This window comes from Adiantum capillus-veneris, chromosome 30 (genome assembly GCF_014529385.1).
Source record: "Adiantum capillus-veneris isolate H3 chromosome 30, ASM1452938v2, whole genome shotgun sequence".
Lineage (NCBI taxonomy): Eukaryota > Viridiplantae > Streptophyta > Polypodiopsida > Polypodiales > Pteridaceae > Adiantum > Adiantum capillus-veneris.
Genome location: NC_140960.1, coordinates 82,508,562 through 82,652,740, shown reverse-complemented (window position 1 = coordinate 82,652,740; position 144,179 = coordinate 82,508,562). Strand labels below are relative to the sequence as shown.

Sequence of the window (144,179 nt, the reverse complement as noted above, 5' to 3'; positions counted from 1 at the left end):
AGACCTCACAAACATAAATTCTAGAGTGGTATAGCTGCAAAAAGTTGAAAAAAGCCAAAATTGGACCCGTTTTTTCACACAGTTTAGGTTGTGAAATGTTGTGCAAGGACAAGGTTAAAGATGGAATTGATATTCCAAAAAAATGTCGAGTTTTTTTCAGCTTATCAGACAACTTTCTAGACAGATAGCACCTCAAAATCCATTTTGAAACTCTTGACATAATTCAAGGAAAATGGTCACTTAACAGGACATAAAAGTGTCCCATTACCAACCTAGTGTTAAGCAGTTTCTATGCAGAATCTAACCAAGGGGTTCAAAAAATTGCAGAATCTAACCAAAGGGTTTGGATTGATAAGGCAACACCCAGGGTTATATGTTAAATAATTGTGATTTTCAAAAAACTTTCATTTAGTGGTTACCATGTCAAAACACATACTAGCTCTTTGAGGTTGGCTTCTTAGTAAGGTACCTTTTAGGATGTATACTTCAGATTTGGATAGTACACTTGACTCTGGGTAAGTGGACGCTATTTTCAACCTCTAGGTATGCCTATGATTTTGTTTCATTTCATTTTTGCATATGCTTTGGTTGAATTTTCCAAGTAGGATCTGTATGCTAGAATGCTTTCCCTCCATTTCGCTCTTCAGACACATGACAAGGTCATGTAGGAGCAAAGAATTTTGGGACAATAATGTACCAGATACTTTTTTGCACCCTACAACTATAGACCTACATGGTAGGGTTTCGTTTGGCACATGTTATCACAAGGGGAGCAACATGGTCTAAGAATTCATGGAGTTCGATTTAACCAATGTGGAGCAAGGCTAATGAGGGTCCCTCTCACTCATGTTGCTAAGTGTTTACAATTACCTCCACACACCGGTACAACTCATCCTTGATAGATGTAATTTTTTTCTTGACATCATCACATGAGAGATATTCCGCATGTGGAGAATATGAGTCTCTAGGACTAACACTGACGCCTCTTTACTTAATTATGTGTCACGATAGAGTCCCTAGGTGCTAGTCCAATCTGTTTCATACACCATTTTGAGCACATAGTATCAGGAACAATTTTACTGACCAAAAATTGTCGGGTACTTACAGAGACTTGCTAAGGTTACAAGTTCTACTGAACAACATTAACAGATGGTTGCGTATGCGCATAGCAAGGCTACGTATTGTTAATGAAAATGTTTCATTGTTTGTGCCTAGATGTGATTTCTTTTTCGCATTCTATTATGGGTCAAACGCTTAAGCAAGGCTTGCAAGTGATTGCAGTAGGAAATATTTAGTTTCTTTTTAGAAATATTGACCTTTTTCTTTCATGTGTGCTATGAGCATCATGTACGCCATAAGAATTGGTAGTTATAGTCATGAAAATGCAGGTTTAGAGTAGTTTTTGCTAAATGCATGCACACTAGGTATTATGGGTCCTGGTGTTTAGTAAAAGCTGATTTGAAGCGGCATGAAAATTCATGAAGTTGGTAGCTTATGAAGTATTTAGCACTCTATATGAAATATATCTATTATATTGATTGTAGATAACTGACTAAACTTTGTACAATTTATTCAGTTTACTATTCAATCTTTCAAAGTTAACCAAGTTGATTGTTCATTAATCTGTTGGTTACTCAACAATGTTGCAAGCATTTGTGCCCCAAGTTTACCGATTATTTTGGGAAGACTGCTTGTAAACGAATGGGAAACACAACTTCGTATTGCGGTCATCCGGAGGCAGATAGACAATTATATAAGTGTTATCTTTTGCTAAAGGATATGTTAAGTGTGTACGTTAGAACAAAGCAATCTAATTAGAAAGGTTGTCTCACTAGTTGGAGTATGCTTACCATGAGGAAAAGCATGTTTTGGTCAGGTTCTCAACCTCCATCACTAGTTATGGTGCAATTGTTTATTGATGAGAAGTGATAACAAGTCAAGGACTTAGTCTTTGATGATAAGTAATGTCTACTTTTTAAGACACCTCTTAATTGTGGAAACTCATTTAAAGTACTCTAGCGAGTTATAAATAGAGTCTACACACTATGTTAGTTGTAGGTTAGTTACGCAAACGGTTCCACAGAGACAACAATGTCGACAATCAATATGTTTTTCTTGGTTGCATTGACCTCCTATTGAACCGCGTATCCATCAAATGATAGTTGGATCTGTGAGGGATGCCATTGTGGAAAATATTAGTGTTCTTAGACGATATCACCACTCTTGTTTTTTAGGACAAAAACGCTTCTCTAAGTGGGGAGTAGTGTTAGGCCTAAGGCAGGACTGTTGGGTTTCCAAGCCCTCATTCAGTTTGGTGTCAAGCCCATAGGAACATGCTCTTATGAAGCATGCAGGAAGGGTCACTTGAGTGTCAGTTTGCATGGCAAAGCTCTTTTATATGTAAGGTATCACACGGTTAACCTATATAGATACAGCGTGTTGTTTTACTTGGTGTCGAATCTCTCTCTCTCTCTCTCTCTCTCTCTCTCAATCTCTGTTGCACGCCGAAATTCACAATGATATTTTATGACAAGGGCAAAAAGACGTCGTGCTTGGAAATGCCTTGGTTGACATGTATGTCAAACACTTCAAAAAGCTCAAAAAAGTTCTTAACGAGCTTCCTGTCTAGAATGTCATCTCTTGGAACGCATTGATTGTGAAGCTGTGGGCTGTTTTTAGCGGGGCTAGGAAGCTATGGATTGTTTTCAGTGCTAGATGATTGATGTCAATCTGCTTATGTCCTGTTAGGTTCTATAGCACCAAGCAAGACTAGTTAGCATGTCATAATAACTAATATCTAATTCTCCTAAATGATTTTCTCATGTTAAACTGATCACTTAATATGGGGAAGTGCCAGGGGAGAAAAAGCTAGACTATTGGTTAAGCTGGTAGACCGACCACAGTAGGGATCCAAAGGAGGGGAAATAGGGATCCAAAGGGGGGCCATCTGCAAAAGAGCAAGGTGCAACAATGGGCTTAAAAGACCCTAAGGTTCAGCCCATTAAGACTTCCAAAATGCTAAGGTTCCAAAATTCAAAGGTTGTGTCCAAAGGTCAAACACTAGGAAAATTGGATGCTTTGTGTGTGCACCAAAAAGTCTTCGTGGCTCCTACATAGAAGGGGGTGAGCCCTAGAAGTAGGGGATGAGAGAGAAACACACACACACACACACACACAAGCTTCCTTTACACAAAGGGAATGAGGGACACATGTCAGCTCCCTAGCCCAGATGCCCACAAGGTGTGCTCAAATCCTATTGGATGGCCATGGAGGTGGACCAATGAGAATTAGCCTAGAGTAAATCTAGTTTAATAAATTTAAAAACACTTAATAAAAGAACCAATAAGAATTAAGCTCTCTAGAAGACTATTGGACAGTCTCCCAAGGGGTCCAATGAGCATTCAACAGCCCAATGGCTTGCCTAATTCCTGTTGGCCAGGAGACAAAGGGGTCTAATGAGAGTTTAGTTGCATTAATTAATTACCTAAAGCACTCACAAAAGGGGAAAGGGGGACACATGTCAGAAGGCTATCACTTATGCTCCTTAAATCCTATTGGCCAAGCCTGCAGAGGTCCAATGGGGTGGAAGCATGAGCAAATAGCAAGAGGGGTCGACCAAGAGAGAGAGGGGGCTGAATTTCTCAAGGCATTATTGCATACACACTCACACGAGCTCATGTGTGAATCAAGAAGACTCTCTCTCTCCTTCTCAAGCTTTAATGGAAAGATTATCACCTACTCCAAGCTTGTGAGAAGGGAGGCCTACACCAACAACTCTTGGCTTTGTGATGCAAATCCAACCAAGATCCAAGCTTCAATGCATGCTCATCTCCTCTACCATGCTAATTACTAAGCTATGCTATGCTAATATGAGTGATTATATGAGGAGATGTACATCTTTCTCGTAAGACTACTCCTTCTTCCTCTCAATCTACTCTCATACTATAAGTGTTTTGCCTAGTGCTTGAAGCTTCCATCTTCATTGCACTAGCTAGTATTAAAGGAACACAAAGAATTGTATTGTAAAATGTTTCTCTTGATGGGAGAAACCATAATACAAAGCCTTTTGGAGGGGGGACCGGCTCCATGTAAATCCGGTCCTCAACTGTTGTCAATAGCTTAATTTCTCTCTCTTTTGAAGTATTGTTCATGCTATCTAACTAGGTGTTATGCTTTTTGTTGCTCTCTCCACCCAAGTACTCTTGTTATACTCATTAGGAACCTATTCTAATGAAATGCTCACTATGTTCATGCTATTTTCCGCTACACACAAGTTACTAGGCCATTAAATGTTACATAGCAGGTCAATGGCCTACAGATGGCATGGACGGGTGGAGAGTTGCATGCGTCAATTTCCAACCTCTCATAGGTTGCATCACTTTTGAACCTTAAAATTCCTCCTTTACTTTAGGACCATTTTTTACTAACCACGCCCATAGTTATGGTAAAATCTACCAAATTGTCAAATGCACAACCAAAAGTATGACATGCCATGCTACCATCATAGAGTTGTGCACATGAGAAACATTGATCAACTGATCTTTTGGCGCTAGTGAAGAGGTAAGATATGCAAGGCTTTGGTTGGCACTACCAGGGACTTTGCGAGAACAAGAAAGAGATTACATAACTGTTGTCAATATGATGACCAAACACCAACTACTTTGTGGGCCATCCCATCTCTCTCAAGTTTAATGCTTCCCACGATTGTGGGGTGTTAGACAAGGGGAACTAGAACCTAGGAGTCCACCTCCCAACCACCCACTATATAGCATGGCTCCTAGCCCTTTGCCCTAGTTGGACTCCCTTTCCACACTGCCTAGCGAGGCCTTGCCCTTGTCTAGTCCGGCCTTGCCGTTGTCCTAACATTACTCCCCCCTTAAAGAAGAGTTTTCATCCTCGAAAACAAAAGTGGGAAACTTCTTCTTAAGAACACTAATGTTTTCCCCCAAGTGGCGCCTTCCTCAGGTCGATCTTTCCACTTGATTAAGGCTTGTTGACGTACATGATGACGCGTATGTAAATCATGATAGTCGAGAATACGTTTAGGTTCATGCGGTAAGGTAGGAGGTTCAACGAAATCAACCAAAATCTGCTGGTCAATGACATTGTTGTCCCCATGTAACTGCTTACGTAAATGGCTTACATGAAACACTGGATGAATACGAGAATGTGTAGGTAGCAATAATTTGTAGGCACGATTACCTACTCGCTTGAGTATTTTGAAAGGCCCACAATATCGGGGAGATAATTTAGGTGTTGACCCAGTTTTCTGACTTTCTGAATGTTCTGGCACACGTAAAAATACTTCCTCCCCTTCCTCAAAGGTAACTTGCCGACGTTTCTCATCAGCGTACTTCTTATACCGATCCTGCGCTTGTCGGACATTCTGACGAGCGAGTTTCAACATATCCATGTGGTCTTGGAGAAGATCCTTAACCTGTTGGAGCTTTTTGGTTGCCAACCCCACCATAACAGGTGACCTAAGTTAAAACCCCATACATGAGCATGAAAGGACTAAATCCAATTGTGACATGCTTAGCACTATTGTAGGCAAACTCAAGAATAAGTAAATATTCTTCCCAGTCTAACTGTTTCTTGCTAACATATGCTCTTAGCATATCCTCTAGCACTTGGTTAACTCGTTCAGTCTGACCATATGTTTTTGGATGATCGGTTGTACTGAGGTTTAGTTGTGTACCCAATCGTTTGAACACAACCCTCCAAAAATGACTATTAAACTTGGGATCACGATCACTGACAATGTTACTTGGAAAACCATACAACTTGTATAGATTGTCCACAAATAACTTGGCTAGTTCTGGAGTCTTAATCGTTGATTTGGTTGGAATAAACTTACATAGTTTAGTCAACCGGTCTACGACCACCCAGACCGAGTCATGACCTCGTACAATGGTTGGTAAACCCACAATAAAGTCATAGAGATACTTTCCCATTTTCCATTGGGAATCTCCAAAGGATGTAAGAGTCCTCCTGCTTTTAGGCGCTCTGCTTTGTTAACTTGACATTTTTGGCAATGCAAGACATAAGCTTGAACAAAGCCATGTAAAACTGGCCAGTAAAACTGTCGTTGTACGAGAGCATAAGTCTTTCTAATACCCGGGTGCCCTGCACTTGGACTATCATGACATTCATAAAGAATTTGGCGCCGAATGTCTGTGTCCGTCGGTACACAAACTCTCCCCTTATGGAGTAGGTACCCATTATCGATGGTGAAATGCTTCCATCGTTGTAGTTCATCACTCGATAGAGGAGAACTATGTGTGGAGGTTAACGTTACACTACCATCATTGGAGTGAGAAGGATCCCTCATTTGTACATGGCTCCACACTTTGGAATATGCTTCATCATGCTCATATTTACCCTTTAGAGAATCCAAAAATTCACTACAAAGTTCCATAAACAAGAGAGAATTGATCTCCGGCATACGACTTAGAGCGTCAGCCACCACGTTGTATCATCCTTTACGATACCGGAGCTTGGCGTCATATTCCTGAAGAATCTTGGTCCACCTGGCTTTCCGACCCTTCAAATCCGTTTGGTTGTGTAAACCATTCAATTCTTTCATGGTCAAACACAATCTCAAATTGAGCACCATACAAATAATGCCGCCATGTTTTTAAGGCAGACACTATTGCATAGAGTTCGCGCTCATAAGCAGAGTAGTTCTGCTGAGCTGCATCAAGCTTCTTGCTTTCAAATGCAATTGGTTGTATGTCTTGTAACAGGACTGCTCCAATAGCACGGTCACTGGCATCCGTTTCCAAAACGGATGGTTTCAAAGGATCTGCAATAGCTAGTATGGGAGCTGTAGCTAATGCATCCTTGAGCGTATCAAAACTGTGTTGTTGAGCGGGTCCCCACTGAAAAGCTTTGCCCTTGCCTTTCAATTGATCTGTCATGGGAACAAAAACATTAGCATAGTTTTTAACGAACCTTCGGTAAAAACCTGCAAATCCTAAAAGAATCTGTAACTCTTCCAGATTTTTATGAGAAGACCACTGCCGGATTGTATCCACTTTGGATTGATCCATATATAGCCCATTAGTTGAAATAACATGCCCAAGATAGTGAATTTCTTCTTTCATAAAATCACACTTAAATTCCTTGGCATATAATTTATTTGTTCGTAACAATTCGAACACCTGCCTCAGATGTTGTAAGTGTTCTTCTTCAGAAGCACCATAAACTAGAATGTCTGAGAAAAACGATGATAAATTTTCCCAAGTACGGCTTCAAGACACTATCCATAAGTGTCATGAATGTTGCGGACGCATTGGTTAACCCAAAGGGCATAACCAAAAACTCATAGTGTCCAAACCTTGTTCGGAATGCAGTTTTGGGTATATCAGCCAGTCGAATACGGACTTGGTGATAGCCTGACCGCAAGTCTATTTTCGTAAAAATGTGAGCATGAGTGAGTTTGTCGAACAACTCATCCACACATGGCAATGTGTACTTGTTCTTACTAGTAACCGCATATAAGCCACGGTAGTCTACGCACATGCGCATACTGCCGTCTTTTTTCTTCACTAATAGGATAGGAGAAGCCCATGGTGAATAACTGGGTTGGATAAACCCTCTGCTAAGGTAGTTAGCAAGCTGACGTTCCACCTCAGTAGATTCAGAGTAACTCATACGATAGGGCGATTTACTGACAGGTTTATTGTCTGCAACCACATCGATGCTATGTTGCACTGATCGTGTTGGCGGTAATCTTGGTGGAAAATCATTAGGAAAAACATCGTGAAATTCCTTTAATAAATTTTGTAACTCACTAGAAACTTTTGCTTGTTTGGATGTAGCCATTGGTGGAAGAGATGAGAGAGAAGCATGCAGCGTTGAGGAATGTTCAACAGATTCAATGTTAGAGAGAAAATGAGACAATGAGTAACACAATAAAACTTGATCTATTTCATTATCAGAAAGGAGCTGCATAAGCTCAGCTGTATATATCAATGGTGAAGAAGGTACATACTTCTCTCCTAACAACAACACATGTGCGCCATGAGATTCAAACATCAAGCTGTTGTGCTCATAGCTACGCTTCAGTGATGGTCCTAGGCTATGCAACCATTCCCTACCAAGGACCACATCTGCCCTCTCCATGTTCATAACCTGAAAATCCAAGGATGTGGAGTAGCCTTGTACTTCCAACGGAACAACTCGGACTTGAGTACCCAGATTTCGGTATCATGTCCATTCATCATTGCTACCTTGTAGCGGTGGGTACTTGGAGTTTGAGGCAATTTGAGTTTTTTCACCAATCTGTAATTGATAAAATTGTGAGTAGCACCATCATCTACCAAGATGCGCACCTTGTGCCCTTGCAGAGATCCGTGCATACGTACTAACTCATGTGGTCTGAAGGTCTGTTGCCACATGGAAGCTGTGAGACAACATTCATGCACCACCTCGGTGTGTGTTACTTCCACTGTAGAGAATCGTGAGGAAGACTCAAGAGGCAGCAGTTGCACCGTGTGCATTGCTTTTTCCTTGCCATGAGCAACAGATTTCCCTTGGGACAATCCTTTTTGCCATGACCGCTTCCTAAACATTGAGAACATAATTTCTCTTTCTTAGCTTTATCAAAGTCCTAAGGAGAAAGAGGACCTCCGGACCCCTTGGGTTTTTTAGATGCTTCTAGATTGGCTACTATAAATTTCCTTTTATTGTGCCCATATTGTGTGCGTGTATTACCATGTGTATTAGCAGGCACATGATTATGATGTGATTTCTTTTCATCTGGATCATCGTGAATATGTGTCATAATAATCAATATCTAATTCTCCTAAATGATTTTCTCATATTAAACTGATCATTTAATGTGGGGAAGTGCCAGGGGAGAAAAAGCTAGAATATTGGTTAAGCTAGCAGACCGGCCACAGTAGGGATCAAAAGGAGGGAAAATAGGGATCCAAAGGGGGGGCCATCTACAAAAGAGCCATGTGCAACAATGGGCTAAAAAGACCCTAAGGTTCAGCCCATTAAGACTTCCAAAATGCTAAGGTTCCAAAATTCAAAGGTTGTGTCCAAAGGGTTAAAGCTTAGGGAGAATTGGATGCTTTGTGTGCTCTCCAAAGTCAATGCACATCCCTACATGGGAGGGGGCGGTCCCTTCTTCTAGGGGATGAGAGAGAAAGCCACACACACACACACACAAGCCCCTTTACACAAAGGGAATTAGGGACACATGTCAGCTCCCTAGCGCAGATGCCCACAAGGTGTGCCCAATTCCTATTGGATGACCCTTGAAGTGGACCAATGAGAATTAAGCTAGAGTAAATCTAGTTTAATTAATTTAAAAACATTTAATAAAAGAAACCAATAAGAATTAAGTCTCCTAGAAGACTATTGGGCAGTCTCCCAAAGGGTCCAATGAGCATTCAGGAGCCCCATGGCTTGCCTGATTCCTATTGGCCAGGAGGCAAAGGGGTCCAATGAGAGTTTAGTTTAATTATTTAATTACCTCAAGCTCTCACAAAAGGGGAAAGGGGGACACATGTCAGAAGGCTATCACTTATGCTGCTTAATTATAATTGGCTTGACTTGGGGAGGGCCAATGAGACTGCAGGAAGAGCAAATAGCAAGGGGGCTCGCCCAAGAGAGAGGGGGGACTGATTTTTGCTTGGCATTATCACACACACACTCACACAATCTCATGTGTGAAGAAAGAGAAGACTATCTCTTCCCAAGCTTTAATGGAGAACTCATCACCTACTCCAAGCTTGTGAGATAGAAGCCTACCTCAACACTCTCTTGGCATGTGGATGCAAATCCAACCAAGAGCCAAGCTTCAATGCATGCTCATCTCCTCTACCAAGCTAATTACTAAGCTAAGCTATGCTAATATGAGTGATTATGTGAGGAGATGTACATCTTTCTCGTAAGATACTCCTTCTTCCTCTCAATCTACTCTCATACCCTGCTAGATCTCACCATCTTCGAAGGTGTGTGAGGTCTTGGGTCTGAGAACGGGGATAATTCAAGTTGTGTTTGTTAAGTGTTTTGCTTAGTGCATGAAGCTTCCATCTTCATTGCACTAGCTAGTCTTGAAGGAACACAAAGAATTGTATTGTACAATGTCTCTCTTGATGGGAGAAACCATAATACAAAGCCTTTTGGAGGGGGGACCGGCTCCATGTAAATCCGGTCCTCAACTGTTGTTAATAGCTTAATTTCTCTCTCTTTTGAAAGTATTGTTGATGCTATCTAACTAGGTGTTATGCTTTTTGTTGCTCTCTCCACCCAAGCACTCTTGTAATTCTCATTAGGAATCTATTCTAATGAAATGCCCACTATGTTCATGCTAATTTTCGCTACACATAAGTTATTAGGCCATTAAATGTTACAATATGTGCTTTCACTATGGCTCCCTCAAGTGTTTTAGGGTCTTGGGTCTTGACATGCTTCTTAAGCTCTGGTGTCAGACCACGTATAAACCCCCGTACTTGCTGAAAGTTATCTAAGCCTTCCAACTTGAGGATAACATCCCGATAGTGAGATATATATTCAAGTAATGATGGGTATTGGCGCATGGAACACGTGTCCCAAGCTGTCCAATTCCGATCTGCCTCATTTGTAGGCAAGAATTCTTTGCGAAACATAGTTTCAAAAACTTCCCAACTGTGTGGCATGATATTCTTCTCCTTGAGAGACATCCAACATTTGTAGGCCTTGCCTTCCAGAGTTAAACTTGTTTGCAGTGCTCTGACTGCGTCCGAAGTACACCGTAAGGCGTGAATTCCATCCCACTTGCTGAGAAAGATATTGTCTACATCCTTATTGCGGTCTCGGTCTTCTCCCTTAAAAGTCGGTGGTTTGGAGTTTTTCAACAACTCATCCACCTCTTTTGCAGTGAGAATGTGCAAAGCATCGGTAGATGGACCTTTTCCATGATCAAAAGGGCCTTGCCCCTGTGTAGCAACGTGCTCATGCATGTGTGTGTCAGCAGGACCCTTGGACTGCTGTTGCATTAATTGGATCACTAACGTGGATAATTTAGTGACGTTGTCATTTAAAGATTTAAAATTTTCTTCCATGACTGATATGCGTGTCTGAAGTGTCTTGAATATCGAGCAATTCATAAGTGTCGTCACCTGTCATAGTGTCGCGGGCACTCTCCGTGAGAGCATCTAGCCACGAGCCATCATGGACAGGATTAGGCATATTTTGCTCGAAATCAAAAGTCATATTGATATATGAATCTATGGCGACACAGTGCAGTGCAAGGAATAGCAAGAAAAATACATGCTGTACCGCAATCGATAAATACCGATAAAGAATCCCGTTGATACCGGTAATTAGCCTTGCTAATTTTGTTCATGCTCCAATTGCCGCTGAGGATGTAATCTTGCTCCTGGTTCCAAGAAAACAATCTGATACGGTAGGTGTGTTTGCCTTGAGCATCCGTACTGCACTGGTCTTTGTATTTTGGATAACTTGCCGACGACTTGAATGAAGTTACGAAAAAATAATATGTAGTATACGCAGCAGAAATGGCAACTTGCCCTTTGTATTTCCCGGCCTTGCCCTTGCTTGGCCCTGTCAGTATGCCTAGCTTTGCCCGAAGCTTCACAAGAGGGAGGGGGGGTACCCTGCTGTGGGTACCGTCCCTTGTTTGTGGAAAAATTTAGGGTGCCCACTAACCCAAAGGGTCGGGCGCCCACTGGGTGTGAAAAAAAAACGCCAAACACAAGCGATCGCGAGCTCGCAGGCAGCGTGAGGCAAGCAAAGCCCACCTCACCGTGGGTGCTGGTCGAAAGCGCCTGCCACCACAGGCACGTGGAATGCTCAAGATACCCGAGCAATGCCGTCAAACCCGAGAGGAGGCAATTTGGTGCAGGTCCCGTGTCGGCCCCTTCTCCTCGCAAGCGGGGTTGCCCACCTAGTCCTCCTCGTCGTCCTCTTCACAGGGGGTGAGCTCCACAGTGCTCTTGACTGCGACATGCAAAAAACATGCAAAGCTTTGTGTGGCTCTCCAACACCATGTATGTCCCTTCCCAAAAATAGGAACCTTGCTCTTGATACAAATGTTAAACAAGGGGAGCTAGAACTTAAGAGTCCACCTCCCAACCACCTACTATATAGCATGGCTCCTAGCCCTTTGCCCTAGTTGGACTCCCTTTCCACACTGCCTAGCTTGGCCTTGCCGTTGTCCTAACATGGGGTCTATGTATAAAGGGACCAATCATGGGGTCAATGTATAAAGGGACCATAGAGTAGGGCTTTCGTGCATGATCAAAAGATGTCTAGCTGGATGTGCTGGCTACACACACACGGCGCGCACACACACACACACACACACACACACACACACACACACACACACACACACACATCACACAAAAAAATCTTTCAAAAAACCCTTAACATAGGAAAAATTTCTCTCTAGCTTTCAAAGCATTCTTTCTTTGAAACCTAGACTCTCAAAAAACATACATACCCCCCCCCCCCCCCCCCCCCCCCCCCCCTTACACAACCATGATGTCTCACTCTTAGTTCTCAAACATGTAATCAAGTAGACCTCATCATTAAAAAAATCCACTGAATTTCACACTCAAGTAGATCCCATCATGAATACAACCTCTAGAATTTCATCAATGATTTTAACATGCTACAATATATTTGCAATCGTTGTCGAATGACAACTAGTGATGGAGATGCACTGGCTTTGAAAACTTAAGTCATGGGTTCAATCACTCTCTTCAAGGCTATTTAGTCCTACATTACTTATCTTTTTTTTTCCTTTTTTTTTTTTGGGGGGGGGGGGGGGGGGGGGGGGATGTTCCCATGGTCAGGAGGCCCTTCTTTGAGTCTCCTCAAGGTTCCCCTACAAGCGAGCATTGGAATGTTTAGTGTTCATGGCACTGTGTCCTTGATCGCTAGAGGTCCATAACTGGTCTAGCTCGCTCAAAGCATAGTCATAATTAGCTTCTCCTTGAAGTTGTAATGGGAAAAAAAATGAAGCTTCCCCTTGACGTAATATAAATATAACAAGATTGAACGACCATTTCAAACCCTGTAGATAATTTTCCTTGGTCGGCCCGCGAGGTGCTTGGTTCGATCACCTGACTCTGCCGCACACTAACCAACTGGTAAGCATCGATTTGTGCCTGCTTGAAGTAACTTTTATCGTAGGACAATAGATAGCTGCAGGCTGCAGGTCGCCATTCTTTCCTCGCAATTTGCTTTCGCGCTCGCCGTGTGTTTTGAGCATCCTGCAAGCTCCCGTTTGCAAGTTGATTCGCAATCCTTCAACCGCGGCAAGTGCTTCACCTGCGATCTCAAAGGTTGGTTCTGTTCTTTTAGGGTTCCTATACACCGCCTTTCTTTTCGTATGCACATACACCCACCCACAAAATCGCGCACAGAAATCAATTGAAGAAACGGTCGCTTCCATGCAGAGGAGGTCTGATCAATGCAGGCACCCTATGACCCACCTTAAAACGTGCACACACGCTACCCATTCATTTTTTTCACTTCATAGAAGCATCCGGATTTCTGTCTTTGATTGGAGATATGCTTTGCAAATGAGCTATGGTGTTTTCATCATCCAGGAAACAGTCACAAACATATTTACACTCGGAGGCTGCTTGGCTGGTTTACAAGCATACTGGAGAGACGGATTGCATCATGCGTATTATTTTGGCGCCTTTGATTTCCTGAAGATTTCTTCATGAGTACGTATTGAACGTCTATTTTTATGAATAGACAGTTGGGATAATTATCTTTTGTTGTGTTAGTGAGGACATAGAAGGTTGCTATGGGCAAGTGACAGTTGAGGTCAATCAGAGGAGTGAAATGTTTGGAGATGAGCTATGAGAAGTACTCAGTTGTTCTTTTTTAAGTTTCATACCACCATGTGCTGCACAAAGTAGCTGAAAATTGTACCTTGGAGATGACTAGTAGTTCAAAATTATCAAACAGTGATTATAAATAATGTATACCGCTGACGCAGGATCCTGTCAGATAGCCATTGGCTTCCCCATGAAGCTACAAAATAGTCGTCACATGCTTCGCAGCACATTTAGAATAGCTCCTACTGCACTGTTGACCCCTAGTTCTTCTGAAACATGAAGCTGCTAAATAGGTCTCATGTGCTTGCAGTAGATATAGAATAGATCACTGAACTTAAATTCTTTTTTGTTGATTAAGAGGGACACGAAGGGCAAATAGTTGTTTGAACAGCCTTCAGCTGAGTAATCCAGTTGGAGGTCTTTTCAGATACCTACCATTCCATACAGTTGTTTTCGTGAAGTCAAATGATAACAAGGGTTAAGGGGTTGTTTACAAAACTTACAATTGCCAACCTGCAGTATAGTGGGTGGGATTTTCTGAGGTCAACCCCCCTTGAAAGAACTTTTCCATTATGATGTAAACTAATTTACAAGTAAATGTGACTCTTGGAAGTCACACTTCTGCACCCCCTCTTTTTTTTGCATTTAGAAATAGCTTTTTGAAGTAGCAAAGCAAGCTGTCCATTTCTATATGAGTGGAGGGTTCCAATGCATTCTTGCGCGATGCTATGCATGCTCTTTGGTTTATTATTGTGTTTTACATTTAAGCATGTTCATATTCTGACTGTTTTAACTCAGGTCTCGAAAAGTCCAACAGTGGTATGCCTGAGAAGCAACCTTTGGCCACTCATGGGAGTACTTTTAGCAAAGGTAAAAGTTCTGTAGTAGGACACAATGCTTCCTCTGGACAAGCCTTGCAAGGTGGGGTGAGATCACCTTCCTTTGAAACACATGGCAAGAGTTATGCTAAGCCATCTCCGCATGGTAGTGGGAACCCTTCCACATCTAGACTATCTTCTCCCAATGGTAATAAATTTGGGTCCCAGGACAGCGAGTCCGATGATGAGAAGCCGCTTGTTTTCTCGAAGCGACCGTCACCTTCAGTAAGCATGCATCCAAAGGATCACTCAAAAAACGGAATAACTTCTTCAAAGCTAGATGCAGAAATTGCAAGAAAAAATTCTGGGAATGCTCGGGAGCAAAGTTCTCATCGATCTTTCGAAGATGACTCTGATGAGGATAACGCACCTCTGGCAAGCAGGGTGACTGCTAACAATAAGCGTCCTCTTGAGATCTCCATGCCCAGAGGTCGAATGGATGATTCAGATGAAGATGATGATAAACCCTTGGTTCTAAAAAGACCAGCCAATGGTTCTTCAAAACATTCTAAGGAACTAATCTCACCTAAGGACTCTGGTTCCAAGAAGAGACCTTTTGATGAGAACTTAAAGGACGATTCAGCTGGCAAGAGGCTGAAGCTAATACCGAAGTTGTCAAGTAAGCCAACAGGATCTCTTGGTAAACCATCTTCTAGCCTACTTAAACCACCATCTGGTACGCGTGGACTGCCCAGTTCTTCCCCCAACTTAGCACCGAAGCCATCCTCAACTGGTTTGCCCAAAGCATCCCCGACAGCTTCCAGCACAATGTCCAAGCATGCTGCAACATCTAAAACATCAACGGAAGCTTCCAAGCCTCCTAATGGTTTGCCGAAAGCATCCCCAACAGCTTCCAGCACAATGCCCAAGCACTCTGCAACATCTAAAACAACCACAGAATCTTCCAAGCCTCCTAAAGTGTCCATAGCATCACCCAACACTTCTGGCACACCCACAAAGTCTGCAATAAAGATGGGAACGCCCAATATGTCTACAGGGTTAACCAAGCCTTCCAGCACACCAAAAGATTCTACAGCAAAGAAGGAAATCGATGAAGATGAAGATGAAGTTCCCCTTGCTCAACGGATATCTGTGCCAAAAGTGGCGAAAAAAGTTGTGCCTGTGAAGAAAATTGTCAGTAGTTTAACAACCTCTGTAGCTGCAAGGAAGCTGGTTGAGGCCAAAAAGGCAAGGCTGAAACAACAGCAGAGGCTAATGAGCAAGAAGGTTGGGAAAGGGGGTGAGATGAATGCGCCTGGTTCAGGTGGTGGACAAAAGTGGACTACTCTTGAGCACAGTGGTGTCATCTTCCCTCCTCCATACAATCCTCATGGCATAAAAATCTTCTACGAAAACAAACCTGTTACTCTTACACCTGAACAAGAGGAGGTCAGTCTCAAAAGCTTTGTGGTATTAAAGTTTTGTTTCATGTAAGTATGTCTTGAAATGAATCAATTATGCAGGTAGCTACAATGTTTGCTGTGATGCGCGAGACTGATTACGTCACAAAACCCAAGTTTTTGTCTAATTTCTGGAATGATTGGAAGAAGATTTTAGGGTCTGGCCATGTAATACAGAAGCTTGAGGGTTGTGATTTTACCCCCATATATGAGTGGCATCTTGCGGAGAAGGAGAAGAAGAAAAACTTGCCGTCTGAGGTAAATTATTGTTAATTGCAATGGGTTTTTTCCGGTGTGGTTGAGCTAGGAGAATATTCTCTAAGTTTATATGGTGTGCATTTTTATGTTGATGTACCCAAAATGCTGATTTTAAAGAATTTTTCATCTGCAATCGGCAGGAGAAGAAAAGGATCAAAGAGGAGAAACAAAAGCAAGAGGAAAAATACATGTGGGCACTTGTGGATGGTGTAAAAGAGAAGGTATCCTTTTTTCACATCTGCTTGCTGACACTGTTGTTGGAAAAGCTTCGAGCCGCTGTAAAAGTGTTTGTGATGCTGTTCTCTATCAGGTGGGAAATTTTCGAGTTGAGCCACCTGGCTTGTTTCGCGGGAGAGGAGAACATCCCAAGGTCTACATTTTTTTCAAGGGCTAACTTTTTGGTGATTGGGTAATAACTGTCCTGTGATTTCATATTGGGAGCCTGAGGCTATGGAGGGTGTAAGGGCTTAAAATTCCGTGTTCTCTTTTGCGTCTAAAATTGTCTGGGCTATGGTTTTTGGTTGGGTAACTGGTTAGAATTATTTTTCTGTTTGCAGATGGGAAAACTGAAGCGACGAATATTCCCAGAAGATATTGTTATAAATATTGGGAAAGATGCACCTATACCAGAATGTCCGATGCAGGGACACAGGTTTTCTTTTCTTTTAAATCTAAAAAAAAAACTTTCTAATTTAGGTTAATGTGCCTATCCGAGCCACATGAGCTCATTACCTCTTTCTCAGTGAACCAATAACTACTTTCAATAGCATCATTTTGACTGAATGTATGCTTTTTTTCGGGGGAGGGGACTTAAGTTGAAAGGTTTTCAAGATGGTTAGCATGGACTGTTCCATAAGGTTTGCTTTATATGGACATAAGATATGTACAAAAAAGAGCACGGAAAAGTGGAGTGGTTAGGTTCATGGACGTCCTCGCATGATGAACGTGTGTACTTTCCGAAGCGTACTGCAGAAAGACAGGTTGCAATGTGCTTATTAAGCTTGAATGAACTTTGACCATGTGCATGCTCTCACTGTGTATGTGCAGGTGGAAGGAGATACGCAATGATAATACTGTCACATGGCTAGCTTACTGGAACGATCCTATCAACACAAAGGAGTTCAAGTATGTTTTTTTGGCTGCAAGCAGCAGTTTGAAGGGTCAAAGTGACAAAGAAAAGTATGAAAAAGCGCGGACTCTGAAGGTTTGTGTTTGTTTTACCGTAGTTTTATCCTCAGTGAGGGGTTGCAGTAGGCTAATTGCTTGATGTTATGGGCAGGATTATATAGAAGACATTAGGAGGACTTACACAAAGAACTTCAACTCTGCTGATAAGACCAAAAGACAGATAGCTGTTGCCACGTATCTTATTGATCGCCTAGCCCTCAGGGCTGGGAATGAGAAGGTAAATTTTGAAGACTTGCTTTTGTAGAGAGTTTATTGTTTATAAGCATTTTTAAAAGGCCAAATTGGCTTATTCAATCAAGAAAGTAGAAGTGCCTCATTGGAATACGAGAAATTAGCGCCATTAATTTTTTTGAAAAAAATAACATCAGTGATACAATGTGAAGCGGTAGCTGCAGAAACAAGCATGTGTTACTGATTGCAATGTTTACCTCATAATATGCTGTATGACAGAGGTTATAGTGGCCATAGGCGCCCCTTGTGGCTCGATGAGTGCCAATATTTGTTGAGGTCTGGGAATGAGGTGATGTGTGTAGCACAGTCTCGAGATAACTGCTCTTGAAAGCCGCTTCAGACGAGGCAGGCACCTCAGGTAATTCGTAGGGGCTGTAGAAGAGGGCCTAGTGCTGGAAAACTGTTGTATCTTGATGGCATACTTTCATTTTCTCTTCTATGTCTTCTGATGGTGTCGTGGTTTCAGAGCTCAAGCAAAAAGAGGCCAAGGCATTCTTGATCCTTGAACTCTCATTACGATGGCATGGTCTGAAGTCCTCTAGGAAGAGCCAATGTTTCTTGACCTTTATTCTACTACTGACGAATTTAGTATTTCTTTCTCTCTCCACTGCCTCAGCTTTGAAATGCCATAGATTTGAGAGCCTTTTCAAGAATCAGTTAGCAACCAGAAGTCGAGGGTGCCAATATAATTTCTCAGCCAGAACATCCTGCTGATCAATAGGAACAAAAACTGTAGTTTAGTGCTGAGTGTCTCAAGTTCCTAGCTAAGTGATTGATAGCTGACCTTTGGCTGCGAGAGGGAATAATCTTTCAAAAACCGGGTAGAATGTAATTGACTAGCTATTTCATGAACATGTATTTTCTCAATTTGTGCAGAAAAGATTACTTTTGTTAACCATCAGAAGCAATGTGAACATCTTTGATTGCCATAAATGGCTAGAGTATGTTGTAAGGGCAGCTAGTAGTAGGTCAAACTTAGAAGCAGAATGCCGGCTAATACAAGTTGCTCTGCAAGCCTATTTTCTATGGGTTTAGGTTCGAAGCCCAATCTTCATGATGCGAGAGACTACTTTGATGTCATTCTTTATTAGTAGGCTGTGGGTTGCGTGATCCATGTGTGCATTATAAGGCTGGATATTTAGTACGTAGTCTTGAAGGCGAGCATATTTATGCATGGCTGACGGTCTAAGCATTTGAAGATGGTAAAGCAGATCTTGACTATACATCTTGGGTTATTTTATCTCAAGGAAGGATCATTGCTGCCAAATTTACATGCTTTTCAAGACCCGGGTTAGGCTGGTTGCTATGACATACGAGTGACCAGTGACCACTAGTGGTTTTTGGTTCATGCTTGATAGCTTATGCATATCTTGGTCGAGCAAGACTCAGTTTATAGTTGCGAGTTCTTGTTTTGAGGCTAAGTATAGGACAACTTTCCCAACCACTCTTGTGTTTTGCTCGAATGCCTTATGTTGTTGCTGGACAACATTCTTTCACCAATATCTTCATTGACATTTAGAGTGCTTTGGCAGTTGCAAGGAATGTGAGTCTAGACTTTCACAGCTATTGTTGAGTGCATGCGGCTAAGACAACTTAGGATTGACTTGGGTGTTGATGTCATCAGCCTTTGTATACAAAACCCATGTATCAAAGAAATTTATGTTTGCTCGCCCTAAACAATCAAGCAAGTTTCACTAGAAGTAAAATTTGAGTTTCTTGTTTGAACGCAAGTTACAACACCTTCTATTAAGGCTTGGACACTCCAAGCAGAAATCAATAGCAACACACGTACAGAAACTGCAAAATCATTAAACTTGACAAGAAAGAGAGAGAAGGAGAGTCGACTTGGCACGGTGGAGTTCTGTGCCCGGATGCACTGGCTTCACGGATTGGCGCCCCTTCCGGTATTTCTTTATTATTATGCGCGCAAAGTGCAACCCCGAGGGTCCAACTCTCTCCGAGACTTTGCATCCAGATGCTCTGAGAGAGTGACCCTAGGGACACTTATAAACAGTACAAGGGATGCTCAAAAGCACAACCCAAAAGCATCATATTCCAAAAGCACTTAACCCCCAAAAGCTTCAGTCCCCAAAAGCCAGGCGTAGAAACTGTAAAGATCTGTCAGCACGAATTGCGAAAATCCGTATGCCTGTCATTTGGCACCGGGATTTCTGTATAGTCCTGCCATGTCAGCAGTGCATACTGCCCTGCATGATTTACGGGACTCCTCCAGAGATCAAGCTTTTTGGTTTTTTAGGGTTCTAGGCCCCTTGGCGGGTGCTTCACAAGTTTTGTAAGTTACAGGGTTGAGTTTCTCTTCGTCCACTTGGCAATTCCTTTCTAGTTGGGCTCGTCACTTAATCACTTTGTGACACCTTCTTACTATTTCCATGAGGAAAGCTGCATGGAGGCCATCTCTTTCCCTTTCTGGATTGGGACACACACTCCCTTCCATTTTTCAGCCATGGAGAGCCTACCCCTATATAAAGAAGCTCTCCCCTCTTATTCTAGTATCTTTGGTGAATGAAGAGAGCACGCATACGTGCTCCCATACTCCTGTAAAGGATTGAAGGGTGTATAAGCTCTACACACACACACACACACACACACACACACACACACACACACACACACACAATGATGAAGTGCTTCTAAATTGATCACGAGAAGGTGAGTGTTTCAAGCTAATTGCTGAATTTTCTGCATCAAAGGACTCCACTCCAGCACACTCGAAGCGTCGAAGAAGACAATCGGTTGTGTGCCCATTGGAAGGGCTTTGGGGTAGCACACGGACGAGTGAGTTACTCCAATACTTGTACGTGTGAGTGGATGAGACCACATGTGGAAGCCACGAGAAATTTGTTTGCTCTTGTTTGATGGCGATTCCATGACGAATTTTAGCTTAACACTGGTAATTTCGGAAAATGTGTTCTTCGGGCCCGGCCGTTCCGGGTCAGTTCTGTGTCATTCTCCATCTTCTCTCCCTATCTCTCTAATCTGCCTCTCTGAGTCTCTGAAGTTATTTATATCTCTACGTATTTTTTATGCTATATCTCTATACATATCTCTCTTTCTCTTCGAGCTCTTGCTGAGAATTAGTATTTAATCTTTTGTGCAAAGGATTAATTGGTAGTAGTAAGCTTGTGGTGTATCAAAGCTGAGTTTCAGTTGGAGGACAATCTGCCACCACTATCTTCACTGAATGTCAGAGTGCTGTAGTTTTGAGGAACCCAGTGTGCATGCCCTCAGAAAGCACATTGAGGTCTATTATCATTATGTTAGGCCCTAGGGAGAGACTCTCCGCAGGAGGGTCGGTTTTGATTATGTGTATGCAGGAGAACCTTGCTGATCTTTTCACGAAGGCTCTGCCTTGTGAGATGTTTGAAGGTTTTCACAAATATTTGGGCTTTTTGGATTGATCACATAGGGTCTATCACTTTCCTATACATGTTCGTTGCATTATCCGAGAGACATTTGCTACCATATTATGTGTGTGTGAATACTTAAGATTGCCAGGGCACTTTTTTCCCTCACTAGGGGTTTCCCCCCCCCCCCCCTTCCTTGTATACACGTCCATCATTCTAGGGCAAGCTTTATCTCTGTATTAGCACACTCTGTAATACCTCCTCTTGTGTTGAGTGCTCTTGAGCTTCTCCTTCTCATCCTCTCCATCTTCACATGCATTCTTGCAATCGTATTTCCAACAAGCAAACTCTTGTCTAGCAATATCCACTTGTTTCCGTGCTTCAGAGTGACGTGTTGTTCTTGAGCATTGAGAGTGCCATACTAGTATTCCCAATAAATTGTCACGTTCTATATAATGTGGAATTCCACCGGATCATCGAGCATCTGTGCTTCAATGTCATTTCTCCAATCTGCAAGTGGAAAGTAAGCTAATTTGATCTACTCGTTATTAGTTACATTAGAGGTTTCTTGCATTTACAGTTGTCAGCATACAGGCTTGCTTTGTACTCACAATTGTATTTGCACCTCTGGTATTGGCACCATTTCAGTGTCTTATTTTATAGAACACAACCTCTGTTGAGTGGGTGAGAGAGAGAGAGCTGACAGCTTGGTCTCACTCTTCCTTGCTTATGTGTTGGGATATAGGGAGTACCAAATTGCTTTCAAGGGGAAGTCAATATCAGTGGCATAGTTTGGCCACCAAGAACATAACTAGTGAGAAAAATGGTGAGGAGAGTCAGGAAGCAGCAACAGAAAACAATGGCATAGTTTGGCTGCGAAGAACATAAGTAGTGAGAAAAATGTTGAGGAAGCAGTGCTGTTAAAAATGTTATGACTCCAGAGCTCTTGAGGTTTATGGTGTGGTACTGGTGTTGGTTGAAGCTTTCAGTCCTTGCATAAAAGAGCAACAATGGAGCTTTAAGATCTATGTGGAAGACTCTATTGAGGAAACAAGAGTGCAATCAATCAATCATCTAGGCTTTAATCTGGAGGATCATGAGGAAGGTTTACGCTTCGTTAAAGCCATGTATTACAATAATTGCTCAGCAAACAAGATATTTTGATCAAGCCTCTTTTAATTTCACCAGATTATTAAGAAACTTCTTTTTAACAGAAAATGCTTATATTATAAGAAGCGCAGGGGGTTAATTTTATTCAGCAAGTCATGGAATAAAAGGTAAACTATGTGAAAATCAAGGGTACAGTTACAATCAGGGTTTCAACAAATTAGGCAGTGGCTTGTAACTTGTTAGAACGAATTTTGACTCTGGAGTCTTTCTGTGTGAACATCCTTTCATTGCTTTACACGTCGTGAAACTCTCTTTCTTTGTTTTTAGGATGATGATGAGGCGGATACAGTTGGTTGTTGTTCTTTGAAAGTGGAGCATGTCACACTGGTTCCTCCTAGATCACTGGAGGTCAGATTGCATTTTCTGCTTCAACATCGCGCTGTTTAAAATCTCACAATGCTACAATTCTTCTGACTGCTGTAAAACTTGCAGTTTGATTTTCTTGGAAAAGACAGTATCAGATATTTTAACACTGTCGAAGTTGAAGAGCAGGTTTTCAGAGCTATTGGAGATTTCAAGAAATGTTGGTGCCAAGGCCCAAAACTCAGAATATCAAGTTCTTGCTTCTTGTCACATGTTATTTTGGCTTATTTTCTGAGCTTTTGCAGCCAAGAAGAATGGACAGGACCTGTTTGACAAGCTGGATACTAGCAAATTGAATGCTCATTTGAAGGACATCATGCCCCAGTTGACAGCCAAAGTCTTCCGTACCTATAACGCATCAATCACCTTGGATAGATTGGTAAGTTTGATCGTTGCTGTGCCTTAGTTATGCCATCCCATTTGTTCATTTCTTTGTGATCATATGGTGTGTTATTCAATTTTGCTTGTTGACTGTTTGTGGTAAGGGTGGAATCCAGATCAGTTCTTTGGCTTTCTAGGTTTGAACTAACTAGGTATTTGTTTCCTTTACCAGCTTGTGGACACAGACGGTCAAACTGTACCAGAGAAGATAGTATCATATCAGAAAGCCAACAAAGAGGTTCTCCCTCCTTTCTATATCATGGGTATTTTTTTCAGTTGTTCTGGTTAACATCCTCACAATTTTTGAACTACTATTCAGGTTGCAATTCTATGTAATCATCAAAGATCAGTATCCAAATCGCATGGTGCGCAAATGGAAAGGTTGGAAGGCAAAATGGCAGAGCTTGAGGTATACTCTTTTTATTTTTTTTCAACGCTTGCCATAGTTAATGTAGTGATGGATTTGAACTTTGAATGCATGTTTATGGATTTATAGAATCATAAATAAATTTGCTTATCTGCCCATGACATGAACATTGTCATAAATTCAAAAAGTCTGGATCCTACTGCTCTGCAGGATTTACTCAAGGAGCTCCGTGTAGACTTGGACAGGGCGAAAAAGGGAAAACCTCCTTTGAAGGATGCAGATGGGAAGCCGAAACGGAATCAAAACCCAGAGGCGTATGCTCCTTTGTCTCTTTTTTCTGTTTATGCTCTACTCTTTTTGTGGGTGTGTGTTTCTTGACCAGCTTGAAACGGCAGGTTGGGAAAGAAGATTGCACAAACACAGCAGAAGATTGCGAAAATGAAGTTGGATATGAAAACCAAGGATGATCTGAAAACTGTGGCTCTGGGTACCTCAAAGATAAACTATTTGGATCCCCGGATCACTGTTGCTTGGTGCAAAAGGCACGAGGTACCAATCGAAAAGGTGAGTTTTGCCACTCAAATTGTGCAGTGCCGATGAGTGTCTGGTTTTGTTGTGGACATGACTCTTGTGGGATACAACAGATGTTCAACAAATCTCTTCTGGCGAAATTTGCGTGGGCAATGGATGTGGATATGGAGTATCGCTTTTAAGCCATTCTGTCATGCAGAGTGTGGGCTTTGTATAAAGAGCTGGAGGTGTAAATGGAGTTAGCACAACGGCTAACAGCTTGGAAGGTCGAGTCTCTTGTAAACAAGGGTCACAGCCACACGGGGCTGGACGCATTCTTTCTTTCGTGGTACGTGCAATGGGAAATTCGTTGTTGATGAGCGGCTAATCTCAAAGAGTGGGTGTAAGGTGGGCGTTGTACTGTCGCATAGCCAAGGTCCGTGTAATTCTTTTGGCAAGAGAGAGACCAAAGCATTCATAATCTGCCCTTGACGTAAGAGAATAGATGGGCGGCAGCACAGTTTTCCAAGGAGGTGCTTGGTGTTCCAGGCAATGAGCTGTATCTCAAGAGGGGGTCAGCCAGTGTAATAACCCTCGCGTTGTATTTTGAACCACACGGGAAAAAAATCCAGTTCATTCCATTGTAATTGAACCATTTCAATTAGTTAGGTTCTTTGAGGTCAAGAGCGTCTTTAATGTTCGATAGGCAAACTCTGCCTTTCGAGTTCTAGACGCCCAAGCATTTACTACATGGTCAGTAAACTACACTGGCTAATCTGCAGTTTTGAAAGCTGTTAAAATGTTTCAGCATGAAATGCTGCAACACTATTGTGTACTTTTGGAGCCAGCTTTGTTTGGTTCAGTTGTGGTTAACAGGTTATGGACTGTTGTGGATTATGGTTTCAGGAATTTGTGAAGGGTAAGTAAATTGAAATCTAGCTTCTGCATAGTCGTTGAATCAGTTTTTGAGCCGCTAGTGTAATTGACCGTGTGAAGTCCGATCACCTAAAATTTTGAGTATGGTTGGAGGGTAAACTTTTTGGAGCTCTCTCTCTCTCTCTCTCTCTCTCTCTAAATTTGTTGTGGGTAAGATGTCTCGAGTTCAAGACTCGTCGTATAGTTCTAAGAGGTCTCTTTGGGATTGTTCCTACGACATAAAAAATTCTCCCTCTCACTTTCTCACTCTCTCATGATAGAGGACTCTATTTTTGTTTTTGTTAGCAGCACGAGCATTTCTTGCTCGCATGATACAAGAGGTGTCCATAGGCTTTTCACTGGGTTGCCTCGTTGCACTCAAACCCATGACCTTGGTCACAGCGGATGAGTACTCAACCAACCAAGCTAGCTGCTGTGGACTTGTTATTGTTTCTTACATTAGGATGACATTGACACAGTGCATGGTTTTGTCTCGTAGGCAAGTTCTCTTTGGCCTCTATGGGACATTAATGAAATCTCTCTCTCTCTCTCTCTCTCTCTCTCTCTCTCTCTCTCAGGAAATGGGAGTACCCACAGAACTCATTTGGGGAATCATGGCATTGTACAGCTCAGTAGTAGGGCATGTACGCACCTCGGAGGGACTTTCTACACCGGTTCACTCCACTATTGGGGTGAAGCAGGGCTGCCCGCTCTCTCCTACTCTTTTCGGTATGTATGTGGATGAGGTTTCTGACTACATTGACAACGATGGGGATAAAGGTGCTCAGTTGGCAGGGACATGGATTCCACTTTTGTTACATGCTGATGACAAAGTGTTGATCTTCGAATCCCCAGAAGGAATGCAACGCCAATTGGATGCTTTGCATACGTTTGCCCACGAAAGTGGTTTGTCTGTCAACCTGGGTAAAACCAAGGTTATGGTGTTTAATACCACCCCACAGTGGATTAGGAGGTCAGCACCTACATTCACATGCGGCTAGGAGACAGTGGAGTACATAGACGCTTACAGTTACCTTGGAGTGGTTTTTAGCGGACCTGCATTCTCACTCAGAAGAGCAGTAGAGACTACACTTACTAGAGCCCACGTAGCATTGGGTAGATTGGAGAGGATGTGTTTGCAGGTTCAGTTGCAGGAGCCTCGGACGAAGCTCTGGCTCTTTGACACCTTGGTGGCTTCAGCATTGCTCTATGGGGCTGAGATATGGGGACCTTCACTGGATCACCATGGGAGGCTGGGTCGCTCAAACGGATGGGGGAACATGGAGAAACCTCTCGTATCTATGATCTCGCGGCTCATTAGAGCCAAGGCATCAGTACCACGGGCCATTATCCGAGCAGGGCTAGCGGCCCCCCCACTAGTGGTAGAGGTGCTCGCCAGATCAGTCTCCTTCATAAACCGTACATGGGAACTTCCCAGAGATAGATATGTTCGCATAGCAATTGAGTCCTCTCGACAGTTAGCCATACAAGGATATACAACATGCTTGTATGGGGAGATGACATCATGGTTTCAGGCGCATGGGTTTAGCATAGACAGGCTGCCACCATTCCAGTACTCATTGGATGCACCATCTCTCATTCTTACACAGTCGGAGATCACCAAGCTCATCCGCCAAGACCGGCCCCAGCTAGACACTAGGAGGACATGGATACAACCAGCACAAGAACTGGGCACGAAGATGGCTTTCTACAAGAGACCACCTTCTCCAGCTTACGGAAGATGGTTTTGTGATGAGACCCAGATACATGGATACCCACCTGTCTCATGGGATACGGTGTGCTATTGGCCAATTATGCACATCGTCTCACCAGCTGCGGATTGAAACTGGGAGATACAACGGAGTACCAGCAGAGGCCAGGACATGCCCCTAATGTGACATGGAACTCGAGACAGAGCTGCATTATACATGCCGCTGCCCCATCTACTACGAGATTCGAGGCCGCTTCCATTGCTTGTTCAGAGAGGGTTTTGGACCTCTCTCAAGAATAATGGGATACGAAGATCAAAGATGCCTGGGTTTGTTCTTGCTCGAGCTGCGCAAACACAGAGAGAGCCTGATGAATGGCGAGGCTAACCAATCTCAAAGACGGATTACAGACTTCTTTAGAGCAGACACGGGACATCCTCAAGAGCCACTCCCAAAGCAGAGCTCCCCTCCGTCTCACACCAGAGGCACACTAATTGACCGAGTGATTGAACTGGGAAATCTAGGCGCCCACGACTGCCCAGGACTACACAACATCGACGGAGACTACGTCAAAAGATTCAGAGCACGCTGGCCAAGCATGCACGACGCCCGGTCAGACTACTAACCATGGAGGAAATTAAGGAGATTCGCCAACGACCGATGCTAGATCTTTTGTGATTCAACTATCCAAACTAGCCGCCCTTTTTTTTTTTTTTTTTTTGCTTAGTTTTTGGCTTAGCTCACATCGACCAATCTAGAATCCCCTAATATATATCTTTGTTTTGTAATGTTGTTAGGTTATTTTGTTACTGTGACTTTGTATCAGATCCACCACCTTGTAACTTTCTGGTCTCATAGGTCACTATGGCCTTTTGAAGACGTTAATATAACATTTCATTTCTCTCTCTCTCTCTCTCTCTCTCTCTCTCTCTCTCTCTCTGGGCCTTGGAACCCAAGCCTCAAGGCATAGAAGACAACCAAAATAGTTCAAGTTACAAGAGATGCCAGGAATGGAAAACCTCCTGTTGATGCGAAGGGATTATTCAGTAGGGAAAGGCCACATCAAGAGAAAGGGCCATGGTGGATGTGAGAGATTGGATACTATTCTACTTCTGAGTTGCAATGAAAGCCGCCACAAAAAGACAACGCTCACATCCCAGATGGGCTAACAACGCATCAGCAATTCTACTTCTGAGACCGAAGAACTGAGCAGTCAAAAGACAAAAGCCAATTACATTTAGTCAATGGGGTCATACCCTAGAGGTTACGGTGGATGTGTAGATGGGTAACAATTAATGTTCGATCCCTGAATTTTGCCGTGTTTGCCTCGAGCCCTCAGGCTCCCATTAACAATAATGTAAGAGTTTCTTGTCCTTGCCTTTATACAGCCAGTTTTCACACCCATAAAAGTCACTATCGATTTGTCATTTCTCATGGGGTATCAATGCGGTCAAATTTATACAAACTTGATTTAGCATATTTATGGTATGTATATGTGTAGTTGACCAAGGGCGTGGGTGTGATCCCTCGTTACTATCTCGTATATGTGGGGGTCTTTCATGGAGGATGTATAGTTGAGAATAGGTGCCTCCATTTAGAAGTGATTTTTGCGGTCAGATTAGGGTCCATAAGTTCACACCCCCTGAATTCCCCCTAGGATCACTGACCCAATCTAACGGTTGAGATTGCCCTTGACGCCGCAAAGACGCCTCTTCTTGACCATAGATCCTTGTTGAATCACCATGTGTCGTTTGGAAACATGCGATTGCTAGTTGTTGTTTTCTTGAGATGGTAGGCACATGGGAAGTGTGTGGCTTTGGTAACCATATTTTACTCGGTTTGTTCGCCATGATTGACTTTGTTACCCAAACTTGCTGATTTGTTTTCCATTTGGGTGGTGACCCTTCACTTATATTCCTATTTTTTATCGACATATTGACATGAGGCATAACTTAATATTTGTTTGATAACCATACTATAACTTACAAATGATCCATTATACTCCATAAGAATAGTATAACTTCCTATCTCTAACTAGGTTCATTCTTTTACCAAGGAAAAATGCATCTTAGTAGGCATATCCACCACTAGGTGAAATATTCCCTTGGTCACTGCAAATTTGCAAGATTTTTGAACTATTTCCTTCTATAATTCAATGGTCTTTTAATCCTTTTAACCTTTCTTTAAGCTGGTCGATCTAGAGGCTCTAGGCCAAGCTTAGGCTGCACATTTCCCCATTGGCTTCTATAGATTGATCAGCTATGCAGTGTGAGTAGATGAGCAAGAATGGCTCTACGCCTTTACAGGCCCTTGCGTGGTAGTCTGAACAAATCCTACCACAAATTCTTGACTCAAGTATTGCATGAAAACATGAAGTTCAAAATAACTCTTGACAAGCTCAAGGTATGAAAGATGACAATCAGATGTTCAGAGCTTCTTAAAGAATGGCATGCTTAAGGTTGCTCTAAGATCACCGATTGATATGGTGATTAAGGGTGTATATTTCATTTTTATTGATTGTTTATTGAGGCTATACAAATGAAAATAGCTACATGTAAACCTGGCATGATTTAAGGAATGACTTGGAATTTTTAATCCACCTTGAATATTCTTTTTGTGAAAAAATTAGATTTAATGTGTTGTGTATCAATGCAGATGAGTAAATTTGACATACGAGGATTCACTCACTTTGGGCGATGTCCAACTTAACAATATGTTAGGAACCTCATTGATTAGCTCATACGAGCTTAGCCTGTGCGAACTCTATCTAATGCAAACTCTGCATTTAGAATAGCATCTCCTATTTCTAACTCAAAGTGAAATGTACCTCTATATTGAGCACTTCAAATTCAACAAATAAAATAATATCGGCAGGGGACATGCTCACTCAAGCATGGTGGCATATTGGACCCAATCTTTGTGTATTGTCTTCTTTGTGCTTTTCTCTCGCTTTGCGTGCTTTTGCCATCTTGGTGTATTGCACTTCTAGGTCTACATATTGTTACATGCAACAAAGTCCTGTCTAGTTTAGATTTTACAAAGAATTCCTCAAATGGGTTGGATATTCTACTATGCTTCTACTGAGTAGATGATTTAGCTCTCTTCTTAAAACCTAAATTCCAAAACAAGTCTTTTTGGAGTAGAAATGGGGTTTCAAAAGAAACTTCCTTTTGTTGTATCTACAATTATCATCTTTTCTTGATGTAATTTGTCCTCTTTTCCTTGAAATCCAATGATGAAAAAATCATTTGATCTGTTTTGCCTCGCAATTGTTTGTTGTTAGAGTGTATGAAGTGGGATTCTTATTATTGGACCCATGCCAATAGACGTTGGCGTGATTTTGCTGGCTTCTATATTGATTGCTCTTCTTTGATTACTAGTTTCCACAATTTCTTTCCTTCATTCTCTTGATTCCTCATAAAATTTTCCACTCCACTCATCTGACTTACAGATTAGTGTGGAAAGGGAAATTCATAACTTCTTTTACCCTCACAGCAGGTTGTATCTTCTTATGTAGTGTCTCCATTTCAAGCTCTTCTTCAATGACCTTATTAAGGCAATTGTTGTTGTTTCTCTTAATGAGGTGCAAGGCATTGTAGCATTTTCCTTTCAATGCGCATGCTCCATCGTTTGATATCCTTGAATTTGGTTGGTGAGAGTTTTTCAAAGTGATAGGATATCCTAGAGCCTATACTATTTTCACGATCCCATGCTTGAAACTTTGTGTGAGCAACATGATGAAAAAGCTAAGAATAGAGCCATCATTGTTTGCCATCTAGTGCTTAATCCCTCGTGCCTTAAAAGTAGAATTTTGTATGGTGGATCATTGCTCTAAATATTGTGAGACCTTGGCATGCAAGGGAAACTCCTAGCATGCATGCTTACTTAGAAATCTACCTAAAGTTGAGGAGTTTGTCCTGCACGGACTTTTTATCCAGTTGTGGAATATGAAGGGCATCAAATTGGCAAAAAAGAGCGCTGTGTTTTGGGAGGAAGGAAGAAAGTCAAATATGAACTACTGGGTGATCCAAGAAAATCACTTGGACATGAAAAAATTGGTATTCTATGAGGAGGAACCTCTTGGTTTTAGTCAGGTTCTAACCATTGAAGATGCAGGCCTAGAACTACAAGTAGTGCTAAATCATGCCCTAGGGAGAGACTTGTGCATGAGAATTAAAGGGGGTGATAAAATTCTTACCATTTTTAACATATACAGCCGTTGCAATGCCAAGGAAAGAGCCAAACTATGGATATATCTAAGGGATATACATGTGGAAGGAGATTGGTGAATCATGGGAAATTTTAACATGGTGGAGGCTAGACAAGACAAGACAAGCCCTTCCAGCCTATTGACAGGTTCAAAGAAAACAAAAGGGAAAGCTAGAAAAATGGTGGAGGCTAGAAAGAACAAGACAAGCCCTTCTAGCCTATTGACAGGTTCAGAGAAAACAAAATGGAAAGCTTTCTGTGAGAAATGGGCACTAACCAACTTATAAGCTATTAGTCCATGGAGTAGCTAACCTAGACTAACTTACACTACCCTCTAGTATGCGAACATGGCATCCCGCGCTACCTCTCACACCAATGAAAGAATTAAAGAAGAAGTAGAAAAGCTTTTTTTTTTTAAAAAAAAGCAAGAATTCAAAGCCTTAGAGGAGAAGCACAGGAGGTGGCAACCTAGCTCACTTCTTTATATTTCTAAAGATCAAAAGAAGAAGGGACAAAATAGCAGTAATCACGGATTGATAGGAAGCACTCACATATTCTATGCTTCAGATCTAGTTAGGTGTGCACAAACTAGTCTATTTAATATTTAGGTGTGCACAAACCCCTAAGCTTAATAAGATACGAGATTTTTACCTATGCTTATAGGCTTTAATAAGCCACAAGATTTTCACCTGTGCTAATAGGCTTTTAACTCTTGGCATTAGTCGTACATAAGCTACATCCCATCCCTAGCTTAAATCACTCCACCTACCCTTTGGCTAGTTACGCCTCTCGAACCACCGTCCATTGGAAGACCCTATATAAGGGTCATGTCTTTCTTTGTAATATGGTTACACATTAATAGAGAAAATCCACTTTATAAGAGGTGTGTCTTTTTCAACAATCTTGTGTTAAGCTAAAAATACCCAATTATGGCATAGCTACATAGTGATTCTTGTCATGCTAATCCAGCTCGGGTGGCCATTCAAACCAACAATTGGTATCGAGCAAGAGATTCAAGCACCAGTTGATTTAATTGCTCAATTAAGGGTGCATTTCTTATACTTAATCAATGGTGTTACTTCAATTGTTGCAAACATAAATGCAAGAAGGAGTGATCAAAATGCTTCACACTCTACACCAAATTTGAGAGGAGAGGAATGACTATTGAAGCCTCAACACACCATCTAATACCAAAAAATTAACTGCCACTAATCTTGAGTGATTACAACTTTGTAAATTCACTCAGGCTACAAGTTGCAAGCCTTGCCAATGCAATCAAAAAGTTGCAAGCCTTGCCAATGCAATCAAAACATGTTGATGTTCAATTGCTTCATAGGAGAACATTTAACTTTAAATCAAGGATATTGTCAAGATTGGCGATATGGTGTCTTTGATCGAGCTTGCAAAGCAAGCAATTCAATGTTGCCGATCCTCAATCAAAGGCTCTACAAACTCACACACACTAGCACCTTCTCATGAGGGCAAGAGGAGCACAAGATCATCATGAATGGCGGCAAGCACTTCATATGGCGTTTCAACATGAGGACATTTTAAAGGTTACTTAAGGCATTATTCATGTGTGAAACTATGAAGAGGGGACTCATTAAAGGGAACATATGCCCTTACAATAAATTACTTCCACTCTTCTCCCTCTGGCTTTGAAAAAACCTTCAATGAAGTCCAAATTGAATGACCTCCTTTGCAAGAGAATTCCGATGCTAGCTTAAAAGGGTCCTGTTAACCACCGGCGTCCACTTCTAGTAGTCATGGGCCGGGCTTGTCGGTCCAATAAGAAAATGGTAAGAGTGATCGCCGATGAGAGTTGCACTCTAACTGGTACATTCAAGGGTTAGTTGGCTAAGCATTGTTGGGTTGCGGCTATGGTGGGTGGTACCGGATTGCAGACATGGCGAGTAAGTGTAGAGCAACCGAGAGAGAGAGAGAGAGAATTCGACACAGTAACAAGTACGCTATGATTGATAATATTTTTGAGTAAAAACCTTACAATATATGTAGCCAAACTTTCCATCCACACTAAAAAGGAACTTGAGTTGATCTGCATGCATTATGAGAGTGTTCCCACAGGCTAAGACACCACTAAACTCGGGCTTGCATACCCAACAACCCCCCCCCCCCCCTCAAGCCCAAACCACTGACTATGGACTTGATACAGACCATGGCAGAGTCCAATCACCTGAAACCATGAGTAGAAATCCCCCCCTTGACTATAGCATAGGCGTATGTGCGTACTTTCCTCAAACAACCATCAATGTGAGACATACCAGAACTCAACTAAACAACAAAATTTTGGTCTTACCACTTTATTTTCGTGGCAGTGTCTATAACCCTGTACAAAATTTTGGCTGCATGACAATAAATGACAACTTAAAGGTTGAAATAAGGCTTTGTATGATTGTTATGAAAATAGACAAAAGATGACAATTCTATGACACTAAACTCGTAAAAGTAGTTTGTGAAACTGGTACCGCAATCTTGAAGTAGTTCTTCATGTATGATATCTGTTGATGTATTGAGTGCTTGAAGCAAAATCATTGAAAAATCACCATTGTCTTTCTTTCTCGAAAAGCTTTGATTTTTTGGAGTCTCCCTCATGCTTTTCTTTAGCATCACCATCCCAAGCTAGGGTGCAGACCAACTAACCGAATTGATAAGAAATATTCTTATGATCATCACTAGACCACTTCTTTGGAGGTTTATTAACCACCAACTTGTAGGATTGACGACTATGAGGGTTTTGATACGCTGCAAACATGCCTTGCCAATTCACCACCTGCAATCTGGAAATTCACAATTGCTTGATCTGCTAATCGGCTGTTCGACTATTAGCATTGACGAGCACCGTACTGCAGGATTGAGGGTACCCGAGGGTGGGATTGAGGGTACCCGAGGGTGGGAATCCCTACTTGAAAACTTAAATGGGTGGCCACTTTTAAAGTGTGAACACAAATAAAAAAGCGTTTTCTCTGTAGCAATGTCAAGCAGAACAGTGCGAGCAGAACAACGCGATGGCGAGGATGATAGTGTTGCTCGCAGGCAGGCTGAGAAGGCCAAATTTGTAGGCGCTCAAGAATCGAGAATTCGTCAGTAAGCCAGGGCGATCCTACTGCTGTTGATTACGGGCAAAAAAATGCAGGTCGTGCAACCTCCTGTCTCTCTGTATAAGCGGCTGCTCCCGTGCAGCTTATCGAGCACAAACCGATGCCAAGAAAAATCGCCTTGCTCTGATACCAGATGTTGGGTTGTGGCTATGGTGGGTGGTACTGGATTGCAGACATGGAGAGTAAGTGCAGAGAAATCGAGAGTGAGAGAGAGAGAGAATTCGACACAACTTGTAACAGGCACGCTATGATTGATAATATTTTCGTGTAAAAACCTTACAATATATGAAGCCAAACTTTCCATGCACACTAAAAAGGAACTTGAGTTGATCTGCATGCATTATGAGAGTGTTCCCACAAGCTAAGACACCACTAAACCCGGGCTTGCATACCCAACAAGCATGGGCGCCCAAGTGTGAATGGGCGAGCTTATATAAAAGTCACCTAAACCTAAATATCACTCATTCTCTCGTTTGTGCAATTGAAGAGTGCTCTTGCTCCATCTCCATCTTCTTCTTCATCTCCTTGTGTGTGTGTGTATGCGAGAGAGAGAGAGAGAGAGAGAGAGAGAGAGAGAGAGAGAGAGAGAGAGAGAGAGAGAGAGAGAGAGAGAGCATTGCAATGGCATGGCGGCGGCGAGGCAATTGAGCGCGGCACAGTGGTAGCTCTCTCTTCTTTACGGCGAGGAATTCTCCACAAAGGTGAACGTAGGGCGGTGAGTGACACACCCTTGCTCTCTTGAGCTTTCTAAATTAATCTGGTTGTGTGTTTGTAGCCGTTTGTGGCTCGCACACAGTGTACGGCAAGTGCCTTGCTTCGACACGTGCGACATATGCACACATTTTTGGCGCCGCTGCCAGAAAATGCCCTGCACTAAGCTCGAATAACACTCTATGCTTCTTTGTGGTGCAATGTGAGATGTAGGAAAGGTAGAAAAAGAAGGTGTGTGGCTATTGAGAAGGATTTGTGAACTTTGTTTTTGCTACAGTGTACCGTTTTCTGTTAATAAGGTGTTATATTTTTTTGCTGCAATGTACTGTTTTCTGTTGACAAGGTATTAGATCTATAGTGTTAGATCTGTAAGGTGCAGTAAGTAGATCTATTAGTTAATTAGTTGTTGTAGTACTATGTTAAACAATGTGTAACAGTAGCTCTGTTAGTTGCAAGTAGGTAGGTTAGGCGTGCGCGTGCAACGCGATCGCGACGACCTTATCCTCAAATAAATAAATAAATAAATTTATTTATTTAAAAGGAAGGACCGGGACTGAGAACATTCCCCAAGCCCAAGCCCAGACTCAGGCCTTAGTCACCCTTTGGACTTACTTATTTTAGCATCATGCCTAAGTAAAAATCGACCCTTTTGAGGACCATCAAAGCTTTGAGTAAGCAAACGTTGTGCTATAAAGCACACCACGATCCCCTGAGCGATATAGCTCGTTTTGAGATATCATATGCTCTAATCCAAAAACCGATCGTCGTAAAAAGACATTAAAAAATATCAAAAAACGAGTGAAAACGGGGTGCAAAACGCCCAAAAAATCAAGCGGTTAACCTTTGAGGGTATTCGTCGCTTGTAGGGTGCCAAAGGCACAAGTATTTGCGCTCTGGTTGTGTGCTAGAGGCCGAGCAACTAGCGAGCACTTCGACTTATGCGGGTTCTCAATACCCACCTACCTTAGGTTCCGGGCCCTCGCCGAGACCCAAGGTAGTACAACCCAAGACCCAAACATAGCTGCTAGTGACTCTTCATCTGACTACGATATTATGGAAGGGTATCCTACACCAAACCCCGAGCAAGTAAATGAAAATGTACCTGTTTGGGCCCCACAACCTGGATCTAGTGTGTTTAGTCGCTTTATAGAAACCTTTAGTAGAGCTAGTCGCTCTGAACCTTCAGCTAGTGAAGTTAACGAAGGTGAGGGAGAGGTAGATTCGCCTTTGGTATCTCAGGGGGACCCTATAATCCCCAAGAGTGTCCATGTCGATATCCTGCCCCCCGCTTTCATGGAAGACCCTGCAAAGCAATCACCCCCCGAAGTTCTACTACCCGATGGTAGGAGTCTTGCGGAGGTGCAAGAAGTTGAGCGCTACGTAATCGTGTCCTTCTCTATCCACTACAAAACCATGTGAGTCAAACCTTATGATTCCAAGGCCAATGGAAGACCGTGGGAAGGGAAAGATCACAGAATGCTACATACCTATTCCAGAGCTAGTTTGGGTTCCAAGGCAAAACCAACCTATTCGGCTTAGCTCAGGAAAGGGGGAGTTCCATGAAGCTTCTAGCTCCTCATGTAATGCATCCATAGAGGTAAAAGCTTCTTCACAACCTCCACCTACCATAGGTAGCCTCCACGAAGCTACAAAAGATTCGACAGCTCCCATTGTTCAATTATTACACGATGCACTACTTCAAGTTTGTTCATGGAAGAGTACCTTACCACCCTTGCAACTCGATGAGGCACCCAAGGCAATAGAGAACTATTGGCTAATATCCTCACCTATTACCAATTGGAATAACTGGTTCCAAAAGGTGATGACATCCTTTTAAAGTATGATCTATCCAAGGAAGGGGGGAGACTTCATTCATGTCAGCCTATTGAATTATTTCCCTCTTACTCTTCTTTCCCCGATCCTTGAGCTTTTCGATTTTAGGGATTGTATATATATAGATATATAGTAGCTAACCACCCTAGTTTTTTTTTATAAAAAAAAGTAAAGAGCAAGAGAAATTAGCAAACGAGTGTGCACAATACTAGTCAAAATCATTGACCCAGACCTACACATGTCACATCAGGTACACTGAAACAGAAACCTATATCATCAAACACCTAACCATCTTCTATTTTTGTTCATAGATATGGCTGATTCTTGCAAATATTATTTTTTTACCTATCCCAAGTAATGCACTTATGCTATCCTCATATTTTCTCTGAGTGGGATTCGAAGTTGAAACACTCTCTTGTGAGAGAAATGTTGAAGGACCACGGCAATGGATGTTTACATGTTACAACGGATGTTCTCCATTATATCATGTGTACTAATTCCTTTTATCTATGCTTTCCACACTTACATGTTTGCATCTTGTCATTGAGTTCTAACAATGCATAAAATTTATGAAGGTGTGACAATGCCAATTTAGAAACTATATTTTTTTCAAACTTCTAGTACCTTGTTCTTTTCTTTGAGTTTGGTCTATTAGTTTGCTTTAAATAGGTATCAGGACCTTAGGCTAAACTAGGCCACTTAATTGCTGACTTTAACTCCTAAATACTCTATTAATTGTAGTAACTTTATTAATGTTTTAGGCTATGAGGATATAGTTCTCTTTAGCTTATTGCACCTAAGTGTGACTTGTGTTGTGGAAGTCCATATGTTTAGCTGGTATTTGAGATCTCGAGTCTCCCGGCTAGTTTACGCTCAAGCTGGTATTTGAGACCTCGAGTCTCCCAGCTACTGGTATTTGAAACCTTGAGTCCCCTAGCTACTTGTAGCAACTATGACAACAAAAAAGAAAAAAAAAAGAGAAAAGAGAAAGCAAAAAGCACAAACTTCCTTGTATTTTATGTTGATCACGTTTAAGTGGTATAAGTGACAAGATCACTAGTCTTTAGACCCCGACAAGCATTCCTAGGGTTAACTACTCTTTAGTCGACATTTTTTAATTAATGTTGGTCAATCTAGTACTTAATTTAGCCCTAGCTCTTGTGTACTTATCTTAGAGTCAACTTAATAGACCTTAACTCAATTGCATTTCATTCAGGTACTACACTTGTTCTAGTTAGCAATGTTACAATTCATAATTTTTTTTACATTTCCTAGAATATCATGTATGCATCTCACTTATTGCACGCCTGCACATGCTACCTTTGAGCTTTCACAATGTTGTTTTTCTTCTGCTATAGGTACTCCTATCGTGGATCCCGATGCTGCACTGTTATATTCCGAGGGCAGAATCTACATCAGGAAGGGGAGCATGTTAACCACCGGCGTCCGCTTCTAGTAGTCATGGGCCGAGCTTGTTGGTCCAATAGAAAAAGGGTAAGAGTGATCACCGATGAGAGGCGTACTCTAGCTGGAACATTTAAGGTCTAGTTGGTTAAGAATGGGCGCCCAAGTGTGTCTTTGATGACAAAGGGACAAAGGTATTTTCGTTGGGCCAATTGTTAGATTCACATTCTAACAATGAAGCTGAGTATGCAGCACTAACCAAGGGTCTACAATGGTGCGTCTTGCAAGGTGTACAACGCCTTAATGTATTTGGGGATGCTCTACTTCTGGTAAGGCAAGTAAATGGATCATGGACATGCAAGAATCCTAGTTTAAGGACTCACTTAAGTGGTGTAAAAACCTTGTTGGGTAAGTTTGAAGAAGTTCAAATACACCATATCCCAAGGGCTCAAAACCAAGAAGCAGATGCCCTAGCAAGTGAAAGACTACAGGAAGTGGTGGTTGGAGCAATAAAACTAAAGCTCCCTCTATTTCAAGGCAGTGATACCTTGCCTGACATCATGCATTTTTTGGAAACAGGGGAATGCCCATCAGATTTAACAAAGGGACAGAAGCAATGGCTGACGCGGAAGGCCACAAGGTATCGACTCATCAATGATGGTTTGTACTGTAAGGGTAAGGACCAAATACTCAGGAAGGTCCCTCTCTCTCATGAAATCACGGGAGTAATTGCTAGCTGTCACGACGGGGTTTGTGGTGGTCACTTTGCCCTAGACATAACAAGTAGGAAAATCTTGCAGGTAGGCTTCATATGGCCTAGCCTCAACCGTGATGTACACCATTGGTGCAAAACGTGTAAGTTGTGTCAAAAGGCCGGCACTAGGTCACTTATGCCTAAACCACAGACACCTATTCTCTCATATGGCCCATTTGAAAAATGGGGTATCGATGCCATTGGGCCATTACCTAGGGCCAACTCAGGAAAATTCTACATTATCATGGGGGTCGACTACATGACTAGATGGGCAGAGGCTACAGCCACCACTAGAATCACAACGGTAGAGGTAGCTAAATTTATCTACGAGCACATATGCTGTAGGTTTGGCACACCTTTAGAGATCATCTCTGATAGAGGGCCAGGTTTCAGAGCAGACTTGGTAGGAGAATTAATGCAGAAACTGGGCATTACAAGGAGGCACTCTTCACCATATTACCCTCAATGTAATGGCCTAGTTGAAAAGGTAAATGGAATGGTTTCTAAAATTATTACCAAGCAGGTAAACAATCATCCCGGAGACTGGGATAAGTATCTACTACCAGCTTTATGGGCCTACAAAACTTCATTTCGTACATCCTTGGGATTCACACCGATTCATCCCAGAGACTGGGATAAGTATCTACTACCAGCTTTATGGGCCTACAAAACTTCATTTCGTACATCCTTGGGATTCACACCGTATCATCTAGTATTTGGTAAGGAAGCAATCTTGCCCATTGAAGTGCAACTACAAAGTCTCAGAGTAATGGCAAGCCAACTTCAACAACCCAACATGCATTTGAGAGATCACATCATCAACTTGGAAAGACTGCAGCTGGACAGAGAAGAAGCAATAAATTATTATGCAGCACAAGCAGAGCATAGACGGCTTAGCTTTAACGAGCATCTCCGGAAAAAAGAATTGAAGAAAGGAATGTTGGTGCTCCGCTACGACAATCGCTTCGACATGCGCAAGGATAAGAAACTCCTGCTCCGATGGGAAGGCCCTTTCATCATCAGGAAAAAGTATGCCAATGGAAGCTACCAGCTTATGGAGGCTGATGGAAAACTTCATAAAACCAGGGTAAATGGTTGGCGACTTAAACCTTATTTTCTTCGATTTGACCGGGCTCCACCAATTGACATTCCAGATGAGGACACACCATCAGCCGCCACCTCCGACGATAATGATCAAACAGATGAGCTAGAGACATGAATGCCTCTAGCCAAAAGGGGAGGGCTAATGATGGGGGCTTTTCACAATCCAAGCTCCCATACCCCTCTTCTCTCGTCCCCACCCCATGAAAACCCCCTCTTATGGAGGAAGTGATAAAGGCATTGGAAAAAAGTAAGAAAAAAAAATAAAGTATGATTATGTAAATATATAAGAAAGGTAAAATAGGCCACCTCATGCCTACGGGGTAGCCCATCCCCACCTTGCCTCCTTTTTCTTCACTGTTGCCCCGCCGGGTGTCCCTTTTCCTCTCCTCTACTCAAAAGGTCAACCCCCTCTCTGAATGGGCAAGCTCATATAAAAGTCACCTAAACCTAAAAATCACTCATTCTCTCATTTGTGCAATTGAAGAGTGCTCTTGCTCCATCTCCATCTTCTTCTTCATCTCCTTGTGTGTGTGTGTGTGTGTTTGTTTATGCGAGAGAGAGAGAGAGAGAGAGAGAGAGAGAGAGAGAGAGAGAGAGAGAGAGAGAGAGTGATCGAGCATTGCGACGACACGGCAGCAACGAGGCGGTTGAGCGCGGCACGGTGGTAGCTCCCTCTTCTTCGTGGCGAGGAATCCTCCATGAAGGCAAGCGTAGGGCGGTGAGTGATACACCCTTGCTCTCTTGATCTTGCTAGATTAATCTAGTTGTGTGCTTGTAGCCATTTGTGGCTCGCACACAGTGTATGGCAAGTCTCTTCTTGCTTTGACACGTGCGATAGATGCACACAGGTCCACTCCATTTTATGTGACATCTTCAACCAATTAGCAGTGACCAAGCAAGGCAATATAAAATCTCTCAAAGTTCATTGCAAGATGCCTACTTGTAAGATACAGACACCGTCCTTGATACGATAAAGTACTCAATTCTAGGTACAACACTGAAAAATCTATGAGCACAAAAGCTTGAAGAAGTGGAGGCCTCATTGCTTGAAGAGGAACATAGACTATTAGTGATAATACTTTGTAGTGAAAGTGGTAAAAGGTATGAGCAAAAAACAGCTATAGCAAAGATCATCCCCCTCCAAAGAAAAAAATTAAGCCACAATCCAACACCAAACCTTACTCAAGCACAAAGTGTACCTTTTGTGGTAAACTCAACCACATTAAAGGAAAACTACTTCCAAAAGAAAAAAGTTAAAGCACTTCTCGTGGAGCAGCACTAAGAGGAAGAAGTTGAAGAACATGAGGAAACTATGGCAACGATTGAAGCTGATCCTCCTTGACGAGATGAAGATTGGGCATTCTAAATGCTACACCAATGATAGGGTTTCTAGGTCTGTGAATGTTTGATGCCTTTCTGAATCTCAAAAATTGGAAAGCATTGTACATGTTGTTTCACTGATATTGAGAACCATTAAAAAATGTATCCATAGAGAACCTTGGATGATGTATTCTTAAGAAAATAAGAGGTTTATACCTATGCTTATAGGCATTCTACTCTTGACATTAGTCATACATAATCTGCATCCCATTTAGCTTAAATCACTCCCCCTACCCTTAGATTTATATTGGCTAGTTACACCTCTTGATTTACATTGGAGCAGCACACAAAATTATTGTCCAAGACCATAATGATATTGCCATAGACCACCTTAGTCAAATTATAGGTCAATTAGAAGTTTGCTTGCAAGTGGTTAAGGATGCAAGATCATTGCTACTTAGTAGGTTTCAAAGCAGTGAATCACCTAGAGAAGAAGAAGCTTAGGAAAGGCCCATGTATGATGATGAATGTTGGGTTCCTTAAAGACATTGGGAAGTATAAGTCTCCTGGGTGGGATGGATTGAGAGAAAAACTTTTTGAAGAGTTTTGGGAGGATTTGAAAATCTCATTAACCCAGATGACAAACAAGGCTTTGTTAGAGAGACAATTAAATGCTAGTTTTAGATCCCAAATCACTTCAAACGAGCCCAAGTTTGTGATGTCTTTTCTCCCACTTCATTTATTAATGTCCATTGATACAAAAGTATTCCAATTCACCAATATTGCCTTCTCCCATCATCGTGTATTCATTAGATTTAGTAGTATAATAACTAGTATTTTAGATGTTTTTTCAAGCTTCATTAGAGTTCACAAAGTATATTTGAAAAAATAATCTACACCACTCCTCTTATACAATAATCACTAAAAATTTTCATGATTTTTGTGACAACGTTGCATCATTAATCCTTTGACTAGCTATTTATTTTTGGATTAAACTAAAGAGCAAAGAATTGAAGCAGTGGATTAAGGAGGAATAGAGGCATTCCTCCATATCAAATCGCTTTGAAAACGTGTAAGTGTTTTCATAGCATGCATCGACTCTGGTCTTCCTCTTTCTTCAATGCCATTATGATTCTCCTCTCCACCAATATTTTGGTGTAACCGGACTATGAATTTGGATGATCTCCCCTACACTAGTGTTATGACAATACACACACAACTTCCATCATTCCTTGGGGATTTTTGGATTCTGCTGTTGGATTCAGTGCTAACTTAGGGGCTCCTCCTATTGGCGAGTACTATTGCCTTGCTGGTCTCGATGTTGCTGAGGTGTTCCACTGGTTGAAGAGTTGCCTATTTAACAAAGGTGAGTGTTATCTATACCCTCACTTAGCCTTGATTTTTTTTGCATTAAAACCTTTTGAATATAAGAAATGATGGCCTCTCTGTGTGTTTAATCTATTGCAACATGTGGGATAATGATGGTGCGAGTTGCCTCATAAGTTCTATTCTAGTACTTATTGTCATGGTTTACTGTTATAAATCTGGTGCATGTCATGTTGGACTACCATGTTTGAGAAATCTTGGTTTAAAGCATCAATTTTAGTCTTTGATATTAGTGATAATCTGTATATTTAATGAGTACATAGATTAGCATGCTAATTTTTGAACTAGATGTACTCCGTGGTTTTTTTTGAACTACCCATTCTTTAAAAGCTTTACTAATTGGTTGCTTTATGAGAATTTCCGAGTTATGGTTGCTATTTTATGGCCTGGGAAACCTAGATGATATGCAGTTAAGAAGTCTTCTATTTGGAAGTATTTTTGACATAGAATACGGACAGGCATAGAGTACCAAAATCTTTTTAGGAAATGGTCTATTTTCATCACTATTTTTATAATTAATAAAAGAGGGAACTAAATGTTTTCTAGGGGCATTTCTTACCTCTAACATTACTATGTATTATAACTATGATGGTATTAAACTTACTGATTTGGGTCACGATTCAATATTCTGCTCAAATATAAATAGGAAAGACTCTAGAAAATACTTGAGTGCTCTTGACTTGTGTGGCTTAAAATAAATGGTTGCTATGCTATAGTTTGGAACCGACGTGATTCACTCCTTTACACAAGTTTTTTCAAAAACTTGCTAGTTTTTGTAGTTAATCTTGGTAGACAATTTTACTGATAGTTTAAATTTTTACCTTTTGACATGGGTTTTGTCATGCTGGTACAATTGCTTGAGCTAAGTCATATTGGTTAGCATTGTTTCTGCTCATCTGAGATGTTTGAGAAAGTACACTAAGTGGTCACTCTGTATAGTTGAGTGCTCAATCTTAGACCTTCTCTAATTATGGAGAAGCTTTACTTGCCTCGCTATGTTTATACTTATAATTTTGTTGATATTGAAGGGCATGTTTTTACTCTATGGCTTGGCATATAACTTAGTATTTCTTGATCTATTGCTGGCTATTCTACAAAATATGTGGGAAGTGATGATTTTATACACTAAAAACTAATAATGGTATCAAGTTTTGACCATTAGATGATTGATACATGAGGGTCTTTTTTGGGCTTGAACAATTTAAATGGGGTATGGTTCACTAATCTCCTTTGGCAAGGATGATCGAAAAAACACTGATATGCTCAAAAAATGAAGAGATATTGCTGACTTTTGGGAGCTTTTGTACTATTATATTGGGAGCTTTTTTAGTTCTTTTGTATTAGTTCCTCTTGATTTTGGGGACTATTGGGAGCTTTTTGTACTACTGTACTTCAAGCTTGTTAAATCTCTTATGATTCTTTGGTCAATTGGGATAGGGCTTGTGCTGGATTATACTTCTGAATAGTTTTGTTTCTGAAGCTATGATTGATTTTACTTATTCTTTACTAGTTTTTGTTTATACTTTGATGATTATGCTTATACTTTGCTTTACTGGTCTCTTTTGTTGTGTTTATACTTTGCTTTACTACTGGTCTCTTTTAGTGATACGGACTTACACCTAAGGAATGGCTGTTGTGATATTCTCTTTACATTGTGATATGTCTTCAAGGAATGATATGGTTTGATCTTTTGGATACTCTCATTCCCTTGGGGATAATACTTGAGAGTTTTAGTAACACTGTGAGTATAAGGAAAACACACAAAAATCTTTAGAAATTATGGATGTTGCTTATGTCGCTTGGGAACTCCCACATTGGTAAAGCCTATTGGTTCACGAAGTTTACGAGGCAGTAAAGTTCTATTTGTCACTTAAAGTTTTGACTTTTGTTAGCACTTTATAGAGATCATACCTATGACACATGTATATAAGCTTAGAGTCCATTTCTTGATTCAACAAGTACCTCTAAAAACCTGAAATGGTTTGGCAAAATGGCTTCATATCTTGACTTCTTGGGAATAAAAATGGGTAAAACACTTGGATTAGAAGGGGTGACGTCCTTCTGATCAGAACTTAATCTAATTAATTAATATATAATTTCCTTAAATTTTTTGGATAACTACTTATTTTAATACAACCTATTATAAAGATCTCACTTGGATCAGAAGGGGTGATGGCCTTCAGATCACAACTTAAAAGGAATTTAAATAAAAAAACACACTCCACTTAATGGGGAGGGGTAATGGCCTTCTGATCTCAAAAACATTGACAACTTCAAATCTTTCTTTTTTGAGAATGGATACTTGCTGATATTTGATACTAAATGGATGGTAGGTAAAAGTTAAAGGGGTTTTAAGTAGGACATGGATAACAATTGATGGGTTTGTCGACATGTGTAATACCTATTCAAGGCTAACAAATCTCTTGTCTTGTTGATATAAATGCAGGTGAGAATTCTATCTTGACTTAGGATCTTTTTGGCTTAGCTATGGTCCGTGACACTAAAGAACTTGTCTTCCTCCACTGTAGAACCATATTTTTTGACTATCTCATGTATAAATGCATTGGAATTATACTTCATTATATGATACAGCTCTTTTGGCTTCAGACTTGACTACTCCACTCTCATCAACTAGATGAGGTAGTAGGCCCGTACCCAATGGGCCTACTGCCAACTCATTATGGTGTCTAGATTAGGACAGGCATACATGCACACACATACACACACACTTGGTCACTTCATCTGGCTATGATTGCTCCACCCAGCTACACACACTTACACTTGAGCTAATGATTATTTTATATTGTGGGGGGCTACCTTGTGCCTATATCTTGGAAGAATTTGGTTGAAGCATAATGAAGATGATGAGTATACGGCTTACCTCCCTTGGGTCTAACCTCTTCCTATACTGTCTTGGCATAATTGGATGGCTTAGATAAATATCCTATTGGGGGATGATGGTTACATTGTCTAGAGTATACATATACACATATATTTTGGCAGTTCAACTTACTGATCTCATAATCCTTGGGTAGGAAACTATGGCTTAGTAGTGGCCTATCCTTTACCTGGAAACTCCTAAGTTACAGTGCTAATCATAACTTGGCCTTGTCCGTTGAAGGACCTTCCACTTACAGCTTAAAGTCTATAGCTCTTATGTGGGCGAAATCCCTTTTGACTTAAAGCTCTTTGGTTTGTATGCATCGGGTGGAATGCACCCCTAAACACGCTTGTATTGAGATGCTACTCTGTATACGAGTGAACATTCCCCTACAAACTTACTTTCAATGGGTGTAATTACCCTCGCATAATTATGTACAAGCCCTTGAAGGAGATCCCCCCTCCTGAGCATGATGGGTCTCTTTGTAATGGCTTTCTCCCCCACCTACCGGTTAGCAACGCTATACATGCGTAGTTTTTCTATCTTTGTTCATGCATTGCATCAAGGCGGACCTCTACATACGCTGCTACCCCCTGTACCTGATTAATGCTCTCTCTCTCTCTCTCTCTCTCTCTCTCTCTCTCTCTCTCTCTCTCTCTCTCTCTCTCTCTCTCTCTCTCTCTATCCGAGCCTGCAACTTGGCTAATACACCGACTCTGGTCTTCCTCTTTCTTCAATGACATTATGATTCTCCTATCCACCAGTACTTGGTGTACGCGGACTATGGATTTGGATGATCTCCCTTACACTAGTGTTATGACAATACGCACATAGCTTCCAGCATTCCTTGGGGATTTTTGGATTTTGCTACTCAATCCGGTGTTGAGTTATAGACTCCTCCTTTTGGCGAGCACTTGTTGATCTCGATGATGTTGAGGTGTTCTCCACTGGTTGAAGAGACGCCTATTTAACAAAGGTGACGGCTATCTATATCCTCACTTAGCCTTGATTTTTTTTTGCATTGAAACCTTTTGAATATAAGAAATGGTGGTCTCTCTGTTCGTTTAAATTGTTACAACATGTGGGATGATGATGGTGCAAGCTGGCTCATAGGTTCTATTCTAGTACTTACTGTCATAGTTTACTGTTATAAATGTAGTGCATGTCATGTTGGACTACTGTGTTTTGAAAAATCCTAGCTTAAAGCATCAATTGTAATCTTTGATATATGTGATAATCTATATATTTAACCAGTATGGGGATTAGCATGATAATTTTTGAGCTAGATGTACTCCGTGGTTTTTACGGAACCACCCATTCTTAAAAAGCTTTACTGATTGGTTGCTTTGGGCGAATTTTTGAGTTATGGTTGCCATTTTATGGCTTGGGAAACCTAGATGATATGTGGTTAAGAAGTCTTCTATTTGGAAGTATTTTGACATAGAATACTGGACAGACATAGAGTACCAAAAATCTTTTTAGAAAATGGTCTATTTACATCACTATTTTTAGAATTTATAAAAGAGGGAACATAATGTTTTTTAGGGGCATTTCACTAGTTTATGAGGCAGTAATGCTTTATTATTTGTCACTTAAAGTTTTGACCTTGGCCCTTATTGATTACTCAAGCTTAATAGGTTTACAAATCATTTTGTATGGGGAGAGATTGTACCCAGTGCTCATGTCTCTCTCCTTCTCTCATCTCTACGTTCACTTACATATGTAGGATTCCAGTTGCATAGGTGCACATGTCTTCTCTCTCTCTCTCTCTCTCTCTCTCTCTCTCTCTCTCTCTCTCTCTCTCTCTCTCTCTCTCTCTCTCTCTCTCTCTCTCTCTCTCTCTCTCTCTCTCATATGTGTCTCCATGAATGGTGTACCAAGCTGGATTCTCCAGGTATGCACAAGTAGTATTTCATTTGTTTGTTCATGTGTTTTGCATGAATATTGCATCTCCGACTATTACATTGGTATCAAAGCGGTGGCTACGCTCTTGGTTACACAATAGTGGTGTCTATGGAGACCTTGTCATCAAAGGATCTTTCTTTGTAGATGCACTTGTGGGAAGCATACTTGTGTGTTGTTTTCATGAATAAGAAGCAAGACTTGTCTTAACATAAGTCATTATTATATTAATTAAAGGTACCATAGCTTTATAGAGAAGAAGAACAAGAATGAGAAGTAGAAGAATCAATTTTTGTGTTAGTGCTTTTTAACTTTGCTGAGTTGATTTGTTGATTTCTCCATAGTTGATTAAAACATGCAATTGATTGCTTGCTTTATGATTAAATTTCCCTGTAGTGCTTGATTGAAATCTACACACATGCTACATATGTACAACTCTCCCCTCTCTTATAGTTAATTTGTCTACTGCTGCATTGATCAGCTGGTGTACACCACCATGCTTTGGAACATGAGGCATGCTACTACTATTGCCTTCTTGACCAAAATCAGCAACATCATATGAGTATTTTCATATGTTGTAGATGTTTTTGTTAGGAGAGATCTTTATGGTCCTGCATTTGGCTTGTGTCGACCCTATTTTCCTATTGTTGGATAGTTTCTATTGTGTTTGTGCCTTTCCTTTTTATAACTATTGAGGGCGTGGATACGAGATGGTTTGTTGGAATTCATGTTGATTTCTTTTTGGTTTGACACCACTCTCAGATTCCGTTGTTTACTATTGCACCTCTCTTGATTTTGTGTAGTATGCTACTAAGAATATGCATTTCGTTGTCACTGATGTGAAAAGAGACTTTTCGAAGCTAGTTAGTTTCCATAATCTCCAACATCTGCACAAATCCTAATCACACTCGATACTCGGGATCTACATTCGTATAGTTCACACAGAATACTCATATGCAAACAATCAATTTAGTCATCTCATCCTATTGATGCACAAAGGTCACTATCTAGCCATCTCATCCTTCTAAAACTTTTCATGCACTAAGACTAGTATCTAGTCATCTTGTAAGTGTGAAGCATTTGTGCCTATTTCAAATTTGAAGAAGCACTTTTAAGGATTTGAATATTTTCATTGTGCGTATCTTGATTGATCCCAAAATGAGCTTGAGCTTTGTTTGTTGTTTTGAAACAAAAAGTTGGGTCACCTTCAGTTTTTCTTGGACCGAGTTGTGTGTACTGCTTACCTATTCAGGCTCAAGAGTATCTCTCTTCTATGATTTGTGTTATGGAAAATGCTGCCGGTTTTTTGTTCCATTTGGAGCATATTTAGCATGAATAGTTTGTGAATTAATAGCCTGAGTGGGCTTTGATTTGGTTTGATTGAAGCTAGGTGTATTTTTTTTGTATGCAAGAAAATAGGCATGGGAAGGACAAAGTCATGGCAGCTTATTAATTTGTGATTTGAGTGTAGCTTAATATTTTACTTTTGATAGAAATCCAAAAGCTCTCATATTGTTTAAATTTGGAATGCAAAGCATTCTCCATTCATGTGTATGACTTAAATTGAATATATCAATTTTGTTTTGATTTTGTGCCCTCTTTCATATGGGATTTGTTTTTTATTTGGAATGGCTTTTATTTCTCTCCCCAAATCTACCTCATTGTTTCTCTTTGTTCTAGATGTCACGGATTTCCCCCCCCAATAAATTAGCATTTGTCATTTCAAATAATGATTTTTTCTCTCTCGTCTCTCACACTTGAATCCCAAGACACTCACTTTTCTCTAGATTAGATAATCATGCAATGAGAAGGATCCAAATGCCAAGGACACCTTCTCACTCTAGAGTTACTACAAAGATCTCTATTTGCCTTATGATATCATCTCTTTGACTTTATCTTGATAAAAATTTGTATATCATAGACAGTGCTCTAAGGAAGTATATAAGGCTGCCAACTCCATTCTAAGTCCCGGCTTCACTTGTCTTCTTGTGGAACTTGTAACGTGCTTTTTTGTCCTTCTAGCTATGAGCACTTTAAATATGGATTGTGACGAGGGTACGTTCTTTGATGCTCTTTCATCTTGGGCTTTCTCTGTATTTAGAGTGTTTTTCTTAGAACCTTAGTTCATTTTGGAACACAAAGTCATAGCTCTTCATCTAATTTCAAAGGTACTAGTAAGGAGGACAATGACAATATTTCTATCTCGAGTCCTTTGATAGAAGCCAATTAAAGTATTCATGACTTAAAGGGCCCTTCTAAAAATAATCTTCAGCATGGAGTCATCAAATAAAGATAACTGAAAATATCTTTCATTATGACAATGCTAAAGGTATCCTCTTAGCTACATGCTTCCTTGCTTGCAACTTGCTTGCAAGCGTATTTATTGTGTGTGATCTTTATAGATTTGAAAATAACCGAATGTGAGAAAAGCAAAGGGAAAAATACTTGCATAGTACCCTTTGTATCGTAAGTTTATCTCACCCCTCTTCTCACTATATCTCAATCTATGGAACAAATAGCTGGTTTAGCTTTGAGGGGATTGCATTGAATGTTTATGGGACTTACCAGTTCAATGAATACTACAAGAAATACCTCAAGGAAGACCTTGCCGATAGAGAGGGATGAAGCACAATAAATCTAGTTGTGGATGATAATTTTATCCAACAGTACCTTGAGTTTATAATAGAGAGGGAGTGTATTTGATTTGAAGGCATTAAGGTTGTGAGTCGAAACTTCAATGATGGTGAAAATGCTACAGTGCCTTTAAAGGTTAATGCTTCTACATGTATAAGCAAACTAAAACCTTTCACCATATGTTTGATGTTCCTTACAATGAGAGAGTACTTTAAAGAGGTGCAGAAAATTAGCTTCCTCAAAGGAACTATTGCATTTGTCATTAGGATGAAAGCATGTATAGGTGGTACCACCAATAGCCCTTAGAAGGAGGGAACTTTAGTGGTTTCTAAATCTGGAAAATTTAGGGAGAGGAAAATTTGCATGCAAAATTTTCAAAAGTTGGCATTATGCTTTGAAGTGGGGCTGAGTTACCATGAGTGCCCACCTGTCATGGTGAAACTACACATGCTACTACTCCTACCTCTTCATACCTATTCGCATAGCTGAAAATACACTGATTTTTTTGCGCTTCCTCTCCCTCCCTTCCTCTAAACCTCTCCCCAGTTTTTGTTGCTCTCTACTTCCTCCCATCACTCCTTTGTCACAACCTCCTCCTCCATCGCTCACCACGGTTTCATAGCCTTGCAAAGATGAGCATTCCAACCCCTAAGAAGGCCAACCCAAACAAGAGTTGAAAACAAATTCAGCACTACAAAGATGCTAAAAGAAATTGGCTTTGTAATCGTTTAAAAATTTCAATGTAGTATTGAAAACAATGCCAACACTATGGAGAGGCTTTGCAATCTTGTGAATACACAAAAATTAAGCTCATAATAAGCTGTCTACATATCTTTGTCGATACCTCTTAGAAACTCTTCTAGGAATTGTTTGTTTGTTTGTCAATACATCTCTGTTAGAAGAGTGCACACTAATCTTAAAATGCTGCAAATACTTAGAATGTTTGCCAAAAAATAGTGCATATATTTTTTTCCTTGGCTCAATGCAAAAGTACATAGAGAGAACTTCAAAGCTAGCAAGTGTGTGCTATGTAGATTTTTTGGCATTGTATGATATCTCCAATAAAACTATCAAAGGAAGGAAAAAAGCACAAATAGGTCACAAGAAAGAAAAACATTAGAAAATTACTATTGTGAGGAGTGTCTTTTGTTTCTGACATTCTAACAAAATGTTCTTTCAAGTTTTAACGGATATGAGTCTTGGTATGTTGTATATGCTGCAAACTCTTACCATTATCTTACTCTCTATGTTTGGCTTCTCTAATAGACCTTGTTTCATGCACCATAACAGACAAGTCATCTTAATGAGGTTATCGTGCACTAGATCTTTAGAGTGCTTGTGGTAGCATTTTATTTGTATCTACTAGGTTAAAAAACATTCCTATATCTATTTTAAGCAGCATTTATAAACACATTTGCACAAACTATGTATATACTATTTTTCTTAGGTTTTTTTAATACTGTCCTACGAGTAGCCATCTACTAAGACATTGAATTGTATTTGAACAATATAGAATAAAGTTTACCCCAACAATTTTGTTGTTGAGTTATAATCTTTCTGAGTAAAGCTTGGCACCACTATAAGTTTTAAGCTATAATTTTTATTTTATTAGGCAAAGGCACGAAGAAACTTACGGAGATAACACACTAACAACCTTGCATAGGATTGATACATCTTAAATTATGTATTTTTGGAAGGATTCATTACTTGTTGACCAAATTAATTGTCCCTAGAAGTCTTTCATTGGTAGTGTTTGAACTAGTAAAATTAGTGGCATGAGACCATGCTACAATAGAGAAACATAATTGTCAACCTGTCCTTTGATGCATGTGATAGTTCACTTGGTATCCCCCTCACTTTGAAGACATACAATTTCTTGCTTCTTTCATCAGCCTATATATAACCACATGTGACAGTCCAATTGTAGATAACCCCTTGTTCTCAGGATGATGAAGGAATTGTAATCTTCAAAAGTATTTTTAGTAATGACCCACCACTAGTCATACGAGTAATCAATACAAAAGGTTTTTTGTGAAATACAAGAATTACTCTTTGAAAGAATGGAAATGGACATTATAAGCATTGCCAAGCTTGCACCACCATCACTTGACACTTGTATATCATGCACCTTGGGTCATAGATTTGTCACTTTTGGCAGCACCTGTACATATGCACTCTTGTTCAAGTAGCACGACCATTGTGCAAATTCATTGCTTTAGTAAGCACACATGCAAATTCACCAATTTAGGCAGCACAACCACAATGCATATTTTTTTGTTAAAGCAACATATCGGTATAGATCCCTAGGTTTAGGAATAGCAGTTACTAAACCATTATGCAAGTGGATGGCCACCACTACCGTTAGATTGGTTTGGGTAACAATCAAGGACAATTGTGTTTTAACCACAAGGTATGTAATTGAAATGCATATTTGAATAATTTTTTAATGTTTAGTTGGTATATTTTATTGATGATGCAATATGGATTGATATGTCTATTATGATCACATGGTATGGCGTTGCTGTTTAGCAAATTAGTGAGTGGATGGGTGCATGATGCGTTAGTGGTGGCTCAAGTATCTATGCAAATAGTGTGCATCGATGATTATCTATGCAAACATCTCACCAATTATTAGGAGAGCAATCATATTTTTATTGTAAATATAGCCTAAGGATAAATCCTATTTTACCCAAGCTATTTTGAGGTTGATTCTTCATCTATAAATTAAATATGTGCCAGAGGAAGAAGCTCACTTCTACATGGAGGGAGATTTTACCTACCAGTACTCATGTCTCTCTCCTTGTTTTCTCTCATCTGTACTTTGTGTGCATGCACAGTACTCTGGCTATGGAGGTGCGCATGCCCCCCCCCCCCCCCCCCCCCCTCTCTCTCTCTCTCTCTCTCTCTCTCTCTCTCTCTCTCTCTCTCTCTCTCTCTCTCTCTCATGTGTCTCCATGAATGGTGTGCCCAAATCGATTCTCTAGGTATGCACAATTGATATTTTGTATGTCCGTTCATGCACTTTGCAAGGACGTCGTACTTGCAACTATTGAAAATCTTTTGCTCCCCTATATTAAGAGCTTTTTAGCCATGAGCTCATCAATTGTGGCCATTTTTCATCATCTTTATCCACAAATGTTGTTTTTTTTTAAAAAAATAAATCAGTACTATAGAAGAGTTATTCTTATCAAACTCAATAGTACTTTTAAGAAATTAAGAAGTAATTATCAAAAAGTGTGTTTTTTGTGATTTGCATCAATAGCATAAGGTTAGATCCATAAATGTATCTTCATGAGAGAAAGTCTACTACTTCAAGTGCCATCTATCCAAAAGTTTACCTCTTTTAAATGTATGTTGTAGATATAGATTAATTCTTAGTTTTAGAAAGTTCGCTTTTGGTTGGTATTTTTGGAAGGCACAATGTCTATGGAGGGGATGGTTTCTAGGGCATAAATCATTGATCATATCCATCCATGACTACCATCAAGTAGTTGTCGTCACAAAACAACCATTGATACAAACTCCCATGACTATGAGGCACAAAGTTTGTTCTTTAGGAAAGGAGTTTAAGCTAAAATTCCCATATGTATTCTAGAATGCACCAAAATTTATGGTTAATAATGCCAAAGGACAAAGAACAGTGTCTTGTAGTAGCCATGAAATTCCCATAGAATGCCATCTTAATGTAAATCTGGCAATGCCATGTGTATTGTATTGTAGTATGGGCTCTAGGAGAATTCCAAGTTGTAGTGGCATTGCAACCAGTAAATCCTATGCGATGATGATTGTGATCAGGCTGCTCACAAGCTCTTGGGTGCCTGGACATTATCAAAGGAATTGTAGCTATAAAAGACACTTTGTGAAAATGTTCACATTTTGCACTTTATGATCTCAAGCAAAAGTGTGGCTATAGAATAACTGAGCTTCTTTATTCTCATGTGGCTAACCTAATGGAAGCAAACACAGAGAGAGAAATGGAAAACTCACGTGTGAGCTTCAAGCGATAAAATATGATGTGTATTGGCATGCATGAAGTTGCCAAATTCCGTTGCATTCTGGTGTCTCAACTTTCGCCAGAGCGTATTAGCAGTAGAGTATGTGTGTGTGTGTGTGTGTGAGTGACCGTGTCAGCAGTCACTCCAAAGGCCGTTTTGCATATGTCTGCCTCGCGAAGTTACTGCATACGAGTCCACGTGACTAAGTTTTTTTAAAAAATATATATAAAAAAACATAAGAAAAATTTGCCTTGCATCTGGAGTATTCTAGTCAAAAAAAGTTTATAGTAACAATATAGCCATCATCCATGCTTGGGAAAATTGTGTATCAGCTTAATATCGTGCTATTTTTAATTTCCAAAAGATGTCGGTTGAGGGCGAGGGGAAAGGAAGAAATTCCGCCCCAACATAGGGGGGAAAAAACCCAAAAATAAACCGAATTTTCTTAAATTTTCCTTTTGGTAGGTTCCAGGAGAGGGGCATTGTTTGTTTGGAAAAATGATTTTTCCCGAACAATGATCGTCAATATGGCAAGCGTTAAAGACATCCATGAGATGTCATTTTTTATTTTTATTTTTTACTACCTAAGAGACCACCTTATCATTGCCGTAGGTTCTAACAGGAAGTTATAGTCTATTGTACCCACTGAGAAGAGGTAGGTATATATAGATAAATTTCAGACATATTTATGAGTATTCAAAAGATCATGTGTGCGTGTGTGCTCCTAGATTTAGCGTTTAAAACTCAATGTAATAGTAGGAGTTATCACAATGTGTGTGTGTGTGTGTGTGTGTGTGTGTGTGTGTGTGTGTGTGTGTGTTGCTCTATTGAACTTATACACAGGCGAACATAAAAGTTCAAAAGAGAGCTGGCTTTAGACACAATACAGAGATTAGCACAAAAATGACTTAGTGTTAGCTTCATTTTTGTACATCAAAGTGAGAATGAAGTAATGAGATAGTCAAAAAATATGGTTCTACAGTGGAGGAAGCCAGATTCTTCAGTGTCGGATAACAGCTAAGCCAAAAAGATCCCAAGTCAAAATTTGTTAGCTTTGAATATGTATTATAGGCGTCAACAAACCTATCAATTGTTATCCATGTCCTACTTAAAACCTTTTTAACTTATACCTACCATCCATTTAGTGTCATATATTAGCAAGTATCCATTTTTAGAAAAAATGATTTGAAGTTGTCTCTGATTTTGAGATCAGAAGGCCATTACCCCTCTTGATTAAGTGTAGAGTGTGTTTTTTCATTTAAATTCCTTTTAAGTTGTGATCTGAAGGCCATCACTCCTTTTGATCCAAGTGAGATCTTTATAATAGGTTGTATTGAGGTTACTATAGTTACCCAAATTTTTAAGGAGATTATATATTTATTAATTAGAGTAAGTTTTGATCAGAAGGCCATCACCTCTTCTGATCCAAGTGTTTTACCCATTTTTCCAAACCATTTCAACTTTTTAGAGGTACTTGTTGAATCAAGAAATGAAATCTAAGCTTATATACATGTGTCATAGGTATAGTCTAGTAGTCTTCTTCCTTCTGTCCGTTATTAACTTATAGATGAAGAGTCAAGCTCAAACTATGTACAATTCACTTTGGTTAAAAATAGAAATTATCCTTCGACTATATTTACAACACAAATATAATTGCTCCTAATAACTGGTTAAAAATAGAAATTAATCAATCAACTATATTTACGATAGAAATATAATTTCTCCTAATAATTGGTGCACACCATCTGTATAGATGCTTGAAGTCATCGCTAATGTGTCTTGCACCTAACCACTCACTAATTTGCTAAACAACGACATCATACCATGTGATCATAATAGATATATCAATCCACATTGCATAATCAATGTAATATACCAATTAAGCAATAAACAATTATTCAAATATCCCTTTCTATTATAAGAGTAGCTGAAGCTATTTTATCCCCTTTAAATAGGCCATGGGATCCATACTCAAAAGGGAAGAACAAAGAAGTTGAGTCAAAGGGTTGTATGAATTTTTTGATTGAAGAATACAATGGAGTTTTTCTTTGAAATAGTGGGTCCCTTTCCTTCTGTAAAATCTCAAAGTCGATGTTCTTACCATAAATGACCACCAAGTTTGACTAGACAATATCACAATTGATTTATATTTTTCACGAGTTATATTATTGGCCAAATACCCTCTTCCAAAGATGTTTTTAATGACTCTCAATCGTGGAACCAAGAATCTCTTCAAGAAAGTCATGACAACATCTCATTGCTCTCGTGCACTAGTGGGCATGAGCATCCAAGCCTTAATCTCACCAGTTGAAACTCATCTGTGATCATCTATGGGAAAACTCATTCATAAATTTATTTCTTGTCAAAAACTAAACTACGAGTATAAGCAATTAAGATTTTTACAAGCAATTACAACTACGAATGCAAATAATAAGTCTCTGTATTGTCTGCAAATAAGACTTTCTATTTGGGCCTCTTAAACTCATTCACAAAACTATGTGGAAATGGAAAAATGCCAAGAGATTTAGTGAACAAGGTCATTTACTTATTTTTGGAAAAAAAGTTATGCCCCATGATATGGAAACTCCATTTATTTCCAAAGTTCCAAGTAAAATGAGCTCATTTAACTTGGGACTTCAGACATGAATCAAGTTGTTGCGCCATGGGCATAATACGTCTCAAAAATAATAATAATAAAAAATCAGCTTGTGTATAAACCAAGGGAAATCTCACATGATTCTCCTATTTGTTGAAAAGGGCCATTCAACACCTTGGTGCAAGATTAAGTTTCACTTTGACGTGCTGGTCGAGTCACTTTCCGTGGGTCTCTGTGCCCCTCTGTTAGGCATAGACCGGCTTTGCTTTTCTAGCTCTGATACCAAGTGTTACAGGACCTTGGAGAGCGGCCCATAAATGGGACTTAGGGGCCGCGCACGTTCGCCAATCCTTCACCTGAACACAAGTTAGCCGACTTCACAATACTTTGAGCAAGGACTTCAAATGGGACTTTGGGCATGAATCAAGTTGTTGCGCCATGGGCATAATACGTCTCCAAAAAAAATTTATAAAAAAAAATCAGCTTGTGTATAAACCAAGGGAGATCTCACATGATTCTCCTATTTGTTGAAAAGGGCCATTCAACACCTTGGTGCAAGATTAAGTTTCACTTTGACGTGCTGCTCGAGTCACTTTCCGTGGGTCTCTGTGCCCCTCTGTTAGGCATAGACCGGCTTTGCTTTTCTAGCTCTGATACCAAGTGTTACGGGACCCTGGAGAGCGGCCCATAAATGGGACTTAGGGGCCGCGCACGTTCGCCAATCCTTCACCTAAACACAAATTAGCCGACTTCACAATACTTTGAGCAAGGACTTCAAATGGGACTTCAGGCATGAATCAAGTTGTTGCGCAATGGGCATAATACGTCTCAAAAAAATAAATAAATAAACCAAGGGAGATCTCACATGATTCTCCTATTTGTTGAAAAGGGCCATTCAACACCTTGGTGCAAGATTAAGTTTCACTTTGGCTTATCATTGTCGAACTATGAGCAAGAATGGGCAAGGAAAGGACCCATTATTGAGATGATAGTAGGCACCATTCTGAATTCGAGACCCATTAACAAAACTTGTTACAATATGCAACTACTTGGTCAATGGTAGAATAATAATGCTTTTTTGTGTTGGCCACCTAATTTCTTTTCACGAATTTCCTTATTCAAATCCCAATGGTGAACAGCCACCCATATTTGAATGAGCTAGAAAAACCAAACCCTCAAGCATAACTAAAAGGTACACACGCATGCGTGCACACATCCTTTTATTCGCTACCTTTTTAGGTTTCATCAATGTTTTATATTTTACAAAATATGTCCCTTAAGCACCCAATATCTTAGCCACCTTGGGGAGTGTTTGAAAATAGTCCTAACGCTCTAGCCAAAGAGTGTTAGTGCATTTCGGCAAAGGCAGCCCTTTTTTGGACTTTTATCCTTGCGCCTACTAAGCACAGCTTGGTGGATTGGCTACCACTCTAACCCTTTCTGAGGCTAAACCCGCTTCGAACCCACAACCTTTGGGGAGTGTTTGAATAGTAGTCCTAACTCTCTAGCCAAAGAGTGTTAGTGTGTTTCGGTGAAAGGGCTGCCCTTTTTTGGACTTTTACCCTTCTGCCACTTGTTACATGAAACATTCTCTCTTATGTGTGGGCCCAAATACAATGAGATTTGGTCTCTATTAATAATGCATAGACAAGGATGTTTACAACTTCAAGATGAGTAATCTCATCAAAATTCGGATGTTGTGATATGCTACCGTCAAGGTCGCTGGTTGGTGGGCAGAGGATCCTGGCCCTTCATCAACTGTCATTTCTGGAGTGGAATCAGTGTTGCAACTGACGAATTGACGACAAGTCAGTAGCCATAATAATCCAGCAACAGCCTCTCAATCATTGCGAATGATTTTAAGCCCCATCAACAGTCGTAATTAATCCATCAACCTCTTTCTCAATCATTGCCAATGATTGCATGTCACATCAACGCCCATAATCTATCACCCTCGTCAAAGTGTGTACTTTGCTGAAGTATACCCTGTTGCAAATTGTACCCGACACACATCAAGGAGAATTCGCTGGCGCAACAGCAATCCCGGCCATAACAAGAGTGCAACATACAATGAGCTGGCCTGCCCGCCTCCCAACGACTCTTGTCGATCACCAAGTGTCCATTCCCTCATAATACCTGCTTCCCAATGGCTCCCAGCATCCGCTGATCGCCAATGGGTTGCAAGTACTGCGAGGAATGGACACACCCCATCATTGGTTAACCATAAGAAATTCCGTGAACATGGGAATCACGTTATCAAGTGCGACTTCTATGCTTGGCTCATTCATCTTCTTTATTTTCTCCCTCTTAATATTTTATGAGAAAACGGTTGGCTAAAATTGCCCCCAACAGGAAATCTTGGATATTCTCATCCATTGCTTTTTTTTAAGGCTCCCACAAAACAGCATCTAAACGCACTCTGAATTAGCATATGTTGTTACATCATGAAGGAATTCTTGGATTTGGATGCCATTCTGCCTTCTCATCTTCTTGCTTAAAAATTACTTGAACAAGACATGGATACCTACTAGGATTGATTTTTGGTGGACCCTTGCCCGTAACTTTAGGATTTTTTAAAGGGTAGCTCACATTTTTCCTCCATTAAAAATGGGTCATTTGCCTATCAAAAAGCAATCCACCATGACACACACCACTAAGAATTGTCCAGGAACCCTATCCACAAATCAATGAAAAATGAGACTCCATGGATTCAAGCAACTACATGTTATTTATAGTTGGCAATCGCTTGGCCAAACTACATGGATCAATGTTGCCAAAGAGTAAGAAATTTTAATACAAAGAGTCAATCAAATCCTCAGATAAACTCTTTCAAATGCCAATTTTGGATTAAACATGAGTTCATTTCGAAATACAATGTCTTATTCCCTTTTGTAGGAGCACAATGGGGTGTCTTGCTAATATATAGATTTCACTTTTTCAAACTTAGAGAAATTGAGCATCCTGTTACACAATGTGAGGATCATGGAATTGTACATGGAATAAATTGGTAGAGTTGGATGCTCCTTAGGATGGTTGGATATTATTATGAGCACCAAACTTGCAAGGGAAGAATTCCCTCTTCTCCCTTCCACTATTAATTTCTGAAACAACACCACAAAACAACATTATACTTGACTTTTAACATTACTGGATTCTTTTATGAGGACGAGCTGTGTGCCATAGCATGGACATCAACTCACCTCGCTTGATGAGACTATTATCTAGACAAGGACGCATGATACAATGAAGTTTAATAAAAGCCTCATGAATTGGTTCCACCCTAGCTGCTAGCCACAAAACCACAACATATACATAACCATTCTCTCACTCCTAGCTACTTGTCCGCCCTGTCATGTGCCAAAGAACCATACGGAAATTGAGGGGATTATTGAATACTAGCTGGAGATTTAAGGCTAGGAAGGCAACAATCATACACTTTTGAGTAAGTTGTGGCTGGGAAACAGGAGTTGAATAGTAGGTGACCACTAACTGGGCCACGGAGCATCCAAATCAAAGATCCCTAAGGGCCCCTATGAGCCAAGTCTCACCGTGGTGGAGTTGGAGGAGTGTTCTCTCCACAAATAACTATTCCAATTTCCAAAAAGGGAGGCAAGGAAATAGAATTGAGATACTATCCTTGCTAGCACTTTCAAAAACGTACAACCCAGCTCTGAGAAAAGGACCATGATGGATATCAAAAGAAGACTAAGAGCAAAACTAGCGAGAGCCAATAGACTTCTGCTGAGCATAGGCACTGATTAAACACACCACTTCTCTATTATCTCACCACCACCTTTGCACTTCATCCTCCACCTACCCATCTAGCTAAAGTCAAGCTTCAGAAAAGGCACTTCTTGTACTCATACAGCATGCAGGGATAGGGTATATTGGGTAGACAGAGAAGAGATCATTAGCCATCTTGTTACGTGGTATTTTGCAATATTTGTCTCTTGTTCTATATTTCACAGAGACATACTGCCAGTTTCGCCTTTCATAGGCGTAATATGATCTCTCTCTCTCTCTCTCTCTCTCTCTCTCTCTCTCTCTCTCTCTCTCTCTCTCTCTCTCTCTCTCTCTCTCTCTCGTCATGCAGGTACGAGGATCAGAGATGCCTGGGTTTGTTTTTGCTCGAGCTGCGCTCTCTCTCTCTCTCTCTCTCTCTCTCTCGTCATGCAGGTACGAGGATCAGAGATGCCTGGGTTTGTTTTTGCTCGAGCTGCGTAGACACACACAGAGAGAGAGAGAGAGAGAGAGAGAGAGAGAGAGAGAGAGAGAGAGAGAGAGAGAGAGAGAAATATTTGTCTATGAAAGGCGAAACTGGCAGTATGTCTCTGTGAAATATAGAACAAGAGACAAATATTTCTCTCTCTCTCTCTCTCTCTCTCTCTCTCTCTCTCTCTCTCTCTCGTCATGCAGGTACGAGGATCAGAGATGCCTGGGTTTGTTTTTGCTCGAGCTGCGCAGACACAGAGAAAGCTTGATGAGAGGAAAGATTAGCCAGTCTCAGAGACAGATCACAGACTTCTTTAGAGCTGCCACTGGACACCCGGAGGAGTTACTACCACCACAGAGCTCGTCACCCTACACCAGAGGCATACTGATCGAATGAGCGACGGAGCTGGGGAGATCCAAACGCCCACGACTGCAGAGGACTACACAACATCGACAGAGGCTGCATCAGAGGATCCAAGTCACTTTGGCTCGACATGCACAACGCCCGGTCAGAATAATGACCATGGAGGAGATTGATGAGATCCGCCAGCAACAGATGCTGGATCTCCTATGATCTACCTATCCCAATTCCGCCTCCTCAAGGGAACCCGGTTTGAACTTTGGGATCACGAAGGAACTGACCACCAATCAACTTAAACTCAAAGCAAGCAAGCTCAAGAAGATGCACGAAGCCCACAAGCAAGGCAAATGGGAATTATATCAAGGTGGCAAAGCGGTCATCCAAGAGTTTCGAACTCCTAAACTGGCCCCCTCCTCACCTAACCCTCCTTAGGATTTCTGCTTTCTTTTTTTACCCTCTCGATGGACCCTTAGTCCTTAACTGATATGTATCTCACGCCTTCACTTAGAAGGAACAGTTGTAATGTTTTGCTTTTGGTCCCATAGGTCATCTCTCTCTCTCTCTCTCTCTCTCTCTCTCTCTCTCTCTTGGTGCATTGTATCATCCAAGTGCTTCGGTCCCTGTGGAAGGGAATTGTGGTCTCGCTGTCTGTCGTTATTCAAACAGTGCTGTAAGTAATAGTCTTGCGAACTGCTGCTGCTGCTGTTGATGGCGCAGAGGGCTGTTCTCCAGCAGGTCGCGAGCAGGAAGCTCTCCCCGTGAGCAGGTCTCAGGGCAGCAGGGCAGCGAGCAGGCCCTTCTCTCTCTCTGCAGCAGCGCGCGCAGGGTGAGCAGTAACGCCAGGTAAGTCTCTCTTTCTCTCTCCCGCCTCCCCTCGCGCCAGTCGAGAGCAGCCCTTCGCTGCACCCTCTGCATCACAGGTTTCGGGTGCGCGTACAGTAAGCCACTCGCTCAGTGGGGGCTGCTTTCGGATTCCAGGCATTAATAGAGACAGGCCGCCTGAGGGGGCTGTCCATTGCACAAATCAACAGGGAGCAGGGCTGCCTGGTTTCTCCTTACACAGGGAGGGGCTTCGGGCCTAACAGTTTGCAGTCATACAGAGGGGCAGCGAAGGGCTGCTCCCGCTTGTCAGTGGTGCCTATATCGGGCTGCGGTGCTGGTCTTATTCGTGAGCACACAAGGGTGCAGCAGGACAGGTACATAGTGAGCCAAAGTGGCTCTGGCAGAGGTGAAGTAGTGGCCGCGAGCTGACCCAGCAAAGGGGCCGCGAGTTGTTGATTCCATCGACAGGTGCAGGTTTTGCTTGAGCGCCCGCAGTGAGTTGTGGCTCTTTTCCGGACGGCGATTTAGCACGAGGAAGCTGAGTGATAAAGCCGACCCCCTAGAAGATGCCATTCAAAAGTGCAAAGAGGAAATGACGGAGACTATTACCAAGATGAACCGCAATCTATTGGGCACAATAAAAATGCTCGAAGGACGCGTCCTAATCCAAGAAAGCAAGATAAACGCACTGGAAGACCGAGTGACGACTCAGAACGAAGAGATTGCGTCACTCAAGAAAGATCTCGCCGAAGCACGATCAAGCAACACACTGGAAGAGGGCGAATTGCAACCCTCAGTAATTGAAGAAATCAACACGATCAAGGAGCAAGTACGGGCCATCAAAGAGGGAGAAGAGCAACACAAAGAGATGACGACTTCTTGGGTGGATGTTCTTACCAAAACTCAGCAGAAGGCGAATGAAGCTGAGAAATGGATCGAGCTGGCCAAGAAAGGAAAAGGCAAGGAGATAACGTCCACGTCCACACCCACTATCATTAATCAGACACTAGAGGAGGAGCAAAGAAGACGTGTGCACGCTTTACATGTGAGAATTTGCGGTCTTAAAGACAAAGGTAATGTGGAAGAAGAGGTAAAAGAACTCATGGCCTTGATGGGGGTTCATGAGCCGACGCACACAAGAGCCTAGAGAGTGGGCAACATAAAGAAAAATGGAAACAGTGGGGAAACCTCAAAAGAAAGGGCACTCATCCTCCGTTTTCCCTCCATGGAAGCGAAGAAGTCCTTCTTGAAGAAAAGGCCAACTCTTAGAGAGACTGGCATTTTTCTCGGGGATGATCTTACCCTCTCGCAGATCGCTCATATGCAGGAAGTAATGCCGGAGATTAGTGCGGCAAGGGGAAAAGGCAAGATTGCCTTTTACCGAGATGGAAGAGTAGTAATACTGGAGCGACGCTCCACATGACGGTGCAAGACCTATGGGACCACGCTCAAAGTGGCGGCCTGGAACTGTAATGGATCCATGCGTCTTGATGTGGGTGCTTTTGAGGATAGCTTTACTGGAAGAGAGATCATCTTTTACTCTGAGACACACCAGGCCCCTGGGCAATCCATGCCTCACATCAGTGGATACAGGTGGGAGACAGCTTACAGACAAGAGACACGCTCAGAGCACAGAGGACGGGGCTCGGGGGGAGTGGTAGTGTTATTTAGAGAGGATTTGCAGCCATTGATACATATAGCCCGCAGGGATGAGCAGGCTAGGTACATGTGGGTGAGATTGAAGGCAGAGACAGGCAGATATCTCTACATTGCTATTTGCTACTTTCCCCCTGAGTACATCGGTCTAGGCATCACCCAGAGGACAGTCCCCCTTTTCTATTTTGGATAATGACATATGGGAGTTCTCTAGAGATGGTGACATTATCATTCTAGGGGACTTCAATGCTAGGATTGCCCATCACCAAATAGTGTTTTATGATACTTCAGAGGAGATGCTGAGAGAGCTAGATGTTGTAGAGACTATCACACGATGCGGAATATACTGAGTATGGGCGACACCTGATAGACATGGGCACCGCACATGGACTGGCCATCTTGAATGGCCTACAGAGGTTTCCTGCTTCGGGAGGCTTCACATGCTTCCCACACAGACATGGAGCCAACACAGTGGACTATGTCATGGCACAACCGAGTCTCATCTCTAGTATCCAGGACCTCACGGTTGGACCCAGACCTGTTGGTGTGGCAGTGGATCATGCTCTTGTATCACTAACCATTTCTTTTTAGTTTAGTGTAGCACACAGGCTACGGGCAGCAGCCCCTACTCGCTACACCTTCACGCGGGAGACGGACTCTGTATACATAGATGGGATCTACAAATGCCTGTGCACAAAGGAGCCAGGGCGACCACTGGAGGAGCTTACTACTATACTGACACAGACACTACATGATGCAGCAGCAGAGGCATACCCACATACCCAACCTGAGCAGAGACGCCGTTCGGGGAACATGCCCCAGAACAGTTGGTATGATGAGGAATGCCGGGACACTAGAGCTAGACTTCAGAGGGAGGTGCTTTTGGAGGATATCACTCATAGGCAGTTACAGATTGACTTCCGACACCTAGTTCGACGGAAGAAGAGGGCATTTTTGGCTCGCCTAGAGCAGGATCTATACCAGTTATTCTTGAGTCAGGACTAACGTGAGGCGTGGAGGCTCTTTCATGAGCACTCCCCCCCCCCTGCCATCACTTCTACGGAGGCCTGGGGCCAGTATGCATCATCTTTCTACACAGTCCCTGAGCAGCCCCCCCTTCCCGACCCCCCCGATCCATGCCCACACACACGTGTTTTTTCACCGCTGAGATGGTGAGGAAGGCCATTGACAAGATGAGGACTGGGAGAGCATATGATCATGATGGCTTAGTGGCTGAGCATTTCATGCATGCCAGAGATTTACTAGCAGAGCTTCTAGCAGTTATGTTTAACCGTGCCATGTGTGAGGGCTTGCCTGATACCTGGAGCCTATCTACTATTGTACCTATCTTCAAGTCGGGAGACCCTATGGAGCCTGAGAACTATAACACTATCATGATTGGACACACATTGGCACGGTTGTACGCATCTATTCTTGAGCAACAGCTAAGTAGATGGGCAGAGAGGGAGGGGATGCGCGCAGCCGGGCAAGCAGGTTTCAGGAGGGGTTTTTCTACTCTTGACCATATCTTGATACTCAGAGCCATCATTGAGGAGGGCGGATCGCGTGGGAGACGGATCTATTGCAGCTTTGTGGATTTCCGTAAAGCATTTGACATAGTGCCCAGAGCGAGATTGATGCGTAGATGACAACAGATGGGAGTACCCACAGAGCTCATTTGAGGGGTCATGGCATTATACAGGTCAGTAGTGGGGCATGTACGTACCCCAGAGGTTCTATCCACACCAGTTTACTCCACTATTGGGGTGAAGCAGGGCTGCCTGCTCTCTCCTACTCTATTTGGTATGTATGTAGATGAGGTTTCTGAATACATTGAGGGAGATGGTGATAGAGGTGCACAGCTGGCGGGGACATGGATTCCACTATTGTTATATGCTGATGATATTGTTTTGATCTCTGACTCTCCGGAGGGGATGCAACGTCACCTGGATGCTTTGCATAGGTTTGCCCAAGAAAGTGGTTTGTCCGTCAACCTTGGTAAAACCAAGGTCATGGTATTTAATACCACCCCACAGTGGATCAGGAGGTCAACGCCCGCCTTCACATACGGCCAGGAGAAGGTGGAGTATACAGATGCTTACACTTACCTTGGAGTGGTTTTTAGTGGGCCAGCATTTTCATTGAGGAGGGCAACAGAGACTAGATTGACCAGAGCTCATGCACCATTGGTAAAATTGGAAAGGATGTGTTCACAGGTTCAGTTTCAAGAGCCTCGGACGAAGCTCTGGCTCTTTGACACTTTGGTGGCTTCTGTATTGCTCTATGGAGTTGAGATTTGGGGACCCTCACTGGACCATCACGGGAGGACAGGCCGCAGTGATGGATGAAGGGACATGGAGAAGCCTCTGGTCTCTATGATCTCGCGGCTCATTAGGGCCAAGACTTCAGTACCACGTGCTATTATACGAGCAGAGCTAGCTGCCTCCCCACTGGTGGTTGAGGCGCTCACCAGATCTGTCTCCTTCATACACCGCATGTGGGCACTTCCCAGAGATAGATATGCACGCCTTACACTTGAGTCCTCTCGACAGTTAGCCATGCAGGGAGATACAACATGCTGGTATGGGGAGATGACGTCATGGTTTCAGGCGCATGGGTTCAACATAGACAGATTGCCTCCTTTCCAGTACTCACTGGATGCGCCCTCTCCGACTCTTACACAGTCCGAGATCACCGGGCTCATTCGCCAGGACTTGACTCAGCTAGACACCAAGAGGACATGGATACAGCCAGTACAGGAGCTAGGCACGAAGATGGCTTTCTATAGAAAGCAACTCCTCCAACTTACGGAGGATGGTTTTGTGACGAGGCCCAGATACATGGACACTCACCTGTCTCATGGGATAAGATGTGCTATTGGCCAAATACGCACATCTTCACACCAGCTGTGGATCGAGACTGGGAGATACAGCGGAGTACCAACAGAGGCCAGGACATGCCCCCTGTGTGACATCGAGCCTGAGACAGAGTTGCACTATTTTGTCATTTTGTCATCTTGTTACTCTGACTTTGTATCAGATCCACCACATTGTAACTTTCTGGTCTCATAGGTCACTTTGGCCTTTTGAAGACGTTAATATAACATTTCATTTCTCTCTCTCGATTTACATGTGTTTGCCCATGATAGTGGATTGTCAGTCAACCTTGGCAAAACGAAGGTTATGGTATTTAATACCACACCACAGTGGGTCAGGAAATCAGCACCCAGATTTTCTTCTGGCCACGAGTCAATGGAGTATACAGATATTTGGGATAGTCTTCAGTGGGCGAGTGTTTTCATTGAGGAGAGCACTTGAGACTAGATTGACCAAAGCTTATGCTGCCCTAGGTAGATTAGAGAGGATGTGTTCGCAGGTTCAGTTCCAGGAATCTCGAACAAAGCTATGGCTCTTTGATACTTTAATGACATCAGCTATGCTTTATAAGGTCCAGATATGGGGACGCAGATCTGGTAGCATTGATGGGTGGAGATGTACGGAGAGGCCTTTGGTTTCTCTGATCTCTCGGATGATTAGAGCTAAGGCTTCAGTACCACATGAGATTATCAGAGTAGAGCTGGTTGCATGCATTCGTGGTCGAGGCATTCACCAGATCAGTTTCCTTTCTGCACAGTTATGGGACCTCCCTAGACAGATACGCTTGCATAGCTCTTGAGTCTTCCCGATAGCTAGCACTGCAGGGGGATAACGACTTGCTGGTATGGACAGATGACATCATGGTTTCAGTTACACTGTTTCAGTGTGGATAGATTGCCTCCTTTCCAATACTCTTTGGATGCACCCTCTCTGTCTATTACGCGGACAGAGATCACTAGGCTCATTTGTTAGGACCTGTCTCAGCTTGACACTAGGAGGACTTGGATTCAGCCGACACGAGAGTTGGGTGCAAAGATGGCTTTCCATAGAGAGCATCTTCTGCGGTTTGTGACTAGACCTAGTTACATGGATACATTTATCTACAATGCGCTATTGGTCAGTTACGCACCTCTTCACATCAGCTTGAGGTCGAGACTGGCAGATTTAGGGGATACTAGGATATGCCAGCTATGCCATTTGGAGACTGAGACAAAGCTGCATTACATATGTCACTGTCCGGTGTACTACGAGATATGGGGGCGATTTCATTGTCTCTTCAGAGAGGGTTTTGGACAAACTATCCAGGGTCATGAGATATCAGGATCAGAGATTTCTTGGGCTATTTTTACTCGAGCCACATAGACACAAAGAGACAGTCCCAAAGACAGAAAACAGAATTTTTTAGACCACCTCCTAGGCAGACCACAGCAAAGCCCAGAGTCCACCCACACCAGAAGTACGTTGATCGATCGGACTACTGAGCTAGGGAGATCCAGACGCCTGTGACTGGGGGTTACCTCACAGCATCGACAGAGACTACGACAAAGGATACAGATCACTTTAGCTCGACATGCGAGACGCCCAGTACGAGTACTTACCATGGTGGACATCGACGATATTCTACAACGATTGATGCGGTACATTTTCGGACATCGCCTGATGCCGGACATCCGCAGACATTGATGTTCATACACTGAGATTGTACCACCCACTGTTTGATCGTCACACACTTCATAGTGCTAGACAACTTAGTTTGATGACAGTAGCCATTTAGTCTTTATTTTATTTCACTTCATTTTATTTTGTACCCTGACAATGTATCAGATTCATCAGGATTGTACTAGTCTGGTCTCATAGGTCATTTTGGTCTTTTGAAGACGCTGAATATAACATTTCATTTATTTTCTTACACACACCCACACAGTAAAATTGGTGCAACAGCAGCAGGGACATCAAAAGCATGACACCCCTGCGCTTTTTTAACCAACCAGATCGAGTCAACATACATGGAATTTTCTGAAAGAGAAGTGAACAATTAAACTCAACCCCAGTGTTGACATTCAGTTAGTTACCTTCTGCCCGTTTTGATTAACTAGCCCAGAATGTCCCCATACCTTCCATCCCTTTATATTAATGAGCCAAAAATGTCTGATATTACTGAAAATCTGGTCCTTTGCATACTCGCAACCCACACTCCATTTTAAGTGGGGGTGTGTGTATGTCTCCATGCGCACAACAAACTGGGTAACCTGCAACAACCATTCACTGTCAAAATTTCTACTTGACAATGGAAAAGATGTGCTTACAAAGAAACAAGCATAGTCTCACCTTTACAACATGAGCCCAAACGTCCTAAACTCTTCTGGCAAGATCAGCTGCTATTCCTATATAGGTCTCAGGACTTAACTGCAGTAAGTCGGTCTTCACATTTGAAGGTAAATCCAAGGTGTTTATGAACTGCTGTAAGTCCTCTTTTGTGATTGCAGTGCCTCGGGTGAGAGCCTTCAGCTTTTCATATGGCTCTGGGATGCCATATTTTCGCATAACCTGACGCAATCAATGTTTAAATGGTCTGCAAATAGAATGCCACATAAAAACAGTTGAACAATTCTGCCACTCACAGTCTGAATAGGCTCTGCAAGAACCTCCCAGGTCTCCAAAAGGTCAGTTTGTATACGTGCTTGATCAACCTGAGCCAGAAAGAAAAAAAACAGCAGGTCATGAACGCGGTGTTAAAAGGTCAACTTGATTCTTTCACCTCAACATAATCAACATCACAAGCAAACTCTAGCACATCAAATTCTCGTAGAAGTACAAGTACAAGCAAAGGGCAATCTATTTTGTAGCCATGCTACATGCCCTCAAAGTCCTGCAACTTATAGTGTTTTGATATCATACTATGCTGTCACAAAAACCTAATGTCTCACCTGAAGCTTGATGATTCCTTTAAGGGTGCTCTTATAAGCAATTAAAGAATACGCAAGGGCCAATCCCAGGTTTCGGAGAACAGTTGAATCTGTCAAATCACGCTGTAAATATGATGTCATAGGTTGCCTAGAGACAAAGGAAACACAAAATAAAAATCCTAGACAATGCAAATGGTAACCACCACCTTACCTGCCAGCGCGAGATGGGAAGCTTTGAGCTGAGGTGGGATGCGATGGCATTGGCAAGCCCTAGATTGCCCTCACTGTTCTCAAAATCAATAGGATTCACTTTATGCGGCATGGTTGAAGATCCCACCTCGCCAGCTTTGATCCGCTGCAAGCAAAGAAGAGTCTTGAAAAGCTTGTGACAGAAAGACTCCAAAAAAAGTTTTCTAAAGCTATTCATCCAACAGTTGTGAAAATGAGGCCAAGTAACATAAAAATGTGTTTACCTGCTTGAAGTAGCCTATTGATATATAGCTCCAGATATCTCGATCAAAAGAGAGAAGAATATTGTTGAATCGTGAGATGGCATCAAAGAGCTCTGCAACATAATCATGTGGCTCAATCTGGCAGAACACAAGAAGTCAAGTGTAGCTTAAGAATAAAACCATCTGTAGCCTAGCAAAAATGAATGGTAAGGATAGCTCTTCAGAAATTTATTTGCACACCTGGGTAACGTAGGGATTGAAAGCCAGGCCCAGAGATGAGACAAACTCATCTGCAAGGCTCTCCCAGTTCACATTCGGGTATGCAACAACATGAGCATTGTAATTTCCAACAGCACCTGCTATTTTTCCTCCATATTTAATGCTAGTAATTTTGTTCCATTGCTGCTCTAAACGGTAGCAGAAATTCGCCATCTCTTTTCCAAGAGTGGTTGGAGATGCTGGCTGCAGGTATGCAAATCAGTTTCTGAAGAGCTTCAGGATTGCGTATACTGTAAAGCACTAGCAAAGTTTGTGCAAGCCAAAATGGCAGTCCTGATAAAACAAGTTGACTAAATGTGCAAACAGCACCTGAGTTTGCTAGAAAACAGTGCTCTGAATCGAATACCTGGCCATGTGTACGGGATAACATTGCCACATCAGCATAGTCGTGAGAAAGAGACCGAAGAGACTCAATAACTTGCTCCATCGCTGGTAAAATAGCTGTATGCATTGCGTGTTGCAACATCAAACCATGTGCTAGATTGTTGATGTCTTCTGAAGTACATGCAAAATGTACAAATTCTAAGACCTGTAGTGCATTAAACCCCAAAATCACTCAAAAACTATGTCAGGTAAATATTCAATCAACAATGATCTACCCCTACCTTTGCTAGTTCAGGATGTGAGCAGCATTTGTCCTTTAGTATATACTCAACAGCCTTTACATCGTGATTAGTTACTCTTTCAACACCTTTAACTGCAAGGCCGTCAGTCACACTGAAGCTTGTAACAATCCTCTCCAAGAATGATATTGCATCCTTGCTAAATAAAGGTACCTCTGTAATTTCCGGTGTTTCCGACAGTTTTAACAGCCACTTTACCTGCAATGTGCATGTTGTGTAATAGTAAGTGGAATCCTTCGAGAAACAATTTTGACATCTACTACAACAAAGATCTTGTAAAACATAAACAGCGCCCTTGCTTCCGTATATCGTCCCTTGCAACTACCATGGCTACATTGCATCCCTGTCATTCGACTTACCCATTCAGTTCTTCTCATGGTAGCTTTTGCCACCTTCATCCGCACCTCACTCATGTCATCATCATCATCTTTCTTAAGGCTTCTCACAAGAGAAATACTACTCTGATACCACTATTCTTTTTTGTTAAAACTCTCAAAGCTAGTGTCACATATGGAGTAGATAACAGCTTTTTTCCTCCATAATTACACGATAAATATACTCTATATGTGACAAGTAAAGAACCCTGTTTTACTTGTCTCGCACAATGCACATGCCAAGAAGATGGTTCGCTTCACCCAAATCCTTCTCGTCAAAGTTCTCATGCAACTTTGATTGCAGTGCATTTGCCTCACGACATCCACATAAAGCATCAGAATCAAAAGACTACAATCTGTAGTTTTTTTCATGTAGATGCAATGATCAATTTCTCTCCGCCTATACCCCTGCAACTTCATAAAAGCATCCAACTTCTGGTACCATTACTATGGTGCCTACTTCAAATCTTAAAGGCTTTTCTTAAGCTTATAAACCAACTTCTCTTTGTTGTTCTTAACAAACCCTCTGGTTGTTGCATGTAAATGTCCTCATGAAGATCACCATGTAAAAAACATTGTCTTTTTTCAGCTCTCAGATCCAAGCATCAGTAGCAAGATCCCCTAAGCATCTCAACATCTAGGACCATTGTATCAGCATTTGTGCAATCTAAAGCAAAAAACCTCTCTATCACTAGAGAGGGGGCCCTTGGAGGGGGGTTTGGGACCCCATCCGGTGTTAGTTTTCTTCTCTATATCACTCACACTATCATTCTCTTCTCTCTCTAGTCTATTGCACACCTCTCTCATGAAGTAAAAGGAACCTTGAGTACGCACTGAGCACTCATCCCGATCATCACCATAAATCACTTCCACTGCACATAACATGTAAGTGTCATGACTCGATGATGAGGCATGACCCCAGACCAGACCTAAAGTGAGGGAATAGAGTCGAACCAAACCGGCACAGTATTGAAGGACCAAACGCTACCATGGCAGCCGCGTAAAACGCGGGTGATGATAAGCTTTTGAGTCATTTTTTGAAAGCAATCGACTTTAGAGTTGTAGGCTTTTTAATCTTTTTGTAAAAAAGTGAGCCAAGGGCCTTTAGATAGAAGCCTTGGGGAAGTCGCTTGCATTCATGCAGTTGATAGTTTTGGGCAAGTGCTCTTCCAATTGTACCTATGAAGAGGATAATAAAGAAATAATGTAAGAGGCACCTAGTTAGGGACCAGTGCATTCTCCGCTAGACCGTGTCTCAAGTGCAAAGTTCTCTTTCAGTTCAAGTGTGCGAAGTATTTACTAATTTGTTTCGTTGTGCTAAAGTTGGCTCCAGTTGTTATTTTCCAACAGCACGTGGTGCCCTTCAGGTTACAGTGGTATCAAAGAATCAACTTTTCCAACAAGCAAACCGGCCCTACAACATCTATCAACTAGAACCTATGAATAAACTTTCTTCAGTTTTTTTAATACATGATACCTCCTGCTTTGCCGTAAGTGCAACCCTTACCTGCACCTGGCACTTTCATGGCTTCGACATAGAATTCAAGAGATTCCACTACTCTTCCCTTGGGTGGTGGTTGCAAGACCTCCACTTGCACCACCTCTACTCTTGTTGCACCATCCCCACCTCCTATGTTTCCAGATGGAATCCTTACGGTTTCTAACATCAGCAATTCCTGCTGCTCCTTAGTCTAAGGATTTTGAGAATGGTGCCTCAACAGTCAAATTCTTCACTTTTTCTCGAGTTCTTTACTAAAGAATCGAAGGTTTCTAGAGCAACAACTTTCTTAAAGGATAGTGATGTGCAGTGGTGGAATTCTTTGTCCACTAAACCACGTCTCCGAGGATTTGACAGGCAATTAAGAATATTCTTGCTGGCAATTACTTCATGTCAATCGTTCACCAAGATCCATCCGCACACATGACATGACAGAAACTAAACTCACACATAGACAATCATAGTGAGCACACATCATGCTCGCCTCCTAGCCATGGAGCCAATCCTGGCCCACTCTTGAGCCTGAGATTTGTAGCCTACGAGCTAGCCTCAATCACAAGGGATGGTGTCCCATACCACGATCCACCAAGCCCACACCAATACAAAGTCCAAGTGTGGTCCTATTTATAGGACTCGCTTAAGAAGTGGCCATGTTCAACTCGGTTGCACATAGCTCAGGCGTCCATGCTTCCATCTAGGGACATAACTGTGACAAGTCCGTGACGTGGCACTACCAACTTACGGAGCACTGGCCGAGGGGCCTAAAACCCTAAAGTCAAAAGCTTGAACTTTGGAGCCGATTTTCGTAAATTACGCTGACTTGCTAACGTGGCACTCCTATACGAAGTTTTCGTGATTTGCGATGTTAGTGATGAAGTGGCAGTCTGTACGGATTTTCGCAAATTGCGCTCGCTGAAATTGGGAGATTCTAGCGGTGGCTTTTGAGAGCAGTCGTTTTGAAAGCTATGACAAGTCCGTGACGTGGCACTACTGAAAGCGCGAAGCACAAGGTACCGATAGGTGCGCGTCGCGATGTAGTGCAGGATTGGGGCAAGAAGCAGGAGGCGGAGTGCAGTAGAGAGGAAGCGCTAGGGATCGAAGCGGGGAGAGAGAGAGCTCACGTTTTTGGGGAAAACTCAATAAGTGAGTTTTGGGTTTTCCCACTTTTATTATAAGTGACTTTAAAAAAATGTGTCCAGGTTCAATATGAACCTGAACAATATTGAACCTGAACAAAGTATAAAAATGTACAAAAAGGGGTTATTTAAGCCTTTAACCCAACAACCTCCCACTTAAAGGCATAATGACGTCTTTAAGTTAACCAACTCCCACCAGTTGTATGCAATGCTCATGTTGAGCCTTAGCAAGACTCTTGGTGAGAACATCTGCAGGGTTATCCTATGTATGGATCTTAGTCAAGATGACTAGACCATCCTCCAATACCTATCGTATGAAGTGGTACCGTACATCTATGTGTTTGGTACGCGCATGAAACATGGCATTTTTGGCTAAATAGACAACACTCTGGCTATCACAACCCAACACGGGTGTATGAGTAGCATGCCAAGTTCTTTTGCAAGTCTGCCCAACCAAATGGCCTCTTTTGAAGCCTCCGTGGCTGAAATATATTCAGCCTCAGTAGTACTCAATGCCACAATTTTCTGTAACCTAGAACACCAAGAGACTGCACCACCAGCAATGGCAAATACATATCCACTGGTAGATTTCCTAGTATCCATGTCACCTGCCATGTCTGCATCACAATATCCCTGCAACTTTAAGTCACTTTTGCCATAACAGATACACTTTGATTGTGGACCTTTCAAATATCTCAGAATGCATTTGACAGCTTCCCAATGCGCTTTGTCAGGATTCGACATGTATCGACTAACAACTCCCACTGCATAAGCAATGTCAAGACGAGTGGCAACCATAGCATACATAAGAGAACCACAAGCTGATGCATAAGGGATTCCCTTCATTGCTTTCAATGCCACCTCATCCTTTAGGCAATCTGCTTTGCTAAGCTTAGTGTATGGAGGTAAAGGTACTCCAAGAGGCTTAGCATCAGCCATATTAAACCTGTCAAGTACTTTTGTAATGTACCTTTCTTGAGATAAAAACAACAATTACAGCTTTCTACCTCTTTTAATACGCATGCCCAAAATATGCTCTGCATCACCCAAATCCTTCATAGCAAATGCTGAATTTAGCTTACGTTTCAAAGCATCAAGACTAGTCTTATGTTTCCCGGCAAGCAGCATATCATCAACATAGAGAACAAGTATGATGAGACTACCATCTTCATCCCTTTTCGTATACAAACAATGATCTGCATGGCTGCGTTTAAAGCCTTGAGACAACATAAAAGTGTCAAACTTCTTATACCACTGTCGTGATGATTGTCTCAAACCATACAGAGCCCTTTTCAGTTTGCATACAAGTTCCCCACGTGTAGGAACTACAAAACCTTCAGGTTGTTTCATGTATATGTCCTCTTCAATGTCACCATGCAAAAACGCTGTCTTTACATCCATTTGATTCAATTCCAAATCAAGCACCGCAACGAAAGCAAAAAGGACACGTAAAGTTGTAACCTTTACAACAAGAGAAAAAATTTCTTGAAAATCAATTCCTTCTTTCTGTGCATATCCTTTTGCAACCAATCTTGCCTTGTACGTGGGTTTTTCATCCACTATCTTAATCTTGTATACCCATTTATTAGGAAGAGCCTTTCTTCCTTTAGGCAATGACACAAGATCCCAAGTATCATTTTCATACAAAGATTTCATTTCCTCTTGCATCGCAAGCTCCCACTTACTGCTTGACTCACATGATTTGGCCTCTTTATATGTAAGAGGTTCACCCTCATCTGTCAACATTACATGATCCAAAGAGGGGTTAAATCTCTACGGTTGCCTTCTCAAACGAGTTGACCTGCGTACCCAATGATCTACATTCTCAGGCAACGGTTCTACATCATAAGGCAACTCATTTTCAGCTCTATCATGCTACTGCAAATCATTTTCAACCAATTCAGGTGGCTGTCCATCCTCATTAGGAGCATCAAAATCATGTCCTACCTCTTCTGGCTCAAGGTTAACCTGCTGATTATCAATTTCAGCTTGCGGTAATGCATCATGAGGCTCTTTTTCAACATCAATGGCTGAAATCTGACTGTTTTCTTGTCAGCATCAGATTTTGTAGCATTTTTAAGCAATTTTGCCTCATTGAACACTACATCTCGGCTGCGTATTACCTTTCTAAATTGTGGTAACCACGCTCTATAGCCCATTTCCCCTTCTTCCCCATAACCTAGGAAGACTCCTTTAATGGACTTCATATCAAGCTTTGTTCTCAAGTCATTGTGTACATGAACAAAAGCTTCGTAGCCAAATACTCTCAAATGATCATAAGGGGCAGGTTTGCCAGACCAAACCTCCTCTGGAATGTCATTTTTCAGCGTACTATTAGGAGAGCGATTGCAAATATGAACTACAGTTTTCAATGCCTCCCCCCAAAACTCTTGGGAAAGATTAGCGATGGACAACATGCAACGCACTCTCTCGCATAAAGAATGATTATACCTCTCAGCCACACCATTAAAAGACGGATTATAAGGGGCCGTCAACTCCTTTTTAATCCCATTTTCATCACAAAAACGCTGAAATTCAGCAGATACATACTCTCCTCCATTATCAGATCTAAGACATTTAAGCTTAGTACTCTTTTGCATAGTGACAAAAGCATGAAACTTCTTAAAACCATTAAAAGTCTCACTCTTACTTTTCAACAAATGCACCCATCCTTTCCTAGTACAGTCATCAATGAATGTAGCAAAATACAATGCACCACCAAAAGACTTAACAGGTATAGTGCATACATCGGAGTGAATAAGATCAAGAGGATTAGCTTGCGAGAGATACCAGAGTAATAAGAAGATTTCTTTGGCTTTCCATAAAGACAATCCTTACAAAAATCCAAGTTTTTGCCTTTTACATCGACCCTCTTCAGAGAGGAAAGCACATCAATACCCTTTTGGCTCATATGGCCAAGTCTCTTATGCCACAATTCCGTGTGTGAAGCAACTTCAGCAACAGCAAGAAACTTGCCAGGCAAAGCTTTGCATCGAAAAAAGTACAAAGTACCTCTTTTAGACCCTTTTGCAACAAGCATAGAGCCCTTAAGCAACTTCCATGAACCCCCAGATAAGATAGTAGTATAACCATGTGCATCTAATTGGCCAATAGATAGCAAACTTTTCTTAATGCCTGGTACAAACCTGACATCATTCAACACAAGCTCTTGACCATTGTTAAGAGCCAAACGCATAGTACCCATTCCCTCAATATTGCAAGCAAAATTATCACCAAGGTACACCTTGCCATAATTGTCTGCAACATATGTAACAAAACACTCCAAAGATGGAGTCACATGGAATGAAGCACCAGAATCCAGTATCCTGGGATAGGCCATCATTAGCACTGAGCAATGCATCAATGACATCTTTCTTCGAGATAAGCATGTCTTCTGCATTAGCTATCACCAAATCTGAGGGGCATGAAGCCGCAACCAAGATTTCCTCAACGTCTGACAACTCCTCAATGACCACACTAGAGGATACATTTGCATTCTCAGCATCCCTGGAGGAATCACCTATTGATTTTTCCCTTTTCTTCTCATCTTTCTTCTTCTTATCTTGCGTTTCCTTCTTCCTTTCTTGCTCTTTATTGAAATACCTGCAATCGGGTTTCTTGTGACCCTTTCTGCCACATTGATAACAAGTGACATCCTTATTCGTTGTGTTGCTCTTACTTCTATTTTGAGTCCTGTTACCCACATCACGCTTTTGATTTCTACCTCTTGCAGTGTAGGCTACTGGACTATCACCATCTGGGGTGCAGCACTCAACTGCTTCGCCTAGTAAAACGAAGCCCTCATCACTCTCCCACAACCCCGTCTTCACGGTTTAGGCTCTTCCCGTTTCACTCGCCGTTACTAGGGGAATCGCTTTTGCTTTTTCCTCCTCCGGCTACTAAGATGTTTCAGTTCGCCGGGTTGTCTCTTGTCTGCTTCTGAATTCAACAGGCAGTTTGGAAGGTTAACCTATTCGGGAATCTCCGGATCTATACCTATTTTCGGCTCCCCGAAGCATTTCGTCGTTTGCCACGCCCTTCTTCGTCTCTGGGTGCCTAGGTATCCACCGCAAGCCTTTTGTCGTTTGAACTTCGTCGTCGAATCCTCCGCCACCTCGACGCGCTACTCCACCTGCGATGCGGGAATTTTATCAACGTTCATAGGGAATTGGTTGTGGGTCAAAGTGCCCCGCTCACCTCACCGACGTATCAAGCTTCTTCCGTAATACTAATACTAGTGTGTGAGATTCCATCGACTTGAATCACAGGTTGGAGATAAGCGGACTCGAACCGCTGGCATCCGCCACGGGATAAGCTACCGTCTTTCAGTCCTACCCGAGAGATTCTACCACGCAGGCCGACGATAGACAATGACTCCCCCCCCGAACACGGCCTACGACTTTCATCGTACCGTGCTCTCCGAGGGAACAACTACCCCCGAGTAAAGTAAAGAGGAGCGGTAAAGAATTTAGCTCGGGTCTCTTTCAGCTGGGTACCCCCAAATTGGGGGGGGGGGGGCGAAAAAAAAGGGAGGCGCTTTCCTTCCCCTCCCTCTCTCGCTCGATTTTAGTTTCAATACCAAGTAGTTGGTCCCCTCCGGCCCTTCCCACCAATGGAACGAGGCAGCTCGTTCCACTTGTCAAATCTGGTTTAATTATATGTAGTTCATCAAGCTGTTTGCAAGGGCCAACTCAATTCTCTTCCCCAGGGATCCGCCAAGTGAGGTAGCCCTGCAGGAGTCGCCGACTCCAACTACCGCCCATGTACGATCCATAATAGATCTAACCAACGACCCATCTTACCCCGCCCTACACGACAGCCCATTCCTGTCCCAGTAGAGTCTCTCAGTGGCATGTTTTGGTCCTCCTCCCACATTCCCTCCCGAGAGAGAAGTTAGCCACCGGTTCAGGTGGGAAATACTACCATTTGTTACCGCCTAAGCAATCAGGCATCCAACCCGTAAGCACAACGACCCACTTGCAAGGGCGGCGCTCTACCAACTGAGCTATATCCCCTGTGCTTGGTACAAGTAAAGCATACGTGAACTGACCAGATGCTTCTTCCGATTTCCTTTGGCAAAACTGGGCCATCCTGGGTTTGAACCAGAGACCTGGCCCGTGAAGTGAATAATCGCACCTACACTATTTAGTATCTCACTGAAGTGGAGAATTAATAGACTTTTTTTTTTTTTCTAGAGGTGACTCATCCTTCCCGAACGCAGCATACAACTCCCCGTCGTACTGCGCTCTCCAAGTGTCTATGTTCCATCTCTTTGCCGAGGGCAATGATAATACCTTCGCACAAATAGACTTCATTTGATGGAATGGAGGGAAAAAGAGGCGTCGAGAAATCCTCTTAGCTTAACTTAACCCCATACACTCTAGGATCTCCCTTCGAGCCTGTTCGTTGAGGGAGGACCGAGGCGTCTCGGTACATGGGATTGAAGACTACTTGGAATAGCCAAGTAGGGAGCTGGGGCAAATACCGTGGATCCACCTTTCTTGCTTCCCTCGGCAGTCTCTCCATGTCTGGGTGCGGCATTTTTTTTTTACCTCTTTCCTGGACAAAAAAACCTCGGATTGAGGAGATTTAGAACCCTACCCCCGCGCATACGTAATTTTCGTCGATTGCTGCTTCTACGGACCTCCGGGAGAAGCAGGAGAGGCTCGTATAGTGTGATCCCTCCGCTACCCCGAATACTGAGGGTAATCCCGCAGTTCCTGGTTTGTGAATACGCGTTATCAGGTGCTCCGTCTTTCACGTCTGGCCCGATGTTATCATCGTTTGTGCTCGAGAGATAGCCATCTATACACTGATAAGGAATGAATAGATTCCCGAGAAAGGAGGATCTGCTAGCGACCACCGGTCCTCCCTGGATCGCCCGAATCCCACGAGTGATTCGGAGGTTGAATCTTCATTAGATCTCACCTGAGTCGCCTCATCTACCTCTTCTTGTAGACTCCGAGAACCGAGCCAGTCAGGAGAAAGAGACAAAATGGAGGGAGTACGCCATGCTAACGTCCCTTGGATGATACAAATCTTCGGGTCAGGCGACGATGATCACATCAGACTATTCGTGTGTGAAAAAAAGTTCACAGTCCAGGCGCAACGGCGCAATTGAGAATAGACCCTCTCACACCGTCATACGTGAGGGTGGGACTGTTGCTCAAGGAGACAACCAAGGTTTCCCAAGTATCTGGCAATGTCATAAGCAAGCAAATAGCTTTCAGCTTATCATCGAATTGCTGAAGCCGACTGTCCTGCAACTGACTCAATACACCTGTAAAAGCACTCAAATGCTCAGAAGCTGACTTCGAGTCATCAAGCTACATATTCACCAACTTTTGCATCAAATGCACCTAGTTCACAGGCGTCGTGTTTTCATGATTGGACTTTAGCTTTTGCCATAATGCATAAGTAGAGTCCAAACGCTTGATGTCCGTCAAAATGTCATTATTGATAGCCATTTTGATGTAGGCCATAGCCTTCTTATTCAACTTGGCCCACTCTTCGTCAGACAAACCTGGCGGCTTATTCTCTTCCAATGCATCTTCACAATCCTTTAAGAAAATGATATCTTGCATGCGTTCTTGCCAAAGGTCGAAGCCTTGACCATCGAACCGTTTGATTTCCATCAAACTTTTAGTGTCAGATGCGGAAGAGAAAGAAGCCATTTTAATTCAACCATAAGTGTGTATACAAGAGAGATACAATAGGCTGAAAATTTCAGCAAATGGAAGCAACCACAAGACTTTGCATACGATAGACCACAATTTCTTTACATGAAACTGTCCAAATTTGAAATTTCAGCTGAAAAGTGCAATTTCAAGCACCTGTACTCAGCTTTTCACTCAATTTGTCACGACAAACATCAATACATGTGATCCCACAACTTTGGTACACCTGCATATTGCTGTTTTGACCTGTTATAACCTGTAAATCACCTGTTTTGACCTAAAAACAGCTTGTTTTGGGCTGTTTTGGTGACCTTTTCGACTCCGGAAGCAAAGGGGCTTCGCGATGAAAGCGAAATTGATCGCAGGAGGGGCTGTTTTGAAACCCTAGGGCTCTGATACTAGTTGAAAGCGTGAAGCAGAAGGTACCGGTAGGTGCGCGTCGCAATGTAGTGCAGGATTGGAGTAAGAAGCAAGAGGCGGAGTGCAGCGGAGAGGAAGCACTAGGGATCGAAGCAGGGAGAGAGAGAGAGAGAGAGAGAGCTCACGTTTTTGGGGAAAACTCAATAAGTGAGTTTTAGGTTTTCCCACTTTTATTATAAGTGACTTTAAAAAAATGTGTCCAGGTTCAATATGAACCTGGACAAAGTATAAAGTTGTACAAAAAGGGGTTATTTAGGCCTTTAAGCCAGCAACTACCAACTTACAGAACACTGGCCGAGGGGCCTAAAACCCTAAAGTCAAAAGCTTGAACTCTGGAGCTGATTTTCATAAAGTACGTTGACTTGTTGACATGGCACTGCTGCATGAAATTTTCGTGACTTGCGTTGTTGGTGATGATGTGGCAGCCTGTACGGGTTTTGCTAAAATTGGGAGATTTGAGCGCTGGCTTTTGAGAGCAGTTCTTTTTAGGATTAAGTGCTTTTGGACTTGATGATTTTGGGGTTCTGTTTGTAGCATCCCTTGTACTCTTTATAAGTGCCCCACATGCCAGTCTTTGAGGCATCTGGACGTAGAGCTTGAAGGGCTGGACTCAACGAGAGTTGTACCACCTTGAAGCAATAATAAAGAAATACCGAAAGGAGTGCCAGTTTCTGGGGCCAACGCGTCTTGGCTCGGAACTTCGCCGCACTGTGTCATCTTTTCTCTTTCACTTATTCAAGTGTTTAAAGTGTCAAAGTGTTGTTAAGTGTGAAATTTGTAGTTCTCTCTGTGTTTCCGTCCAATCCATCGCCGGAAGCGATTACAATGGTATCAAAGCATAGCTTGCTCCCTAGCCCTCTGCAAACCGGAGCACGATCCTATGGACATGGACAAAGAACATGGAGATTCTACAGGAGTTATCTTATTTGTTTTCCTTTTTTAGGAGAAAACCGATCCTACGCCAACCTATAGATGGGAGCTATGGAGTGGGATGAAGAAGAAACGACAAGAAAAGGAGGAGAAGGAGAAAAAGGAGTTCGTTTTTGCCCTAAAAAGCTCTAAAAACATGCTTTTTGACGCTTTTCTGCGTTGCAAAGACATCTATAAAAATCTCTTCAATGGTTGAGAAATTGATCCTCTCGACAATCCCTACGCATTGACACAAACGGATTTTAATTCCGACACTTTTGAAAGATTAGGATTTTCAGCAGAAAATTAGGGTTTCTGCAAAAAACTTCAGCATGTGTGAAATTAATGCTTTTGGAAGATCTTGTTATTTGTGTATAGATAACAGGTAATAGGAACAAGGAACACGCATCTGCAAGCATTTGGAAGCATGGAGCTGGACAGTAACGAGCTGAATATTTTGCTTGAGATTTTGCCTCTTTTACATGTGAAATTGAGGATGACATGGCAAGGAATTTGCATATGAAAGCGGTTGGGAGCGACGGCAACTCAGGAATGAATCTGATAACTTTTCAATTCAAGATAAGAATCATGAATTTTGCTTTAAATTTAAATGAATGATGATGATGCATGAGGAATGCTGAATGATGGAATGAGACTCTAGTGTATCAAGATTCCCATATGAATGAGATGACTAGATATTGTGGTGAGGCATTAGAAGTTCCGAAGGGATGAGATGGCAACTCAGGGATCTAGGTGCATCAAGACTTCATGACGGATGAGATGACTAGACTAAATGATTGAAACACAGTGTTCACTGTGGACAGCATGTTCAGTGAATGTACGTTCTTGTGGACTCTAGTACATGAGTACCTAGAGTTAGTGCTTGCTAAAGAAAGTTTTCGTCGTATAGCTGTTTTGCAAGTGTAATTGAGGACAATTATTCTTCTTTAAGAGAGGGATATGTGACAAGTCCGTGATGTGGCACTACCAACTTATGGAGCACTGGTCGAGGGGCATAAAACCCTAAGCTTGAACTCTGGAGCTGATTTTTGTAAAATACACTGACATGTTGATGTGGCACTATTGTACGGAATTTCCGTGATTTGCGTTGCTGGTGATGACATGCCATGCCAGTCCTGTACGGATTTCTGCAAAGTGCGCTAGCTGAAATTGGGAGATTTTAGCCCTGGCTTTTGAGAGCAGTTGTTTTTAGGATTAAGTGCTTTTGGACTTGATGCTTTTGGGACTCTGTTTTTAGCATCCCTTGTACTCTTTATAAGCGCCCCATGGGCTAGTCTTTGAGGCAACTGGACGCAGAGCTTGAGAGCTGGACTCAACGGGAGTTGTACCACCTTGAAGCAACAATAAAGAAATACCAAAAGGGGCGCCAGTTTCTAGGGCCAACGCATCTTGGCTTTGGAACTTCGCCGCAATGTGTCGTCTTCTCTCTCTTTCAGTTATTCAAGTGTCTGAAGTGTGTTGTTAAGTGTGAAATTTGCAATCATTTCTGTGTTTCTGTCTGATCCATCGCCAGAAGCGATTATATAACACTTTTTAATTGTTGTCCTTAGCAATATCCACGCTTGTACCAAGTAAAACGACTCTTCAATGATCTAACTCATTCCTCGGTAGCACTCTACTCAAGTTGATGCTTCCACTCGATCAAATACTCGAAGCAAGAAGCCTTTCAAGACCGTCTGACCCTTTGATCATGAACCAATTCTGGAATGTAACGAGTGGTATTCTCCAACCTCTAGATTTCCTTCAAAGCAATGACTTGTTTATCCTGTCCCACCCGCCCCTTCGTGGAGCACGGGATAGATAGTAATGTTAGAGGGTAGAGTTTGTCGGAGAGATCACTTCATAATCCTTTGATACCTTAAGGTACACCCACATCCCCTTCTGGAGGTCACAAGGTTATCAATGTTTGTTAGCACAAAAGATAGCCTGATCTTGGGTAGTCTTTATGCCCTCCTTAGCGATCACGAGCATTTTCAACATGGCATTCAAGAAATTGGCTACGGATTGCATCTTAATACCCTTGATTCCAATGGAAACTAATGGTTTCGGCTCATAATTGTACATAAGCATGAAGGGGCTATAACCACTAGTCAAGTTCTTGGTACTGCTATCGATGAATACAATCTAACGTTTCCAATTAGATTGATGCAAGAGACATACATTTGAAGCATGTCCTTCCATATATTATTAATGCTTTCGGTTTGTCTCCTGTTTCACTACGATCTGATAACAACATGCACAAACGAATCTCCAAATTCTAGAAGACTATTTGCCAAAAACTATTACTGAATTTGGAATCACAGTCGCTGACAATTTCCTCGGGCAAACCATAGAGCTTAAATAAGTGCTCCACAACGAGCTGAGCTACTCATGGCACTGTACGATGGTGCAAATGAAATGTGCTATATCGTGAGTCGATCGAAATGGCATCATGACCACGGTTGATCCAAGGCAATCCTACTACAAAGCCCATAGAAATGCTAGTCCACTCCTTGTCGGAATCCATAGAGGATGTAACAGCACACACTTCTAAAGCTTATTAAGTTGACACTACGCATATTCTTGCACATACCTTTCAACAAAAGCTTTCATGTGCAGCCAATAGAAATACTAGCTCCCTACAAGTAAAGTATAGCGTATGCCAAATTGACTTGCATTGGGAGCATCGTGGCACTCCAACAAAATATTCTTGCGGATATCCTCATGAACAGGCACACACACTTTGCTTGTTTGAAAACAAATCCACCACGCAAATGGCATACCTTTCCACTACCTCTCTCTCCATAACCAGCCTACGTGTGTCTCGACTGCCATTGCTCTTTGAGCTACGTAATCCTCTTGGATTCGTCGCCAAATCTCACCAAAATGAGGATCTGTCTGGCAATGCCCTTTGAGAGAAAGATAGAAGTCAGTCGAGATTTTAATGGAAAAAAAAAAGCATTCTCCTCCGAGATCCTACTAAGGGCATCACCCACCACCTTAGTGGCGCCTTTACGGTAGTGTATCTCAAAATCGAACTCCTACATGAGTTCGGTTCACCTTGCCTTATGACCTCAAAGGTCAGGCTGATCACAGAGATATTTCAATGAATGGTGTTTAGTTCATACCAAGAAGCAGGCACCATAGAGATAATGACACCAAATTTTATTGCAGCAATTCCTTCTCCTGTGTGGAGTAATGGGATTGTGTGTCCATGAGTTTGAAATCAATAGCAACACACGAACAAAATCTACAAATAACTGAACTTGAGTAGAGAGAGAGAGAGAGAGAGACGACACGGAATGGCAGAGTTCCGTCCCCATATGCACTCGCCCCAAAGACTGGTGCCCCTTCTCGTATTTCTTTATTATTGCTTCACAAAGGTACAACTCCCCAAGGGTCCAGTTCTCTTCGAGACTCTGCGTCCACTCTCTCAAGACACTTATAAACAGTACAAGGATTGCCAAAAGCAAAGCCCCAAAAGCATCCTTCCAAAAGCGCTGATCTCCAAAAGTTGTGGCCCCAAAAGCTAAATCTGTCAAAAAGTCAGCAACACAATTTGTGAAAAACCGTACAATAGTGCCACGTGGCAGCCAATCATCGCAACTTACAGAAATTCCTTGCAACCCTTACGCTTTGGAGTTTTTAGGGTTTAGGCCCTCGGCCGGTGGTCTTCAAGTTGCCCTAACCCCTTAGGCCCCACAACCATATCTTCAAGTTCTTTTGGGTTAGAGTTTGTCCTCTCGGCCAGTCCTTCACGTTGGATTCATGTGTTGGGTTGAATTAGACCCTTTTCAAGGAGTTCTTTCACTTGGTTCATAAATTCCTCATTCTCAACTCTGCTTACTCTATAAGGTGGCGGCTGGCCTATTGGGTGACATGTTGCCGGGAATCAAACCAATCGTATGATCATCGGGTCTCTCAGGAAGAAGCTCTCCACGCAAACCCTCAGAAAAACAGTGGGTTTGAGGTTGCAAAAATTTTGTCATTCTTTTTCCAAGTCGGAAAGATTTTAGTTCTTATTTTCATTAGGTTCATTTAAGTAGATTGAGTAAACAAAGAGACTAGATTTCATTGAATTTGAAACGGCCGAAGCCGATACAAGTTGGGACAAAATCGGCCTTTAATTTTACATCAAGAGTAATTTCTTTGCCTTTTTCATTCCAATGCCATTCATGTGGTACCAAGGGATCCCCAAAAATATTTAAAGTCTCGTGCCCTAGATAATAGATAGCCCTAGCAATGCAGCCGAAGTTTGCCTATGGCAGGTGTAATGGCAACATATCGCCCTGGTGCCGCTAGAACCGCCTCCATTGGTGGTCCCATTTCTTCAGGTGTGATTCCGAGTCGAGCTGCCAATTCAGTCGAGATGAAGTTGGCCTTGGGTCCTCCATCATATAATATGTAAGAACTCTTTGATCGCGTACTTAGCCCCACCCTTTGCAGAGCTCTGTACTCTCATCTATCTGATCTGGGCTTGTCCCTACAAATCCGGAATCAGTCCTGCCTTTGTCTTCCCTTTCTTTGCACGCTCATCCACCGCTTTAGAATTCTTTGGTTTGTCCTCTACCTGCTCCTTTGATGCTTTGTTAGGGCACTTCGCAAAAATGTGTCCCTCCTACCCACAACCGTAACACTTGCCCTCTTTGTAGTACTCAGCAAGCTGCTCTACTGACAATTTCGAGCTAGTTGATTTCTTCTACTGCTGCTTACACTTGTTACTGCTGAACAAATCTTGCCACATTTTAGTGGGCACTAGCCTGTCCGAAGGGTATGTTAGTGTGTCCGCATGCATACCAAAACCCTCTTCGGCATGACCCATAAGTCTCTCAATGGAGTCGGACTTCTTTTGCAGGTAAAATCGTTGTATCTCTTCAGGTAAACCGTAGTAAAACCACTCAACTTGTTGCTTGAAGGTGATTTTTCTAAAAGAAGAGACTAGTACAAAAGTATCCTAAAACTTCTGGCAATAGACGTCCCAAGGTGTCTTCTTTGGTCATCCTAAAATGATTCTAGGCTGTGATGACATCCTTTTCATATTCTTTTGTAAACTAGGCGGAAGCGAAGACTCGTTTTGTCAGAATTGAAATGGTGAAGATCTAAGTTTTACATTTCCACAAATGTTTACTTCTTTCCTTGCGTTAGTGATTGCTATAGCATGAATGATGGTTCCTTTTACTTTCCCTCAAGAGAGGGAATGAGAGAGCAATAGAGATGTGTAGAGAGAGAGAGACAGAGAGAGAGAGAGAGAAAATGACATCGGATGGGGTCCCAACAAAGCCTCTCAAGGGCCCTCCACACCGTTGCCGATGTGGTATTTGCTTTAGATTGCGTAAATGGAATGTACACACATACAATACCACACGTGTAGACTCTACTAACTCGAATGGGGAATGTCGCCTCGGTAACTCTTCAAGATGAAGCACCTTTGGGGCTGATTTGATGCACCTTTGGATCTGTCTCGATGTGGGACTGCGAATGGCCACCAAGGGGTAGATCTGGGGCTGAATTTCACTCTTGATGTGAGAGGAATGATGTAACAAACTGCTGACGTGTCAAAGCCTAAAGAATGGAGCCAACTTACAGATGTCGTCCGAGGGGCCTAAACCCTAAGAAGAACAAGTAACAGAAGAAGTGGTTGTCCGAGAGCAAAAAACCCTAACCCTAATTTTTGCCAGAAACCCTAACTACTGAAACCCTAATTTTGAAAACCCTAACCCTAATTCTGGAAATCCTAACCCTAAAACTGCAAAAACCCTAACCCTAAGGGCAACATGGCAGATTTCCGAAAATTGCGCTCGTATGATGACGTGGCAGGCTGTACGGATTTCCGTAAATTATGCTGGCAACTTTTTGGCTTTGCTTTTGGACCAGAAGCTTTTGAGTTTTAAAGGCTTTTTACTGTAACTGCTTTTCAGGCCAAGGGCCTTTAAATATGAGGCTAGGGCTCATTCTCTGGCATGCTTCCTGGAGAAGGTACAGAGTCTAGAGTATCGGCTTGTACTTTGATGATGCAATAAAACGAAATACCGAAAGAGGCGCCAAGGTTTGGGGCCAATACTCTCTGGGGTGGAATTCCACCACTCCGTGTCGCGTGTCGTCTCTCTCTCTCAGTTCAGTTGTTATTGAAGAGCTAAAAGTATGTTCAATCTATTCTTTTCTATTGGCACGTGGTGCCCGTCTTGTGACAAATGAAGGGCTGAAAACGCAGATCTCAATGATGCGGATGATGGGCAGCAACGGGAGCATTCAATGTAGCAAGGGAATGGCCGAGAAAAAGCTCCATGGGCTACCGAAGTACCGGCCGGACCGCAACGGAAAATCTGTGAACGCAGATCCAAGCCGTTTTCCGGGGATCGAAAGGGCTGAAATCTGAAAAGGCTGAGGCTAATATGTTGTATCTGCAAGAGCTAGGGCTGATGTGGCATTGCCAAGCAAAAACGCTAGGGCTGCCATGTTGCTACAAAAACGCCAAGGCTGATCTGCACAATAACATTGGCACTACTGGTCTGCAAAACGCTGGACTCCTTGATAGCGTTGGCTCTTTTGATGCCAAAACGCTAGGCTAAATGCTCCCTTTATAGGCCAATTTACAGGTTATAAACTCCTTTAGGTTGAGGTAGGGCAAAACCTCTGTCAAATTTTTTCTTATAAATAAAATCATAAAAATGATTTATAAATTAGTTTGACGAGAGCTCAGTTTCTTGGTGAAACTGTCGCACATCTGTCGATCTAGGAATCCGATTGACGCGGGGCAAGGAATGGCTCATTGGATTCTTCTAACCTAAAACTACATGCACGCCATGTTAGATGCCCACCGTAGTGTAACAACACCTGTCAAAACATGTGTACAAACCATTTATGCAAGAGGGTTCCAAAACTAGAAAGCCTAATCTAATGGACTCATCCAGACTTCCCGTACTAATCCTCCTAGGATTCTAGACACTCCTATCTAGGGATAGAAGTTGATGAAGCATGTCCACATGGCACGCAGAGCCATGTGCACGTGACATCCCCTCTTGCTTAAGGTGAGGTACGAGTACTGAGCTGCATGGCCTCCTTGTATGAAGCTAGCAAATTTGGATAGTCGATGAAAAACTGCTCGTCTACCCAAGCAACTTCATGTGTCCCTCGATCCTTGAACTTAAGTATTGCCTTGCTTGCTTCTTATTGCAAAACTGGAATTGAAGCAATTGAGCACGCTTCGGTTTGATGACTTTGACTGGAACAATGATCTCCGGAGGTTCTTCTTTTGGATTGCTCCTTGGAAGTCCACCCTTGTGGCGGCAACTCTTCAAGTCCACTTTGGAAACTCATCGTGCCTCTTGTAGATGCTCCAAAGGAACGGCTATGTGAGGTCTCGGCTTCCGGAATTTGACCATCCTCGTCTTGAGTGCCTTGAAAACCACACAAAAATGGAATGAGTTTGGTTTCTTACGACAAAGGACCATACCTTGGGAGGGCGAAGCCTCCTGAACAAGAATTAACCTAGTTTTGGCTTCTCTTTATTCAGTTTATGGAAATGAGAGAAAATTGTACCTACGTGTTCTACGTCATACAATTGGTTGGAAACAATGTCCATAGGTTGATGGGGAGGGTGTGTAGGGAGATGATGATCCTGGGTAAGCATGGAATTGACCTTGAGAAATCGTTCACTATACCTATCAGGAATACCCATGTTCCTTGATGTGAGATTGACATAGATGACCGCAGCTTGGGCTCCTCGACGTAGCAATCTATTCTCCTAGACATGCGAGATGAGAGGAGAGAGGGAATACCGCTCTCACCTCGAATGAGGACGGGTTGCGACACATTGTCTTTGATGAGAAATGTGAGTTTCTCCCAATCGGTAATGGGCTTGAACCTACGAAACCATTTAATGCCCAAAATGGTATCACATCCTGCAAGTTTAGAGACTACAAAATGATAGATGAATTGGATTTGTTGAATGATCAATTTGACATCATCACATTCTTGAAAGATCGAAGCGTCCATGGCCTTCAAAGAAACCCTGCATCGGAGGGTGGGGATAGGAGAAGTCTGAAGACGTACACGTTTCACAATAGATTCATTTATGTAATAGACTTGGACACTCCAAGTCGAGAATCTACCACGACACCACAAATAATCACTTCAAACATTTCTTTTTGTATTAATCTGTGTTCGAAGTACAAGAGTGCGGGCAGGCGCTCACACTCAAACTCTGCATCCAGATGCTCGAGTTATGAGGCCCTGCCTGCTTATTTAAAGGTTACAAAGGGATGCTAAAAGCAGAGCCCCCAAAAACTAAAAATCAAAAGCCCCAAAAGCTTTTTTCTTAAAAAACTGTCCATAAAAGCTGCCCTTAAAAATAAAGCAAAGAGCTTCTTTCTCTCTCTCTCTAACTTGCGTAAAAATAAAGCAAGACTAGCGTAGAGTTTCCAGCCTTCATTTGCGTAGCCAGATTACGTAGCCAAAAGCAAGTCCAAAAGCTTGCGTAGGAATTCCGTACGCTCAGCCCTGAAATTCCGTACATGCCACGGCTGCACTGCGCCGCATTCTCCGGGTTTCCGTATTGCCCGTCAGCAATATTCAGCAGGGTTCCATTTCAGCCACGTCATCTCTTCTGCTCACCATGCCGGGACTGTTCCCAGCCAAAGGGGAGGTGTGTGTGCGTAGTGGGCAACCACGTCACTAGTTTGTGGCATACCCCCCTCTTGAAAGCATTGTAATCGCCCTCGATTACGCCTGCAATACAGACAAAGACCATAAACTGTCTTAGCAGACACTGACTATTAGTACCGACGCACTAGGAACATACATCTAGCACATGTATCAATCGACAGTCACATCACACGACATCACAGGACATTACTAGACATCACAGGACATCACATGACATTCAACATTCACTCGGATCTTAAACCATGATTTATCGGCAGTGCAGTTAGCAATCGCATCTAGATCCAGTCGCGACCTCATAGATGCCCGATTGACTAACCCCTATTGTAACCATGTCTATTCGAGATCATTTAGACCAAAATGCTGCAATCATTTCGTCTTTCAGTTCCTGCACTTAAAAACAAGTCGAGAATAAATCAGTTTCATATTCAAGAATTCCATTTCATAAAGTCATACAGCAGAATACTGTCAACTCTCAGTATCCCTGAAGCTCAAAGAGACATTAGTGACTCTAGTATTCAAAAATCAAGGTATCTGTTGACAAAAGAGCGGAGTAACTCCCCTCTTGTGCAACCCACAGCACCAGATCTCCGGCCAAGCTTAATTCGGGGTTCCATTTGGAGTACACTATGCTAAACCAAAAAGCTTCAAGGTAAAGGTTCACAATATGAGGAGTATCTGTTAGGTCCTCCTCCTTCATCCACTTCCCATCCAATGCAGGATAGTTCTTGAACTTAACCAAGAACCACCTTCGTACTTTACCCTTATTCTTTTTGTCCTTATGTGCCAAAATCTGTTCAAGAACAAGGATCTCCTCGTTCTCTTCCACTTCGGGTTGCTCATTGGGCACATCACCTTTAAAAGGTTTCAAGAGACTCACATGAAATGCATTGTGAATCCTCCAAGTGTCTGGCAATTTCAGTCGGAAGGAGACATCATTGATCTTTTCGGAGATTTGCAAAGGTCTGTAGTATCGCATACTAAGCTTTGGAAAAAGCCTCTTCTTTTCCTTCTTCTTTCTCAGGCGTGCCTTCCCAAAACGTAAGAGCACCCAATCATTCTCCTTCAATTTCAAATCGCGACGATGGCGATCTGCTACCTTTTTCTGTCTTTCTTGAGATTTCTGCAAAGCCTCGCGGACCTTGGCAAAAGCCGTGTCCAAGTCACGCATATACTCGTCGGCTTCAAAAATCTTATCTTGCGTGCTTAGGAAGGGTGGAACCTTCGTAGCACCTTCAATAATCTCAAATGGCGCCTTCCCCATCGAAGAGTGTATCGTGTTGTTGTAGGCAAATTCCACCAAAGGTAGATACTTTTCCCATTGACTCTTCTGATCCGAGATATAAGACTCAATAAATCTAAAACCACTAAATTGGCAATCTCAGATTGCCCGTCAGTCTGCATGTGGAAAGAAGACGAGAACTGCAACCGCGTGCCAATGTTCTCCCAAATTGCCTTCCAAAACAAACTCATAAATCTGGGGTCCCTGTCAGAGACAATCGTCTCGAGCATGCCATGTAATCTGAAAATCTGGCCCACAGACAGTCTCGCTAAGTGATCCGGCTTGACTGTTTTCTTTACCGGAATGAAATGAGCCTACTTGCTAAATATGTCAATAACAGTCCAGATACCACCGTGACCACTCTGTGTTCTCGGGAGATCAAAAATGAAATCCATTGCAATACTTTCGCAGGGGCGGGTGGGTATGGGCAAAGACTGTAACAATCCCTGTGCTTTATGCTTGTCAAACTTGACCTTCTGGCATACCAAGCAACTGCGCACAAACTCGTCCACATCCTTCTTGAGTCTCGGCCAAAAGAAGTCTCTCTCTTCCCCTTTCATGGTGGTAGCAATGCCGCAGTGACCCGTAAAAGGTGGACAGTGGCATTCAGTCATAACCTTTTCCCTCAATGGCTGTGTAACGTACAACATGGTTTTTCTCATCAAGTAGTCATCCCGAATGGAATATCCCGATACTGTCTCCCCATTCCGTATCCATGTGAAAACATCTGCAAAATCCGTATCTGTGGCATATTGGTCGACTATATCCTCGAAGCTCCGATGGTGAATCGCGGAAATAGCCAGAACTAACGGCTTCCAAGACAAAGCATCTGCCACCGAATTCTTCTATCCCTACATGGACAATCTGGAAGTGAAACTGTGACAAGATGTTCGCCCACCACATCTGCTTTTCCGATAGCTACTTCTGTGACAAGAAGTAGCGTAAACTCTGATGTTCTGTAAAGACAGTCAAATTTGCTCCGAGTAGGTAGTGCCGCCACTGAGTAAGAGCATGGATAACCGCCAAAAGCTCTTTCTCATAAATCTGTGCTGTCAATTCCAGCCTTGAGAACAATCGGCTCTCGTAAGCAACGGCATGGCCTTCTTGCATTAAGATTGCACCGAGACTACGACCACAAGCATCACAATATACTTCAAATGACTTCTGCAAATCCGGCAAAGTCAAAACTGGTCCTATAGTCAATTTTTCTTTCAATGTCTAAAAGGCAGTCACCTCTGTGGGTCCCCACGAGAAAGGGACTCCTTTCTGTGTCAAAATATGCAAAAAGGGGAAGCAACCATAGTCACAAGGGACGCGTCAGGGGACGGGGAACGGGGGACGAAGCTCAAATGGATTTTTAGTCTAAAAAAAGGACAGGACGGCAAGTGGGGACGGAAAAGTGGGGACGAGAAGCCCAAAAATGGGCATCCCCTGTGACTATGGAAGCAGCCTCTGCAAACTTTCGAATGAACCGCCTGTAGTACAAACACAATCCGAAGAAGCTTCTAACTTCATGGACATTCTTCAAATCGAACCAATCACGGATAGTCTCTATCTTGGCCGGATCCATCTGCACTCCTGCTGCTGAGACAATGTGTCCCAAAAAGTGCATCTCTGGTAGGAAAAATTCACTTTTCTTTGCATTAATCACTAACTTGTGATCTCGTAATGCCTGAAAGACTTGAGCAGATGATCTCTATGTTTTGCCCCATCCTTGGAGAAAACAATGATATCGTTAAAGAAAGTGCCAACAAATAGCCTGTACTCTCGAAAAATCCTGTCCATCATCGGGTTAAATGTCGCAAGAGCATTGGTTAGGCCAAAAGGCATCACCAAAAACTCAAATAACCCAAAAGTCGTCCTAAAAGTTGTCTTGTAGACGTCTCTCGGCGCAATTCGGATCTGATGATATCCACTTTTCAAGTCGATCTTGCTAAAGCACGAGGATCCCTAAAATCGGTCAAGTATATCATCGATTCTAGGAATCAGAAATCTGTTCTTGATGGTGATTTTGTTGAGAGCTCTATAATCGATACACATTCTCCAAGACTCGTCTTTCCTCAAAACCAATAAGACTAGAGAGCAATACGGTGAAGTACTAGGCTGGACAAGACCCTTTTCCGAGAGGTCTTTCACTTGGTTCATAATCTCTTCGTTCTGGGCTCGGCTCACACGATAAGGTGGCCGGTTCGGTGGTGTGCTTCTAGGTATCACATCAATGGTATGATCTTCGGGACGAGTGAGTGGTAACTCACTTGGCAGGCCCTCTGAGAAGCAATCGGCATGAGAATGGAGAAAATCTTTGCATTCTTTATCAAGTTCAGACATATTTGTCCTATCCTCATCACTCAACTCTTTCATAAAGATCGAGTAAACAAACAGACTAGATTTTATTAACTTTGAAATGGCCGAAGCCGATACAATAGGGACAGACTCGCCCTTCAGTTTAATATCAAGTAAAATGGTTCTGCCTTCTCTGTGGTCAATGTCACTTTCCTCGCCCGATAGTCGACCACGACGTTGTGCTTGTGGTACCAAGGAATTCCCAAGAGAACATCACAACCTTCCAAAGGCATTATGTAAAAGTTCTCATGCCCCAAATACCCCTGACAATGCAACCAAAGTTTGCCAATGACAAGTGTAATGGCTATGTCCCTACCTGGGTGCCGCTAGAACTGCCTCTGCAAGTGGTCCCATCCGATCGGGAGTGATCTCTAGCCGTGTCGCCAATCCCGATGAAATGAAGTTGGCCTTGGCTCCTCCATCAAAGAAGATCAGGGCTTCTTGGTCTTTCACTTTTCCCTAAGCTGGACAAAGTTTTGTACTCTCGTGCATCGTGCTGGGATCGGTACCCACGCAATCTGGAACCAGTCCTGTTTTCATCTTGCCTTTTCTTCCACGTTCCTCAGCTGCTCTCGAACTCTCAAGCCTTTCGTCGTCCTTGTCGTTCTGTTCCTTTTTAGGGCACTTCGCGGAGATATGCCCAGTTTCCGCGTATCCAAAGCACTTCCCCTCCTTGATGTAGCGAGCTCTCTCCTGAGGAGTGAGCTTGGGTCGTGCATCCTTCTCTTTCTTTTCTGGGTTGCTCTTCCTCTTTCTACTTTCATTTGTCGAAGTCTGTTCGGCTCTTTGCGTCATGATCTCATCTGTGGGGTAGGTCAAACTGCCAAAGCGAATGGCAAAACCCCGTTTCGCATGACTCATCAACTCCTGAATGGAAGCTGACTTTTGTTCCAAGCAGTGATCTCGGATCTCTGTAGGAAGACCCAAGGTAAACCGCTCAATCTGTTCCTTGAACGAGATCTTCTTAAATGAAGAGGCGGGTAGAAAAGAGCTCCAGAATCTCTCGCAATAAGCGTCCACTGTATCCTTCTTGGTCATCCGAAGATGGTTCCAAGCAGTTCGTATATCGTGTTCATACTCTCGAGTCAACCAAGAAGAAATAAAAAGCCTCTTGAATTTCAGTCATTTAACTGGCGCAGTCTTGTTTAATAGAAGCCTGGACCACTAAGTTCAAGCATTCCCCTTAAAATAAGAGGCAGCTCTCCGAATCTTAGAGTGCTCTGAGTAACGCCCTCCCGCGAAAGCGATGTCAAACTGCTGTACAAAAGACAAAGCTTTCAAAGCATCTCTATAACCAGAAAACGTGTCAAATTTAATTGATTGTCCACCTTCCTTAAACTCTCGGACTTTCTTGCTTTTGTCTTCCAGAAAGTCATACTGGTTGGCTTTGTAAAAATTCTTCTTCTTTGCATAAAAGAAGTTGTCATCCGAGCCCGAACTAGACGAGTCCTTTGTAGAACTGTCAACCATGGGGCGAGATTTAGACTTCTTTGCCTTTTTCTTGCCCTTTCCGAAGCGTTGCTTTTTGTTTCGCTTTTTGCCCTTTCTGTCTTCTTCGCTCGAGTCAGATGAGCTAGAAGAATTGTAAGAAGAAGAAGAAGAAGAACTGGGTACTCCTACAAATCGAACACGTTTCTTCTGCTTTCTTGCTTTTTCAAATGTAGACTGACGACCCAAATAACCCGAGAAGTCAATGCTTTTCTTCTGCTTCTTGTCGTACTTTTTAACTTTGTTCTACGCACCAAAAAGTTGAACAATTCGTGCATCAACCACCTCTTCTAATTCTTTCTCTATATACCTCTTGGTAGTAGGAGGTTTCTTGAGAGCGGGTTTTCAGGGTGGTTTTGTGGTCTTCTGCCACTGCGTATGCACTTCCTCGAAAGAAGTCTAGCTCATATATTTTGCCAATTTCGGGTCATCGGCAAAATTGAGCATCATCTTTGTTGCATCACCGATCAATTGTCGACGCTCCATCTCTTGACGCTCCGCCTGAGTAGGCCGAGGCGAGCCGTACTCGCGTGAATCTTCGTTGTGATCCCTTCCCGCATCTCAGATGCAAAGGGAGTCGACTGATCTTTGCTTGAAGCCATAGGTGCCGCGGAAAAAAGAGTAGGGATCGGATTTCCCGTAGGAGAGAAATCGCTGATACCACTGTAACAGACTTGGACACTCCAAGTCGAGAATCTACCACGACACCACAAATAATCACTTCAAACAGTTCACAATTGATTCGACACTGGCACGGCGAATTCTGTGCCTAGAGATATTGGCCCCAAAGACTGGCGCCCCTTTCGGTATTTCTTTTTGTATTAATCTGTGTTCAAAGTACAAGAGTGCGGGCAAGCGCTCACACTCAGACTTTGCATCCAGATGCTCTGAGTTATGAGGCCCTACCTGCTTATTTAAAGGTTACAAAGGGATGCTAAAAGCAGAGCCCCCAAAACTGAAAATCAATGGCCCCAAACGCGTTTTTTTTTTTAAATTGTCCATAAAAAGATGCCCTTAAAAATAAAGCAAAGAGCTTCTTTCTCTCTCTCTCTCTCTCTCTCTCTAACTTGCGTAAAAATAAAGCAAGACTAGCGTAGAGTTTCTAGCCTTCATTTGCACAGCCAGATTACGTAGCCAAAAGCAAGTCCAAAAGCTTGCGTAGGAATTCCATACGCTCAGCCCTGAAATTCCGTACATGCCACGGCTACACTACGCCGCATTCTCCGGATTTCCGTATTGCCCGTCAGCAATATTCAGTTTGGTTCCATTTCAGCCACGTCATCTCTTTTGCCCACCATGCCGGGACTGTTCCCAACAAAAGGGGAGGTGTGTGTGCGTACTAGGCAACCACGTCACCATCCTCTACGAAAGTCCCCTCCTGCTTAGCTTCTTGCTCTACCACACTCATAGCATTCACTTGAGGGGTAGAGTCAAAAGTTGACGCAATTGAGGTTTTTTTTTTAGATTCTTTCTCAAGACAATCCTTTTTCATGTGACCTACTACGCGACAATGGAAGCACCTACGTTCCTTTGCATACAATGCATGTTCTTCTCTACTTAATTGACCACCTAAAACTCCTTGAGCAATCTTTGCATCAGGTGTGAGTTGAGGTTTATCAGATTTACCTTTACCCTCATCCTTAAATTTATCGCCCTTAGATTGAGATGTAGATAGAGCATAGTCACCCAGAACGCAGAACAGGAACGGCGACAGGCCTCCGTGCGGTACGAGGGAACAGGAACGGGTCCGAAACGGGAGGCTTAGAAAACACCCAAATAATGCAATTTTTAGCGTTATGAGTTTGAATACAAGTAGTACTAGAGTCTTTTGACTCTAATACCCACAAAAAACACGATTTGAAGACTATTCAACCTTATTATGACTTGATTGAGATGTGTGGCGCCATGGTCATGGTATCACAACAGACACAATGCCCATACACAATAACACATGCAATTACAAATAGAGCTCTCAAATAATTGCAAGAGTAGAAGTCAGAGATAAGACTTGAAACTTTGAAAGTTGAGCCATAACATTGAGCAAAATACACTTTTCGCTTAATTTTGGCTAACAAGGCCCGCCAAGGCGCTACAAAAAAACCAAAGATGACATATACCATGATGAGACTATAAGGGGAGCAAACCACAATACCAAAAGAACAAAGATGACAAATACCATAAAGATGCTACAAAGATGGCAAGCCACAATACAAAAAGGTAAGGATAATGGAAGTCCTAAAGTCTCAACTCTCGAGTCTCAAGACTCAAGACTCAAGAGCCACTAGCCTGAGAAGCCTCCCAATTCATAGTAGCCGACTGTACGTCATGCACATCCTCCCATTCCTCATCATCAAGCTCTAGGCCCGGCTCGCAGCCATGGATGAAGTACCTGGTGTCAATGCCTTTGTATCGCCACCTGCTTGAGGAGCCTCTTGCTCCATCTTCCAATGTGTAAAAGGATCTATCTGTTTACCTGCACTCTTGCAAAGCATTTTCAAATTTGCGATGACAAAGACAAGATCATTTGCCTTCTCCACTCCAAGCCGATTCCTCTTCTTAGAAGAAATGTGGCTAAAGGTACTCCACAATTACTCCAAGCATGAGGTACTAGCTGATTGGCTGAGAATACGAATCGCCAATCTCTGAAGCTCACGGCCATCATAGCCATAGTCCCACCATAGCACTGAACCTATCTTCCTGTGATCAATCTGAGCATCTAGACTGCCAAATGACCCCCGCATCTCTCTGTACTGTCTCAACTGATCTCTAAAAATGTGTCGCCCATCTCTGTCTAGAACCATCTTGTTTAAGATCTCTGTAAATTGGTTCATGACTTCTCTATCTCTTTCCCTGTACCTTGGAACTCTGGATCCATCATGTACGCTGCCCCGTGTAAAGGGGAGGCATATGAATTCCACCTCGAGCTGCAAAGCGCATGGATCTCCTCATATCACTCTGCTTTCGGCTCAAGCTGTGCAAGCCGCTCGATCATGCGGTCCATTGCCTCATAAACCTTGCCAATGCAAGGGTCCATGCCATCCAAAACTTGAAGCAAATGAACCACCGGTTTTACCTGTGCGTCTAGATTCTTGAGCTCCTTCCAGAACTCAAGATCTTCTATCTTCTCCTTGCACAAAATCCCTGCAAACTCTCTTTGCATTTGGGGGGAGGGGGACACATCACTGATGAAGACCTGTCGGACCGCATTTTGATATTCAGATAGCCTGCACACAAGAAGAAAGTTGAATGCGAAGCAGGTGTCTGAACACTTTAGAAGCACTTTGTAGCCCGACCTCTTGAGATACTCGCTCCGAACCAAGTTGTGATTGTTGATGAAAGAAACAATCTTTACTACATCATCAATGATTGGAGCGATCCGTTCTAGCTTGCCGATGTCTTTTAGAAGGTTGTTCAAGCAGTGTACCATGCAAAAGCGCACCGTCGCATGTGGATAGTGGCCCTCTACAATAGCTGTTGCTGCCTTGTTTGATGCCTCCCCATTTGTGACAAAGGCCACCACGTGTTGCTCACCAATCGTTTCTATGGCCGTTGTCCGCTCTACAGAGAGGACATCTGCAGACTTTCCACTCTCAGTGGCATCATGAGAGTGCACAAAGTATATCTCTCCACTCAAGTATGTGACGAGGCCATGAATAGATCTCTTCCTTGTATCGCTCCACCCGTCAGCAATGAGGGAAACGCCATGTTTTGCCCAAAGCCGGTGAATATTAAGTGTTGCTTGCTCCACGATCGCCTTCTCTCGACTGAACAAAGTGATTCGGAGAGCCTCTGAAGATGGCGGCACATAGCGGGTGCCGTACTCTCCTATCTGCTGCACCAAAACTTTCCAATACTCTGACCTATTTCAATCACACATAAAAGAGGTTAGTATGGTAATTGATTATTCATAGTTTAAACATAGTGGCGGAAATGAGAGAGAAGATCGATAAAGCATACCTCACCGCGACAAATGGGATATGGTCGTGATAGAAGAATCGGGCCACGGCGGCATCTACTCTTCCTTCTTCTCTGGGTCCCAAGAGGTGGCAAGGGTCCTTTGGCGACGAATCGGACCCGATGAAGGTCCATACCTTTAAGTGCGGGCATGGCTTTCTTGTTTAATTGCCGATCCTTTTTCTCAAGCTCCTTTCTCTTCTCGATGGTTACGTTGGTGCAAAATCTCACCTCATGTCCCGACACTCGAAGAAAGTGTGCCCTCACTTTGTCATGCCCCCCTTTCCGCGTGTAAGAGCATAGCTTGCATGCCCATGCACGAGAATCTCCCGCCGCCGACAAGGTGCCCTCCGAGGTCACTTCATCCCACCACGACCATTCCTTTGCCTTTTGAGTGTTGCCCGCATGAACAGAGGGGGTTGTACGAGAAGAAGATGCCATGGATAATTGGATTATCCAAGAAAGAGAGCTTGATCCTTGAGAAATTTGAGAGAGAGAGCTTGAGAGAGAGGCTTGACTCCGTGAGTCCGTGAGAGCTTGAGAGGGAGGCTTAACTTCTTAAGAGTCGAGACCAAGGCAGAGAGAGCTTGAAGCCTTGAGGGCAAGCCCAAGAGCTTGAGAGCAAGGAAGAGAGAGCTTGATAGCAAGGGGGAGAGAGAGAGAGAGAGAGAGCTTGTTGCACTTGTGAATGAAAGAGGAGGGGGGGGGGGGGGGACAATTTATAAGGGCTGCCAGAAAAAAGACACCCAAAAATTACCCGTTTATGGCCGTTGGAGGCTGCCTGACCGTTGTCCGCCATTCCGGCCGTTCCCTGCCGTTCCGGTCCGGTCCGTTCCTGACTTGCCGTTCCGGTAACTGCCTGCCTGCCAGAACGCCCGACCGTTCCGGGCATTCCCTGCACCTAAGACCGGCCGAAACGCCGGAACAACTGTCCTTGTCTTTGGAGGAGTCTTGAGAGAAGAGTTACCATTACCATTGGCCGTCTTGAGCTTACCCTTGTTGTGCTTCTAAAACTCTTTGAGCAATCTTTGCATCAAGTGTGAGTTGAGGTTTATCAGATTTACCTTTACCCTTATCCTTAAATTTGTCACCCTTAAGTTGAGATGTAGATGGAGAATTAGATTGAGAAGAACTGGAAGAGTCCTTTTTATTGTCGTCATTCCCATTAAAACTTTTGTCCTCATCTTTAGAGGAGTCTTGAGATAAGAGCTACCATTACCGTTGGCCGTCTTCAGCTTACCCTTGTTGTGCTTCATCTCTTGGAGGTGAGGTAAGTGTATAGCCTCTTGCAACGTCTTTGGATCATCGGCTTCCAGTCAAACTTGATCGAGTGGTCCAATCCAAAGAGAAAGGTCTCCAACCTTTCCTCGTTCAATTTCCTCAATTGTCCACCTAATTGAACGCACGGTTAAAATATGACACCACACGTTTATCTTGTTGAGACAAAGCCTGAAAATCCTTCTTCAATCGCTTCGAGTACAGTGGAGGCAAAAAGCGAGTCTTTAGATCCTCTTCGAACTCCTCCCAACTAAGCTCGAGAGGGAACACAAAAAGAGACTCAGGATAGGCCCGCTTGTGGGCTTCCTCCTCCTCCATCCACTCATCCTTCCAAGTGATGGCATCACCCGTGAGATGCATGGAAGCCAAGAGAACCTTGTTATTATCAGACTTTTTAACAATCGCAAAATAGGATGTAAATTGATGCAACCGAGAATAAATGACAATAGCATCCATCTTACCATCATACTTAATGAACGTAATCTTCTCAGGAATTGGTTCATTGGTCGTCCATGTAGCATTCGTCGCCTCCCGATGGTCTTCGCAAGCTTTTCATAATCCGGCTCCAAAGAAGAAGTATTGGGGAGGACCGCAAAAGTTGTGATGAGATCATGCATGGTTTCCCTTTCTTGCCTACAAGCCTCAGCTTGAGCCTCGCGCTCTCATCTACGAGCCTCAGCTTTTGCCGCCAATCGACGTTCCTTTCGCTCCGCCACTTCCGCACGCTCTACTCAACGTGCTTCTTCTTGCCGCATCATCATCCACATCAGGAAATCCTTGGGATTGGGTAGTGGGAGGACTCATGGGAGGATCCAGAGGTGGGACTTGCACGCCTTCCGGATTGGTGGAGGTCTCCATACCGCTACAAGTCTTGACCATGCAAGGATTTCCGCTCTTGGTTCAACAGAATAATCTTTGGGAGACTATCTACCCCCTCGATGGCGCACCCCGTATGCAGCACCCGGCATACAATTATACAATTAATTGCTGTTTTCCGACGCTCAAGGCACATGGTCCTACACGCAATGGCGGGCCTGTTGTTCCAAGAGAGCTAACACACCCAAAAACACGAGAAAAAAAACTTTTTGGGGATTAGCAGACGTCACAAACTGCTGACGTGTCAAGCCATTGAAGAACGGAGCCAACATGCAGATACCAGTCGAGGAGCCTAAACCCTAAGAAGAAGCATCAAAAGAAGCAGAAGCAGCAGAAGAAGTTTTACCAACTTGCAAAGTCTCGCCGAGTGGCCTATTTCTAAAGACCAGTTCTCACCAACTTATGGGATTCCGTCCGATGGGGCCCAAGTGACTAGAGAGAAAAAAGCATGACCAACATGCACACACACAAGATGCGCAACCAATCGATGACGTTGCAGAACTATACGGAAGTCCGGATTTCGTATTGGCAGTGTTGATGTGGCAGCTGTACGGATTCTCATAAAACGCGCTGACACTGCTAACGTGGCAACTGTACGGATTTTCGCAAAACGTACTGGTTGCTTTTGGGCCAGATGCTTTTGAGTTTGAAGCTTTTCATGTAGCTGCTTTTCATAGGCCAAGGGCCTATAAATATGAGCCAAGGACTCATTCTCTGGCGTGCTTCCGGGAGAAGATGCAGAGCTTGGAGTACTCGCATTGTACTAAGTTCAAGCAATATAAAGAAATACCGAAAGGGACGCCAGTGTTTGGGGCCAGTGCTCTCTTCGGGTGGAACTTTGCCACTCCTCGTCTCGTGTCGTGCATGTATTTCAGTTCAATGTTATTTGAAGTGCTTAGAGTTGTTCATTCTGTTCTTTTCCGTTGGCACGTGGTGTCATCCTCAACGGATTAGTGAAAAATCGTCAAAGCTTTGATATCAATGTTAGGTGCAGCAGAATTAAAATGGTGAAGATCTAGGTTTTACACTTCCACAAATCTTTACTTCTTTCCTTGCGTTAGTGGTTGCTTTGGAATGATGGTTCCTTTTACTTTCCTTGAAGAGAGGGAATGAGAGAGAGCGGTAGAGGTGTAGAGAGAGAGAGAGAGAGAGAGAGAGAGAGAGAGAGAGAGGAGAATGGCACCCAATGGGGTCTCAACCAACCCTCTCAAGGGCCCCCCACATCGTTGCCGATGTGGTATTTGCTTTCGATTGCATAAATGGAATGTACACACATGTAATACCTCAAGTAAACACCTGTCACGTAACACATTCAACCCCATGTGTCCGTGGACAAGCTACAACACGACAAGGGTTCAGTCAGTCCAGTTAGTCTAGATTAGAAGTGATCTGGCACTTTTGTGAGTCTATTCGTAGACCGTGCATGCCCAATCACTTAGTGTAGATGCATATCCTTTGGTTGCACACAGCATGATCATAAGCATTCTCATCAGGATCCATCAGAATCCTTTAGGGGAATTTTCTAGTGCAGTTAGCCTATTTTACCTATTTTTGACATTTTTCACTTATTATTTTTAAGTGACTTTTGTTGGAAAGTAGGTAGGGCAAATTGAGTAAGTTTGTATATAAGCAAACCTAAACTAGCACTAAATGGTAGAAGAGGCAACAGGAGCCAAGCTCAGCAGGCAACTTCTCCAACAAGACCCTTGGTGGATTTTCTCCAAGCAAGAAGCAAGAACCTCCCCTAGCGTTTTCTCATCAGCAGATCGCCGCGCCGGAAGCAGCATCTCCTAGCGTTTTCAGGTAGCCATCGCCAGCAAGTTCCAGCCACTAGCGTTTTGCATCAGCATTCATCGCCAGAAGAAGTTCCAAACACAGCTAGCGTTTTTGACATCAGCATGCCTAGCGTCAGCCTAGCGTTTTTGCATGTCCCAGCGGTTGCAGATTTGCAGCATTATGACCTCAGCCTGCAGCGTTTTTCAGCAATGAACAACTAGCAGATTCAGCCCTAAAAGAAGTAGCAGATTCAGCCCAGTAAGAACCTCAGTTTTCAGCCTTAATGAACCTCAGTTTTCAGCCCTAAACCTGCAGATTTTCAGCGTCAAAGACCCACAGAAACAGCCCCCAAATCAGCGTTTTTGGACTAGTCACAGATTTCAGCCCATAGCGTTTTTGGACAGCAGTAGAAAGATTGCAGATTTAAGCCCTTAGGTCGACTTCGTCATCACCGTCGTCATCGTCGACATAGCCTAGACTTGCATCAGTCTCATGCATACCATTTGTACCAGATTGTGCCATCATAAGTAGACCACTCTCACCGACGAGAGTGGGGCCTTCGGAGGAGGGTTTTACAACGTCTCTGGTGTCGTATCTCTCTTCTCTCTCTATCTCTCAGTCTCATACACTTGCACGCACAGTGTCCATTCACTTTGTTTGTGATCATAGCATTCTCTCATTAAGAACGGAAGGCTCTACCTTCCATAAGAACAAAAGGAACCTTGAGCACAGTTCGGAGCACTCATCTTGAGCAAAGCACAAACATTCATTCCGCTGCACCTAACAACACTCAAGTAAAAAATCAATAGCAACACATGAACAAAAACTGCAATAATTGAACTTGAATAGAGAGAGGAGGAGGAGGAGAGTCGACACGAAGCGGCGGTGTTTCGTTTCCAAATGCACTGGCCCCAAAGACTGGCGCCCTTTTCGGTATTTATCTCTTGATTAATTATCACAAAAGTAGAACGTCAAGGGGGAGTTGCTCTGCAATTTTCTACACCAGATCCGCCCAAAGTGCTCACCCTAGGCGTCCTTAAATAGATTACAAGGGCCAACATCCCTACCCTTCCCATTCCTACTTGCGTGCATGTCACTGTCGTTTTACGGACTCAATGGAAGCGGACTAAATTAAAAATTTCAAGTTGTTCCAACTTATAAGTCCCATATGAAGGGGCCCTGGGGGAGACAGAGATTGCGTAAAAGGCTACTTACAAGGGCCTACATCCCTACCCTTCCCCATTCCTACTTGCATCCATGTTGCTGCCGTTTTACGGACTCTATGGGAGCGGACTAAATTAAAAGTTTCACTTTGCTGGAATTGAGGTCGCTTCCTTGAAGTGCCCTCACCGGATTGATGGTCTGAACTTCTTTTCTTCTCATAATTCGCTCCGTTTATTAAATGGAACGTCCTAGCCTTTGCCACTGCATCCTTGACGATCGGGGCTTTGTCTTTGATTAAGGCCCAACAATAATTCTCATGTAATCCCAGCAGGTACACGTGGACAACGTGCATGGAATCCACCTTACAGAAGGTGAGCGCTTCCTTGAAAGCTGTCGTGTACTTATCAAAAGACAGATTCTTCATCGAAAGATTCTGCAATTTTGCGTAAGCTTTCAAAGGATCCATCTTGGCAAATCTTTCTTAAATTTCACACAAAAGTGAGCCCGCCTCGTAAGCTTCTTTGTCATGTCGTGCCACCGGGCAAGCGCCGTACTGCGCAGATAAAGAGGAATGGTCTGAATCCTCCGTTCATCATGCTCCCCATGGAGATCGAAATACGTGGTCCACGGGTGAAGCCAATTTTTTACGGCTAGTTCTATACATTCCTTTTCTTCTCCTGAGAGGTGGGACCACCCTGTGAACGTCCAAAAGCAGCAAATACGTCTGCAATTGCTGGAGATGGGGTTTTCCCTCGGAAATACGCGCAATCGTCAACTGAGCTATATTTTTTTAGAGCGGTAAGGCGCGCGTTAAACCCCTGCATGGCCCCTTCGAAAGAGGTCAAGCGAACGTTCATCTAAACGTTCGTGTTTTCCAGAGCGGAAATATGATGGCCGAGGCTCTGGAAAGTGCTTGTGATCCATGTGTACAGAGCATGCATGAACGGAATTTGGATGTTACCTGGCGCATCGTCACGTTCCGCATCCGAGCTAGAGGAGTCCATGGCGAAATCCGGTGAAAAATTAAAAATTTCACACGAGAACGGGCCTTTTCTGCACGTTTTGGTCGCAAAAAGTTAAACTCTGAGGAGCTATACGTGTCGACGTGAGCGTCCGGAGGTGAGCAGCGTTGGCGGGAGCGCAAGCAAGTGGGAGAGAGGAGCTGCAGGAGAGGAGGAGGGAGCTTAAAAAGTGAAGCTCTGTGGAGTTTCCACTCTCTGTAGGAGGTTTTTTATCAATCAACGGGTTTCAAACTTATTTTAAAAGACCCCCAAAGTGACCTGGCCATTAAAGTCCTTATAAAATAGCTTGATGCAACAAATCGATCTGGCGCTAAAAAAAAATCAACGAAGGCTCCAGGTACTGCCGACGCCCGGAGAGAGTGCTGTAGGTAGTGCATGTAGAGAGAGAAGATCTTTGGCTCGTGGACGCTCGTGTCTAGCACGCGAAAGAGACGCCAATTAGGAGCCTACGCTGAAAAAACACTCCACACTCGAGAAGCCAGTGCACGCTTTCTCTCCTCCCAACGTTTCTCTGCAGACTGCAAACAAAGAGAGGTAATTCTCTCTCTCTCTCTCTCTCTCTCTCTCTCTCTCTCTCTCTCTCTCTCTCTCTCTCTCTCTCTCTCTCTCTCTCTCTCTCTCTCTCTCTCTCTCTTCGCTCCACACTGGAGACGATAGAGGAGAGCCAACTCTTTCTCTTTCTTCTTTTCTCTACGCTTTGCAAAGAGGAAGAGTACAGAGAACACAAGGTAATGTGTGCTGAATTTAATCGTAAATCAGCAAAATTAACAAATAACTCCTGAATTTTCATCGAAAATATAAAATCAATAAAAAATTTCTAATTTTTAGTATTCCCGCCTATCAAATATCTGTTGTTTTAATAAAAAATCAGCTAAATAATGTTAATTTTCACTTGCAAACACGTTTACGAGAAGAAAAACAAATAATTTTGGCAATTAATCACTAAAAATTATTGTTGAGGTTATTCGTCCCGAACACACGGTCCATTCTGTAGCCAAGAAGGCTTTGATACCATGAAACGAACACCCGGAGTGGATCTCCCGGCTACAGGGACCGCCTACAGACACGTGTCGAATGAACCACCTGACCATAGCCATCATCCGGTAGCACCCTCGTGTTGGGGCCAGCGTCCAAGGACGTAGGCGTGCACCTGTAAGACCGAGAGTCCCATACCACCCGGCCTCACCTCCTCGAGGTGACCTCGCGCACTTCTAGCCTCACGGGCTAACCACTGGCACTCTGCCAGTGGGGGTAAATAACTACAAATGAGGCCTTGGACTCCCTTTTATAATAATGGCCGGCCACACTGGCCAGGTTCACACTACGTCCGTTCGGACATTGGACGCCATCCCGACGACGTCTAGGCTAGATCTCGTCTCTTGTAAGCGGGACATAACACCTGGCAACCTATTTAGCAATCACATCTAGATCCACAGCGGACCTCACTGATGCCGGATTAACTAATTCTTATTGCGATCATGTCCATAGATTTCTTAAGATCGAAATGCTGCAGTCATTTTGTCAATCATTCCATCTTTCAATCTTGCACTCAAAACACAATCACATGTGTGAGTAATCATTTTCGGCAATTGTAGTTCATCAATCAGACACTGCGTTCATTCTGAACAGAGTGTTTCAATCATTTAGTTCTTGTCATCTTATCGCTGTGTAGCCATCTCATCCGTCGGGAACTCTTGATGCACTCACCACAGTATCTAGTCATATCATTCATCGTCTGCCATCATCATGATTCAAAATTCGTGATTCTTGAATTGTGATCGGGTTCATTTTGGAGCTGTCATTGCTCCCAATTCATCATCATTTCATTCTTAATTTCACCTCTTATTTGTTCACAAATAACAGGATCTTCCAAAAAACATTAATTTCATTCATAAATCAGAGTCGTCTTCAAAAATCACTATTTCAAAGTTATTCATAAAATCATAAAACAAAATACTGTCAACACATGAGTATGTTTTCTAATTTTCTATCAAGTCTCTGTTCTGGAGCGAGTATCTCCTCCCCCAATTCTATTTTAGTCTGACGGTCATTCTCATTCTTGTGCCTTTTTGGGACACCGTGCAGATATATGTATTTATTCCCCATAGTCGAAACAATTTCTCGTTTTGAGGTATTCGTTTTTCTGTTCCTCTGTAAATTGGGAACGTGTATCTTTGTTTCCTCTTCTTCTGTCATCACTTCTCGAAGGTTGATCTATTGGATAAGTCAAGTTGCCTGAATGCATAGCAAACCCTTGCTTAGCATGTCCCATCAACTATTGTATGGACTCAAATTTTTGTAACAAGCAGTAATCTCGTATCTCTTTGGGCAGTCCACAACAAAATTGCTCGATTTGCTACTTAAAATTGATCTTCTTAAAGGATTAAGCAGGTAGAAAAACGTCCCAAAATCTCTCGCAATAAGTATCTAGAGTATGTGCCTTTACCATTCGAAGATGATTCCAGGCGGTAATCACGTCACGTTCGTATTCTTGAGTGAGCCACGAAGAAATAAAAAGTCTCTTCAACTTACGCCACTTTGTCGGTGCTTCTTTTCTTAACAGAAGAGTGGACCACCATGTCCGTGCATTTCCTTTCAAATAGGATGCTGCCCTTCTAATTTTGGAGTGCTCTGAGTAGTTGCCTCTAGAAAAAGCTATGCCAAACTGTTGAATAAAAGCGAGGGCATTGTGCGCATCTCGAAAACCTGAAAAGGTATCAAATTTTATGGCTTGTCCACCCTCCTTGAATTCTTTGGTCTTCTTGCTCTTATCTTCGAGAAAGTCGTATTGATTGGCTCTATAAAAATGCTTCCTCTTCGAATAAAACATTTGGTCCTCGGAGTTCGAACTTTCAGAAGAGGACGAATTCTTTGATCTTCTTGCTCTCATCTTCGAGAAAGTCGTATCGATTGATTCTATAAAAATGCTTCCTCTTCGAATAAAACATTTGGTCCTCGGAGTTCGAACTTTCAGAAAATTGTCGGGATCTGCTTTTCTTGGCCTTCTTCGTGTTCTTTCCATCTCTCTGATTTTTTTGTCGTTTCTTGCCCTTTCTGTCTGCATCGCTCGAATGAGGAGGAAGAGCTATCTGAACTATAAGAAGAAGATGAGGACGAACTAGACAATCCCTCGAAGCATACATGCTTCTTCTGTTTTCTTGCATTCGCAAAAGAAGATTGACGACCCAAATAGCTAGGGTAGTCTGTTCCCTTGTTGCGTTTCTTCAATTGCTTCTTCGCCTCCAAAAGTTGGTTGACTCGTCTTTCGACAATGTCATCGAGTTCATTTTTAGTAAACATCCGTGGGACAAGAGGTTTCTTGAGGCCTGACTTTAGTGGGAAGTCCATGGCTGTCTGCCATCGAGAATGCACTTCCTCGATTGAGTGCCGAGTCAGAAATTTGGCATATTGGGGATCCTTCGAAAACTGGAGCATCTGCTTTGCGCAATCATCAACCTGTTGTTGACGTTGCATCTCCATTAGTTGGTAGTCTGTAGGCCGAGGTGGCCGGTACTCTTTATCTCTCGTTCCATTTGATTTTTCTTGTTGCCACCCGTTCCAGAATTGCCGGGTCGGTTCGTTTGATTGTGTGTCGCGGTAAAAGGATCGGATTTCTTGGTAGAAGAGAAATCAGTTGAGCTCTGATACCACAGTAATAGACTTTGTAACAGACTTGGACACTCCAAGTCAAGAATCAATCACGACAGCACCAAATAACCACTTCAAAACAATTCACAGATCACAATAGATTTACACTGGCCCGGCGGAGTTCCGTGCCTAGAGATACTAGCCCCAAAGACTGGTGCCCCTATTTCTTTATGTATTAATCAATGTCAAAGTACAAGAGAGCGGTTAGGGGGTCACTCTCAGACTCTGCGTCCAGATGCTCTGCAGAGTGAGCCCTAAACCACTTATTTAAAGTTTACAAGGGATGCCCAAAAGCAGAGCCCCAAAAGCTTCAAAAAATAAAGCAGAATCTGTTTCTCTCTCAAACCCTCTTTAGGGTTTTCATTAAAATAAAGCAATGGAATTTCTCCCTCTCTCTCATGCTCAATGAGTAGAGAAAAAGCAACAAAATTGCGTCGCTTGGAAGGCTGAAAATCAGCGCCAAAAAATCCGGATCCGTAGCTACCACGTGGCATTTCTGCTGCCAGTTTTAGGGTTTCAGCCAACAGTTAGGGTTAGGGATTTGAAAAATTACGGTTTTTTGCAAATTAGGGTTACCGGCAGAAATTAGGGTTTCTGCTCTTGGTAGCCATGTCATCAGTTTGTGACAGACTTGGACACCCCAAGTCGAAAATCGGGCACGACGCACGAGAGAATCACTTAAAAAGTATTTCACAATTCTATCACACTTTTAAAACAGAGTCAACGCGGGGCGACGTAGTTCCGTGCCTAGAGGTATTGGCCCCAAAATTTGGTGCCCCTTTCGGTATTTGTTTTTATATTAATGCTTGAGCAAAGTTACAACTCCCGCGGGCCCTCTCTGCTCAGTTGCTCATCAGCACACTGAGGGGAAGAGTGGCCTTGGTTCATGTTTAAAGGCCCATGGTCTTTAAACTCAAAAGCAAATACATGAAAAGCTACATCTCAATAGCTTCAAACTCAAAAGCAATGGCCTCCAAAAGCTGTAGCGCAGCCAACGCAATTCACGTCGCAAAATGTGGGCGTTCGTATAGCCTGCTGCCACGTCAGTGTGTTTCGCGGGGTCCATGCTGCCAACCACATAAACAGCCTTTTACGCAATCTCACAACGTGACCGTACTCCTTGATAATGAAAGCTCAGACAATTTTGCGGATGCAACAGTGGTGCAGAAACTGCGCATACAAACGTGGTACAATGACCATGAGTATCACGTGAAGATGGCTCGTGGCGAGGATACGGATGTATGGAATCAGATGGTTCCAGATTTGTCGCTCGCGCTAGCTGATTACAAAGAAAACTTGGATTTCCACATCATCTGCTTGGACAGAGCAAATGTTATTTTAGAAACTCCATGGTTTTATGATAAACAAGACTCATTGTATATAGACTATGTACATCACTCTCTTGTTTTTGTTAAACACGACATGCCTCATGTATTTGTTTCACTTTGTAATCAGATTTCTGTAAATAATGGTTTTGCAATACCAATTGTTACTGCTTTGGAAATGTTTAAAGATACAAAGTCTTCTAATGTTGACTTTTATCAATGTGTACCATCTGCTTGGTTTGATTCGCTCTGTCACTTAATTTCATAAAAATGTTTTATGTTCTTCTGTTGAATTTCGATATTCGACAAATCCAATCTTATGCGAAAAATCATGATTGATTTCAAGGACGTTTTTCCGGATGATCTACCTCTTGGCTTGCCGCCTTCGAGAGGAGTAGATCACAGCATTGAGTTGGTGGCTGGTAGTCAACCTTTCTCAAAGCAACCCTATCGGTTTAGTGAAACCGAGGATGAAATTTAGCGACAGCTGATAGATTATCTCGACAGGGGTTTTGTTCGGCCAAGTAAATTCGCGTTGGAAGCACCTGTGTTGCTTTCTCGAAAGAAGGATGACACTATGCACTTTTGCTTGAATAAGCTCACTGTCAAGAATAAGTATCCGCTTCCACATATGGACGATATGATAGATTGACTCCTTGGGGCGTTGTATTTTACAAAGATAGACCTGCAATCGGGCTATCATCAGATACGGATCAAACTGGAAGATGTTCCCAAGATGGTTTCCATGCATGTTATGGTCATTATGTCTTGCCATTTGGTTTGGCCAACGCCCCAGCTACATTTCAACAGATGATGAATGATCTGCTAAGACTGTTTCTAGGCAACTTCGTTGTTGTATTTCTCAATGACATCTTGATTTACAGCCGGAGTTTGTCTCAGCAATTAGCGCATACACGCGTTGTTCTTGAGGTATTGAGAACTGAGAAGCTTTATGCTAAGGCTTCTAAGTGTGAATTCTTCAAGAAAGAGCTTCTATATTTGGGTCATATAATTACTTGCGATGGAATTCGCGTTGACCCTGAGAAGTTGGATAAACTACGAAATTGGCCCATTCTGAAGAATGTGCGCCGAGTAAAGTCCTTTTTAGGCTTTACAAGATTCTTTCGCAAGTTTATCAAGGCTCTAAAGTTGCTACTCCGCTTACGCAACTTCTAAAAGGAGGGGTGAAAGGACCGAAGACTTCGGGACCTCACCGTAAAGGTAACCCCAATTGTCTGGAATGAGCGTCTCGACAAGAGCTTTTGGACACTAAAGCACTTGGTGACTACTGCGCCAATATTGCACATTGTGGATCCTAGCAAACCGTTTGTGGTTGAAACGGATGTTGATGATTATGCCATTGGTGCGGCATTATACCAGGATGGACGTCCTGTTGAATTTGAAAATAAGAAACTTTCTGACACTGAGATGCGTTAGAAAGTTTAAAGTTTAAGGTACAAAGTTGAGGGTAGCAAAACCGAGGTGTATCCAGTAGTCCAAGTCCTTCTACTGGGGTGTCCATGGTAGCTTCTTCATCAACTTGGTCTCACTATTTATGTCCACTATGAGCTGCAAAGAGGGTGTTAAGAGTTTTGGCACCTCAAGTGAATTGCCCAATGTGGTCCCATTATTTATTTTAGCTTTTAGGTTTTCGTCTTTGTTGTTTGGTTTTTGTTTTTGTTTGTTTTGCTGGTGTGGTGGGGTATTGGAATGTGTGTCGTTTGGAGCTCTACTTTCTCTGTGAGATTTTTCTGCGAATGTCAAATGGACCTCCTCACGTAGTACCCAGGCCCCTAACCTCAGGTACTTGGTCGTTGTCACACCCATAACTTTCAACGATGTGGGTCTCTCAAGGGCTCTGCTTTAAGAGAGTAGATAATTCTGGCCTCTTGGGGAAGCGAAGCCTCACGTAGTTCAGGGGAAACTAGTGACAAAAGCGTCTGCCCTAGGAGCTTGGGTGCAATTGTAGTATCTGTCGTCTCTTTGTTTGGGGAGACTACAGAGGGTACCCATCCCCGACTCCTAAAACAAACCTCTCTTGGCAGCCTCCGGAGTTCCTACTATTGTCTCTTTGCAGTAGCTTCCCCAACTTTGGATACAATTGCCTTGGCAACAAATTCCTCTCCCTGATACTACTGGTGGTGTCACAAACGGGTGACGTGGCTGCAGATACACACTCTCTCTCTGGCAGGCAATGTCGAAAAACGCGTTGAAACTGCTGACGTGGCGCACTATACGGAAATTCGAGAATTACGGAGAAGGTGCTGATGTGGCACGCCGTACGGACCCCGCTTTTTGCGTTGAATGTTGTATGGAAATAAAGTAGCAAAATCCTATGCAAGCTGAAAATAAAAGCTTTCTGGGCATTGCTTTATTTTAAGAACTTTTTAAGAGAAGCTTTTGATTTTGAAGCTTTTGGGGGCTCTGCTTTTAGCATCCCATTGTAACCTTTATAAGAAACCCAAGGGGGCTCCCTCTACAGAGCATCTGGACGCAGAGTCTAAGAGCGAGCACCCGCGGGAGTTGTACTTTGCTCGAAGATTAATATAAAAAAAATACCGAAAGGGGCGCCAGTCTTTGGGGCCAATACCTCTTGGCGCGGACCTCCGTCGGGCCGTGTCGAATCAATTGTGAACTGTTTTGAAGTGAATTTGTGTTGTGTCGCGGTAGAATCTTGACTTGGAGTTCCAAGTTTGTTGCAGAGGTATCAGTTGGGCCGTGTCGAATCAATTATGAACTGTTTTGAAGTGAATTTGTGTTGTGTCGCGGTTGAATCTTAACTTGGAGTGTCCAAGTTTTTTACAGGGTTATCTTGGATTTTGGAGTACAGCCACAAAGAACACTTTTGGTGGATCCCTCCGAAGTTCCTTCTATTGTCTCTTTGCAATAGCTTCCCCAACTTTGGATACAATTGCCTTGGCAGCAAGTTGCTTTCTCCCTCACATACTATTGGTGGCTTCTTGGTTATCTTGGATTTTGGAGTACACTCACAAAGAACACTTTTGGTGGATCTTTCAGAGGCAGTTGTCATCCTCTCTCTTCTACGAATAGCTAGGGCACTCTTTACTCTCTTAGGAAAGGTTTTCTCCCCAAGCCTTTTCAATTCATTCAGTTTTTCGATTTTGCCCATGGGGTTCGTTGTATATGGTCTGTGAGATGTTGCCTTTGCGCATGCTTTGTAGTTAAGTCATATGCTTGCCCTAAGAATCAGCATCATTTGGGTTCTCTGAGAAGTTATTCAAGTAATAGAAATAAGCCTCTATTTGCAAAGGCTCTGCAATACCAATCTGTTGTTGCGCCTTGCTCCTCCCCTATTCGGGCTGTGCATTGTTTCTTCCCGCTCTCTTCTCCGTCATCGTTGCTTCCAATTGCTCGTTCCCGCCTCGTACTACTTTTTATGTGCTATGCTTCGCATGTTCTTCGATAGCTAGCCAAAACCCCCACCCTTCTCCCTTTCCTTCTGCCTCTACTGCCCTCCAGTTGTCCTTTACTCCTTTGTCCCTAACCTTTAATGTATCACCCATCTTTTGTAACTATCACTGGTGGTTTTCCCCCTATAGTTCGCTGTAATTGTTATATTTCAAGGGTTTTTTCACTACCAGTTCCGTTTATCGTGTGATGCCTACGGGCTTGTATCTTGGTTATGTAATACAAAAGGATCAAGACCTCCTTTTCTTGCAAGAGAGAGGAAAAGGGAGATAATTGCCAAGTTTCTAGGGGCAAAAGATGGGCTAGTCCCCCCTCCCTTAAGAGAATCTTCGATTGATCAACGCAAGCACATGAACCAAAAGGTGGAGCACGCTTCCCACACTCTCTTCTGATATCTTTTCTCAATGGTCTCGGGAGCCCTTGCTCCCTCATATAGAGGCAAACACCCTGAAACCTCAGTTCCTTGCTTGGAATCCTCTAGAGTCTATGCTCTCAACCCTGAAAAATATATGATCTAAAGGGCATCACAACCCTTTAATCTCGTCCAATTCTGACTTCAAAATCCTCTCAAGCGTAGGCCATAGCTTCTTTTTACCATAGTCACAAGGGACGCGTCAGGGGACGAGGGACGGGGCTCAAATGGATTTTTAGTCTAAACAAAGGACAGGACGGCAAGTGGGGACAGGACACGTCACAAATTGGTGACGTGTTATGCCTGGACATTGTGGGGCAGCAGAGGACACATCCACACACACCCGTGAAATGCTGACGTGGATGTGACGTGGCAGCAATGTTAGGTGCAACGGAATGATTGTTTGCGCTCTGCTTAAGATGAGTGCTCCGAACTGTGCTCAAGGGTTCCTTTTAGTTCTTATGGAAGGGAGAGCCTTCCGTTCTTAATGGAAAGTGCTATGATCACTAACAAAGTGAGTGGACACTGTGCGTGCAAATGTATGAGACTGAGAGAAAGAGAGAGAAGAGAGATATAACACCAAAGACGTTGTAAAACCCTCCTCCGAAGGCCCCACTCTCGTCGGCGAGAGTGGTCTACTTATGGTTGCACAAAGTGGTACAATGCGGATACAATGGACTGATGCAACTTGGGACTATGCCGATGACGACGACGGTGATGACGACGACGACTTTAGGGCTGAAATCTGCAATCTTTCTACTGCTGTCCAAAATCGCTATGGGCTGAAATCTGCTAATCTTCTATCTGCTGAATTTTGACTCTATGTCGGTGACGATGTCGATGACGACGATGCGACGACGACGCGCTAAAAACTGAAAACGCTGATCCTAGGGCTGATCCTGTCGCGATAGATCTGCAAAACGCTGAGGTTGCAGGCAGATGCAAAAACGCTAGGGCTGAAAATGGAGTTTCTGCCGCCGGGATTCTGCAGATGCAAAAACGCTAGGCTGATCTGCTGTGGTCTTGTCGCCGTGGCTCTGCAAATGCAAAACGCTGGCTGATCTGCGGTGTCTTGTCCAAAAACGCTAGAAGCCTTTGGGGTCCTGCTGAGAAGGTGCCTGTTAAGCGGTGCTCCTGCTGCCTCTTCTGCCAGAAAGTGCTAACTTGGGTTTGCTTATATATTAACTTAGCAAAATTGCCCTACCTACTTTTGTTGGGAAGTCACTTAAAAATAATAAGTGAAAAATACCAAAAATAGGGAAAATAGGCTAAATGCACTGGAAAATTGCACTAACTAAATCTGATGGATACTGAAGGGAATACTGATGATCATGTTGTGTGCAACCAAAGGATATGCATCTACACTAAGTGACTGGTCATGCACGGTCTACGAATAGACTCACAATAGTGCCAGATCACTTCTAAATCTAGACTGACTGGACTGACTAAACCCTGATCATGTTGTAGCTTGTCCACGGACACATAGGGTTGGATGTGTCACGTGACAAGCAGCCCTAGATTTTGCGTTGCACGCTGATGTGGCACTGCCGTACGGACCCCTCCGCAAATTGCGGCGCAAAAAGCGCTGGCAGGCAATGTACGGAATTCAAGCTTTTGCGTGGGCTGCTTTTTCTACACAAGAGGCTGAAAATTTCTACGCAAAGTTTATGGGCAGCTTTTTGGAGTTGCTTTAATTATCAAGCAAAGCTTGAGAGAGTCAAAGTTGCTTTATTTTTAAATGCTTTTTAATAAGCAGCTTTTGGGGCAGTTTTTGGGGGCTCTGCTTTTGGCATCCCTTGTAAACCTTTATAATTGTGGCTTGGGCTCCCACTTCTCAGAGCATCTGGACGCAGAGTCTGAGAGTGAGACCCACCCACTCCCTTGTACTTTGTGCAATAGATTTAATATAAAAAGAAATACCGAAAGGGGCGCCAGTCTTTGGGGCCAATACCTCTTGGCACGGAACTCCGTCGGGCCGATGTCGAATCAAATTGTGAACTGTTTTGAAGTGAATTCCTGTCGTGTCGCAGTAGATTCTTGACTTGGAGTGTCCAAGTCTGTTACAATGGTATCAAAGCGCGGCCGATTTCTCTTCTACCAGGAAATCCGATCCTTTTTACGCGGCACTTATGGATTCAAGCAAAGGACAGTCGACTTCCTCTGCATCCGGAGATGCACGAAGAGATCACGAGGAAGATTCACGTGAGGAGTACGGCCCGCCTCGGCCTACTCAGGCGGAGCTTGAAGAGATGGAACATCAGAAATTGGTCGATGAAGCAACAAAGTTGATAATGAATTTTGCGAAGGACCCTAAACTTGCAAAAATTTTCACCTAGACCTCCTTCGACGAGGTGCACTCACAATGGCGGTAAACCATGGAGTCACCCCTCAAACCGGCGCTCAAACAACCTCCTACGCCGAGGATGTTTACAGAGCAAGAATTAGAAGAGGTGGTTAATGCATGGATTAGCCAGCTTTTTGACGTGCAGGACAAAGCCAAAAAGCATGACAAGAAGCAGAAGCAAGGAACTGACTTCCCCGGTTATTTGGGTGGTCAATCTACATTTGCCTCGGCAAGAAAGCAGAAGAAGCATGTGCGATTTGAAGGAGTACCTAGTTCTTCTTCTTCTGACGATTCTTCTAGCTCTTCCGACTCGAGCGAAGAAGACAGAAAAGGGAAAAGCAACGCTTTGGAAAGGGCAAGAAAAAGGCAAAGAAGTCTAAATCTCGCCCAGTTTCGGATAGTTCTACAGAGGACTCGTCTTCGGATAGTTCAGACTCCGACGACAGCGGATTTTATGCGAATTTTGATAAAGCCAACCAGTATGACTTTCTCGAAGATAAAAACAAGAAAGTCCAAGAGTTTAAAGAAGGTGGACAGTCAATTAAATTTGACTCGTTTTCTGGATTTCAAGATGCTTCGAAGGCTTTGGCCTTCAAACAGCAGTTTGACATAGCTTACTATGGAGGACATTACTCATAGCACTCTAAGATTCGGAGGGCTACCTCTTACTTCACCGGAATCCTCGAACTTGGTGGTCCACTCTTCTATTGAACAAGAAAGCGCCACTTAAATGGCTGAAATTTAAAAGGCTTTTTTATTTCTTCATGGCTAACTCGGGAGTACGAGCGCGACATACGAACTGCTTGGAACCATCTTCGGACGACCAAGAAGAATACATTAGATGCATATTGCGAGAGATTCTGGAGCTCTTTTCTACCAGTTTCTTCATTTAAGAAGATCTCGTTCAAAGAACAGAGTGAGCGGTTTACCTTGGGACTTCCTACAGAGATCCGAGATCACTACTTAGAGCAAAAGTCAGATTCCATTCAGGAACTGATGAGTCGTACGAAACGGGGTTTTGCCATTCATTTAGGCAATTTGACTTACCCCACAGATGAAATCATGACGCAGAGGAACGAACAAACTTCTAACAATGGAAGTAGAAAGAAGAAGAGTAATTACCACGTGCACATCTAACCCTATGTGTACGTGGACAAGCTCCTTCATGACATGGGTCAAGTTCAGTTCAGTCAGCCTAGCTTAGGAAGTGTTCTGGCACTTTTGTGAGTTTGTCCGCAGACCGTGCATGACCAGGCACTCAGAGTAGATGCATATCCTCTGGTTGCACATAGCATGATCATCAGATTACCGTCAGATTCCATCAGGAGCATTTTTACAGTGCATAGACTTATTTTCCCTATTTTAGCCAATTTTTACTTATTATTTTTAAGCGACTTTTGTTGGGAACTGGGTAGGGCAATTCAGCCATGCAAGTATATAAGAAACACTAGCGCTAGCACTTTCTGGTAGAGGAGGCAACAGGAACACAGCCTTCAACAGGCACCTTCTCAGCAAGACTCCCCCCTGCAACAACCCTAGCGTTTTCAGCCATCTATAAGCCTAGCGTTTTTACATCAACTCAGCCCTAACGTTTTTGCGCAGCATATCAGCCTCAGCTGCAACAAGACAGCAAAAACCCTAGAGTTTTTGCAACATAACACAGAACCAGCCCTAGCATTTTTGGATCAGCAAGCAAGCTTAGCATTTTGCAGATTCACCGCGACAGAACTCAGATCTAGACCAACGTTTTCAGCTGTCAGCAGTCAGACATCGCAGCAGAAGTCCCAAACCTCGCAGATCTCACCTTCCCACAGCAGATCCTCGCCGCACGGTTAGATCCAGCATAGTTTGCAGATTCAGCCCGGAAAACGCAGATTTCAGCATCTGCGTTTTCAGCGCGTCGTCGTTGCATCGTCGTAATCGACATCGTCACTGACATAGTCAGAATTCAGCAGATAAAGATTTGCTGATTTCAGCCATTAGCATTTTCAGATTTCAGCCCGTCTCGTCGTCGTCCTCATCGTCGGCAAGTCCAAAGCATTGTAGAGATTTCTGCAATCAATAGTAGACCGCTCTCGTCATAGAGAGTGGGGCCTTCGGAGGAGGGTTTGACAACTCTTCTGGTGTTGTATTCTCTTCTCTCTCTATCTCTTAGTCTCAGCACCGTCATTCACTGTGTTTATCCACTTTGTTTGTGTCCATTGCACTCTCTCATTAAAGGAACGGAAGGCTCTCCCTTCCGTAAGTAAAAGGAACCCTTGAGCACAGTTCGGAGCACTCATCTTGAGCAAAGTTCAACATTCACTTCCGCTGCACCTTACAGTAACCCAGAAAAGAAAGAAAAGGATGCACGACCCTAGCTCACTCTTCGAGAGAGGGTCAGCTATATCAAAGAGGTGAAGTGTTTTGGTTGCGGGGAAACTGGGCACATCTCTGCGAAGTGCCCTAAAAAGGCACGAATGAACAAAATGAAGAAAGGTCAGAGAGTTCGAAAGCAGCTGAGAAACGTGGCAGAAAAGGCAGATGAAAGCAAAACTGGTACCACATTGCGTGGGGCCCGAACCGAATCAAATGAATGAAAGTACAAAACTTTGCCACTTTTAGGGCAAAGTAAAAGATCAGGAAACCCTCTTTTTCTTTGATGAAGGAGCCAAGGCCAACTTCTTTTCACTTGAATTGGTAGCTCGATTTGAAATTACGCCCGAAGGATGAGGCCACAGGCAGAGGTAGTTCTAGGGCACTCGGACGGGATGTTGCCATTACACCGATCATTGGCAAACTTCATTTGCAATGTCAGGGGTGTTTAGGGCACGAGGACTTCTACATAATTCCCTTGGGAGGTTGTTACGTCCTGCTCGAAATCCCTTGGTACCACAAGAACAACGTCGTGGTTGACTATCGGGCTGAGAAAGCGACTTTGACAAATGAAGAGCACAGACATTGTACTTGATGAAATTCAATTTCTTTACTTTCTGGAAAGGACTGAATGATGATTGAAGGTCGAATATGTTTTTGACCTGAATGAAGAACGCCACGATTTTTTTCTCCACACTCATGCAGATTGCTTTTCAGAGGGCTTGCCAGGCAAGTTGCCACCAGCACGTCCTGAGGATCATACCATTGATCTAATACCTGGAAATACACCACCGAACCGGCCACCTTACCGTGTGAGCCGAGCCCAGAGATACACTTTTGGGACACATTGTCTCAACAGCAGGAGTGCAGATGGACCCGGCCAAGATAGAGACTATCCGTGATTGGCCCGATTTGAAGAATGTCCATGAAGTTAGAAGCTTCTTGGGCTTGTGTTTGTACTACAGGCGGTTCATTAGGAAGTTTGCAGAGGTTGCTTCCCCTTTGCATATTTTGACTCAGAAAGGAGTCCCTTTCTCGTGGGGACCCACAGAGGTGACTGCCTTTCAAACATTGAAAGAGATTGACTACATGACCAGTTCTGACTTTGCCGGACTTGCAGAAGTCATTTGTAGTATATTGTGATGCTTGTGGTCGTAGTCTCGGTGCGGTCCCAATGCAAGAAGGCCATGTCATTGCCTACTAGAGCCGATTGTTCTCAAGGCCGGAATTGACAGCACAGATTTATGAGAAAGAGCTTTTGGCAGTTATCCATGCTCTTACTCAGTGGCAACATTACCTACTCGGAGCGGATTTTACTGTCTTCATAGACCATCAGAGTTTATGCTACTTCTTATCAGAGAAGCAGCTATCGAAAAAGCAGATGCGATGGGCGAACATCTCGTCACAGTTTCACTTCCAGATTGTCCATGTGTAGGGACAAAAGAATTTGGTGGCGGATGCTTTGTCCCGGAGGCCGTTGGTTCTGGCTATTTCCGCAATACATCATAGGAGCTTTGAGGATATGGTCGATCAATATGCCACAGATACAGATTTTGGAGATATTTTCACTCGGATACGGAATGGGGAGATAGTAGCGGAATATTCCATTCGGGATGGCTACTTGATGAGGAAAACCATGTTGCGCGTTACACAACCGTTGAGGGAAAAGGTTATGACCGAATGCCACTACCTTTTACGGGTCAGTGCGGCATTATTACCACCTGAAATGTGTGGAGAGATACTTTTGTTTGGCCGAGACTCATGAATGGGGTGGACGATTTTTGTACGCAATTGCATGGTATGCCAGAAGGTCAAGTGTTGACAAGCATAAAGCACAAGGATTGTTACAGCCTTTACCAATACCCACCCGCCCCTGGAAAAATAATGCAATGGATTTCATTTTTGATCTCCCGAAAACACAGGGTGGGCACGATTGTTTATGGCCTAGATCTTCAGATTACAGGCATGACTGAGACGATTGTCTCCAACAGGGACCCCAGATTCACGAGTTTGTTTTGGAAGGCTATTTGGGAGAACATTGGCACACAGTTGCAGTTCTCGTCATCATTCCACCCGCAGACTGACGGGCAATCAGAGATTGCCAATTCAGTGGTACTAGATTTATTGAAGTCTTACATCTCGGATCAGAAGACTCAATGGGAAAAGTATTTACCTTTGGTGGAATTTGCCTACAATAACATGATACACTCTTCGACGGGGAAGGCGCCATTTGAGATTATTGAAGGTGCTACAAAGGTTCCACCCTTCCTAAGCACGAAAGATAAGATTTTTGAAGCCGACAAGTACACGCGGGGCTTGGACACGGCTTTTGCCAAGGTCCGGGAGGCTTTGCATAAATCTCAAGAAAGACAGAAAAAGGCAGCAAATCGCCATCGTCGCGATTTGAAATTGAAGGAGACCAATCGGGTGCTCTTACATTTTGAGAAGGCACGCCTCAGCAAGAAAAAGGAAAAGGAGAGGCTTTTTCCAAAGCTTAGTATGCAATACTACGGACCTTTCCAGATTTTCCGAAAGATAAATGATGTCTCCTTTAGACTGAAGCTCCCCGATACTTGGAGAATTCACAATGTTTTTCATGTGAGTCTCTTGAAGCCTTTTGAAGGCGATGTGCCCGATGATGGGGAGCCAGATGAGCAACCCGAATTGGAGGAAAACGAGCAGATACTCGTTCCAGAACAGATATTGGCACAGAAAGATCGAAAGATAAAAGGTAAAGCGATAAGATGGTTCTTGGTTAAATTCAAGACCTACTCCGCATTGTGATGCGAAGTGAATGGAGGAGACCTGGCAGATACTCCTCGGATTGAGAATCTTTACCTCGAAGCATTTGGTTAGCATAGTCTATTCCAAATGGAACCCCGAACTCAACTTGGGCGGAATTTGGTGCAACGGGTATACACGAGAGGGGAGTCGCTCTACTCCTTTGTCAACAGATTTCCCCGATTTTTTATACTACGGTCACTAATGTCTCTTTTGAGTTTCAGGGATATTATGGGCTGACAAATTTCTGTTGTATGACTTTATAAATTGGAATTCCCGAACATGATACTGACTTGTTCTTGACTTGTTTAAGTGAAGGAACTGATAGACGAAATGACTGCAGCATTTCGGTCTAAACAATCTCGATAGACATGGTTGCAATACGGATTACGAGTGGATCTAGATGCGATTGCTAAATACGTTACCGATTAATCATGGTCTGAGATCCGAATGAATTTTGAATGTGATTTGTCATGTGATGTCCTGTGATGTCAAGTGATGTCCTGTGACTGTCGATTGGTACATGTGCTAGATGTATGTTCCTAGTGCGTTGGTACTAACACTCAGTGTCTGCTATGACAATTTATGGCCTCTGTCTGTTTTGCAGGCATAATCGAGGGCGATTACAATGCTTTCAAGAGGGGGGTATGTCACAAATTGGTGACGTGTCATGCCTAGACATTGTGTGGCAGCAGAGGACACATCCACACACACCCCGTGAAATGCTTACGTGGATGTGACGTGGCAACAGCCCCAGATTTTGCATTGCAGGCTGACGTGGCACTGCCGTACGAACCCCTCCGCAAATTGCGGCGCAAAAAGCCCTAGCAGGCAGTGTATGGAATTCAACCTTTTGCATGGGCTGCTTTTTCTACGCAAGAGGCTGAAAATTTTACGCAAAGTGTATGGGCAGCTTTTTGGAGTTGCTTTAATTATCAAGCAGAGCTTGAGAGAGTCAAGTTGCTTTATTTTTAAATGCTTTTTAATGGGCAGCTTTTGGGGCAGTTTTTGGGGGTTCTGCTTTTGGCATCCCTTATAAACCTTTATAAGTGTGGCTTGGGCTCCCACTTCTCAGAGGATCTGGACGCAAAGTCTGAGAGTGAGACCCACCCACTCCCTTGTACTTTGTGCAACAGATTTTATATAAAAAGAAATACCGAAAGGGGCGCCAGTCTTTGGGGCCAATACCTCTTGGCACGGAACTCCGCCGGGCCGGTGTCAAATCAAATTGTGAACTGTTTTGAAGTGAATTCCTGTTGTGTCGCGGTAGATTCTTGACTTGGAGTGTCCAAGTCTGTTACAACACACACAACCCATCCTAGAGAACTATTCCCTATGTGAGGGTGTACATCCGAACTTAAAGAATGATCTCTAAACTGAGTCTTGGACCTCCAACTCTCAAATTTGAGAAACCGAACCCAATCTAAGGGTATGGCAATGTTTTGAGCTGATCTAGCGCTATCACACAGAGCTACTTCTTGACTAGAGGCCTTAGCTTTCTCTTGCTCCTACTTCCTTTTAAGGGGAAGAACGCCTGCAACCAAATGACACTAGAGTTTTGAGCTTTGACAAGTGATGTTTTTCTTGTATTGAATTAATCTCATCTTGTGAAGAGAGACCACCACCGAAAGAATCCCATGTGACTCCACCACAATGAGAAGGTGTGTTCTAATGAGCCTTAGCAGATTACAACCCCGTCTATGATGTCTATGGACTGAAAACAGTCCAAAACAGCAACTTGTCGTGATAGATAAGTCTCCAAAAGGCGCTTCTTCCCAATAGAACTCTTTTATGCTGGCACGGCATCATCTGGTGCAATTGGGATAGCCATATGGAGGCTCAAAATCATCACCGTAATGGCTGAAATATACAACAGTTGTAACAAACTGCTGACGTGTCAAAGCCTAAAGAATGGAGCCAACTTACAGATGTGGGCCGGGGGGCCTAAACCCTAAGAAGAACAATTAGCAGAAGAAGAAGTCCTACCAACTTATGGGGACCCCATCCGATGGGGCCCCAGTGACATAAAGGGATTAAAATAAAGCAGGACCCACACACACGCAAAAACTGATGACGTGGCAGGTTGTACGGATTTCCGTAAATGGCACTAGCAGCTTTTTGACTTAGCTTTGGACCAGAAGCTTTTGAGTTTTAAAGACTTTTTACTGTAACTGCTTTTCAAGCCAAGGGCCTTTAAATATGAGACTAGGGCTCATTCTCTGGCATGCTTCCTGGAGAAGGTGCAAAGTCTGGAGTACCGGCTTGTACTGTGTTGATGCAATATAAAGAAATAAAGGGGCACCGAGGTTTGGAGCCAATACTCTCTGGGGTGGAATTCCGCCACTCTGTGTCGCGTGTCGTCTCTCTCTCAGTTTTGTATTTATTGAAGTGCTAAAAGTCTGTTCAGTCTATTCTTTTCTATTGGCACGAGGTGCCCGTCTTGTGACAGTAGCATGTGAGCAGCACTAGCACATCTGTGATTGATGACCAAAAGGAGACACACGGGTTGCTTTTATAGACATGGGCAGCCTGTCACAAATGCGGGCACCACGTGCCAATAGAAAAGAACAAACTGAACAGACTTTTAGCACTTCAATAACAACTGTTCAATAACAACTGAACTCAGAGAGAGAGAGAGACGACACGCGACACGGAGTGGCGAAATTGCACCCCAGAGAGTATTGGCCTTAAACCTTGGCGCCCCTTTCGGTATTTCTTTATATTACTGCTGATTCGGAAAGTACAACAGCCGGGGAGCACCTCCTCTGCAATCTGCGCGCTAAAGAGTGCCAGAGAGGGCTCCCAAGGCTCATATTTAAAGGCCCAAAGCCTAAAAGCATCAAATATGAAAAGCTGACCCCAAAAAATCACTTTCCTAAAATTTCGGGATTTCCCTAAAAATCCGCCACGAATTCCGGGACGTCCGTACAGGTGCCACATCATCATATTTTGATGTGCAAAGTCTTTTGAGAGTGTTCTGCTTTATTTTTAATGCCTTTATGCCACTTGGGACCCCATCGAACGGGATCCCCATAAGTTGGTAGGACTTCTTCTTCTGTTGCTTGTTCTTCTTAGGGTTTCTAGAATTAGGGTTTGCAGGTTTTAGGGTTAGGGTTTCCAAAATTAGAATTCAACAGTTAGGATTTCTGGCAAAAATTAGGGTTTGCAGGTTTTAGGGTTAGGGTTTCCAGAATTAGGATTTCAGCAATTAGGGTTACCACGTCCTCACTCTGTGACACTTCTTCTACTGCTTCTTAGGGTTTAGGCCCCTCGGCCGGCATCTGTAAGTTGGCTCCAGTCTTTAGGCTTTGACACGTCAGCAGTTTGTTACACAGCCCCTTCTTGAAAGAGAGTAATCGTCCGCAATTACAGCATATCTGCAAAACAACTCAAGTTAGCTCAAAAATTTCCGAGGGACAATCAATTTGCTCTTTTTATTAAGGAGTTAGCTTCTCCTTTCTGCTCTTTTGATCGAGGGGTTAGCTGCTCCTATCGACTGTTTTGATCAAGGAGTTAGCTTCTCCTTTCGTCCAGATCGGAACTCTTGATATTCCGGCGTAGTAAAATTAGCCATCACACCCAGACCGTACTGATCTTCCTCGGGTGTCTTGATGCACTAAAATTACATACCCAAGCAATCTCATCCAATTAGGAATATTCAGTGGTTGGCACATCACAATGCAACACAAATGCTCACATATGCATGTTACAAGACATAGAAACATAAAGCCGCCGATGAACACTCCTCCCGCATAACCTAACAAGGTCCGGGCCGGGAGATATTCAACGACTCCCTCATCACTCCTCCCGCATAACCTAAAAAGGTCCGGGCCGGGAGATATAGAGGCCTTTTACAACCAAACGCCCCCCAAACCGCAACCTGCGTCGTTTGGAGGTGCTGAGAGTAACCACTGCTCAGACTTCTTAATACTCCTCCCGCATAACCATCCAGGTCCGAGCCGGGAGTCACACCAACAATTATTTTACAAGCATACAACCAAACGCTCCCCAGGCATCGGCCTGCGTCGTTCCGAGGTTTTCAAACATACAACGAAACGCTCCCCAGGCATCGGCCTGCGTCGTTCCGAGGTTTAAACAATACCAAAACAGTATTTCTCACTTCTCCACCCAGGAGTAAAATCACCAATCATTGAAACCAGTATCAAACCAAAGTCAAACAATTCAAATCGGCACCAAAACAGGTTCAAAACAGATATCATCCATTTCAAACAAATTCCAAACAGGATCACCAAACAAGATCAAACAGAACTTAAACTTAAAAAGCAATCTCGACATCAATCGAGCTCGAAAAGTCGACTGACTTTCCATCTTGAAACCTGCACCAAAAATTAGGGTTAGGTTCCTTCCATGAGGTCGTAGCCGAGCACAACATGGTCCATCAGCTCTTGGACAGACAGTGTTTCTTTGGCGGCGATGGTAGTCCCAAGAGATAGCAATCACACTGAACCTCCAAGGTCATCTGCTCGTGAAGAGACATCTACTGAGAGATGTCGAGAAATTTCAATTTATAATCTGCTAGGGTTTCCATGGCAAGCATTTCAGGATACCCCACTCTGCCAGAAGTTGCACTCCGAAGGAAGATGTCAGAAACCATATAACTTCGGGCAAAAATTTTCTTGAAAGCTTGCCAAGTACTTGGAGTATGTTGCTTGGTAGCTATAGACATCAACATCTGCATGGCACTGCTTCTGAGAAAAACAGTGACTTGAAACAAATCTGGATCCTTCTCTTGCATGGCTTATGCCATGTAAGACATGAGCGGTGAAGACGGGAGCGCGCCCGATGCGCGATGAAGTAAGGGTGGGAGTGGCTGATACCTCAAATATAATTCAATTCCAATAGCTCTGTCTGCTCTTTTGTAGGACCGGTATGCTTTCAGAAAAGCACACGCCTGATGCTCTGATACCACTGTCACAAATGCGGGCACCACGTGCCAATAGAAAAGAACAGACTGAACAGACTTTTAGCACTTCAATAACAACTGTTCAATAACAACTGAACTGAGAGAGAGAGAGAGAGAGACGACACGCGACACGGAGTGGCGAAATTGCACCCCAGAGAGTATTGGCCCCAAACCTTGGCACCCCTTTCGGTATTTCTTTATATTACTGCTGATTCGCAAAGTACAACAGCCGGGGAGCACCTCCTCTGCAATCTGCGCGCTAAAGAGTGCCAGAGAGGGCTCCCAAGGCTCATATTTAAAGGCCCAAAGCCTAAAAGCATCAAATATGAAAAGCTGACCCCAAAAAATCACTTTCCTAAAATTTCGGGATTTCCCTAAAAAATCCGCCGCGAATTCCGGGACGTCCGTACAGGTGCCACATCATCATGTTTTGATGTGCAAAGTCTTTTGAGTGTGTTCTGCTTTATTTTTAATGCTTTTATGCCACTTGGGACCCCATCGGACGGGATCTCCATAAGTTGGTAGGACTTCTTCTTCTGTTGCTTGTTCTTCTTAGGGTTTCTAGAATTAGGGTTTGCAGGTTTTAGGGTTAGGGTTTCCAGAATTAGGGTTCAGCAGTTAGGGTTTCTGGCAGAAATTAGGGTTTGCAGGTTTTAGGGTTAGGGTTTCCAGAATTAGGGTTTCAGCAATTAAAGTTACCACGTCCTCACTCTGTGACACTTCTTCTACTGCTTCTTAGGGTTTAGGCCCCTCGGCCGGCATCTGTAAGTTGGCTCCATTCTTTAGGCTTTGACACGTCAGCAGTTTGTTACACAGCCCCCTTAAATAGGGAGGTGCCTTGCTTTCTGCAAGAATAGGGTAAAAATCAAGGTGCCTAGAGAGGGGAGAGAGAAATTGCCTTAAGAGACAAAATATGAAAGAGACCGCATGCACACATAGGAGGTGGATGCTTTTTGAGGGGACATCCAGTTTTGGGGCTACTTTCTTTATAAGTGGCTGCCTACTTAATAAGGTGGGTGGCCAGACCACTTTTTAACTCTGCAAAACTCACTTGAATCATTGATAAATTCAATTATGCTCGCACAGACACTATCCAAGTGTCCCAGGACGCAATCTTATGCACAAATGCAATGTTGACACATACTCCTTTCCAGAAAAGCATCTACTTTACCTGAAAGCAACTTAGCAGCTTTAGCCTTCAAATAAATGCTACTCACATGGCACATTAGACAAGACTCACAATTGGCATAATCCACCTCATGCCTATCTGCTCCACTAAAAAGCTCCCCAGATTGGGATTGTTGAAATTTTATATGCTTATTGTGAGAAGATATCTTTTCCAGTTCTCTCTGCTTGCAAGAAATACGTCAATTTGCCACACAAGAGCTTAATGTTCTTGCAGAAAGTAAGTGCTTCCTAGCCATTGAAAGGTCTACAGTAAAAATCTTCGTGTCTCAGAAGGCTTCAGGTGACACTTCACCAACCTCCTCGATGATATCCTTGTGCCTGACACTTTTTGTCTAATACCTTCGCTCCCTTGTCCATTGGAGGGCTGGCTTTCACAAACAACGACACTATGAACCCACCAAGTAACCCTCCTTCGAAAAGAAGTGTTCAAGCTCCAATAAAATTTCTAGGAACGACACGTCGTCAGCTAATTATCCACCAATGGCCACTCAAAGATCTATGCGAACAGTGCTTTTAATCAAATAGCAATGGTTCCAATTTGTGCAAACAGGTGCTTCAAGCACCTCTTAATTTGATGTGCTAGAGCCAAACCCTCCAATTCTTAAGTATTCTCTGCACCATCACAGCACAGTATTTGTATTTGAAGCCTTGAGATTAGATATAACACAGCACAGTTCAATCTTCTGTGAGTGAAAATGCACCATAACTTTAGGTGTAAGTAATGTGTGAGTGACAGTGTGTGCGTGTTCAGCAACGGCACAATGTAATTTAAATACATACTGTACCTCAACAAATACTCGGTACCGGATGAGACTGAATTCGCTAACCGAGGTTCTAAGCTTCTTCACTTGGTTAGCATACCGTCCATCCAATGGAGAGATGGCAGTTAATTCAGAAAGTTCCAGGTCAACATCTGCATCAGAAAACAGGCTCCAAATTTTCTGGCTTGGACACTGAAAGTTCAAAACTTGGGTGTTATTTGCAGGCAAAAACAGAGAGGAAATAAATAAGCATGGTATCACACTTTGGATGTGTACAGATGTTCTTTTACCCAGTAAGCAGTCTGTGACACATTCTGTGGCTCAGGAGCTCAATCTTCCAGCTCATGAAATGAGAAATAGCGCACGCACACACACACACACACACACATCTGATGGCCATGCAGCACTTGGCACTTGCACGGTTGCGTTGCTGCTTGCAAAATTGACCTTAATCTTACCAGTGAAATGGTGGATGCAGAGCTCTCTGCTGCAGTTGCGCAGATGCGCGGAAAAAGGCTTCCTGCAGAGGAGCTATGAGGTTGAGCAGAGACCGGAAAGAGGGTGAAGGAGGGTCGAGTAGAAAATCCCAGCAACCTTGTGGCAGCTCTATCTGCTCCTGCCAACGCCTCTGGAGAAGACGACGGAGCGCGGCTCGCCATGTCCACTGTGTGCGAGTGCGTACGTCGACAAGGAATGCAACGTTGATATATTTTTTTCACTTCAAAGCACAACCTTATTAGTGTTGAGTAGTAGCCCTTTTGGAGAGTAATTATTATTGGTACCACTCACTATTGACCCCTGTATGAGGACCTTACCTTCTAAAAGGAGTAGAGAGGATTCGAACTCCGGCCTCTCAACGTATAGAACTTTAGAGTCTCAAGCCTAACCACATGCACCAAGACGTCGAGCTGGTAGTGCAACTGATTCATCAAGTTTTAAAAAAAACCAACAGACTCTACGCATGCCTCAACATCCGGCTCCCCCCCCCTCGCGATCACGGAGCTTGAGGCCGCCCAACCTCGCTCCACCCCTCCCCGCCTCTGCTCACTCATCGTGTGCCTTTATCGTGCATCTTTACCTTCGCAGCATCTTCAAAAGATTCTGATTAATGCATCATTTTTCGGAATCGAGGACACATACTAGGGGAAAAATGTGTGCGAGTGCGTACATCGACAAGGAATGCAACATTGATATATCTTTTTCACTTCAAACCACAACCTTATTAGTGTTGAGTAGTAGCCCTTTTGGAGAATAATTATTATCGGTACCACTCACTGGGGGGAAAATGGGTAGAGAATCTACGCAGATGCGAGACGAGGGACAACATGGGGCGATGCAGCACGTGGAGAGCAGGAGAGAAGAGGACGAGCAGGTGCAAGCAAGGCTATGGGTGGATGAGTGCGCTGCACGCAGCGGTTGAGGGCGACTGGCAAAGTAGCAACGGACGTGCAGGTGTTTTTTTGATATTGCAAGGTCTATGCCTTGCATCAACTGAGCATGGTTGCTCGCATTGTTAGAGGATCCACATGAATAATTGTTAACCAGTGGTATGGGTTCGAGTCTCGCCCTCCCATTTGAAGTTGCAACAAATCCCCCTGCCTAAGGGGGCAAATTTGAGATTCTTGAGGAATCTCGGGATGAATCGAATAAAATGTAGATGAGCCAGTAGGGGGAGCCAATAAATTTGGTTGATTTAAAAAAAAACCGATTTCACTAGGATTTAGGAAAGTGCCAAATGTACAGTCGATGCTCCTATGAAATCGAAAGGGGATCAAGGGTGGGTAGCAGGTGGCAGCGAAGCAAAAGTATGTGTGCACAATTCTAAAAAAATCATACATAGGGGGAATCTCTGTAAATTTTATGTCGAGCGTGATGGGGGCTAGAACTTGCGTAAACAGAGAGAGAGTGTGTTAGTTTGCGACGTGCGAAAGTAAGAGAACAAGTCTCTCGAATGCATCAACACACGTTCTTTTGGGGGGCGGTTTGGACTATCAGTACTCTCTCTCTCTCTCTCTCTCTCTCTCTCTCTCTCTCTCTCTCTCTCTCTCTCTCTCTCTCTCTCTCTCTCTCTCTCTCTCTCTCCTCTCGTTCTCTCGTGTAGGTTCTTCTAGAGCATTCACAAACAACTTGCCGTTCTTTCTCTTATAGGTGCTCAACACAGGCTCTCAATAGAAGCTTTCCATCTCCACCCCTCTTGTTTATTCCCCCTCTCCCATAACCCAACTGTTGCCTGCGTCCTGTTTAACTCGACGTATTAGCAAACTCTCTCTCTCTCTCTCTCTCTCTCTCTCTCTCTCTCTCTCTCTCTCTCTCTCTCTCATAAAATCTAATATCTACGTACCCCCAAATGATTTTCTCATATTGAAATGATCATTTAATGTGGGAAAATGAATGGGAACAAGAGTTAGAATATAGATATGTGCTTTTAGATCTATCGCAGCATGGGACCAAAGGGAGAGAAAGCTACAGCTCATTGAGGGTCCAAAAAGGAGATGGTCTACCAAAGAGCAATGAGCAGATTGTGGAGCTTAAAAGACCTTAGGGTTAGCTTCATTAAAGACCTCCAAAGGTTAGTGTTAAAAGTCCTTAGACCTAGGACCTTTAGGTACTTTAGACCTTAGGCAAGCTAGGCATGTGCTTGAGGTGCTTGTCGTGCTCGAGCTGACTAAGGTGCTTGAGGTGCTTGTCGCGTAAGGTGCTTCATGACTAAGGTGCTTGATGACCAAGGTGCTTGTGGTTTTCAAGTCAAACATGACTCCTACATAGAAGGGGGCAAGCCCTAAGAGTAGGGGATGAAAGAGAATACACACACACACTAAAGGCAAGCTCAAGACTCAAGAGGGATAAAGACTCAAGCCCCTAGACCTGTTGCCCTCATAGTGTGTCTAAATCCTATTGGATGGCCTTTAGGGAGGTCCAATGAGAATTTAGATGCATTTAAATAATTAATTAAGTCTTCTCTCTCTCTCTCTCTCTCTCTCTCTCTCTCTCTCTCTCTCTCTCTCTCTCTCTCTCTCTCTCTCTCTCTCTCTAAGGGGGTAAGAAGGACAATTGTCCAAATGCTACCCCTATTGCTTGATATGACCAAAGCATGTGATTGGCTAAGCCTTGGCATGGGCGAATGGGGTGCAAGCTAGTGCTAGGAGAGAGAGGGGTCGATCAAGGCAAGCTAGGGCTCTCATTTTTGGCATTCTCACACACACACTCACACATTCTCTCATGTCTTGAACAAGAACTTCATCTCCTTCTCCAAGCTTGAGAAGTGGAGAGCCTACACCAATGAGAATTTAGATGCATTTAAATAATTAAACTCTCTCTCTCTCTCTCTCTCTCTCTCTCTCTCTCTCTCTCTCTCTCTCTCTCTCTCTCTCAAAGGGGGAAAGAAGGACACTTGTCCAAGTGAATCTCCAAGTTTTTTGAAAGATGTGGCTCCACGAAGACGATGGTCTCGACAATCCCCAACTCCTCCCAAGAGAAAAAGATCGTCATATAGTCCTTATCCTCGTCATTCTGAGAAGGAAGAGAGGAATCAATAGAAGAAAAAGGCGGGAAAGGGGTCACCCTCTTCTCCATCTTCATTACCTTCCTCCTCTTCCGATGAAAGTAGCGGTTTTTCTCCTAGAAAGTACAAGAGAAGAGGACATCGCAAATCCTGTGCTGCTTTGAAAAGGTCCTACAAGCTTAAGAAGTTCAAAGAGGGAGGAAAGAGCATCTCTTTTCTCACCTATGATGTCACCTTTGGTGCTACGGACAAAGTTTTGGCCTTCATCCAACAATTTGATGCGGCCTTTGGAGATGAGGGCTTCACAGAGTCCTCCAAGCTACGTCATGTAGCTATACACTTTCAAAAATCTGTTCGACAATGGTGGACTAGTCTACGAGGTAATGGCAAAGCTCCAAAGACATGGAAAACTCTACAAGTTTCCATAATGAAGCAACTTCTTGCAAGCGATGCCAAAGACAAAGTGCTTAACCAAATGGCGAAGTTTGAATCTATCTCCCAATGAATCTATCCACAAGTATGTGGACAAGTTTTGGGATTTACATCTCAAAGCTACAATCTACCAAAAGATAGACTTTGCCATACAAAAGCAACAATTTTGTGTGGGACCTACCTAAAGATATGGCCAAGTATGTCAGCTCTCAAAGGCCTAGGACGACCACTGAAGTGATTCACCATACTATGGTCACTTCACAAATCAACTTCCAACAAGGGGCTAAAAGGAATTTTAAGCCCATGGAAACTAGAGACCGAAATGAACCTAGAGGGAAGAACAATGCTCAAAACTCTTTCCAAGGCAATTCTAGCAACAACAACTACAAGACCAAGGAGAAAGGAGTTTACAAGGGTAAAAATAATCTCTCTACTAAAGAGTTAGAGGCTTTTCGCAAAGACCATAAATGTTTCAAGTGTAGGGAGCAAGGACATGGCTATCGTTCTTTCCCCAAAAGAAATTCATGCAATGAGACTTCTAGAGCTTCCATGGTTGAAGCTCCAAAGGAGGATACTCATTGCAAAGGATCGTCCCTTTCCTATGTTTGGGGAAAGGTGAGGGAGCATGATGCCTTTATCCTTTTTTACCCTGGCTCTACTCACAACTTCGTAACAACGTAGTTGGCCACTAAGTTAGGCATACAAGCTGATGAGATGGGAGACACCGTTATGGTTGATGGAGATTTCAAGGGACAAGAAGCCGCACGTACTCCCTTGATTGGGAAATCAAGCCTTCATGTCCAAGACTATGTCGGCAAGGAAGACTTTTTCATCTCCCCTCTCAAGCATGAGGATGTTATCCTAGGGGCACCGTGGTCCAACCACATGGCTGCCAATATGAAGTTCCTTGAAAGGAGAATTTATTTCAGCTCTACAGGGAAAAGAACATATACATAGATGCTAATGAGTCGTGTCATACTATACCCCTTGTAAATACGTTTGCTTTTGATAAGTCAATGAAAAGCTCAGTTTTCGCGTACATGATTTTTGTTAAAGAGTCCATAAATAATCCTAATGTTTTATCCAATGGAAATGGTAGGAATCAAGAGGAATTAGAGTTTCCTAAATAGATTCCAATATGTTTTTATTGATGACATCCTTGGAGAGTTACCTCCCAAAGAGGGGATGATGACCATAGAATAGAGCTTCTACCTAGGAGCTCACCGCCTAATAAGCCTCCTTATCGAATTTCCCAAGCTCAACAAGAGGAGATTATTAGGCAAGTACATGAACTGGTGGATAAGGGGATGGTGAGGCCTAGCTCCTCTCCCTTTTGTTCACCAGTCCTTTTAGTGCAAAAGAAAGACAGCGCATACCATATGTGTGTTGACTATAGAGCACTAAATAGGATCACTATCAAAAATAGATTTCACGTGTCGTGGATAGATCTCTTTGATAAGCTACAAGGATCTACCTACTTCGGTAGGATTGACCTTAAAAGTGGCTACTATCAAACAAGGATAGTCAATGAAGATATTGTAAAGACCACTTTTCATACAACATTTGGTCTTTATGAATATCTTGTCATGGCTTTTGGCTTAACAAATGCTCTAGCCACATTCAATCGCTTAATGAAGAAAATATTTAGACACCGCTGCAAGTTTACAGGAGTGTTCTTCGATGATATTATCATTTACTCCAAATCTCTTGAGGAGCATAAGCAACAACTCCACGTAATTTTTCAAGTTTTGAGGAAGAATAATCTTTTCATTAATCAAAAGAAGAGTGAATTTTTCCTTCAAGAGATTCAATACTTAGGTCACATTATCTCTCTAGATGGTATCCGTATGGATCCAACAAAGTTAAAGGTAATAAAAGGATGGCCTAATCCAAGGAATCTACCCGAGCTACGTAGCTTTATTGGTATGTGTGCATACTATAGACGCTTCATAGAAAAATTCTCACAAATAGCAAGACCATTACATGACTTTAAAAAAAGAACATTAAGTATACATGGACTGCAAAAGAGCAAAATTCTTTTGAGAAGCTCAAAGAAAATCTTACCTCACAATCTATGATAACCCTACCGGATCTCTCAAACCATTTGAGGTCCAATGTGATGCTTGTGGAGATTGCCTTGGAGCAGTCTTGCTTCAATAAGGGCATGCCATAGCATAAGAGAGTCGAAGACTCAATTCCGATGAGCGAGTGTTGAGCATATACAAAAAGGAGCTACTAGTTGTTCTACATGCCCTTGACACATGGAAACATTATCTTTTGGGGACTCCATTCATCCTGCGAACGGATCACCAAAATCTTAAGTACTTCATGACGAAAACCAAGCCTTTTGACAAACAAATGAGGTGGGAAATTTTTCTTTTGCGATTTAATTTTCATATTGCTGGTAAGCACAATCAAGTGGTTGTGTTGCACTATCAGGATGACCAAGAGCAAATGCAGTGTCTATAGCAACTCACAATGATCCATCTTCTATGATAGATAAGTATGCTATTGATCCTGATTTCAAGGATATAATTTCAGCCCTTGCCTTAGAGAAGAAAGAAGAACCGTTCACCTTGTAGGATGGTTATCTTCTCATGGCAATAGGTTATGTGTTACTAACTCCCTTCATGAGAAAGTAATGTATGAATCCCATGCTCCTCCCTATGCGGAGCATAGAGGGGTTCAACCTACTCTTCAAGGAGTAGGGACGTATTTCTATTGGCCTAGCATGAAAATAGACATACAAGAGTATGTTTCAAAATGCGTGGTATGCCAAAAGAGAAAGTATGATAGATGGAAGCAACCTGGATTACTCCAGCCATTGCCAATTCCTAATTCACCATGGGAGAGCATATCCACGGATTTTATCTTTAGATTATCTAAGCCTATCCATGGGAATACGGGAATATGGATAATAGTCGACATGTTTAGCAAACAAGCACACTTTATACATGTCAAAAAGACTATTAAGGCACATCAAATGGCAACCCTCTTCATATCCCAGATTTTCAAACACCATGGCTTGCCAACATCCATAGTGTCAGATAGAGATCCTAAAACGACCAGTAATTTCTAGAAAGGTCTCTTTGAAAATCTAGGAGCAAGGTTAAATTTCTCTTCGGCCTATCACCCACAAATGGATGGCCAAAGTGAAATAGCTAACCTTATGATTTTAGATCTACTCAAGACCTATGTTAGAGGAATAGATCAATGCTCACAATGGGAGAAGTACCCACCCCTTGTAGAGTATGCGTACAATAACACTGTCCATACTGCTACATGGGAAGGCACCTTTCGAGATCATTGAGGGAAGACCAAAAAGTCCCTTGCTACTTAAGGTACATGGGAAGATATTTGGGCTGCTGATGAGTATAGCCAAGACCTACAGAAATCTTTTCAAAAAATTAAGGAGACTGTATCCATCTCACAACAAAGGCAAAAAGTTGATGCTAACAAGCATAGAAGGTCCTTAACTTTCAAGGAAAATGATTGGGTCCTACGCAAGTTTCCCAAGGTTCAATTGAGAAAAACTACGGGCAAAAATCCTACAGGCCACCAAAAGTATTATGCTAAGCTAGCAAAAAGATACTATGGACCTTTTCAAATCTTAAAACCAATCAAAGAGATGGCCTATCAACTAAAGTTTCCCAATCATTGCCTCATACACAATGATTTTCATGTGAGCCTACTTAAGCCTTGCAAAGGAGAGCCACCAAGAGAACCAATAATTGGGGACCCGTCCGAGACTGAAGATCAAGAAGAGGTGCTCCAGCTCAAATCCATCCTTCAACATGAAGACAAGGTTCTAGGACATGGTAAGATTATCCTACGGTATCTTATTAAGTTCAAAAATTATCCTTTTGAAAATGCTAGATGGATGCAATGAACATAGCTTAAGGATGGTATGAACCTTGTGAATGCTTACATTGCTACACTAGAGTAAGCAAATGTAAATTCTTTTTAAATGAACAATGTTTTTGTCTTATAAGACTAGTTCTCCTTTTATTGTGCACAAATTTAAGTAGTATGCATGCTTAGAATCATGTTTCTGATGACGACGTCTCCCAAACACCAAATATAATTTGTCACTCTAATATGGATCAAAGGGAGAGAAGGCTACATTTAATCGAGGGTCCAAAAAGGAGATGGTCTACCAAAGAGCAACGAGCATATAATGGAGCTTAAAAGATCTTAGGGTTAGCTTCATTAAAGACCTCCAAAGATTAGTGTTAAAAGTCCTTAGACCTAGGACCTTTAGGTACTTTAGACCTTAGGCAAGCTAGGCATGTGCTTGAGGTGCTTGTCGTACTTGAGCTGACTAAGGTGCTTGAGGTGCTTGTCGTGCTTAAGCTGACTAAGGTGCTTGAGGTGCTTGTGGTTTTCAAGTCAAACATGACTCCTACATAAAAGGGAGCAAGCCTTAAGAGTAGGAGATGAGAGAGAACACACACATACACACCAAAGGCAAGCCCAAGACTTAAGAGGCATACAGGACACATGTCAAGCCCCTAGTCTTGTTGCCCTCATTGTGTGCTTGAATCCTATTGGATGGCCTTTAGGGAGGTGCAATGAGAATTTAGATGCATTTAAATATTTAATTAAGCTCAAGCTCTCTCTCTCTCTCTCTCTCTCTCTCTCTCTCTCTCTCTCTCTCTCTCTCTCTCTCTCTCTCAGGGGGAAAGAAGGACACTTTCCAAATGCTACCCCTATTGTTTGATATGACCAAAGCCTGTGATTGTCTAAGCCTTGGCATGGGCCAATGGGGTGCAAGCTAGTGCTAGGAGAGAGAGGGGTCAACCAAGGCAAGCTAGGCTCTCATTTTTGGCATTCACACACACACACACACACACACACACACACACACTCACACATTCTCTCATGTGTTGAGCAAGAACTTCATCTCCTTCTCCAAAGCTTGAGAAGTGGAGAGACTACACCAACTCCTCTTGGCTATGGAATGCAAATCCAATCAAGAGCCATGCTTCAAAGCAATGCTTACCAACTTCTTCATCTCCATTATTATGCTATGCTATGCTCTAAGAGTCATGATATGTGAGGAGACTATTTCTTTCTCGTAAGATACATCTTCTTCCCTTCCTTCACTACCTGCTAGCTGTCTCCACCTCTGAAGGTGTTTAAGGTCTTCGGATTGAGGTCGGGGACAAGTTAATGTTTTTGCAAGTTAGTTATGGGCATAATATTGGTGCATTAAGCTTACCATCTTCATGGCATCAACAAGGTCTCAAGGAACACAAAGCATGTATTGTATCAAGCCTCTCTTCAAGGGAGAATCTATAATACAAAAGCCTTTTTGGAGGGGGGACCGGCTCCAAGTAAATCCGGTCATCAACTGTTGTCAGTTTCTCTAATTCTGTCTCTCTCTCTCTCTCTCTTAAGTATTGTTCATGCCAAGCTAACTAGGTATAATGTTTATTTTGCTACCTTCAATCAAGTACTCTCCTTATGTTCATTAAGAATTCTCTCAAGGAAATGCTCACTATTGTTACTTTAATTCCGCTACAATCAATGTTATTAGCCATATTCCATTTCTCTCTCTCTCTCTCTCTCTCTCTCTCTCTCTCTCTCTCTCTCTCTCTCTCTCTCGCTCGTTTGCAGATGAGGAGCAGCAGCAAGGAGCTGAGGCGAGGTGGTCTTTACAGAGGGATAAGCTAGTCAATTTTTTATGGAAATGGGAATTGGGAAGAATTGGAAGCAGATACTACAAGGGGAGTGTTGAGGGACAGAACAAACCATGGTAAATTGGGCGCGTCAATGACAATTGTTCGCGCACATCGTCAACAATCAAGAGAGGGTGGTATTGGAAACAACTGCGGCATGAGCACGTGGCAGTCATTGTTTGGGAACACTGGGTAGGAGTATGCGTGTCGCCGTCATGCAGAGCGACCAGGGGGCAGCCGGGGAGACATTTGTGGGGTGGATATAAGGGGGTATACGTTGTGTTGGGAGCATGAAGGCAGTGACAAGGTCGGCAGGCACCAACAATCAAGTATGCTGCTATGGGAGGTAGAATGCGAGCATGTGAGGTCGATGTGTGGTGGATCGTGTCGATGGAGAACTGCGGTAGGAAGTAGAGGTGACGATGTTCACACAGGCATGCATGCGATGCTGAGAGCAAGAGTCGATGCAAGGCAAGGGGTGGGGAGCCGTTGCACCGAGTTGGGTGGTGAAAGATGAGAGAGAGGAGAACTCCAAGCACAACAGGTGGAGAATTGGTCAACGTTGAGCGCTGCCAAGTTGGTGTGGCAAGCTGCAGTATTTGTGGAGAATGTGTGTGGGGAGAGAGAAGCGTTGCAGAGGTGGAGAGAGAGGCAGCAGGTGTTGGGAGGCAGCATTGAGAGAGAGAGGATGGTGGGAGATGACACGGAGAGAGTGGCGATTGTGGCGAGGGGCAATGGTTGGTTTTTTATGCTTTGAAAATGCAAGCCTGTAAGCATGTGAGTTAGGAAAATGTGTAGGGTAGGTTTTGATGAGGGTGTTTTAAAGAGAGGGGAAACTTGAAAATCTGTGGTTTTGAAGTCAAACGATTACAGGGAAAGTTGTGTGGGCAAGCCTAAAATCTAATTGGAATTTTACAATTTTGGCCAGGTAAAATACACTAGACCCTACTTTTTTGCGAGGATTGGTTGCGTGCCTGTATGGCACGAATGGGAGCATAGATGTGTGTGTGTGTGTGTGTGTGTGAGAGAGAGAGAGAGAGAGAGAGAGAGAGAGAGAGAGAGAGAGAGAGAGAGAGAGAGAGAGAGAGAGAGAGAGAGAGAGAGAGAGAGAGAGAAGGGGGGAGATACAACCATAAAGTGTTGTTGTCTATGTAAGTACAATGGCACGACTAAAGAGCTTAGCACGAGGCATGGCAGAAGACCATGCTCACCCTCCCAAAAAGAGAAGAAGACCGTTAGTGAATGATGTTAGTTGTGTGCCCAAGAAGAAAGGGAGACCTGCACTAACGAGGGATGAGAAATGTGAAAGGGATGGGACGGAACCCAAAAAGGCAATGGAAGTTAGTGTCACTGCATCTGTAGGTGGTGTAGATATAGATGTTAGCCTTTTAGATCAAGTACATGAGTATTTGAAGAAAGAAACAACAGCTGGCATTTGCTCAGTGGAGAGGGGGGGTAGTGTGTTTCACATGCCCTTTCAAATGGTTATATGTATTTTGAGTACCTCTCTTATTGCTATAAATAAAAAACTAAAAATTTATCGAGGTTGGGATAAGGACAATCCATCGGGGGGGAATGTGCTTTGTAGAGCATTGAGGCAAGAAAACTTACACACATTTGAAGGCATGATTGGGTATAAGGATGATGGTGAACGTCACTTCCAAAAAGTAGAGCATAACATAACTGTGGATGAGATGAACAAAGGTATAGAATTATATAGCTTGTATGGGGTGGATGATGCTAAAAGCTGCATTTGCTTGACGCACAATAATATCTTTGACCGTGCGGTGATGTATTGGAGATTCCAAATGCAACATCTGTTTGGGAATGATACATAGCATGTTATGTAGTGGTAAATAATACCCTTCGTCAACATGGATTACTCCATGCCAAGGACAAGGGATGAGCTTGAGGAAGATGAAGGCCCTTTGGGCGTGCATGACGTTTTCGTCCGCAATGATGTACCCGAATGTAGTGGCAATCTTTGTTGCAAATGATTTGTATCAAAGCAGCGAACCAAGGATGGATTGGTTTACGTCCCGTTGGAAAGACATAGAGTAAAGTGAAGTAATTTTCTTAGTCAACGTTTTGTTCCTTAAATATATGGGTTTTGTTTGGGATATGTAGGCAAGAAGATAATTGATACGTGTAATGGAATTGGCCGATGAACTTTGAAAATATCGGAATTAAGAGAATGAAAGAGAGCATTTTTGTGAGACTACTTTGAGAACATAAAGGGTGAACTTAGTTGATGGTAGAAACATAAACATAGTACTTAATTAACTTGGCATGAACAATACTTTTGCAAGAGAGAGAGTTTAAAGAACTTGACAACAGTTGAGTACCGGATCTATGTGCAGCTGATCCCCCCTCCGATACTTGGTACAATACAATCTTTGTGTTCCTTGTGACCTAGGTGATGCAATGAATATGGAAAGCTTCATGTATCACGAGCATAACATAGACTTTGCAAAAAGCATTAACTATCCCAAGGCCTCAAACACCTTCAAAGGTGGAGAGAGCTAGCGGGGAAGGGGAGAGGAAGAAGAAACTTTCATAGGAGAGAGAAATAGTTCCTCACTTATCGTCACTCTTCTTGCTAGCATACATAATAGCATAGTAATGAAGATGGAGAATATGGCAAGCTTAAGCATTGAAGCATGGCTCTTGGTTGGATTTGCATTCCGTAGCCAAGAGTGTTGGTGTTGGCTCGCAACTTCTCTACTAGCTTCGAGAAGGAGACGGAGCTCTTGCACTTTGCACTTCACACAATGAGGGTGTGTGTGAGTGTGGGTGGGAGAGCATATCCCCCAAGAAACCCCCCTTCTTGCTTTGGTCGACCCGCTCTTCTAGCTCAACTTGGAAGCTCATTGGATCCCTGCAAGCCTGGCCAATCACATGCAAAATGCATATCAAGCAACAAGGGTAGTCTTGGGACAAAGTATCCCCCTTTCCCCTTTGAGAGAGAGGACTTGATAAATGCAAAAACAATTAATTAAATCAGCTAAATTATCATTGGACCCCTTGGGAGGCTAGCCAATAGGCTTCAGGCATTTCATGAGGGTAACATGGGTAGGGGCTTGACATGTGTCCTTAATGCCTCTTGAGGCTTGGCTTACCTTGTGTGTGTGAGTGTGTTCTCTCTCCTCCCCCTAGCTTTGGGAATCGCCCCCTCCTTGGTAGGGATGCCTTTGACATATAAGACACAAGCACCTTACTCAACGAGCACGACAAAGCACCTCAAGCTTGGGTAGTATTCCCACAAGCACTTCAAGCTCCCTAGTTGGCACGCACGACAAGCACCTCAAGCACCTTAGTCAGCAAGAATGACAAGCACCTTAGTCATCAAGCACGACAAGCACCTCAAGCTTGGGTGGGATTCCCACCTCAAGCTCGGTCCTAGCTTACTTAAGGTCAATGGACTTTTAACATTAACCTTTGGAGGTCTTCAATGAAGCTAACCCTAAGGTCTTTAAGCTCCATTGACTAGCCTTGCTCTTGGACAAATCATCTCTCATTTGGACCCCTTTATTATTGGCCCCGTGTTGAGATAGACCTATAAGCACATGTCTATATTCTAACCCTTGTTCCCGTCTATTCTTCCACATTAAATGATCAGTTTAATATGAGAAAATCATTTAGGTTAGTTAGATATTAGATTTTATGACATTACCTCTCTGTATTCCTTGCATCCATCTAGCATCTTCAAAAGGATAATTTTTGAACTTCATAAGATACCGTCGGATAATCTTACCTTGCTGTAGTACCTTTGTCTTCATGTCGAAGGATAGCTTCGGGTTGTAGCACCTCTTCTTGGTTTTCGATTTTGGGAGGGTCTTCAATAATTGGTTCACTTGGTGGCTCTCCTTTGTAGGGCTTAAGTAGGCTCACATGGAAAGCATTGTGTATGAGCCAATGGTTGGGCAACTTGACTTGATAAGCCATTTCATTGATTGGATTCAAAATCTAAAAAGGACCATAGTATCTTTTTGCTAGTTTAGCATAATACTTTTGATGGCCAGTAGGATTTTTGCCTGTCGTTTGCCTCAATCGAGCCTTGGGAAACTTAAGTAAGAGCCAATCATTTTCTTTGAGTTAAGGCCCTTTTGTGTTTGTCACCGCCGGCAGCTTTTTGTCTTTGTTGGGAGATGGATATAACCTCCTTACTCTTTTGAAAAAGGTCACGATTATACTCATTGGCAGCGAAGATCTTCCCATGTACTTTAAGTAGCAAGGGACTTTTAGGTCTTCACTCAATGATTTCAAAAGGTGCTTTTCCGAGAGAAGTATGGATAGTATCATTGTATGTATACTCTACAAGAGTTAAGTACTTTTTCCCTTGTGAGCGTTGATCTACTTCTGTAACATAAGTCTTTAGTAGATCGAGTATCATAAGATAGGCTATCTCACTTTGGCCATCCATTTGTGGGTGATAGGCCAAAGATAAATTCAATCTTGTACCTAGATTTTCAAAGAGACTTAACCAGAAATTACTGGTCATTCTAGGACCTCTATCTGACACGATGGATGTTGGCAATCCATGGTATTTGAAGATCTAAGATATGAAGAGAATTGCCATTTGGTGTGCCTTAATAGTCTTTTTGACAGGAACAAAGTGTGCTTGCTTGCTAAACCTGTCAACTATTGTCCATATTCCCGTATTCCCATGGATAGACTTGTGTAATCCAAAGATAAAATCCATAGATATACTCTCCCATGGTGAATTAGGGATTGGCAATGGTTGGAATAATCTAGGTTGCTCCCCTCTATCATACTTAGTCTTTTGGCATACCACACATTTTGAAACATACTCTTGTATGTACACTTTCATGGTAGGCCAATAGAAGTACGTCTCTACTCCTCGAAGAGTAGGTTGAATGCCTCTATGCCCCACATAGGGAGGAGCATGGGATTCATACATAACTTTCTCACAAGGGGAGTGGGTAATACATAGCCTATTGCCGTGGAGAAGATAACCATCCTGCAAGGTGAATGGTTCCTCTTTCTTCCCCAAAGCAAGGGCTGATATTATGTCTTTAAAATCATGGTCAGTAGCATAATCATCTACCATAGAAGATATATAATTATGAGTTGCTATAGACACCAGATTAACTTTTGGTCATCGTGAAAGTGCATCAGTCACTTGATTGTGCTTATCATCAATGTGAGCAATATGAAAATAAAATTACGAAATAAAATTTGCCCACCTCATTTGTTTGTTGGAAAGCTTGGTTTGCGTCATGAAGTATTTAAGACTTTGATGGTCTGTTCATAAAATAAATAGAGTCCGCAATAGATAGTGCTTCCATGTGTCTAGGGCATGTAGAACAGCTAAAAGCTCTTTCTCCTAAGACCCGTTCATCCAAATCGAGTCGTCTGCTCTCATATGCTATGGCATGCCCTTCTTGAAGCAAGACTGCTCTAAGGTAATCACCACAAGCATCACATTGGACCTCAAATGGCTTTGAGAGATCCGGAAGCATGAAGAATGGTTGGAAGGTAAGTTTCTCTTTGAGCTTGTCAAAAGCATTTTGCTCCTTAGTAGTCCATGAATACTTAACGTTCTTCTTTGTTAAGTCATGTAATGGCCCTGCTATTTGAGAAAATTTTGCTATGAAGCATCTATAGTATGTACACATACCAATAAAGCTTCTTAGCTCGTGTAGATTCCTTGAATTTTTCTATGAAGCATCTATAGTATGCACGCATACTAACAAAGCTTCTTAGCTCATGTAGATTCCTTGAATTTTGCTATGAAGCATCTATAGTATGCACACATACTAATAAAGCTTCTTAGCTCATGTAGATTCCATGCTTTTATTACCTCTAAATGGATCCATACAGATACCATCTTGAGAGATAATACGACCCAAGTATTGAATCTTTTGAAGGAAAAATTCGCTTTTTTATTTATTGAGAAAAGCTTGTTCTCCCTCAATGCTTGAAAAATCA

The 144,179-nt window shown here is 42.9% G+C and overlaps 2 protein-coding genes across 3 annotated transcripts; one reads left to right on the top strand and one right to left on the bottom strand.

Annotated features, from left to right (window-relative positions):
• Positions 1-13,294: 13,294 nt before the first annotated feature.
• Positions 13,295-24,822, top strand: LOC147418303 (DNA topoisomerase 1-like). The gene is made up of 17 exons (XM_086507565.1): positions 13,295-13,310; positions 13,578-13,700; positions 14,616-16,084; positions 16,159-16,353; positions 16,494-16,574; positions 16,664-16,723; positions 16,911-17,005; positions 17,401-17,557; positions 17,633-17,758; positions 22,575-22,655; positions 22,740-22,830; positions 22,916-23,049; positions 23,224-23,289; positions 23,371-23,460; positions 23,629-23,732; positions 23,814-23,982; positions 24,063-24,822. Exons 2-17 carry the CDS (start codon positions 13,697-13,699, stop codon positions 24,129-24,131), a joined length of 2,991 nt encoding a protein of 996 aa, XP_086363691.1. The 5' UTR covers positions 13,295-13,310; positions 13,578-13,696; the 3' UTR covers positions 24,132-24,822.
• A 34,543-nt stretch (positions 24,823-59,365) lies between these two features.
• LOC147418302 (uncharacterized) lies at positions 59,366-129,329 on the bottom strand. Of its 2 annotated transcripts, XM_086506499.1 has the most exons (12): positions 129,071-129,327; positions 128,637-128,804; positions 70,570-70,785; positions 70,311-70,493; positions 69,926-70,147; positions 69,707-69,823; positions 69,445-69,588; positions 69,255-69,356; positions 68,949-69,017; positions 68,656-68,874; positions 68,442-68,576; positions 59,366-59,501 (listed from the first exon to the last, which is right to left on the bottom strand). In XM_086506499.1, exons 1-10 carry the CDS (start codon positions 129,269-129,271, stop codon positions 68,680-68,682), a joined length of 1,617 nt encoding a protein of 538 aa, XP_086362625.1. In that variant the 5' UTR covers positions 129,272-129,327; the 3' UTR covers positions 59,366-59,501; positions 68,442-68,576; positions 68,656-68,679. The 2 variants fall into 2 exon arrangements, with proteins under 2 accessions (XP_086362625.1, XP_086362626.1); XM_086506500.1 differs by lacking the exons at positions 59,366-59,501; positions 68,442-68,576 and having other exon boundaries at positions 68,808-68,874; positions 69,255-69,343; positions 129,071-129,329.
• Between the last annotated feature and the right edge of the window lie 14,850 nt (positions 129,330-144,179).

What these genes read in the sequence shown, in the direction of transcription:
- LOC147418303 (XM_086507565.1), top strand. An exon ending in TATTGGAGATTTCAAGAAAT is followed by an intron (nt 22,831 to 22,915) that starts GTTGGTGCCAAG and finishes GAGCTTTTGCAG; the next exon opens with CCAAGAAGAATGGACAGGAC. An exon ending in GCAAAATGGCAGAGCTTGAG is followed by an intron (nt 23,461 to 23,628) that starts GTATACTCTTTT and finishes ACTGCTCTGCAG; the next exon opens with GATTTACTCAAGGAGCTCCG.
- LOC147418302 (XM_086506499.1), bottom strand. Translation starts at nt 129,271, where the DNA reads ATGGCGAGCCGCGCTCCGTCGTCTTCTCCAGAGGCGTTGGCAGGAGCA. An exon ending in CTGCATCCACCATTTCACTG is followed by an intron (nt 128,805 to 129,070) that starts GTAAGATTAAGG and finishes TTGAACTTTCAG; the next exon opens with TGTCCAAGCCAGAAAATTTG. An exon ending in CACATCCTGAACTAGCAAAG is followed by an intron (nt 70,494 to 70,569) that starts GTAGGGGTAGAT and finishes AATGCACTACAG; the next exon opens with GTCTTAGAATTTGTACATTT.